The sequence below is a fragment of the Seriola aureovittata genome, chromosome 7 (assembly GCF_021018895.1).
Source record: "Seriola aureovittata isolate HTS-2021-v1 ecotype China chromosome 7, ASM2101889v1, whole genome shotgun sequence".
Lineage (NCBI taxonomy): Eukaryota > Metazoa > Chordata > Actinopteri > Carangiformes > Carangidae > Seriola > Seriola aureovittata.
Window position 1 is genome coordinate 21940414 of NC_079370.1, and position 141684 is coordinate 22082097.

Sequence of the window (141684 nt, forward strand, 5' to 3'; positions counted from 1 at the left end):
CTTGTTATAGGGGGGCGTTATTATTACCTTTTTAATGTCATGTCAATGTTTACTTTAAATAAATGTTCATTTATTTAAAACCAGCTATCATCAGTGTAATATGTTACCATATCATCACGCGTAATATCCCACTGAGAAAATGTGTGATTTGGTGCGAGTCTCTAAACCGTGGAAAATAATTCTTCAGGGTGGATGGCAGGTGGATGATTTATGCATGCACGCGGATTCGAGACTGTCCTCCTATGAAAAACAAGCCCACAGGTCATTTGTGCAGCAGCTTATTACGTCCCATAGTTACATTTTGTTGCTAGGCGACATCTAGTGGTCGTAGTAATTATGACAGGAGCAAAGGGAAAAGTGCGGTGAAGTAGTGTAAAGAGCGACACAGTCCGCATTAGGAGGAAGTTGGGATGGATGGATGGATGGGTCATCAAAACACAGGAATATAACACAGGAGATCTGTGTTCGATTCCCATGTGTAACCAGTTTGACCTCCTGGAGTTTCTATGGGATATAAGCTAATGTGTTAACTGCTGACTTTTGGAGCTTTGGACTGAGCCAGGCTAGCGGCTTCCAGTTGTTGCTAGGTTATATTACGTTTTTTGGCAGTAGCTGCATATTTAGCATACAGATATGTGATATTGATCTTCTCATTTAACTTAAGTGAATACATTTCCCAAAATGTCAAACATCAAACAGCTAGGGTTACGGTTATAAGGTGTTGTAAATAAATAAAATATTCGAAAATGAAGATGAGGAATTCAGTAAGATATCTGTCTTAATTTTCATATTCAGATAGAGGGAAGACACAGTTAATAAATGACAGACTGAAGCCTCTGGTGAAAGGTTAAAAGGTAAAGCAGTGATGATTTGTGGGTGGTAAACACCAACATAAGGTGAGGAGGTCATGGGAAAAGTTTAGAGACTTGGAAGGTGGGAACAGGCAGAAACTCACCTCGTGTATATTTTCTATATTCAATTTTACCATGTGACATTTAGTTATGACGGGTAGGCTGTGATATGATCATGTGTAATTTGTGTCTTCATCCCGCACATGTGAAAGAAAGAGACAGGGGAAAAGAAAAGTGGATGGAAAATAGGAGAGATGCTGACAGGGAGTGAAACAGTCGAGCCGCAGAGAAGGCCAAGTGTACCGAGCACAGAGCAGCCCAGGAGTGATTGAATGATCCCATTCTGGGCTCTTTGTTAGACACTAGGCAGCGATGTATGAAGATTGATACACAAGTGCTCGACTCGGTTTGCTGGATCATCAAACCGATTGATATTATACTCCAGCCAAGGATGAAGACAAAGTAAGTGTTATCATACTCAATACTGGGGCTTGTCAGAAGCAGGAAATCATCCCATGTCACTGGTTATGGAAGCGTTTCGCTGACTGTCATGAGAATTTATCTAGCAGATGTAGCGCTCTATGGCAGCCCGCAGCTGATGGCGGAGGCCCCGGCTGCACCGTAAAGATCTTTGCTAAAGATTGAATTACAGCATCGTGCTTTGGACTGCATTTATTTCACCACTATCATGTTTATCACCACAGATACTGTAAATCCCACAGTCTTCTTATCAAGTAGCCGTTTATTGTCACTCAAATAACCAACAGGTCTGTTCACAGTGATATCATTATTTGGATAACATACATATTACAGCAAATGATCCGTTTATCTGTTGCACAGCTAACTGAGGTTTCTTCAGCCTCCTCATTATTCCTCAGTCCTGGGAGCAGTCAGTACAAAGTGAAGGTGATAATGGGTGTATCTGTTTGGTGCTTTTATTGCAGAGCAACACTGAGAGCGTTTCAGAGTTTCTGAATTGATAGCAGGTTGTGGAATTAGTAATAGAGACATGATGGAAGTGAAAAATGACTTCAAGCATGTTCCTTTTTCTGATCATTCTGAAAATATTGAGCAGAGAAGCTTTGCAAGAGGAAGGACAATGTGGTTTCAGTTTGAGAAACAAGACAACTTAGATAGATAGATAGATAGATAGATAGATAGATAGATAGATAGATAGATAGATAGATAGATAGATAGAGTTCAATGTGATTTGGATTTTATTGCAAAACAAAACCGAGTTCAGTCCCCGGAAGTGAACTGAATTGTCTCCTTTGTCTTATATAGATATATAAAGGTCTCATATTCTTGCCCACTCCACCTACTGTGGACCCAGCCTGGGTACCATAATTTCTGAAGTTTGGGTATTTTCTCACACATTCCTGTATGGCTCTGCTCCAGTCCTCATTAAACTTCTGTCCACTTTCAACATGTTAAACACAAATGATTGTACCTTTAATCAAATGATAACAATCATTGTCAGTATCATGAAAAGAACATGATTTACTGACATATTTGATCAAATAAGCTGAACGCTGTCATATTAAAAATGATTTACTGATGCATTGCATAAAATAAGATGCATAAGATGCATTGCATAAAATAAGATGACAGTCCAGAGTGATAAAACACCAATATACTATCAAGTATAGCTATAGAAAATATAGAAAATATAGAAAAGTATTCATAGTAGCAATACAACAAATAATTGTATGTTGTGTTGTTTTGTGTGTATTCTCTTGCTGAGTTTTGGAGAAGCTATTTGTAAGTTTTACTTTTGCTACATAGCTAATGTTGGTGTTAGCATTAACAGCTGTTTACCCACCAGTATAGAAGAAACACTGCAAGTTCAGCAAAAAACTTAATTCCTTTACTCACCAAGAGCTGTCTTCAGTGATGGAAAGCAACGCCAATGTTAACCCTGGTCTCTATCATGTCTTTTCTTCTGCTGAAGTTACCATGCTAACCAGCTAGCCCTGGCCCGAGTCATCACTTTCCGATAGCGACTCACTGTAACCGCCAATCTGCCCTGAAGGTGTAGCACTCCTCAGAGGGCGTATTATAACCTCTTGTATTCTAAAGACAACAAGTGCTGAAGCTCTTGTCAAGCGACAATCACCACCACCTGCTCCTGGCAAGAAACCACATTCAGCAGCAGAGAAAACTAACAAATAGCCCCTTTAAAGACCCATCAAGAGATGGGCATAGACTGTAACTTCTGTGGTATGTGACATCCATGCTATATATCTATAAACACAAAATAACTAGTAACAGCAAAATGTATTGGAGTAGAAATAGTACAGAAGTATAAAGTAGATTAAAATTAAAATACTCAAGTAAACTACAAGAACCTCAAAATCATATTTAAATACTTTGCTTCAACATTTCAAATTATTCTGAGCCATGCTAATAATAAATCATTGCTGGGGAAAATATATAAATGGTGAATCACAAGTTCTAATTGAATTCCACTAACATCAAATCCAAACAAAATCATTTTAGTCTCTAACATGCTCAGTAAGAGCCATGTCATTTGTAATTTGCTTATATCAGCTACTCTTCAATGTACTGGCTCACTATTTGAGTAACTAACTCCGGTCTGGCCATGTCAATACCACCAGAAGCTTCCTGATGCTGTTTTCTTAAGAGCTGGAGACACAATATAAGTACGTGCCTCTCTCTTTGGAGTGGTTTTATGCACACTGTAAAGCTGTCATTCATGTCTGTGCATACAATGCCCTCACCATGTCGCCAGGCTCTGTAAAAACCATGTATGGGAAACACTGCAGGACATGGCACTTATGGCTACTTCTCTTCATTCATCATTTTTACATGTGCTCACAGGAAGCCGAGGGCTGTCAAAAAGACTTACTGCTTTTCATCTTCATATTGAAATTCCAGAGGTGGTGGTTGTCCTGCTGCTTGCATTATGTCATTTTCTATTCTTATGGGATAAAGTTATACTACAGTTATCTCATCTGTACACAAAGGGAAACACAAACACACACACACACACACACACACACACACACACACACACACACTCACTCACTCACTTACTCACTCACACACCTTGTCCAAGTGGGATGCTTGAGCCAAAAGGTGTTTGCTATGATTTGGCCTTGTTATGTTGTTGACCCTGAAGTGAGAGAATTACCTCTGTTGGGAGGCAGACAGTGCACTCCTGTGTGTGTCTGTGCGTGCGTGCGTGCATGCGTGCGTGCGTGCGTGTGTGTGTGTGTGCGTGTGCTATATACGGAGGTCTAGTGGTGATGGAAACAGGACTGGGGTGTACTAGCTTTGAGTTAAGGGCTCTATCAAGGGACAAACTTCTCTGGCACCACAAAGCCACATGATCCATCTCCCTTTTTAGCTGGTGTCAGGACCATTTTATGTGATGATGATTTGATGCTTGGGCACTGGGCCTCCCTCTCCCCTGCTCAGATTGAGCTATGATAGTCAGAGCTGGGATCACTGGGATCACTGAGCTGCTGGGCTCCAGCCATCAGAAAACAGCTATGTGTCCCTCAGCTGTGGGAGCACACTGACAAATCGACCTTCCTACTGCATTCACACTTGGTCTCACAACTTCAAACCCAGGAAAAAAAGCTAAAATACTCCCTACGCTATAATACACTATAAAAACTAAAGCTGTTTCAGAAAAATTAATATCTTGATAATTAGAAAAAAATATGGAATAGGCCTTTTTCATGGAAGATATTTTTTCTTCACAGTAGGAAAGTCACAGGTGTAAATAAAAAAAAAAGATGGCTGAATTCTATTTAGATGCTTCAGTTTCAGGGTCCTGGTTGTGTCACACTGTCATTGCTTCCTGGGACACTTGCATAGGACAGAGACATTGTTAATAATATTAGTAATATCTTTGCTTTTGCTACTATGACAAGTCAAAATATCCGTTGTATGGAATTTTGCACTATACTTTATACAATATACTGAAAAAAATAACCACAGAGGAATATTTTTACATTACTTTCTGCTTACAATCCCACAATGCAATTCAAAAATAATGATGATTCATCAGTGTCCAAAATCTCACTTTCCTGCTCACTACAGAGAAAACCACTGAGTGTCTGTTATATAGGGAGTGAATGATTGAGCAATGGATTTCAGTCACAGCCCTAATCAGGCAATGTAATATTTCCATCCAGTGAAAACCATGTATCGCAAAATGTTGTGTTTTTGAAGTTTCTAAGTGCATGAAAAAATGATGTTTCAAAGAGATGCTTGGCTTTCACAGGGAAGCAGAGATAAGTGAAAACACCTGTGTCAGGAGAGCGTGGGTATGATGTGACTTCATTAAAAAAGATACCAACTTGAAAAAATTAGGAAGACCCTACTTCAGTTAGAAATTTGTGAAAATCGATTATAGAGGGTCACTTCACCCAAATAACAAACAAGTAATGTTTTCACTATTACCGCGTTGCTAATTGAGGGTAGCCTGATAATAGCCATGCACATTATTTGTTTTCCAAGGTTCTAAGTGTTTCTGTTAGTCATCATCATCCCGCTTTACTATCAACAGTTTTCATTAGAACTACTCTTTTTCCAAACAGATAGCTCCTGTGAAAATTGCTGACAGCATATTCTGTGGAATATCCCAAAAAAAAGAAAAGAAAACAGGACACTGTTTCTGTAAAGAGATGCTGCTGTTAAATTTCTTTAATATAAGTGTTCCATGCTGTGAGAATTAAAAACATAATTTCAATTTCACCAAAATTTTTAATTGGTTTTATGGCAGAAATCATAGAGACAGATGCCAAAACACAAAACTATCTGCACAATATGTTAATTATTTTATTTGGGTGAACTGAACCTTTAAGTGCTGTACTTTCCCCCTAATATACATCCTACAGCAGCAGCACCACCTATGCTGGTAATAAACAAAACCCCTGAACACGTTGCTATTATGATCATAAACATTGTAAATCTACTGTATTGTCCAATTGCGTGTAGCTTTTAAACAGCGTCAAGTGTGTTGTGTTTGTGATAGGCTGTGTAATAGTGTAATAACTCTGTCCCTCTGTAAGACGGCCAGGGAGGCTGTGTGTAAATGAGATGGTTCTGCTACATTAGCTTCATAACACCATAATCCCTTCTCCATAAACCATTACATGCGCTGCAACATTTCTGATTTATGGCGGGTAGAGAATCAATGGGAAAAAATTAATGCTCGCAAAACGTCCGAGGGACAATATTGAGCAGATTTTAATTGTGATTTCGTTCAAGTGGCTGTTAGCCAGATGATGAATGGGAGCTAACCTTCCACACTGTCGAGCACTGGAGAGACTCTTTAATATGACAATTAAGTGACTGTCTTTTAGATTTTATTGTATCTTTCTCTCTCTGTCTTGTGGGCCCCTCTGTCCTCCCTACTCCCTTTTCTCTTTACCTCCCACCCACTCTTTTTCTCTCTCCCTCTCTCTCTCTCTCTCTTCACATCACTTCATCTGTACAGTGCAGCTTTTGCGCAGATTAAATTGAGACTCCAGTTTTCTCCATCTCAGAGCACTTACTTATGTTTTATGACACGCACTAAATCAATTTTATGTTGTTATTGATTTTTTTTTCCCCCTCCTCTTATTACCCTCTTGCTTAAATCGACACAAACCATTTTGCCTTTTGCTCCCTGATACTTCCCACTCTTGTCTTGTGGTGACCTTAAAGTGTATGACCAAGATACAGGGTGAGGAGTGGGGGGTGGGGGTGGGGGGGTGAGGGGTGTTTGCGTTGAGGGCTTAAAAGTGTCGTTGTCCCTCGGAGAAAAATCAGAGAGTGATGTAAAATGAAAAGGTATGACCAGAAGGTGGCAGGTTAAACTTGGCAGTGCCACAAATAAAAACTTTCCTTGCAATTAAGGATTCGAACACACATCTTTTATTTATTTATTTATTTGTTTATTTTCCCCTTCAATCATAAGACACAGTGCTGGCTCCAAATACTTTCATAGAAAATAATTGTCTTAATGAGTTGTTTTCATTAAGTTGTTAAAGTAAAAGAAAACATGGTTTGGAGGGATTTTTAATTTCACCTTCATCATTAAGAGTGACAATGCCTGTGGCACAATGCGAGCAGTCTCTTCTGACTGTGTATTTATTCAGAAGTGTCTCGGCAAACTGAGCCAACAAGACCGAAGGCCAAAATTTTCAATGATTGTGTGGAGCATTACAGGATGTAACTGCACAGAAATGAACAAAGTAGAGTAAAAAAAAAGAAGAATATAAGCGAATATAATCAGTGAACAATAGTAATTTGAATTGAAATAGTCTTTTTTTTTTTTTTAATGAAGAACTTGTTTTAACAGCAGCTCTATTCAGGCTTCCTCTCCAGTTTACTTTAAGCAGAACTAACTGGTAAGTGCAGGGGGGTTAAATGCAATAAGAGCTGGCTTGATCTCAATCAATTTGTCCCTGTCTGTTGGCAGGTGCCCAGGCTTTGCTGTGTCCCAGTCCCCAGTGTTGGCTCCATCAGGGCTCCTAGCAAAGAGCTAAGCAGCAGCATCAATGTGACCATTTAGAGTGTGATCTGTGCAGATGCAGGAGGAGGAAGGTCACGCCATTGTGCAGCTCTCCTCCCTCTTGCCTTTCACTTCACTCTCTAGGACGCTGTCCACATCAAAGTTGTTATTGAGCCCCCTCAATCGGAAATCCCGGTTTGGCAGGGAAGCGAGGTCTTTAAGAAAAGAATGAGGGCCTTGACCCAACATGGGTGACTAAATCAGCCCGCCGACAGCCAAGAGGAAGATTAATACTCATAGGGGCCTCTTTACACCTGGCGCTAACAAGCAACTCATATCTGAACTGAGTCTAGATTGTGTTTACACCTTAAATTAGTATCTTTACCAAAATACAAATATCACTTTCTTTTCAAAGATCTAGGACTCATCATGTCTTTTTTTCCATCCACTCCTTTATTGATTTTCTTGAATCCTTTTTGATTTCTGTTTGATTGAATCTGTCTATCAACATTTCTGATGATTTGCAACAAAAATGTATTTATACAGAATAAGTTTTAACCCTGATCTTCTGTTTGGTAAGCAGACCAGAAAAATCTATTCAACATGAAGACTTATTATTTTATGACAACTGCTTATCACATGATTTTGAACCGATGAGATATTTGACTCCAGCACGTGGCTCCACACAATGGATTTTCATATTCTCTGTACGTGAGTGTTAACGCAGGAAGACATCTTATTGGCATAGTATAACAGCTTGTTTATTAGAGGTCTAAGAGTGAGTCCGACTTCTGCAGGGTCTAACTGACAAAACATAAGGAACATCAACACTGTACATTTATTTGTTTGCTTATGACTTTTTGGAAAACTAAATATAAATATTTGTTCACGCAGAGCCCATATACTGTACAGTGGGTACATAGTACTATACTTGAGTACAGTTTTGAGATACTCCACTACATTCCACATTTTTATTAGTTGCTGTTGTGTGTACTCTGCTGTTAAAATATTTAAAGAAAAAAACATGTGACAAATTTATAAAACATGACCAAACAACCCAAAAGAAGATGAAGTAGGTAAAATAAGTTCTGCCTTCACCAACTACAACACTAAACAACTGCTCGCAGGTTAATGCGTGAGCAATGGTTCAATATTATAATGTGATACTGACAATGACCAGTCTGCATAGTGAGCACTTTTTTCTTTTGATACTATACTTGTAATACAGCAATTTGACATTGTGGTGTTTTACTTAAGCAATCTAAATACTTCTTCCACCAATGCCCACACAACATATAAAACATGAAATATTCTTCTATATATATATATATATATATATATATATACTTCTTTCTTGTAATAACAATGCATTACTTTCATTTCGGTATTTTGGCACCTTCATCGTGTTCAAGGCCAGTTTGTGTCAAAGAGAAGGGGGACCACTGAAGTACTTGTCTACATATTGGGTTTTAATAAGGTTAAAAAAAAAAAAAAAGGAAATTGAAATTGAAAAAAGAATTGAAAGATTTTGCAATTATTGTAATTATTTCAACATAAGGGGTTAAAACTTTTACAAATACAGTCTAGTTTCATTTTACTTGCACAAGTGAAAATGCAGGGAAAAGCCAGAAACTACAAGGATTATAAATAATTATTACAGCAGCAGCATTAAGAAATATATTGGTATGTTTCTGAAATAGAAAAAAAAAATTACTACAACAAGTTATGCAAATAAAGCAAACTTAAGTTTATCAATTAACTAACCATAATAAGTTATTATGGACATGTAGAGTATGTCTGAATACATCCATGAGCAGTTTGGGTAATTACATCTAGATTTGATGCACTCTATCTTTATCTGATTAAAGTCCCATCCCATCACCCATCAACAAATTTAAGGATACCATGGTTTTCTATAGTTCACTATCTGAAGATGGACACCCCATCATCTCAGTCCTCAACAGCCAGGAAGAGGAAAAGTGAGGAGGAGGTGGAGGATAGGAGGGACACGGAAGGCAGATTGAGGAGGAGGTTGCAGATGGTGGGATGTATGAGTCCTTTCCTCTTTCTCTTTCCCTCTGTTTCAGCTCATGTGGAAAAGCTTTTCAAATTATGATGTGGATTGACGTGCAGCAGCTGTCTCCTCTCCTGGGTCCTGTCCGTCACCTCACCGGTCACCGCTGACAGCACTATGATGGATTAGGAATTGTCATCCAGGACGCTTGTCACTTGTTTACAAGTCGGCCATCCCTCATCTCTCACCACAGGCCTTATAATCTGGCCGACACTCCTCCAAACCCCACCCTCCGCTGCCAGACACGCTATACAAGACAACACCATACATTACAACAGCTTTTTTTTTTTTCTTCCCCCTAACCTTTCTCTCTCTCTCCTTTCTCTCTCTTTCCTACATCCCTGGGCTGAACACAGTCAACACATTTAATGCATTAATATATGTGTTGTGTTCGCCAATCTCCCAGGGACTGGGGTGATGTCTTCTCCTGTCAACCTCTACCCTTGAGAACTGACTGGGTTTTATACAAACATCCCAGTGGGGGGAGGGAGGGAGGCTCGGATCTAACCTGCATTCTGTTTGAACAATGGAGCTTTTAAATCTGTTGCTCAAAACTATGGCCCATATATTCTCTATCACTCTTACTGCTGAGATGATAAATAAAAATCTAATCTTGTCTAGAACCTGTGGTTTCTAATAATCAGATCATTATGTATGCAAAATTGCAGTAACTCTTCATTTTTAGTGCTAAACAGTTAGTACTTGATAATTCATTTGATGGACAGAATTATTCACACACATCAAATTGCATATGAAGTATCTTGAACTCATTTATCAATCAATTGACAGAACGAATCAATAAAGAAACTGAACATTTGTGTATTTTTTTTTTTTTTTTAAAGTATATTTTTGGGCTTTTTTATGCCTTTAATGGACAGTATAGTGGAGAGTGACAGGAAACAGGGAGGCAGAGAGAGGGGGAATGACATGCAGCGAAAGGCCGTCCGATGCGGGATTCGAACCGGGGCCAACTGCAGCGAGGACTGTAGCCTCTACACATGGGGCGCCTGCTTAGACCACTACGCTACATGACGCCCCACATTTGTGTATTTTGAGGATGACCGGACACTTTTTGTTCCCTTAACTTTGTGTTTTGTACATTAATTTGAACTGGTTCTCACAGTTTGAAGCAAAAACATCAGAAACAAGCTCAAAACCCATTTTATCAAAGCTTTCAGCCTGCATTTAAGAAATGTCAAGGAAGAAGCCCTGTAGAACGGACTTTGATCTCTCTCTACAGCATCTCTCAGTCTGTGGCCTGCTGTGGGGATGTGTGAGTTTATGCTCCCTCTGCAGGCACAGTCCAAACTGGAAGACGAGCTAACCAGCCTGCCTCTCTAGCTTGGTCCTGCCAGCTGTGATCCTGCAGAGAGGATGAGTGGATGCTATCTACCCTGCACTGCTGAGACCCTCCCTGTGTTCCCAGTGTGGCCCTTGAGAGAGGCCATAATCTTCTCCTATCTGCCTTAATGGTTCCCTCTGTGGATGCCGGGATGCCAGGCCTGGGAGTGGGGGGAGGCACACTGAATCCTACCACGAGCATATTGTCATTAAATTAAAAATTTCCGAACACTCCCTTGCTCGTGGCATAACCGTCGCCGTGAGAGCGATCATAATTGGCTCTGAAAACATGCGTAATTGCCTTCAGCTGGCGTTCTTTTACAGTTGACATTGTTGAGGCGGCGGCGGGGCGATTGGTGAATTGAATATGCAGCTTGTTTCACGATGGCAGTCGTAATTGAAATATGGTACGAGTGAGTGGAAGATTACATTAAAGCTCCTAGATAATCACCTGACAGGGGAGTCATTGAATTGACAATCTGCCGCAGTTTTTCGGGGAGCAGGCCAGAGCGAACAGGCCGAGTGAGGAAGGGAGGGAGGGAGGGAAGGGGGGGTGCGGTGGGGTTAAAAGACAGCATCAGGCAGAAGTAGAAGAAAAAAAAAAAAAAGATCTTGGCTGGCTCACTTATTCAGAGCAGTCCTGGACTGCCAGCCTGGCATTCCTGGGCGCTTTCTATCACCACATTTACCCCGCTCCCTCCCACCCTCCCTATTCTCTTTAAGACGCTCACCCCTCCACTGCTTTGAGGAGACCACTTCCCCTTTAAGAGCTAACAGATGGCTATCCATTGCTGTCGGATTTAACCTCATTTTCATTCATATTTTTATTGCTTTTTCTTTCCTAGTGGCAAGATGGTGCCTTTCTAGTCGACAATGACACTTTAGAGCGCCTGAAATCAGCTGAAAAAGAGGTGAAATCTTTTTTTAAAGAAAAGCTTAGTGCGTGATTGTAAAATCGCATGAGTCAACTCGCATATTAATGTTTTGATTTCTCTGAAACTTCCTCAAGCCATTTTTTTTTTCACTGTCCTTTCACTTCCTCACCCTAATAGACAGCAGGGAGGGAAGTGTTATTTCACAAATATGTCAAAACCACAGAGTGCCAATGGTGCCCCATTACTGGAAGACTGATGCACAAAAAAAGGACAAGAGGGGTCACATTCATCTTGACCTCCTCCATGCATGCTGAAGACTAACAGTGCTGTTGTTGTTGCCACTGCTGAGGTAAAAAACCTTGCAGGTGCCTCCTCTCTTTAATCTACTTCTCCCCTCACCATTATCTTATATTTGGGTATAAACACACAGACTGTGCAACCCGATAATATGCAATTAAAAACAAAGATCATTAAAAAGTTATTGGTGTCTGCCTAATTACTATAACTTTACCCCCCTTATAATGAGCGTGCATGGGTATTGATTTGAAGCAAATCTCCCTTTCCTCCTGGAAAAAAGCAGGTAGTTACTTTGTGTTAAATCATTAATATAGTAATGATTTTTCCAGAACACTCTCAATTAAGACCAGAGCAGAAAATGACCCAGGGGAGTTGAAGCTCACGCTCTTAAAAGTGTGATGTTCCAAATATATCCTGGCCTCTCTCACCAGAGAATATGGATAGGGCCAAGCCGTGTTTCTGAATAATTTAAAGTGGAGCTTGTTGATTAGGTTGTGTGTAAATGTGTTTCTGTGTTAAAGGTCTCCGCCTTAATGTAATACAGTATGTACTAATACACTGGGCTGCACGGTGGTACAGTGGTTAGCGCTGTTGCCTCACAGCAAGAAGGTTCCGGGTTCGAGTCCACTCTTTCTGTGTGGAGTTTGCATGTTCTCCCTGTGCCAGTGTGGGTTCTCTCCGGGTACTCCGGCTTCCTCCCACAGTCCAAAGACATGCAAAATGGGGACTAGGCTAATTGGATACTCTAAATTGACCATAGGTGTGGCTGTGAGTGTGAATGGTTGTCTGTCTCTATGTGTTTGCCCTGCGATGGACTGGTGACCTGTCCAGGGTGTACCCCGCCTCCCGCCCGAAAAGATGCTGGGATAGGCTCCCCGCGACCCTACTAGAGGATAAGCGGTAGAAAATGGATGGACTAATACACTGTATTGCACAAGCTTTTGCCTGAGCAGGAAGTGATGTAGCGGTGAGGTTTGACCCTTCGGTAGAGCGATCGTCACGAAGGAAAAATCTACCAGGATGAAAAACAAAAGAAAATCCATATTAAAGATATAAAGACCATTCCATTAAAATAGTCGTCATTTAAAAGTTAAACAATCATCAATATACCCAAACCCACATAACATTGGTTTGATGATGGCTGATATCCTGAATCCTAATTTGGAACTGTCAGCAAGCTAACATGCTCACAGTGGCAATGCTAACATGCTAATGTTACACAAGTAATGTTCACCATGTTCGCCATATTGATTTATTGTGTTAGCATGCTAACATTTGCTAATTAGAAACAAAGTAGCCTGCAGGTGAGGCTGATGGGATTATCATTACTTTTGCAGGTGTTTGGCCGAAAACCAAACTAAGGGAGAAATTGACAAATTTTTACCTGGTGATGATAATAGATGAAAAGTTAGGGGGACACCAAACTTATTCGAATTAATCCAGAAGGGAACGTGAATGTGTGTACCAAATTTCATGGCGATCCATGAAACAGATATATCACTCAAAACCACAAATGTGAACTACAGTGGTGCTGGAGGGAGGATGAAGGAATCACCAAGGTCATTTTCTCTGTAAAACATTTTGTGACAGTTGTTGGTGGCACTAGAGAAACAGTCAGTGATTCACCAAAATCTTTAAGAGTCAGCCTCAGGGCACCATTCCTGTACCAAATTTCATTGAATTTCTTCCATAGCTGTCAAGATATGTCACTAAAAGAAAAAAAAAATTAACCTCACTACAGGAAAAGTAAGAAGTGAGTAGAATTTATATTCTGGGAACCATATATGACTGCACAAAATTTCATGGCAATCAATTCAATAGTTGTTTAGATATTACAGTGTGGAGCGAAGTAGTGGACCAGCTGTCATACCTAGAGCTATGCTGCCAGCATGGCTAAAATACAGCTGAATTAAGCTTCATCCTGTGTCTCAGTGTAAATCTCCAGCACACAACTTCCCTGTTCACACAGTTGATGACATGGCAAGAGTTGCCGATATGAGAGACTTCCTGTGTCCGTCATGGTTTCCAGGTTGGTATATGTCAGCTTGTTTGCCTTTGTAATTTCGAATCCTGCTTTTCTGTGATCTCTGAATCTCCAACCCCTTCCCTGACGAGACTCTCCTCAAAATGCTCCAACAGTTACACCATTTATGTGTCTATTATCTCAACACCTGCAAGAAAATCTGTCTCAATTTTCCCCTCTGCTTCTGATCTGGTCCCTCTCCCGTCTTTCCCTGCGGCCCCGCCGAGACGCTGGTTCGGCCCCAAGCAGCTTCTGTCTCTTTTAGGAGGCTCCTGGGTGCTGCCATCCCACCATGCATTGTGCCCATGCCAAGAGCATGTGCCAGTTCACACCCCTATAGCACCAAATACTTGTAGTTACCCTGCTTTTGCTTTTCTTTGCGCTCTTTTGAGGCCCCTGTGCCAAACACACACAGGGCTCAAGTAGGGATACACAAAAAACATCTCACTCTCCTTCCTTTCACTCCCAGACCCATAATATTCACTTAGTGAGGACCAGGAAGGGCTGGAACAAAGAGACCTTTGGTGGTGGGCAGTGAGTCGTTATAGTCTCCGTTACCACAGTTTACAGCAGCTTTCTTTTGAAATGCTTGACATTTTAGCTCCTAGTCTTTAGATATAGTCGGTGGGTACAGTGTGTCATCTTTGTTTGACTTTATCACACGTAAAGAGCCGTTTTCGCTGGGTTTAATGTCATCGCCTAGGTAACCAGCAGGTTTCTGGCAACAACGCAGAAACAGCCAATTTGTCAATGGAATGTGTGAAGTGTCAATATAAATCTATCTAACCTCCCTCAGACCTATTCAGGATGTAATTTTTCATATGCATATTAGTGCAGATGTTCCAGTGTTTTTTTTCTCTCAGTATATTCAAAGTGGAGACCTCTAAATGTGCTGAATATATCGTGTATTTCCAGTTTTCTAGTTTTGGGCCACAGGCCACACTAAGTAAGTTAAGTCATTTGCCTGTATTAAGTGGAAATTAAACAATATGTTTTATAACTCTCCAAAAATATTAAGATACAGGCAACATAAAGCTGATAGCTGAAAGTCAAGTGTTTTTATTTAACCTATTATGATGAATGCGTTAATACAATGTGTGTTTATTTACAATAAATAAACTCCACCAACTTGTATTTATGTTGTATCATGACATCAGCAGAAGTAAAAAACCTGGAGATGATAAAAGTATTTTAATCAAACTGCAAAACTCTAATAGGCACTAAGGCCAGGAACACACTTGATGTGTGGCGTATGGTGGCAGATGTGGAATTTCTTTGTTTTCATTTTAACAGGTTAGAGCAAACACTTGCCTACATGACACGCGCATCTTATGTTTGCAGCTGCGTCACCTGCTCTGGGGAGATCCGGTGTCTTGCCTATTTGTCATGCGTGACGCATCCGTCTCCCAGCAAAAATAGACTGGGAAAAGATCTGTTGATTGTCAAATTGACATCATAGCAGCAATATTACATAAAACTGACACCTTTTGCTCTTGTTTCAATGTCTAGGCTGAATCTGAATTTACTATTACATACAGTACATACACCACAATATACTATTTTAGCATCTGCCTGTGGAGACAGTGGCATTTTAGTGAATTTTTTTTGTCAAAAATAAATCAGGAACTCAATTCATAATGAAAAGAAATCCAACATTCCAGTAACCTGCAAACTCAACAAGAGAGATAGAGCTGGCAGTAGTAGCGAGGGCAGCACACACAGCTGGTGTGAACAAATAGACACGCGCACAAACACACACGTGCGAGCTGCAGCAGTTCAGCGACGCAGCCGCCACGCACAAACAATGCAGGCAATGTGTTCCTGGCCAAAAGTTGTGTAACTTTACCAAACCTCACCTGTGAGTCCACAGGCACCAGGAATCTGGGGTAATACCCACAGGCTAACAGGCACCGACTCATCAATGGATGTGGCATACCCTGAAGCTCCCAAGTGGACTCTTTGGCATTCTTCTGCATATGGGCTACAATTCACGTCTACAAGTTTGTACCATAATTTTAATGGGTTTACAGTACTGAACCGTCTCAGCAGCAGGTGGCGACATCTTTGTAAGGCCAGAGGGGAAAACCTGTCAGCGAGTGACTACCTGCACTGCCTAAAGCAAGCTAAACTTTGTCACACAGTACTCAAGTAAGCTATTAATGCTATGTAGGGGTAGTGCTTTCATTTATATGGCTGGCAGTCAGTTTGGTAACATGTAAAAGCAGAGTAGGTGGGAGAAGGTGAAAGCTTTTGTCAGTGTCGGACTTAGTGGGAATCCACATTTGCAGAAAAGGGCGTAAGAAGAGTTTGATCCATTCAATCCACCATGAATCCAAACGATGTTCTGTGTCTGTCCTCAGCGATCAGAAAAACTGACTTCACCAGACGGATTGACAATGGAAATTTACTGGATATAAAGAGTTTTTAAGTATCGTTGTATTTATGTGTTAGTTAATTGATTTTATTTCTCCACCCACCATAGCAGGCTGGGGGAATCTGCCCACTGTGAAACCAAAAGCTCACAGTGAGCGTTGATCCTTCATTACAGAGACCATTCAAAAGTTCAGAACTCAATATATAACGGGTGAACTGCTGTCTGTGGATATTACACTTCATTTAGTGTGCCAGGGGGAAAAACATAGGCTTTGTGCAAAAAAAATTAGTAAACCTGATCCTGAGATGAAAGTATGACATGTCAAAAATGCTTCTAAAAACGCTCTCTGTGTGGATTGGCCTTTACAGTGCGGGCATTCAGCTATTTCCTGGAGACAGTACGTACCGGTGCAAACTCGATTTGTATCAAACAGGCAAAAATACCAGCATTGTGGGTCAGCACTAATGCATCTGATAATTATTGGTGTTTTACTTACTACTCATTACTCATACTTTTTTTTTTTTACAAACATTGACAGATTGGAATCAGGCTGCAGATCAGGGTCTGGAGGAACGAGGAGAAGGATGAGAGGAGAGGTCAGAGAGCTGGTTTTGAGGGGGAAAGCAGTTGCTTACCAAAGGTCAGATGAAGAAATTTGAGCTCCATTCATACAGAAGGCATTTAAAGCCTCATGGGGTGCTGCTCCATGGGTTTCTGAATGGGTCTCCAAGAATAACTGTTAAATCCTAAATCCACAAGATTTCAGTCCTGGTTGATTTCTTGAAAGCCGTGGTTACTGGTCATAACAGTGCGGTTCCTTGAGCAGCTGCAAGAGATACTATATTTACAGTGCAGCCAAACAAACTCAACTTGTTTTAGTAAATAATTCAGTTAATAATTGGAGTTTTCCATCATGCCATTAGCAAATGTGATCTTATTTGAATTCTGTGTACTTTCTGAGTATTTTTCTACACAACAGTAAAGTTGGTTATGTTGCTGAGGGGTTGCACGTGTGGCTGGTCTTCCTTGTTTAATTGCCCCCTTGCAAAATGGTCAGATAATATAATAACATAAATCTTCGTCGTCTAAAAGACGTTTTTGATGAAGGATCATGATCGGCGATGTACGCGCCCCCCTGTTTTTCACTGGATTAACATTTTTAATGTGAAGCAGCAGAGGCGGTAAATGATTGATTTGCACTGGCAGTAACTGAACACAGCCCTGATACGACTGTAGGAGACGAACAGTAAACGATAAGGTGATATCAGTGACATAGAATTACAAACTGTAACTTTGGATTACATGTTGTGAATCCTGCGCAGTAATGGAAGACTGAAAACTGCTATATAGACTGGTACTTACTGAATGTAAATGCACAGAATGTACATACTCATATCAAAAATGAGGTTTGATTGCATGAAAGCTTCAACATTATAACTTTAAAGAATGAAAAACAAGTGACTAAACTTGAGTATAAAGTGCAGTAAAAAACAGCAAACAGCAAAGATCTTCCCACTCTGGGTCCTGGGATAAAGTCAAATGGGGGTCCATGACCTGTAATGATTTTTTACTTTCGGGTCCGTGACATGAAAATGTTTGAGCTCCCCTGCTGTACATACTTATGATAGCCAAAGAACAGTGTGTCACAGCATGGCATTTATGTGCATGTGACATTATCAAAATGCTCATATGACAGCACACCAATTATGAATCCTGACGGGACGACACCGGAAAAACATCTTGCACTCCCACTCTCACTGACATGACCTTTTACTATCATCCTGCGTTCTTTCGATAGATGTCCCCTCCTGTGCAGTCCCACCTTTTTTTTTTTTTCTTTTTTTCTTTTTTTTTCTATTCATAGCTTCGTCCTCTCTGCATCCATCCCAAGATAAAATCCCATTGGGTGGACGTTTTGTCGCGGAAGCTTGTGAATGTTTTTGCCGTGCTGCTATTATTTATTGGCCACTGACAAGGCCATGAATTCCGGGCCAAAGTGAAACTCATATTGTTATCAAAAGCATAAAATTCCTATCACTTTAGGTGTCAGAGCAGAGACAAGAAAATGAAACAGGTACTCATAAAGGCTGCGGGCATCATAAATCAGCCAAAGGGGCCAGAGAAAGGAGACGCTTGATTAAATAAGGGGAATTAGGTATTTTTGCAAAAGCGGGAAATAACATTGATCTATGCCCCTGTCAGTTGAGAAGCTCGACACTATTGTGTATTGTTTATTTTTTCCTGTCCATCTATAGAATATCAATCTCCCTCTGAATGAATGATATTAGTGAGGGGAAAAATGTTCCTGGAAAACGGTGGAAGGACCAGGATCTGAGTTTGCCTGCTCTGGTTCCTTCAGCAGTTGATAACACCAATCATATCCTGTAGCTTTGTTTACCAGGACATATGTGAAATGAGCCAATAGCATTACTGTTTTTTCCTACAACGCCATAGGCATCAAGAGGCAATTTAAGGTCAGTCAGGGGTGAGACACTTTATACCAGGGTGCAATTAAATTTTGTCGCGTTTTGCGGAAAATCACTTTCAGCAAATCATCTCTATTTTCTACCGAGTGCCAAATATCTATCTAGTTGTCTTGTTATTAAGAAAATACATTAAATCCTCACACTTTACCTGAAAATTTATAACACAGTGGAGCCTGTTTCATTGCCACTTTGTGCAGCTTAATCCGCACCAAGAGTTCGAAACTTCCACCATGGAGCCATGATAGCAAAAATACAAGACATAAGATTTCCCAAGTACTTTGAAACCCCTAAGTAAACACTTTAAATATAAGATTAACAGTCAGAGAGCTTAGAAGAGCTTAATCAATACTTCCTTGTTAAATAGCATGAAAAATGTATGACAGCCAAGTATGACTTATTGCCAGTGACACATCTCTCTAAAAGCAAATTTTGCAGAGTAGCACATCCCTGCTCCAGGTTGCTTTTCCTAAACATATGATTTCAGTATCGTCCCCCCACTATGATTTGGAGGTGTCTGCATGGCTGATGGGATCAGTGAACTCTGGAGAGTGGGGTGACGACCTTCCACCTCATCCATCACCCGCTGATGGACATGGGAAGCCGGTCCCTGACAGGCTGGGGTGGGGGGTGAACGGGGGGTGGAGGGTACAAATGGGGTTAAGGATAGGGCTGGAGAGGGGATCTCTGTTACCACAGCATGGTGGCAGGAAGAACAAGGGGGTGGGGGTGAGGGGGAGATGGGCGGGTACAGAGAAGTGTGGCCAGGATTGAGGTCAGGGATGTACGATTGGGGTATTAGATGGACCACAGTTGCCGTGGTGAAATGTTTGTTCGCGGGACAGAGATGGATTATCTGACTGTTTTGTCTTATGTGTGACAAATAAACAAATAAGTGTATTACGTCATTCTATCTTTCTTTTTTTTTTTTTTTTTTTTTACAGTAGACATGATCACATTACTTGCTTTGGTACAGTTCTCCAGGTGACATTTGTGAAAGAGCAACCAAGTCCAATTCAAATGATGAATCTGGTAATCAGGAGCAGTGTCACTCCATTCTCCAAATCTTGCTGAGGTGTAATGAGCCTCTGAGGGCCACTTGTTCCTTACACCCACTGAAACGAGGACCAACGTCATCAATCTTCAGAGTGGCTCAAGTGAAGTTGACTGTCTGTCTGAAGGTGCTCCTCTCTGTTGATTTCTGCTCGGTAGCTCAGTGGCGGGGGCCCGCGTTCCCATCGAACGGCGAGCGAGCGTGCACGCAAGAGCAAGCAGGGTTGTGGCTGCACACTGTGCGGACAATGAGAAGCAAACCACCAACCGACACGGCCAGTATCGAGCGACGCCACGCCGTGAAGCGAGGACGCGCTGCGCACACAGTCACACTCTGAAAGGCTAGTGTGTGGGATAGGTTCATTGACATTTGACCCTGGCTGTCCAAACGCCTGTCAGCACCATATACCACCATGGTTTTGTGCATGACTGTGTCATCATATGTTTTCCTCCGTCTGAACTAAATGCAGTCATGTCTAGACACTGCATTGGTTATATTGTGCACCTCATGTCAAAAGTTTGCTTTTCAGGAAGTTAAACAAGACTCCTTCCCCTCATGTCAGACAGTAGCTTCATGCTTGGCATAGTGAAACCAGGAACAGGCCAGGGGTGAGCTGCCCAGTTCACTCTCACTCATAAATCTGTGGTTTCACTGTTTATCCTTCGGCACTGGTTTTGATTAATTTTTACCTGCAGTGTTTTGTTGTTTTCCTATATTTGTTATTTTGCTAAGACTGATGTATTTGCATACCATGACACACATAAGGAGCCTATCTTGTCTTAAAGTGCAAATCAGATTAGATGTTATTCTGTAAATAAGGATAATCTTTTCACAAGAAAAACAACAGGGATTGACACAGATACTGTACATTATAATCTTCAGGAGGATTTACTCTGATTGATGCTGTTGTTTCTGACTTTCTTCTTCATCAAAATATTTGTCTACATATGTCTTCATCATGTTTGTGGGTCTGTGATCTGTTACTACCAGATCTGGATTAACTCCAGTACACACACACACACACACACACACACACACACACACACACAATAGACATGTTATGTGTAGATCGGGTGAAACAACAAGCTGCCCTTGCTTGTCTTCTGCAGGCCAGGGCCTCAGTGGGATGGGCAGTTTGTGAAATGACAGGACATGCCAACAAATTGCATCACTTCTGGCTCTGTGGCCGAGGACAATGGGCCACCATATGCCGAAGTGGGGGAAATGAATGGAGCTCATTTGTGCTGGCACCCTGAGCCCCCGCTCCCCCCGACCCTGCTGGGGCCTTCGTGGCACAGAGGCCGACACAGACAGACGAGCCCACCCTCTGCCACGCCGCTGTGCTGCTGTCCACCGCAGGGTCCCATAAGCCAACTCCAACAAATAATGTTATTGGATTTGTTGGTTGATGTATGGAAATTATAAAAAAAAAAAAAAGAAAAAAAAAAAGGGAAATCAATTGAGTTATTTTCCTAACACTTCACTGAGCAGTGCTGAGAGGGCATTTTATATGATTATTAACATTTTTAAAAAACAGAGTGTAACTGCAGGATCATTGTTATCAGAGTTCTCAGAGGATGTTGGAAGAAAACTTGTGGTGCAGTGCTCTTAGTGTAAAATCATGATGATAAACATATATTTTACATGATCCTTAAGTAAGTAAGTATACAGGATGTGTCTTTGTCTGTAAGAGCAGATCTGTGTGCAGGTTTGTGTTTATCTATCTTTATTTGTGTGTGTGTTTGTGCTGGTGTGTGTGTGTGTGTGTGTGTGTGTGTGTGTGTGTGTGTGTGTGTGTGTGTCGGCCTGGGATGATAGCAGATGATTAAGGAGTGGCTGCTCTGTTGACATGAGATACTAATGAGGATGAAATGAGAAGGTCAGGGCTCGTCTCCAGGAGGGGGACCCCCCCACCCCAACCACCTCCACCACTCCTCACCCCCCCCCCCTTCCTCCTCCCACCATCACCAGCACCACTTTCCTCCCCCTACTCTCCTCTCTCCTTGTACCCCTGGTTGCCTCCCTCTTCAGGATGGTGGGCTAATTCTCCTCTTAATCAGCACAGACCAGAACAACCACACACACACACACACACACACACACACACACACACAAATGACACATGTATACATATGGGGGCCTCTGATCAGGCACTCGGCATCTTCATAATGGAGGTAATTAGCAGCTCAACAAGGCTAGCTCAGCATTATGATTAGCACCTCTTTTGGAGCGCACTCTTAAATCTGACCAGGCTGGCCTCTGCTGTCAATCCAGTCTGATAACACTGGCAATGAAGCAGACATCAGAAAGTTTACACATCCATTTACACATTGATTTTAATGCAGCCTCAAATATTCTTTGAAAAAACTTTTGGCATTGACTTTTTATTATTTTAAGACACAAGTCTGAAACTCCTATCAGCAACCACTGGAGTCTGTGAGCAAGAGGAAGTGAGCAACTTATGTTGACAGACCAAATCCTCAATATGTCCCCTTTTTAAACCCCTCAAAAGCCCAGTACAAAGACACATGCAATAATGCGCAATGTTTATTTTATTCAAAAGTCATGAGGTTGGGTTTCTTGGACTTTGCCCTGGCTAAAATTTTAATATCTAAATTCAGTAGCAGCAGAAGTGTCTAGACAGGGCTGCATTTAGGTCAGACAGGAAAACATATGATCACACGGTCATGCACTAAAGCATGGAAGGCTATGGTGCTGACAGGCGCTTGGATGATAGGGGTCAAATGTCACTTAGCCTGTTCCACCCTAGCATTTCTGAGGCTTTAACCATACTGACCAAGGTTTAAATGGAGAGAAAGGGGATGACCTGGACTTAAACATAGTAAACAATTGAATAAAATAGCAGGAAATTTCAAACTTAATTGTCTTTGGACTGATAATTTCAGAATGATTAAATAGGTCATAGATTCTCCTTACAACTTCCTGGTGCAGGCCAGCTGAAAATCTAACACCAGCCGTCTGTCATCACAACAAAAAAAAATCAATGACTTATACAGCAGTGGAGGAATGTAATGGAACATCGAGACAAAGGTAGGAGTGATGGGGGTCCAGTGATGCAGCAAAGCGACCTGTGTGAGTGCAGGGGAGCTCTTTTTAATGGAGGACTGAGGGTCTCTATCAGCATAGTGAACTGTTGACCCTGACAAGGGGAAGGAAGTGCTTGGCCAGCTGCATGCCATTTTTCATCTCTCTGATAGACCTCAAAAGAGAGGCTGAGAGAGGGGGGGGGTAAAAGAGAGAGAGAGGGGCGTGTCCAATAATAAGAAGAAGTTGGTCCTGTGAAGTGTGGCGAAGTGTTAGATGGAGGCCTCCTAAACCGTGACCCCTGTGATTTTAAAGAGCATCCAGCTCACCTCGTTAATCAAAGGCTGATGCGTATCACATTGAACCCCCCCCCGCCCCGTCTCCAACCCCTTACACCACCCAGAACCCCACCCCAGACAGGTCCTTATTGCACTTTGTCATTTTTCACAAGAGGTTCATGGGAAGATAAGGATCTTCAGGTCAAGGGACCAAATGTTGGGAAAAAGTGTGTTTGATTTTTGTGTGTGTGCTTGTGTGCATGTTCACATGTGTGTCTGTGTCAATAAAAAGGGGCCATAAAAAATTAGGTTTTGCAACACTTTGTGACTTTTATATACAGGTATATGACACTTAATACTTAATGATGCAATATATCAGCACTCATTAAAGGGAAGCACCTATCACGTCTGTTTATAGGTCTTCGGGGGTACTACTGTAAATGTTGTATGAATCCTTTTGTGGCTCCAGAAGGAGTTGCCTCAAGTGACATCACTCGAGTCAGCGTCATTTGGGGCTGAAGACAAGAAGTTTGAACATGGAGTAAAATACGGGGGTGTGAAGGTAGAAAGATTTGAGCTTACCAGACCTCTGTAACCTCTGCTTGAGGCTCCAACTGAACTGTCTGCAGTCAAGTTGCATTATGGGCATTGTAGGCTACCAGATTTTGACAAGGTTCGGCCGCATCAATGAGTTTTATTTAAGAAACTGTCCGTCGTGAGTCCAATGCTACAGAAGTGCTATGCTAAGTCAGTGGAGTAGCTCTCCCAAGTGTCACTGATAAAATGATTGATATGATTTTTCTTGTTTCGTTCTTAACTTGCATGTTTTTCTGATGGTTGCTGTGTCTCATTTATACTTAATCACACATATCTACAGTGTTTTATAAGTTCTGCTATAATGCAAGTAAACATGTGTCAGTATAAAACAGTCTTAAAAAGATAGATTTGACTTGTAATAAACAAGGAAACTATCAGTGAGTTTACTTTTGTTAAATCTGTCATGCTTGTAATTTCTTTATGTCAGAAATCCTGTGTAAACAACCTACCACATTTCAGTGAAACAGAAGTCCTAATAATAGATCTCGCGTGCAAATTGAACTTCGGGAGTAATGTGTTTTTGGCATGCGATGTCTTCACCTCCTGGCCATCTGACTTTCCTCTTCCTCCTGAAATGAAAAATAGAAGCAGTTGTGGAATTTAGAGAGAAAAAGGTTTTGAAAGCATTTTCAGTGAAATCAGTTTAATCAGGAAGTGACAAATTGATAAAACACCAGTCATTTTTTTTTTTTACTTTCACATATAAAAGTGTTACTTGTTAAGTTTTCATGTACACGTGTTTCAAATAAAGCACAGCAAAAATTACTCAACCAAAAATATCATAAAAATGCTGTGTATGAAGTCTTGCTTCAATCCAGTGTGATTGCTTTAGCTTGCTCTGTTTGATCAGGAGTGAGAGTGGGAGAGAGAGGGAGAGGAAAAATGAGCCTGCCAGTGGTTAATTGAGCATACAGATTCCTAATGTGTCAGGCGGTGGCCTTGCAGATGAGGGATGGCACTTTTTTACGATGCATCTTCCTTTGTTTCCTCTTTAAGGCTAATGAAGTCGGCCTTCCAGTCGCCACCTGGGCCGGACGCTCAGACACCAGAGACACTCTCACATCCCCATTCACAAAGTCTAACAGCGAGTCATCATCCTCAACACACACACACACACACACACACACACACACACACACACACACACACACACACACACACACACACACACGCCCCCACCACCACCATCACCACCCTCAGCCAGCCCAAAGACAAATACACATAAACAATGACACACAGAAGCACACAAGCTGAAATGCGGGCACACATACTGTATATGAGATGCACGCATATACACACAAGTTGGGTTATTAGCTAGACGTTTGTGATAAACTCACACTCTTGGGCCGATGTTTACAGCATATTCATTATCAAAGCCGCAGACCTGTTTATTTTTACTGTCTCAAAACAGCAAGCATCCATTATACAAAGATTTTTTTTGTCTCTCTCGCTTGTCTTTTTTTCCTACATGCCTTTAGGTCACCCACTAATGAGCTTAACACTGAGGAAACGTGGAAGCGATTAGACGAGGCTTGGCTGTTTGAACAACGGGGCGATGATATTGTACCTTATGATTGCACACATTTATATCACCAGAAACAGGAGAGGAGAAGAGGTGAGCTAGAAGGACTGTGTGAAGGAGGTTTCACACATCTGGGTGACTTCACATGGGTTTACCTGTGTGCGAGCAACTAGTGAATGATGATGGCTGCTGTTGGCAGCCTCAACCCCCCCTTCTTATCCTTGTTCTGCTTTAGCAAGGTGGACCTGAACCTCCTTCAGCGCCTCTGTCTCTTTTGCTGTGGCAGCTCAGGCCAAGTAGTTTTGGTCACCCAAACATGTTCAAGGTGCTCCGTGACCATATGTTTGCTCATTGGGGAGCGGAGCAGGGAAAGGCTGGACTCCATGACCTTCACCCAGGTTGAGCAATGAATACTCCAGGCTCCGCTCGCTTGGGTTCATGCCAGGTGAACACAGTAGTCGAGCGTCCCAGACATGAAACCGGAGCTCATCAGGTATTTGACGGCTGAAGGTGGAGATTGAGAATGTGAGGGTGGAGGAGTTGTCAACTTTTTGGAAGAAAAGCTAACATGCTCTTTGCTCAAGTTTGCCCAAACTGGGTGGTAGACTTCCCTAAACCTGCAGAGGGCCATCACACATCCTTCAATACATACACATGCTGCTCATACATGTGTTGAAATGCTGTAAGCGTCTCAATTAGGGCTAAAAATGTTAATTAAAACAATTTAAGCTGATTCTATAAATAACAACATTAATAAAAATAAAAAAATAAATACATTTAAAAAAGGCTTCAATTTTAGTGCTACATATACTCAGGTTTTCATCATGCCACTGAAATCCACTGCAGAGAGTATGCTGGGAAACAATGACCATTTCTCACCAGTTGTGATATGATTTGCCATGCATAGCACACATTGTACTTACATTTCCTTTAAATCAAAATCCAACTTCCATTTTTCACTTGTTTCATTATATGATGTCAATTCCTTATTTAGAAATATTTTTACCACAGCAATTTCCAACAGCAGAGCTGCAGAAATGCCTCAAATAGTAGTAACAGTTCCCTGTTTTAGTTCTGTTGGGTTGCAGGCTACAGTGCTGTGGTTTTACAAGCACTTGGTGCCAGGATTATAATGATGAACAGTATGCTTTAGTTTCAGTTTTAGCACCTTAAAGGTTACAGTCAGGCCCAGAATAAATATAGGCTTCTGTATATACATTTAAAAATGCAATCCTGCCCAAAGTTGTTACAGTATCAGTATTTTAAATAGAAACATATCAGGACAATGGTAGTAACTAAGATCAGATATAGAAAATATATACAGCATTTTATACTATTTACTGGTGAGAAATAGTCAAATTCTATCGCAAACATTATTTTTTAGTTACAGTTTTTGATATTTCTTAAATAAATCTTTCTATATAAAATGTATATACATTAATATATTTTTAAATATTGCTGACTGAGAAGCTGTAAAAGCCCATTACATAAATTATATTTTTCATTTCATTATATATATTACATTATTTACATTATTTATAATGTATTTTAATTGTTTTGTTGTAACCTCTTTTAACACACTCTCCTGCTTCAAGTGTATCATCTGCACGTGTGTAAAATAAGCAGCGGATTAAACCTTTGCTGATAACTCAAAATGTCGACACAGTCGAGTCAACAAGGGATCTTTATGGGGAGGGAAAGGGCTGAAGGAAAATGCCATTACTCTCCAGATAATTTAAACATGTGTTGGCATTTATCTTGGTGGTCCATGTCCGAACACTAATGACAAACTCTTGTTATTAGTGTACTGAATCAAAGCCAAAGGCATGCCCACCCAAAACTTTAATCCGTTAATGTTCCCCACTCTCTAATTTGGTATTACAAAAAAAAAAAAAAAACACTAGATGCATAGGTACAGTAGTTTTTCAAAGCCGTGTAAATACAGACTAACACAACATGTGTGTGACGTGATTTAGTTTTGTTAGATTTCGCTCTCTCTCTCTCTCTCTCTCTCTCTCTCTCTCCACCTCACTCCTCCACCATCAAACTTTATTTTCGTGGGAAGATTAAATATTTCTGCTTGAGAACACCCTTTAAACTATGAAATGACTGCTGTCACTGACACACAGACACCCCCCCCTGTACACACACACACTTACTCACTCACACACACACACACACACACACACACACACACACACACACACACACACACACCACGCTCCCCTGATTTTGGATGGATAGATGGTTCGGGAAGAGGAGGGGGGGGCTGAAATATATAATCTCCTGAAAAGAATGAGGCCCTCTGGGATTTTTCTCAAAGTGGCCCCTCTCTGCATTGGGGCCAGGGAGGAGTGGGTGAGTGCTGGTGGTAGTGTGGGCTAGAGGAGGGGAGGAGGTGGGGGCTAAAACATGGTCAGTCCACACTGTAACCTGAGTCAGAAGGGGGCCAATCTGTCAAATAATTAGCTGTTGCCCGGCACAAAGGTTTTATTTGCAGGAATTTCATCGAGGCAGGATTGAATAATATGTCTGTGTATTGTGAGGGGTCATGGGAACATCATCTCTTACTGGTGGGCCATAAAAGACGGCTAAATGATAATGAGAAAAGGCTCTGGTAATTCAATTCCTCAAGCGTCGGTTTCCATCTTTCTCCCTCCCTCCACCCCCTCCCCTCCTCTCTCATTCTTTCTGTCCTTTCTCTCTGCTCAGCTAATTGTGGAACTTCATGTTGATATTGAAGTGGCTTCATTCAGCACGCAAGAAAACACACGCTGTAATATGAAAAGGGAAATTTGTGTCTTACTTTTCTTTTTGTTTGTTGTTATGCGGTTTGTAATTCGTGAATGAGCAAAAACAGTTCCCATGGTTCCATGTTTTATTGTGCAAGGTGAAAATACAAACAAACAGTGAGAAGTAATAAATAAATAAAGTGTTAAATGAATAAATAATCAGGCAAACAAAGAAATAAATAGTTAACAGACCATATGAAATCATTTATTTGAATGCCTTGGATATTTTTCTGGTGCACTGACTGCTAAAACGCAGATGAATAGATAATCAGCAGTATGTGCTTCCCACTCCCAAACCCACCGGCTCAGTTGTCTTTTTGTACACTGACCCCTGACCCCTGAGAGCAGCCAACCAGGAAGTGGATAGTGTTAAAAGGGATTGATTGGTTTGTGGTCTATAGATGATTGTTTATATCATTCCATACTGGAGGTTTGACCTTTGGCGACCCCTCTGTGGACCAATCCGCTGAGAGCCATGACCTGCATCCATTTGCAACAGCGTTAATTAGCTTTGACGGGCCCCGGGTTTTGCGTCGGGGTTGTAAAATGAAGCCCCGCAGTGCCCTGATTGAAGAAAGACGTGGCGCGGCTACTCCACTTCATGCCTACCATTTCCTCCCGCCGAATGTCAAACACATTAAACTTAATGTACCAGCAAATCTTACTCAATTATTTGTATGTTGTTGAGGTGTGTGCACGTGTGTGTTTATGTGCGTGTGTGGTGGCCCTAAATGGTGTTCATATGTCAGTGTATGTTCAGCTGTCTGAGCACACTCAAGCATGCTGGTGTTTACATGTGAGAGAGCGAGAGAGTGGGGGGGGGGGGGGGGGGGGGGGGGAGGAGGAGAAGGAGCGGGAGACAAAGAGTTTTTGCCGTGGCACTGCTATACGTCCATGCGGGATGAGGTTACACATCCTGCAACACATTGTGGAGCGATGAGGAAACTTGCTTTTAAGTAAAATAATTGGATTATTGCATCCTGTGATCTCGCTAATTATAATGAAAGCAAGCTTACAATTTTCCAATTATTATTCTATGCCGATTCTGTTCCTCTCTAATAAAGAGGAGCACTGATGCAAAACAAAATGCCAGGACTCCATTTCCTCCCTGTGCCTTAGAGCTATTCAGAGATGAGGGATGTACACACCCTCCAAATATCACCCCCATACCCCACGTAAAACATCTGACTGCAGAACATACACAGCTCCCAAAATGACACATATACTAGTTTACAAACTGCTGTACAGTATTTTTTCTCTGAATCAAATACAGATATGATTTTGAAAAAGAGGAAATTATCGATCTAGCTTCAAAATAAGTCTTGATTCCTCTAATGTGTGAAATGAAAAGGACAGTACAGTTTAGTTTATGTGCTTTATTCTCCACTGTGTCCTTGGTTACCAGGCATCAAATCGACATGAGTCACTCTGCCTGCCTCTGACAAATCATTGTATTAAATCTCCTCCCCTCACAGTATCTTCCACTATGTCCCTGCTCCTCCTCCTCCACATGCACAAGCACACACACACACACACACACACACACACACACAAACACACACACTGGTGCCTCTCAGTATCAGTCACTCATACGTCTCTCTGCCCTGCCTGTCAGTCTTCCACCAAATTCCCTGGATCACAGTACATCTGACAGTATTTCATCTCGGATTTGAGGATAAGTGAGAGGATTTCGGTTCAAGTTCAGAGCTTAGCATGAAAACGCTGCTCAGTGTGAAAAGCTAAGGGTTTACATGATGTGGGATCCCACCACCACCACCACCCTCACCCCAACCTTTCCTTTTTCCTCATATGTCGCTCTGTCTCTCTCCCCCTCTCCCTCTCTCTCTCTCTCTCTCTCTATCCCTCTTTGCAGGGTTTTGTTGATTTAGCTGTGAGGGGCTGCCTGACACAACATTGGCTAACTCCTAAAGGAGCTAAATACAGCTAAACCCATTGCATAGTTATTCTATCACTGGACTCCGATGGGAGCACAAAAAGGATGTATTTTAATTAAGCTAAACCCAACGGCTTCAGTGTTACTATAACCACATGGAGGTGGAGACAGTGAGATGAAGAAAAGAGGCAGGGATTAGGCAGTGAGGATGGCTAGTGTTTGTGGTGCAGTAATTAAAAATAATTATTCTTATATTGACTTCTCTAATTTGTTATCCTCTGGGTGAGTATGCTTTTGTATTGAAGCTGAAGAAAGATGATATTTTGTTGTGCAAACATTTTGGTTTAATTATGCCAATGTTTCTCTCCCAAAATAACATTCATAGTGTGGTCACTTTACATCAAAGCTGGGTGACGTCTGATGTAAAAACACCCAAATCAATTCAGCCAATATGTTGTCAAATTTATATATTGAACTCTACAATATCATTTGAAGCAAAGCGGGCTGCTCATAGGAGTCCCATCCCATCATATTAGCACGCACTGTCCACTTTTTCTTTTTCATTTTTTATATCAATACGGAAAAACACCAAGGCCAACAAAACCTGATCTGACAAACAAGTATTTTCTGCGTAACCAAAGCCTGATACACTGTATCTTATTCATCTGCGTCACAGACCTCAAGTGTTGTCCAAACAGTATTAAAAACAGATAAATGAGCCGCGCCCTGACACTCCTTCCTTACTGTGAATGTGGGCACTGTAGTTTATGTTGACTCAGTCCCATATAGACCATTCTGTTGTTGTAAAGTGAATACAATCAGATGTGTATTAATCCACAGCTTACTTACTGTTTACTCGTCTTTGAGTAACATTTGCTAAAAAGTACAGTGCCCAGCTGTTTTAGCTGGTTTTGGAAGTTATAGCCGCAGTAGGTCTGGGGTTCAGTGCCGCTGACGCCACATGAAAGTAACTGAGAAACACATTAAGGCATTGTTAGTTTTTGGTCTTTTTGTGGATATCGTTGACAACAAGAAATACTATAGAATAATACCAGACTTATCTTTAAAGTGTGACAAACTGGGAGAAACTCTCTAAGCATGCAATTTATGGTACAGAGCAAACCTCCCTGGTTGGCTCCCCCATCTGCTTTTCACCCCTCCGCCACTTTCCTCAAGACCAGTAGCTCCATTTTAGCACAGATAGGACATCTCCCGCTTTGTGCTGTAAAGTGTTTTGTACTGTAAAACAGATTTTGTTTGAAACTCAGCTTGAAAACAAGGGTTTAGTCGTGTTCCTCTCACTCTGCATTTGGCTTCATTCGGTCGCTCTATAGTTACACAGGCTGAATTTGCATCAGGCTTTAATTTTTGGGCCCTGTACAGTCTCTGGTGTAAAAGAATCCAGTAAATTTCCCGCCAAAATCAACAAGAGCACACACAATCTAAAATAAAATGCAGTGGTTGATATTAACTGCCAGTCCTCTTGGCTATAATCTAATTTACATATAATTACAGTAATTATACTAATGTCTTCAAATTTCTGTGGTATGATTTAGTTAGCATGGGAGGACTGATGGTGAATGAACTGACTTGTATGTCTACTTGTGTGTGCAGCACTTTTCTTTTTTTTTTTTCTTTCTGCAGCATACATGTCTAACAGACTCTAATAACAGGTGAAGGGTTAAAGTGACCCCCTGCACCCCCCACCCCACCCCGACACACACATAAACACACACATACATCTGCAGCCTAGGTTAACCCTGGAAATAAAGAAATAAAGGCATTACATGGAGAACCTGAGGAGAATCTTGAATGCCAGTTGCTGGTGGGAAAGATGGATTGCCTGAATTCTCCACCAATCACCAAACAACACATTGGCTGCAGCATTGATTGATGAAGTATTTAAGTCGTCAATCTCACATCACCTGCTTTTCTTCTCTCTCTCTCGCCCCGATGGCCGGCAGGAAAGCTATGCTGTGTCTGCAGATCGGATGAACCCTGAGCGACTGGGAACGAAGCAGAATTCCAGCATTTGGGATCAAAATTAGTGTAGTCTTAAAATTACAGTATTGTCTGTAATCTGTAAGCAGATTGAATTTTTTCACTTCCAATACAGACAGGTGAGGTGAAGACCTTTATAGGGATACACGCCTGACATTAAGTCTCTGTGTGTTTCCACTACCCACATTAAAACAGTCATTTTTCCAAACTGCACATTATGTCTCCACCGCCACCCTTGCACTACTTTGTAGTAGGCCTCAGTGTATATAACTCAGCCCAATATTATTGATTACAAATCATGATTAACAATAATAATACTGATAAAAATGGAACATTAGCTCTCACCTCTGACCTTATTTGCAGACCTCTTTGTACTCAGTGATGTATTCAATATCATAATCATGCTTGAGTACACTTGGTTTGCGAAAAAAAAGGGGGGGGGGAGAAAAAAAAAATCAATGGGGCTGCGTTCATAAGCGGAGAGAAAACATCACACCTGCAGATATTGTGTTGACAGTGCATCGGAGAGCAAACACAGAGCCACTGTCTCCAGGACTTATGCTGAAGAGGCCATTGATCCACCGGTTAACCTATTCTCCTGCATCAGTACAGCAGCAAACCCCTCGGAGGAAAGCGACCCCCACCCCCACCCCCCACCTGGGCCATTGTTTCCCTCCACTAATATGATACCCCCTGAAGGTTCTCCACAGACCTCATTTCTAATCAATGCATGTGGTTGGTGGGATCATCCTGTCTCTGCAAATTAATGACTTCACTTTTTTCTGTGGTTTCATTCCATCGATTTGTTTTATTAGCCCATTGATCTCCATGCACCCCCCCACCCCCACCCCAACCCACCCTCTACCTCACCAGGCCCAACCATGTGCTTCCTCTTTGCTTTATCAATATGAGAGCTGATGGCATCAATTCAGCTAAATAATGTGCTTCCTTCATCAACTGATGACTTAAAAAATAAAAATAAAAAACAGGTAGGAGGAGGGAGCTCTGGTTATCAAATACAGTGTGATAAAAAATACAGTTGAAGTAAAACAGTCACTTACAGTCTAAGATGTAATGCCTAAAAACACTCAGTATTATACATGCTCCCTGTGGGTCCAAATTATGAATATCCAGGTTAAAAGAATCTGGTTTTATTAGTTTAATACAACTGTCATGGTCTAAATCACTTTGACGTTCATCTGGTCAAGGCTCGGTGGTCTTATTAACAGCCATATCTAACTCTCTCCCCTATAATTCCCTTTGAGATCCGAACAAAAGGATAGGAAGTGCTTTACTCCGACAAGTCAGACTTCACTTCACAGGAGGAATTACAGCTTTTCATTTTCTGTCACTGGAGCGTTTTAGTGAGGTGCCCCACTAGCATAACGATGTTCTTTCTCTCTTGTTTTATGACTTGAGCCATGCACAAAGAGTTGATTCACAGTAATTACATATGAAAACACGACGTGTATGTCGGAAGAGTAAAGTACGCTCACTGGGAGACAGCTGCGAAAGTACACACACCAGATATTCTGATGCTGAAAGAAATATATAGTCAGAGCTTTATGCGCCACACAAAGATTTATATCCTTAAGTGAAACAAAAACACACATAACTCCCTGAAGGAAAGGAAATTCAAATGTGCAACAGTTCAAGTTAGCCCCCATGTCCATCAATGCTTCTGTCTGAATCCATTAGGATAAACACAGTTTGCATTCTCTGAACAACTGCAGTGGCACATTGTCCTGGCACAGACTCTGCCATGTTATTTCTGTCTTTCCTGAGCCATTAAATAGTGACACATAACCATCTAAGAAAAAAAAAAAAAAAGCCAAATATTTTGCAGCCTACGAAAAGGCAAAAAAACGTCTGGCCCCACCCATCCTCCCCCCTTTTACCTAGTTCCTGTACCTCCCAATCCTCTATTTGTTCAAGTCACTGTATTTTGGTGATCCTTAAGGGTATGTCTCTCATCAGCCTTTGCCATGACTACATACATATTTATTTCAAAATATTCTGTCAGACTGCAGCAGCAAGTGTTCATCTACAGCTACACACCTGACAGTATCTCAGCAATATCCAAAAGACAACATAGTTCAACATCAGACCATGCAAGTGCACAAGGTATACAATATTTTTTGAACGCAGGACAATTATTCAGCATTAAAATATTTTCTGTTTTCAGTAAAGAAAGAATATCAAATCTGCATCATGTTGTCCCTTCAAAACCCCAGCGACGGTAGGTGCGTGTATGGCACATGTACATACAGTATATGCTACAGTACAGAGTATTCCCTTTCTATGGTAAGATATAACAATGTCTTGATAGTGTCCGAGTTCAAAGATGAGAAAGAGACTATCAAGCACCCTACATCCCCCCCACCAAACTGCATGTTTATCCAGCTTGTGGGAATTCCTGTTCCTCAGGACGGATCTGAAGTCGTCATGATTGGCGAAATTCCCGTCCCACCCTGCTCCGCCGGGCTCTTTCAGGGAAATCACATCCCACACAGATAGATGATTACACACTTTCCCTCCACTTAGACATTACACTGCTGACCTGGCAGCGGGAGAGATGGTGAGTGTGTTTATAAATAACAGAGAGGTGAACCCTCTCGCGTACACATGCAGAGATGTAGAAATTTTTGAATGTATACTTTAGCCACTTATTCGTCTGACAGAGCAGCTTACAATGACTTGCACTTGCACATAGACACAATTTAATGTTTAAAGGGACACTCCACTGACTTTACACTTGAAGTTGAGTTTACTTGTCATGAGTAGTTCTACTCAACCAGTAAAAAAACAGCAGTATAATGTCTTGTGTGGCTCAGGAGGAGCTTACCAACTCTGATGATGTCATCAGGGCTGGTCATCTCTGTATTTTTTTGTTTTTTTTAACAGAAAGCTTGAGTTAAAAACTAGAGATCTAGGGTCTAAAAGAGGTGGGGCTTTCGTAGGGAGGAAGAGTCTAAATAACACACCATTGAGTTGCATTATGGGAATGTAAGGTCAACTGTTTTTGTAGTTCGGCGCAAATTATGGACTAAAAGTCTCCGTCCCTGCTTAGATTTTGACCATTGTTTTTTAAATCCTCTTTTTGCCCCCCCCCCTTTTTTTTTTAAAGGAAGTGAACATTCAAATATCTGGAGTCGTCATTTCAAAACAAAAATATATAAATTATATGCAAAATTTTAGAGCATGTTTGGACTCAAACTCCAGTCTGCAATTGTCTCTCTGTCTGTAGTGTAATTTCCACTGGGGTGGCAGGTGACACTTACGTCCCCTAACGTCCCTCTAACTTTTATTATAAGTCTCTCTAGATGTTATTCTCTTATTGTCCTGTCAGATTCCTTCATTTATTACTGTACCCTCAAAGCACTAAGCTGAACAAGCAACAACAAGTGGTGTGGGAAGTGCTTTTGCCTATATGCCTTTGCCCCAGGTTTCACCTCTCAGGCTATTTACATGCTGCCCCATCTTACAGGTGGAGGCTTTTGGTGTGTATGAAGCGTACAAAGGAATACCTGCAGACACTACTCAGGGCTGGAAAAAGTAGGAAATTCCCAATTGCAGTTTTTGGGTGAAAAATAATTTAATCTATGTTAACATACTGTATATACAGCTGTAGTGAAACACCAGTCTCAGATAAGCCACGAAGCACAATGTGCTCTGTAGTAAAGATGGAACTAGACCGTGTATGACAGTGTCAGGTGTCTATAAAGGAAACAAAAAAATTTATTTAAGATGGCTTAGTGCATTAATACATAGGTTTACATAGCATTTTCTATTTTTCATTACACTAATATCATTATGAAAAAACCAATAACCAGTTATGAATTTTGTCATAATTTGTTAATTGATAAATGTACTATAACAAAACCACGCCTTTGTGTGTATGTAGCAAAAAATAAACATGAAGGTAATAGTTCTAGTCCATGATCATCAAATACAGTACATAGATGTATGTACTCCCTAAAAACATTCACACTTTTACTTTTACAAACATCTAGCTTCCTCCATCTTGATACTATTAACTGTAATTTGGGATTCAGCTATAAATTACAGATTTATCAGGGCGATTAAACATGGTACACTATTCAGCACACAAACAGGTAGGTAACTTCAGTTTAGGTGGGTTTAGCCACCACTGCATCCCGACATGTCTCTCCTGTCTTTACATAAATCCTTTCAGGGCTTCTGGCAGCAGTTTCCTGCTCTTTCATCTGGCTCCCTTGTGGTAGGACTATTAGCCCAGCCTGTATACCTGCAAGTGTCTGGGAGGCAGCTGGCTCTGGACGCTCAGTGCCTGCACGGGCCCAGGGGCTGCTGGGACCTGGGAACGCTGGCACCAAATACCGATGGGTAATTAGACCTTCATTCAAGAGCGAATGTGGCAAGCATTAGACACAAGGCTCTTTCCGGTTCAATTCATATCTCCATCCTGCCTTCCTTCCCCTCCTAACAACCGACTTTTTTTTCCTCGCCTTTCTCATGTCTTTGTTTTTCCAGTCTTGGACAATCCATAATCTCAGGTCAAGATATTGGATATTGTTTTAGAGGAGAACATCTGATGTATAAGAGGCCAACAAGCTGTTAATCAGCAAGAGGTGAATATAATTCTACTATTTATTTGTGTCATAGAGACATTTTGGAGAGAGGGATGAATCAAAACACACAGTCTACCAATACTCACCTATTGACTGTTACCCCAAAACCAACATGGAGAAATAATAGATAGTAGGACTTTTACAAAACAACAAAGCCATGAAAGACACAAGCACCATCTTTTCTTTCACTGTAGCCATTAATAAAAGCTGAAGTGTGGCAAAAGTGCAGTATGATACACTACCCACTAAAAAAAACATTCATGGAAAAAAACAAGATCAGGCTTTTTTTTTTATATTGTCAGATTTTCCCAAAAGATGCAGATACAGATACAGTGTCTAGACATGATTTGAACTATTTATGTGGCTCTTGTGTGTCAGTTGTGAGAAACATGACAGAAGTTGTTTCTCATGTAAGAGGAAAACTATGAGAGGCCCCGTCTAGTTTTGTGGTGAAAGGTGACATAACCCATAATTCCACTCAAACCACAATGTTCTTTTATCAGATGTTCCTCCCTCATACTGCGAGGGTGGTTCATGTGACACAAGGCGTCCACAAATGACAAACGACTGAATTGCTCTGAATGCACAGAGGTATGGAAGCCCAAATATTAAATAATAAGCCTAAATAAGACATTATGTAATAAATACAATAACAAATGAACAAGATGGTGAAATAATAAAAGAAAAAAATTTAAATCTTTCAAAGCATGATTTTATTTACGTGCTCCTGTTGGCTAGAGAAAATGCTACCTACATAGGCAGTTAACTAACTATCTAAGCTGGTTTGTGAACCAGATTAGAGGTTCCTTAGCAGCTCTAAGACTTCAAAGATGTTTCTCAGAAAAAAAAATCCTTTCATACACACAGCAGTTTCTCTAGCTGACAAGACTGGTTCGGCCGTTATTGGGTGTGCCATGTCGTAGGTATGACTGGCTGAGAGATGAGTTGTCCCATCTTATGAAAAATTATACTATGAAATAAAATATGAGTGAATATAGTAGTGTCACTGGGAAAAATACTGTTTAAACAGAACTTTAAAACAAATTTGAAATAAAAATGAATAAGTACAAAGTACAAAGCATTTATATATTTTAATGTAATTATTAATGTGATTATTTATTGGCAGATGCTATTTGCACCCAGGTGTCCAGGGTGGATAGCCAATGTAGCTATTTACACACTGATGTATATAGCATGGCAGAGATAAGCACCCAGGCGTGTGTAGCCAACAATGCTATTTGGAGTTTTAATGCCGAAAACTAACCAAACTGTGTCTGAAAACGGAATATAATAATTAAAAAAACAAAAACAAGATAAGTCTACAAATAAGTAAACACCAGCTTCTGATACACAAAGCCCAGTCTCCTGTGGGAGAAAGTCATGCTTGACCCATTCATCCAGCACAACCTCGTCCCTATGACTTTACCGCTCTTCATACTGCTTCACCTGACTTCCTAAAGCCTTCCTGCTAAAGCGTTCAATGAGCACCCAAGGACAGCAGACCTTTAAAAACACCACCAGGCGTATGACGCATATCACACAGCAGATCACAACAATTTGTGCCATCCTGTACACATTTTTTTACGGCGCAAAACAAAACAAGGCATTCCATTCCATTCTGTATGGGTGTAAATAGCTGTATAGCTGCAGTGTGACTATTTTCATCCAGGTGCAAATAGACACTCCTATATCTGTTCATGATGTGTTATTTATTTATTTGATATTGAACATTTCGGGGCTCTGTAAAGAGGGGCATAAACTTGTGGATATAAAAAGCTAAATTCTACTGATCATATTGAGAAATAATTAATTCCTTCATTAAATCCTTGTGTCACAGGTAAAGGAGGCGTGAATAGGCTGACGTGCTGCTCTTTGCTGTGCAATGAATTGAATCAGAAGGCTGGGGAGGATGCTGCTTTTAGCGATCAGGGAAAAACACTGGGTCAAAATTAGCATAAACAGGAACACAAAAGAAAAAGGGGAGAGGAATGAAACAGAAAAGTGTTGTCAACAGGACCCCCCAGTGAGGAATTTCAATTTCATATATCTAATTATCCCTGTCAGATGGAAAGAAGTGACAAAAAGCTGTCTTTGTTCTCTCTCTTTATCTCCCGCATCTCTCTCAATTAATTTCAGCATACGAATATGACTAATTGTCTCTCTGCAGCTCTGCAACCACACAAATAATAATTTTGGCCCATGTTGGAGGGAGGCTGGGACATTCATGCATCAGTTTATGATATTTGAACACAATGGATTGTGCATAATTCAGGTGATCACGTTAGCAGGCCGATGCAACCTCTCTGTTGGTATCACCCTCTGCCCCACTGTCTTGTAGCCTGCATAATACCTCTATACTTTCCCTCTTTTGAAAACGAGAGTGTTATGTCTCTCATTTCTGTCATTGGGATTGTTTCTTTGTTTAGAGTGGTGATATTAGCATCATAATCAGACAGAAAGAAAGAGGCGGCAGTGATGACTGATTTATGCATGGTTTGTGTGGAGAGACCGACAAAACCAGCCAGCATCCCCTTGCATTTTCATCAGATATGTGCAGCTGATCCTGCTTATAGGCATGTAGTACTTCAACGATAAAACTTTTTCAGTGGACTGGTTTATTTTCAAAGTTTAGGGGCTTTTAATAAAAAGGCTATTCTATTTCAATCTAAATAACAGTGGCAAAGAAGCACTCAAACTACTCTTAATCAAGTGTTTTCAGCCTTCATACATATTGCTTTCATAAGAGTATTGCACTCTGGTTTACATTTAACTCACATCACAAGGTTTGTGACTTTGACAATGATTGTATAATTAATTGCTGTCCTATTCATTCCAAGAGACCTTGTGTTTTCCTGTGTCTCAAAAAAAAAAAGAATCAAGTAAAGAGGAAGGCCAAAAATATGCACTCTTGAAAAGATGTTTTATCACTTATTGACAATGGCATAAAAAGCCCTTGAAGGATAGTTCTGAAGTGATGACATTTGTTTATTCAATCAAATCCTTCTAAAAAACAATCAGCAAAACCTAAACATAATGAGCCAAACATCCAAAACCCGTCTAAACAAAGCTGCAGTCGAGCCTCAGCACTCCAACCATAAAAAATACCCACTCATTCACTTGCAGAGAGAGACAGAGAGGGGGAGACAGGGGGAGAGAGAGAGAGAGAGAGAGGGAGGGGGGGTGGTGGTGGTATTGTTACATTTCATTAGACACATTCCTTCTCTGTGGACTCTTGACCAGTTGCCATGGCATTTTAGCTGACCACATTTCATATCAACCTCAGTCCTCATTCTCTCACTCGTTTTCTCTTCTTTGTCCTTCTCTGTTTGTCAACTTAAAAATGGCTTTGATGACAATACTGTATTTACTACAACATGAAATATATTTAATAAAACCTTATAGAGTACTCACTACCAACAATGCAACAGGCAAAAAAGTCTCCTTGTTTATGTTTATTTATGGAAGATCTATCTATACTACATGTTTGCTCATTATAATATACTTTCTGGGAAGATTAGCAGGCTAATAGATAGCATAGCTATAGTTTTTCTCCTTTTGGATTACCACAGCTTAGTATGACTAAACTAGTGACACATATGATGACTGCAGTCAGAAATGTTGGTTCGTCTTGACGTTATAGATGAATGGTTTTGGTTATATACTGTGGTTAAGTTATGTTAATAAGCAACTCAAACTCTTGGTTAAGCTTGGGGAAAGATTAATTAATAAATGGCAAATGTTAATTGCAGGTCTGTGAGAAAATGCAAACTCCTGACTCTTGCAGAAAAGTCACAAAATGATACTCACTCCCCCCAAACTCCTTTTGGATGTATATCTGGAGGTGCAGAATCATTCAATATGGACATAATTCATCTGGGAAACTATTAGGGTGCTAGCACCAGCTGATTCATTTCTCTGACTACTTTTACATATATACATTGCACTTGAACACACCACAAAGACTACAGTCCGTGTTGGGAGTCCCCACCCGCATGAGAAATATAACCAGACAGCAGTTTTCAAGATTTGAAAAAAAAGACTGAAAGACAACAACTGCTTTGCTTTACAGGTATCACTGTCAACCCATGGGCTTTTACTTAAAGGACAACATGTCAAAGAATAAGAAGAAAATGCACCTAATAGGTGAAATGGCTGATTGGACCGAAAGAACCACTTAACTTGTCTACATTTGGTTTTCTTTCTTATGCCCCTTCTTTCACACTGGACAAAAAAACCCTAATACTTACTAACACAGACTAACATCTAGCTTTTGTCTTCAGTGTGAAAGGGTACAATCGGCATTCATTCCCGGGTCAAATGATTCAGTAGTCATGGGTATTTATCAGCTCCAGCTCAGTGTAAACATGACACCCGGGTGGACATGCCAGAAATATTGCAGCTACACCTTGTTTTTATAGCTTTTGGGCTACAAACAGTATGGCACTGCTATGCTCACAAAGCTAGCCATGTTATAGCTGCTAGCCACCGTGCAGGCAGGTAAAAAAAAAAACTGGAACAGGACTTCAAAAAAATAAAGGACCACAACAAAAGGAGTGGCTAGGGTTGCCACCCATCACGTATAATACAGCATCGTCCTGCATTTGAAATTTCAAAATGCTGCGTCCTGTATTGAATATATACGGGATGCAATTTGTCCTGTATTTTCGTTCATGTTATGTCCTCAAAGTTGTGTGAATAATGTAAAGTAATAATTTTGCATAATCTTCCCGGGACTTTAGGCCGCAGTGGAAACGCAGACATCAATGGGCCACAGGAACCTTTTAGTTCCTGAAGAAAAGTACCTGGAACTTTAAGGTCGAAACGCGGCTTTTGACTCCAACAGGAGTAACAGAAAGAGGACAAATTCATTTTACCAGTCTGCATGGCGGCAGCAGCTCACTCTCAGCCCAAACTGAAAGCTAATCTCATCTACTGTCAGTGTGAAAGGAGTTGATCTTATTGTAGCAGGTTTACCCGCATTTAAAAAAACCTGCATTTAATTTGGCACTAATTTTGGTGTAAGCGGTAAAACCTGTTACCGCTGGCACGCAATGGCAACTTGGTTGGAGCACCTGCAGTTTATTTTTTACCAGGACTCAACCAATAAGATTACTTCTGCCTCCAGCGAATCTCTTCCTGATCTCAAACTCCACAATCAAAAGAAAACCCAACTGCTCGGTAGAGGTCATTATTGCACTTGACACCTGTTGTAGTCAAAACAGAAAAAGGCTTTCAGTTGCCCCTTGGTGAAGCAAACTGCATCATATCAACAAAATGCAACCTGTCACTAAAATCCAGCTGTATAATTTGTCACAAAAGTTTCCATACACACATTAATTTGCATTTTTCCATCAACAGTCAAGTGTCTGAAAAAAAAAAAAGACGATAACAAAAGGAGAAAAAATTGATTTGCATTTAGTGTATAAATAGTTCCAGGACAAGGGCTGTTAAGTTTGAAATTAACATGTAAACAGTTGGAAAGTCTGCCCTACTACCCCCCCATCCCCTTCTCCTTAACCCCCACCCCTTGGTTCCCTTTTAGCGCCTTGATAAATAAACATAAAGCCTCACACAAAGGCCGCCTTGTTCCTTTAAATGGGCTACTTTTTAATGGAGACATATATTTCCAGGATTATATCAGCATTCAGTTGCAAATTTTGAGTTTTAATACTCCAATTGGGGCAGTCTATGAATAAGAGTATCATTTGAATGCAGGGAACACCTGGTGCTGAGGGCTGGGCTGTGAGGGGGCTTCGAGCTGACCTGGTGTCAGTGCCAAGGCTTCACTTGTTTCCAGCCTTCCTATTCAGGTTCTCACAGCCTCAGCCTTCACTATCATACTGTAGACTGCAATGCACATGTAACTTCATGATCCTCCCTTACAAAGTGACACTTCACAAGTGGCAGCTAAGTTCAGAATCAGTCACGTACAACATTTTTGTAATATGGGATCAATGAAGGGTCTAATTGCAGTTTTAAAAAAATTTAAAACTGATATTATAAATACTTTTAAGTCTTGATATAGAAATTACAATGCAGTTATCAGCCAAGAATGACTTTTATTTTTCCAGTATTTACACAGATGTTCAGCAGTGGTGCAGGCTGTCAGATCAGTATATATTTGTGCTGGGAAAGCACTTACTGTAAATGTAAATTGAGGGGAAATCATCTCATCACTCTCTGAGATTAGTTTTGGCCAAGTCGGCTACACCCGATTTACACCATCATGTTGAAATCAGGATGAGACCTAAAAATTTGCTACTGTAACAAGAATAACAAACTTTAGAGTTTTTTTTATTTTTTTACATTACTGCCTTGGCTGCTTGAGAAGAGATGGGGGTGGGGGGAGTTGGAGGGAATGAGTAGTACTATTTGGAGGAGGAGAGAGGAAGGGGTACAGGGTCTATTCGTATGCGCCCCGCATCCACTCAACACACAATCAGGCCTGTATTGCGTTTTGCAAATTTATACCCAGGATGTTGGTTTAGAGTGTTTCCCTGAAGAAAAAAAGAGAGAGAGAGAGGATTTTTTTTCAAGTAAGTGTCTGCTTTCATGAGCAAGAGTGATTGAGGCACACAAACAAACCTTTGTTTTCTAGCTCACAGATGCAAGGACCAAGCTCTGATTTACGCCCCGCCCCGAGACACATTTGCACTTTTTTTTTAATACTTTGAGACTAAGAATGAGACTAAAATAGTAGAGTACTACTACAGTACTATATGGTGACATTTAGCAAATTCTACTGAAAAGCAAATGTGTTTTGTGGTTGCAGCAACACAAACTATGAGATAAAAGTGTCAGTCCAGTGAGTGACATATACTCTACACTACACTTCCACTAGCCTTTCAAACCATCCTCTCGTCTTCCTCAAAATATTTGCTCAGTCTTATTTTCCGCAGTGGCTGGAGAGCTGTACTCATGACAAGCCAATCTATAGCCAGACACAAAGAGTCAAAGGCAAGAAACACTGAAGTCAACAGAGACTGATTTGCCTTTGCCCTGGACATGAACATTTATGTTTCAGCTTTTACTGTTAGATGCATACATGTGACCATATAACACCTTCTTTAACTCATTTGTTTTTTTTCAGTTAAGCCCTCAAGTCCCATATTGTATAACCTTTCTGGTGTCAACATACTTAACATGGCCATTAGACTGTGAAAGTAATTTTTGGTCTCAGTTTGTGTCACTGACACTCTGTACATTAACACAGACAAAATGAGATATCTTCTTTATGTTAGTTTACTGCCACAGTTACATGATGCCAGAATACGTCACATACACTCACGTTCACAGCACTTTCTTTGATGTCGGAGGCTTTGATATTGGAGGGACAGTAACTCTGAACATCAAAATCTCTGAAGAAACTGATGATGATAAATATCAGTTTGTGCCAAGCAATCATTAATAATAAAAAAAATAAAAATAAAAAGGATAATAAAAAATTCAATAAAGAAAAAAAGTATCACAAATACAGTATGGCTTGGGGAAATGTTGGTGTGTTTTAGCAAATAAATCGGTACATGAATGATTGACTATTTCTATCACTCCTTTTCTTCTACTTAAGTTAGAATGCTAAGCAGTTGGCTCTGGTCCGGCCAGACCATCTTGTCATCGTCAAATACCGAGTCTCCGAGGGCGTACTGTAACCTCTTGTATTGTAAACGCAGCAATGGCCGAAGCTCTTGGCAAGACTGGTAAGTAAACAGCTGTTAATGCTAACGGCAGCTATATAGCAATAGCAAAACGTACAAATAGCTCCTTTAAGAACTAGTCTCTAAAGACCCAAGGAATATAAGAATGTTTGGCACATGTGACTGTTTCTGTTTTCATCATCACTCATCAAAAGGATTTTTTTTTTTTAAAAGTGCACCATAATTGTTATTTATAAACAATAAGCTCAACTTTCAATACAAAATAAGCTGTTTTTTCCTGAACTGGAATTGCATCAGTGAATGTTATAAATTTTGTTATCCAAATGATGGGTTTGTAATAAGTGCTCTACATCAGGCCGGTGCATTATATTTGCTGAGCTGAAAACACAGTCGAGTTGGCAGGCTGCTGACAACTTGTTTACGTCAGTCCCAATTAATAATTAGTTTAATGATTTGAGAGCTTGACATGTGCCCCGGACAAATGCAGGCAGGAAAATGCACACACTGTGCTGTTTGCATAAATCTGCCATTTCAGCGCGGGTTGAGGGGGAACAGAGGGAAGAGAGAGAGAGTGAGAGAGAGAGGTGAGGGAATTATAGGACTCAGATGTGTGTGATTGGCGGTTCCCTTGGCTCCCGGGGTTAGAGAGTTCAGAGAAAAGCCGATTATTGTTCTCCCTCAGGTCAAGCCTTCATAAATAAACAAGGGGAGAGCCTGAGGCACTGTGTTTTAGTATGATTAGCATATCATACAGCCTATCGACAAGGCACTTATCATATTACAGCACGGCCGTCCTCTGAGCACACGGAGGTTACATGTACAGGGTTGCTGAGCATACATCTCTGTTCATTAGAGGGGTCCTCGGGGGAGAGAATAAATCATATCAGCACGTGGTTATGGCAGCGCAGGCGTTTGACTTCGCCATACAGCAGACGTTAACCACAGCCTTCAATAAATCGGAGCGGAGAAGACAGTTAGCTTTGCTCTGAGGAACGGGAGGGGAGATGAGTGGAAATGATGTGGAGGATTGATAGTGAGAGAGGAGTGTACTAAGAGGCAGAGCTGTGGTACTTGAGACTAATCTCTGAACCACTTTTCTGACACCTTGGACGCCTTTGTCTTAGTCCCCTGAATATTTGGACTCTGTCTTGCACTGGTCTCAGACATTTTGGCATCCTGACGCAGCCAGCTAAATGTCTACTGGGTCCATTTTGGCTAATGTTATCCTCAGCATTACAAATGATCCTACAATGACCATTGAAGTTCTATGATATGATCGGGGTTAAGGTCAGGGGTTGGTGTCCGTGGGTTGAACTTAAATGATGACCTCGAAACTGGATGAATATGATACTGAAACTTAAAAAGAAATCTTTGATATTACGACAAAATGTGCTTGTCAGCAAATAAAAACTGAACAGTAAAGTGAAAGATTGATGAATGGACAAACGAACCAATCGCTGTTTTAATGCAAAGTCCTATCCAAGTGACCTGCATTCATCTGCTGAATCACACACCCTAATACATAAAACACTATTTTCTACTACACACAGTAGTACTTTGTTTAGGAATGGATTCAGCAGCTTGACCTGTTGCAGAAATAAGAAAGATCCTGCATTCAGTAATGTTCTGTCTCTGTCAGTAATGGTATCAGACGTGACCTGTTCTCGGAAGGAACAGATTTATGGACTAAGTTTATCTACAATCCACTGAGACAAGCGGCGGCGACAAAAACAGCTGGGACACACTACGAAAAACATGCAGAGCAGCACACCGACTTTTCGTTATCTTACCTTTGTCGAAGGTGAGACAAATGTCAAGTGCTGTGGATGTGGATATCAGCAGAAAGTGCAGAATTAATGTAAAGTTTGTTCAAGAAAATATCACTTCATTAACCGAACGATTTATTTCCTCTCATTTAGCAATATCTTACGAACGAACGAGTGGAAAGAACAGATAGTGAGCAGGGGCCGAGTGGTTCTGCTCGCACAGCCGGACTAACTGACAAAAACAAATAAAAACATTCTAATCAGAAAACTAACATTAAAACTAAATCATAATCAGATGCCAAAAGTAGCACTGCAGGCTCTGAATTGTCCATTTTGACTTTGATCTTGGCCTTAACTTTTAGTTTCACTCGCGGACTTGTCGGTCATGGTCTCAGTTACCTGCGAGGATGATCCAGTGAACAGCGAAATGGAATAAAATAAGAGGAAAGGATAATAGAGTTTGGTGCAGCGGACAGACAAAATAATGTTTCTTTGGATGATGAAATTAGCCCAGAAGGAATTATGACTGTGTCTTAAAACTGCATCCACGATGGAGTGGAAGTCAACCCGACTCTCAGACACGCTGCTCAGATTTCAATTTAGGCAAGCCTTTTCTCCTCAGCTACACAGGCTCAACTCACAGACCAGGGGCCACAATTAGCAGCTAGCCTCTCTGACCAGGGAGAAAGACCAAATGACATCCGCACCTAAGCCCTCCTAAGCCTGGGGAGCCGGGGCATGGAGCAGCCTCAGTGCTCTCCACCTTCCAGTCAAGCATGCCCTCTTTAGGTGGTCCACACACTGGGGAGGGATGGTATATTTTTACTGGAATTAGCGCTATTTAGCATCGGTCCCAGGAGGCGGGAGAGCTGGGGACGACCAAGTGGGTGGATATACAGTAGGCTATAAGAGGTCACAATGCAAAAATAACTGGAATATTGAATTGGGTGTTTCTCATGTCTTGGCTTCACGGTGGCGGCACAAAGCTGGGATCAGTCTGGATGCCATGTTGCCTGGATAATCACATCCACCACTGGCATGGATCTTATGCCAAAGAGAGGGACAGCAGAGATCAGGAGGATACATTAAGTTTCAAACTTAATGTTTCCAAACAGATGTGATGTAAGTGGTTAAAATATGGAGGCGTGTTGTTTTGAAAATAAAAAAAAAAAGATTTAATTCAATAAAGGTATTTGCTTGATCCTCCAGGGCTGTTAATGTATTTCAATTTGTGTATTTTTGTCTGTGTACAGTGCAGTAGTACCTCACCATGCGTACGTGTGTGTATTTGTGTGTTACTAAATGATGCCATCCCCTCACTCACGCCCACCCCCCCCAAATTCTCCCCCACCCATGCAAATTAGAACTTCACACACGTCGCGGCAAGCTGCCGGGTGCTCTGTGATTTCACACGACCAATTAAGGCCCTCTTGGCAGTTGTGTGAACAGTTTCATTAGAGGAGATAATATTGCAAAGTGAAATGATAAGCAATCATTATGATTAATGCCCAGACATTACATTGCTCGTTAATGAGGTGTAAATGATCTCATTATTTTTTGAAAGAGTACAGATTAGATTAAAGTGGAGTGGACAGCGCTCCTCAGTGTTCAGACAAGTTAGTGTTAATTAGGCCCAATCTCCAGGAGCAAATGAGCCGCAACCCTTTGGTAAACAATTAGGCTTCCATAGCCCCGGGCTAGATGGACAAGGATAGGCAACTGAATGGATAGATCGCTGGAGAGATGGATGTTGAGGGAGTGTTAAAATCTGAATTGGATGCGCTGTTATGTATCCACGCAAAATTAGAGTAATTATCTTTCTTCTGGTGCCGAACACCAGCGTTTAGGCAAATATTTGAGTTGACATCACGCTTTTATTAAATGCCAAATGTGTTAGTTTCTGTTAATTTCGCTGATATGATGCAGCTCTATTATCTTATTCACAAAATATACAAATTATTACATAAATTTTCATTTTCCTACTTCTTCTTCTTCTCTTGTAACTCATTTTACAAGAATGGAAAATATAGTGTTAGTTTTACTAAATGGGCTGTTCTTAAAGAGATGCTAACCATAAAGTAAACAGTAAACAGATATCAATTAGATAAAATTGGAATTGGATTACATGGTTCGTGATTTCCTGTGACTCCCTCATATGTATCAAAGCACTTCAAGTCCATGGTGGACACCGACAATAACAATAAAACAGTAAAAACTAATATAAAGAGAGCTAAAGGTTGATACATGGACAGGTTATTGCTGAGAAAAATGGCTTGGTTCAAATGAATCTTGAGATTTAAAGGGAGTTTTAGTGCCAGTAAGATACAATTCAAATCAACACATTCGTTATACAAATGCTCCAAATGTTAAAAGCTGAAAAACATCATTAAATCCTACCGAACAGCGATGAAAACTATATCTTATCAATGCAGAGGCTGCGTATCCATTTTGCATGTTGTTTGAAAATGACTCAATCTAAAATAAAGATCCCCCGCCCCCACCCCCACCCGAACCCCACCCCAGTCCCACATTTTCAGGCACGGAGGCCTTGCAGCTGCTCTCAAGGTAACAAAACTCACACTCCTCAGGTGCTGTAAATCTTTTTGGGAAAAAAAAGTGGGATGATTTTGAAGAGTTTTTATCTTTATTTCATTAAAACAGAACTCAGCCTCTTGATGTCAATTTATCATTCATTGTGTGTCTTTACTGACTCCAACAACACTTTTTTTTTGTTCAAGAACAATTTAGCAAAACAAAAACCACACAAAGGCTTTTGTTTTTTTGTCTTCTTGTTTTTGCCTTTAGTGATGAAATTCATTCATTCAGCAAAGACCCAATTTATTATTGTGCTTTATTGCAACTATTCTGTGCTTCATTGTTGGACTATGACAATAACGTCTGTAAACCTGAGCAAAATTGTCTCAGAGTTAGTAAGTGTGAAGTTTTGAAAAAATTTGGAAAAAATATGTTTTTGATTATTAAAAAATAGTCATTTTTTCTTGAGATTGGAACAGAAGCACTTTCACTGAGACAAATCCTGACATCTCAGATGTTAGACCAGCGCTCCTGTATCTCATCTAAAGACAGACTGGACCAGCCACAGTGGGAAATGTCTCCCCCTGACAACATCGATTTTACCATCCTCTTCCTTTGTCTGAAAAGATATGTTTAGATTATGACAAGAAAAGCGATGCTGTAATCCCTCATCCATAGGAGTTATGTTTTAGACACATCAGGCCCTTATCGGTGATTGATAACGCTTAACTCAAAAACATATAGAAGCATTAGGAACGTCAATATTTTGCCGGCGACTGAAGGTGACCCCTGGTTCCTGTGTTTGCAGTGTGTGCGTGGAGGGCTTTGATGGTAAATTTGTAAGGGTGGTTATGTGGGGAGGCTATTATGGATTTGCTATCTTGGCCTGAAGTGTTTGCGGCTGATTATGTGATTAAATCAATAATAATTTCTGTTTGGGCTCCTTTTGCTCCTCTGCTTCATCTTCTTTTTCCTGTGTAGTTGAGCGGAACGGTGGGTGGGGACTGGTGTACACAAGTACAAATGCAGGAAATAAACACACACACACACACACAAACACGCACACACGAACACACGCACACACACAACTATATACGACACACAGCAGAGCAACTGTGCAGCAGATGGCATTAAGGGCACATTCCAGGGTCTAAAAAAGTTTACAGGAGGAGAGAAAGTCGCATGAAAAAATGAAAAATCTTAAAAATCTAAACCTCTCGACAGCTTTTAAACACTCTTGTTCCATGATGGAAAGGCATAAATGCATCTTTAACACAATTAGACGCCCAGGACAAATAATTTTCAACAAAATACTAACTTTTACCTAATATCTGTGACCTGTCTCACTGATGCAAAGCTCAAAATAACAGCTCCGCTGTGTCCGTCTCACTGTTCCTTCCTCTACACCTCAGACCCTGGTTTGTTGCCGACTTGTGCCAGCCACTCCTTAGCAACCGCAAGCGCTCCCCTCTCTGGTTCTGCCAGGTTTGTTGTTATGTCTAGACTGCAGGAAATGCAACATTACATTTGTTTACAACCAACAGGAACTAGAACCAGAAGCTGTTATGTGATTAAAGAGTGCTACCCAGAGAGAGCGTGTGTGTGGCTCAACCCCCTGGGTTTGGCAACGATCGACTCGATATAGGCAAACCAAAATGGAGAGAGAGAGCAGAGCCGCTGTCCGTGTCAGTTAGATAAACAGATTACACTCAACGTAGGGTTCTCACTAAGAATCCAGGTGCTGAAAGTAAGTTAGAAGGAGCCAAGTTTGTGTGTGTGTGTGTGTGTGTGTGTGTGTTATGTGTGTGCACTGTATTTATGCTGGTGTTTATTTGAGCATGTGACTGCGTGTAATATGCATTTAGTGTGTCTGTGGCTGCACGTGTGTGATTGTGTGTGGCTGAGTTAACTCACAATCCCTCAGCACCCTCTTAAATCTATACCCAATAAAAATCACGAAAAACGCCGTCTCGAAAAAACAAAACCCAGGGAAACATCTGTAAAACATCGATTTCGCAGATTGCAAACCAAATGCATGGCTAATGAGAAAAGAAATCATTTTTGATTAATTAACCTAAAAATTGGAGAATCTAAGCTGCCACCAGGGAGATGACAAGTGCTGCAGGCCTGATCGCACGGGAGGAGGACATACTGTAGAGCTGCAGCTCGCTTGTGGAGGGAAGGAGGAGAAGAGGCTTTGGGAATGCTGGTAGTTGAGGTATGGCTCCCATTACCGAGCCAAAATCACCAAGTCTTTGTGGTGATCAAGTGGAGGAGTGAAATATTTTCCACTCAATGATTGTGCCCGTTTCTTCATGAAGGGAAAAATGTTGGTTAGCGATCAGCATAGGTGGAATTTATTGCTTTTGCAGTACTATTCCAGTCTCTGTCATGTTATTTAAAGGGTTGGTTCACCCAAATTACACCAAAACACACACACGCACACACACACACACGCACACACACACATCATTTCTCACTTACCTCCAGTGGTATCTTGCCTTTAGGACAGTTTTATGTGCAGAGACTATTTCTACCGCCGGCCCACTACAGTGAAGGTGAATGGAATTTTTGTGGTGGTAAAAGAAGTAATATGTAATTATTTCAATTATTTTTAGATGTCTGAAAATGTAATATACAGTAACTCACAAGAAAAAGCAATGGTTTGAGGAATGTTTTTTATACTGTTAACTGAACCCTTAAAACCTCTTAAATTCATTGTGCTATACCTTGGGAACCCTTAAGGTAAGTGAGAATAAATGTACTTTTTACATTTGGTTAATGTGAACTTTTAATATTGTCATCACATTTTATAAACATCAGATTAATGTTAAAGTAATGTTGAAACAACCAGAAATAAGAACACACACCATCACACCCATCACCATTTACAGCTACAATACTAAACAGTATTGCTATATTATATATACAGTGTTATATGAACATAATGCATCATCATGATCATTATAACAGACTATACTGTGTATCCTCTACATATACTATTACTCTTAATGTATCCACTTCTGTAAATACAGTAACTCACATTGCCATGGACATACCCATACCAACCAATATATCTGTTTATTGTCTCTTGTGTGTATTGAATATCTGTTGCTTTTACTAGTTTAGCTTGATATCTTTCTTTAGTTGTGTATCTGTACTGTCCTGCAAATGTAAATTCTCTCCATTGCGTGCAAGTATATTGAGCGCCGCCGGGTCCTGCAGTCAGATTCCTTGTATGTGTCAAAAATACTTGGCCAACACGGTTGTTTATGACTATTTTACTTCAACAAATGATCTTAAACTCTGGTGCTGCAACTTGTTTACCTCACATCATCATCTCCATTGTAAGCCCACATCTCAAACACCAGAGAACTTTACTGTAGTTTCCCCTCTGCTTAGTTTTAGTAGATATAAAGAGAAAGTGAATTTTTTATTTTTGTGTTATTTTATTTTGAAGTTTTGATCTCAGGACTATTTTTCTACACTTAGCTGTAACAAGTTTGTCCTCTCAAAGTTTTGCATCCTACCCATCCCACCCATGCACAAATGCAGGTCGTTTGCACAAAAAGCACACGCTCATACAGTATTCAAAGGCTCTTTTTTGCTCGTTCACACATCAGACAGAAGTAAGCATGCACGCACCCACCCACACCCACACACACACACACACACACACATACTAGAATTGAGGGAGGGTGAAGACAGCCAAGTTGAGCTGCTGCACTCACAACACAGCTGGTTCTCCAAGGTCAATAAGAAACTTGGAGTGTTTATTTGTCCACGTGTTTTATTTGCTTTCTAATACAGCCGAGGCTCTGATTTGACAGATCTACTTGAAAAGAATCATAGCGCTTCACCGTCCAAAGAGCGTGGGAAATTTCCACTCTCCAAAGAAGGCTCTCTCTCTCTTCCCTTCCTCTTTTTTATTCTATTAGTTTTTCATAATTCATTACCACCCTGTCTATTTTCCCCCTGGTGTCTTAATTTCCCCCTTTTTTTTTTTTTTTTTTTCTCTAAAGAAAGCCTAATGCTCGTACCCTAGCAGCTCACTAGTGTCGCAGTAACCACCTCCTACCCCTCTGATGGCTAGACAGTGGGCCATTGTAAAGCTGAATCGCCATGGATTTATAGCCATAGTCCTGGTTTCCCAGAATGCAGTGTCACTCTGTCACGCCATCATCAATCTGCTCTCTCTGACCAAAAGACGAAGAGTGGGGGTGGGGGGGTGGTGGTGGTGGTGGGGGGTGGGTGGGTTGGATATCACTGCTGAAAAGTAGCACAACAGCAAGAGCGATACTTCTTTATGCATGATCTCATTTTTATCAGCTGCCCGTCTGTCATAGGTAAAAAAGTGTGGGCACAAAGAGCTCCATTTACTCAAGACAAGTCCAGGAGTAGAGTCACATCAGGCATCATCTACTCGCTCCAGATTGCACAATTAACAAGGGGCTGGTTGAGTGCCAAATGTGGCCATTGTAGCAAATGAATACACCTTTTGACGCCAAAGCCTTTCCAAGACATTTAATCTTCATTAAGCTGTAAAACCTGCGGCATGGTAGTCCCTTTTCACACGTGAATATCCACTCATGACACAGCATGAGCCTTTAACAGGAAAACATACAGCTACAGTTCTACCAATGTGTAATAATCCCCATATGCTGCAGATTTGACCCCTAGCGTCTGCAAATTAAACACTTTGCTATTTTCTACATAAACACACATTCTGCCCGAAAAAACATAAAGTGTGCTGACAGAGACGACACACTGCTATCTCCCCTCGCTCATAAACTGTTACCTTTCAGAGTCACTTCCCATGATCTACACGCACAGATATTGAACATCATAAATCCGATTCATAAAGGTCGTCTGAGAGATTCTGTCCTTTTTTGGGGGGGGGGGGCAGGGGAGAATAAATATATAAATAAAAGAGAAAGGAATCTAAATCCTTGTGATTAATGTGCTCCCAAACCCTCTCAGAGCCATGGTAACCAGGGCAGTTTGCCATGCCATTTAGAGGATCCAGGCGCTGACATAAAAGAGGCATTTTCCAAAGTCTCTCACTGATGCATCTCCTCAGTTCAAAACTGTTAAAAAGTCTTCAAGAGTCTCCAGTCTCCGCTCTTGTTTCCAGCAGGAAACAATACAACAGTCTGCTTGAGCCAAATGTTGTTACATAACATGACAATGTAGTAAACAGCAAATATCTTTGTAGTGTCCATTCGTGTCCATAAACTACTCTGTCATACACAGACCACACTCCTCGCTCTGTCGTCAGACACCCTGGAATAACTTTTTGAAATTGTTTCAGGGAATAATGGAAATGATGCAGTCATATAAATCACGACCCCTTGTAAGAGAAGGGCAGCAGTATTGGATTTCACACAAGTGATTCCTCCTGATAATCACACATGGAGACAGACAGGGATAAAACAGATGTCTTCACATGGCATTCCTGTGCTGAGGTTTTAAAAATAAGTTAAAAATGGAGAGACTGAGAGGCTTTTACACTACAGGAAAATGCTATTGTAAGACACAGGAAGGTCAAATATTGACCTGCAGCAGAAGAATTTCCCTGGGATTTTTTTTTGTTGTTATTTTTTTTTGGCCTAATTTTACCATGAGGCTCAATTAAGTGTCATCTTTTTTTTCCTCTCAAACTAATGTGTGCCAGTGATATGTTGCCATAAGAATTACTAATAATTATAGTTTAACAAAATAAGAACATAAATAAATCAAATATCTCATGATGCCTTTAGAAATTTTAAAAAAAAAGTAATATTTGTTTTTTCTTTTGTACACCCGATTAAACTGAATATATATATATATATATATATATATATATATATTATATATATATATATATAAATAAATGCATGCTTTCAGGTAAATAGGAGGACTTTTATTGACACCCAATAAAGTAGGGCATACTTTTTTTTTAGATGTACATAAAGTGGAATGGTGAAGGGAATTACAGAGCATATAGAGGGAGAAGTAAATGACAAGTATGGACATAAAAAAAAGAGAAACTCACCCACTATGACACAGCTGCGATTATAAGTTTGCTGTTGATGCCTCGGATCCGTCAGCTACCTGATGTGTGCCTCCTTTAATTTACTATGTCAATAACACTGCTGTGGAAACGCAGCCAGCATGATGGATGGAGACGTTTTGCATGGACTTCCCTCCAAAGTGCCAATTCTTGATGGTAAAAAGGGTGAAAATAAAAATACATTTAAAAAAAAAAGAAGAGAAGAAAAAGCGTTGTTTCTGAATCACCTTACATACCTTCGCTGGTACGAGAGGCAGCTGCTTTTTCATTCTTATGGGAGCTGGTGTTCACTTTGAGCACTTTCCATTTATGAGGCATCAACATTCTCCTCAAGTAATTAGTCACCACAGTCACAAGTGGATGTAAATGCAGCTTGTTTCGTGCTTTGCCAACATATTTCTGGAGTCAGGGCAAAACACAATCAATTGAAGATCAATCGGTAAAACCTGAGCATTTAAGTGCTAAATCCACAAATCTACAGACACAAAGCTAAAACATGCATTCGGAAGTATGAAAATGGTCTTTCAGCAAACAATTGCCAAAAATTAAATTAGTAAATTCCAACGTAACAAGACACATTAGCCAGTCAGCGTTAAACAGACTGAAATTTGCCATGACAGAAAGTAGTTTGAAGAAGTTTGATTCACCTTCATTACAGCTAAGGACTTGACTGTTTTCTCAGACAAAAGGTCCTGACAGGTGGCCGAAAAGTTCAATTAAAGGAAGAGTGGAGAGGTGAGCATTGATTTAAAAGACAGTATTTCAAACTGCACCCCAGAGTGCAGGGCAGGGCTCTCACACTGATGACACTAATTCTTCAGGGAAATTCATGTTAGTTGGTGTCTAGACGTTTTATTACTTGGCCAAAGCACCAAAGCATGGCCATTTTCCCATTTCGAAGACTCAGCCGCCTACTTAGAGGCATAAAAGTTCAGGCAAATTGACATTGTTCAAAGCCTTGTTTTTGGATTAGGCCAGTTTGGCTTACAAGCTCATTGTTTATCAAAGGTATCCATTAACAACTTGTTGATAACACGGGGCAAAAGGGATACGGCCCCCGTACCAGGAGCACTACAGTGATATGCATGGTGCAAAGTCAAATATACCACAGTACTAATTTACATTTGTATGTTAAAAATTCATGGTCACACTTTCTGCAGGCGCCTGGAAAGCCGTCCTGTGAAGGCATTTTAACTGCCTTCTTGTCAATGAGCTGATTCAATCCAAAGCTGCAGGCACTTGTTGCAGTTTTGAATAAAGCCTACCAGACGATGTTCTGTCAAAAGACATTTCCGAATCTGAATCGCTTTCCTGTCCAGACTGCACACACTCAGAGGAGCAGGGAGGAGTCAACAACCGAGGGAAGCACGCTACAGTAGACGCGCCACCAATAAAAATATCAAGCATATTTGACAACGATCAGCATGTCTGTGATGCAACAACTGGCACGAGATTTCCATAAAGTCGGCAAAAGGAAATGAAATTTAGAGTGTGTTAAAGTCCATTGCATTAGGAATTGAATGCAATGAGATAAACAATATACAACTAATGTATAGAACAAACGTTACAGTCTCCCCATCTCTCCACAAAGATCTGAGGTTGTTGTCTGTCACTATTTTTCCTCGCTTCATTGAAGGTTTTTGCGGTATTTGGAGTTTTTTATTTATTTATTTATTTATTTATTTTCTGTTCTTCTAATCCGGTCTTTTTATGTGCAAAGTGGGAAATAAAATTCAAAAATTCATTAAATTAGGTGGATAGAAATACATTTATAATGTAGACCCATCATCGACTGCAGCGGTTCCCGCCCTTTTGTTTGCTTGTGCACCTTTCCATGTAGCAAAGCAGCATCCACTACTGACCCCTGGTCACAGTGTATTTCCATATCCAACAAGTTTTCCAATCTAAACGACCATCATCTGTCCCTAACCTGATGTACGACCTATAGTAGCATTCCCTGAATTAGCACCCCTGTGCAAGCGGGAGTTATGCCACAAATAAACTGTTAAAACCACTGTTGAAAAATCAATAACTGGCCTACTTTGTTGAGTTTTGTCATCATGGTTCACACATGATTAAGGTTATAGAACAAGTGTGGTCAAGTAGCAACACTGACTATTGGTGTGAAACAGGAAACAAACATGTCCCCCAGCCTGACCTCCTCCTAAAGTGGACTTTGTTGCTATGCAACAGCTTCACCTAACTTCCTCCTTTGTTCCTGTATTAATTACAGCAGCCACTAGAGGGTTTTGTCACTTGAACGTAAACGTGTTGTTTTTACACACTGGGTGAAAAAACTGATGCTGTATCACAAATTGCCCAGATGTCACTGAATAATGAAAAACTACGGGTCCTAACAAGTCATGTTTTTGTTTTTGGGATGTATCTTTCTATAACTTTTGACCAGTTTGATCTCAGACTGAAATTTAAGATGCCTCAAACGATAAAGACACACAGTATTTTTTGTGTGGCAGAACTTTACTTTTTCTTCTATTTTTCCTCTTTTATTTTATCTAATGACTCTTCAGATTCATTGTGCAAAAGCCCTGATGTACTGGAAGCCTTTTCCCAAACTGTTTTCTGAGGAAAATGCTTTGGATACATTGTTTTACTTCATTGTAATATTCCATAATAAGGTATAATTGCTGTTAAATAGCAGTATTGCTTTGATGCCAGTGTAACTCTTGTACCTATATACAGCAGTTGTTAAGTCCAGACTGCGAAACGTGAAACAAAACACTTCTAACGCAGTCGAGTCTCTCTAAAGAATATTTAGAAAAGCAGAAGTATTCTTTCTGAGTAGAATAAGTGTTGTGTTACAGCGAAGTACAAGCAAACAATTATTTAAGAAAAAAAAATCACAGCATTTTTGCTTTAAACAAAGAACTTGTAGCTCACTAAATACATTTTAGCATGGCATTTTAATATAGTACAAAGATGCAGACTTCAAAGGAGACACTCACACACACACACACACACACACACACACAGAGAGACACGCACATACTCAAGTTGATTAGCAGGGCTCCTGTGAGTGTGTGTCACGTTTTAGTGGAAAATTACACCTCTTTCAACAATTCCTCAGTCGGAATCCCATTCTAAAGTGGATTTTATCTGCAAATCACAATTATTTTGTTCATGCTCTGTTTTAATGGGCACACCCGCTGGGCCGAAGAAGACACTTCTCTATTCATAAATGTATTACTGCTGGGGAATCATTAACTTATTGTTAGCGGCGCGACTGATGGCTTATTGACATGACAACATTCAACCAACACTTTTGTCTTTAAGCCGTACATCCATATCACTGAAAACAATGTCATCTACCCCACTTTCACCACTCCCCCTCGTGTGTTTGAGCTTAGTGGAAGGCTTTTCGGTGACCAGGGAAAAAAGTTCCCAGCAAGAGATAAGTGTAGGCTGGGTTTCTGGCAAGGCTGAAGAGGTTTTTCTTTATGACGAGGAATAAGAAAAACAAAAGCACCAGATGCCACAGTAAATGGGACAGGAGGGTGTGAGATGATGTTGGACAGAAATCACTGTTTGCTGAAAATGATGTAGCGCTTGCGTTTGTGTCAGCTTAAGAGAATGGCAATAAAAGCCTAAATAGTGGCGAAAACAGAGCCGGGAGAATAAATTGCAACGCGTGAATCATCTGAGAAGTGAAGCTCCGTCTTGATATTTATGGCGGGAGACGCAGGAAGAAGTCATAGAGTCAAGACAGTTTGCACAGATGGTGGCCATCCTCGGTCAACATTCAAATAAAAAACAGAATGAGCATCTCCCTCTGTGTCCAGCTATTCCTCTCTCAGTGAATACAGATGCAGATAAAAGGACGGGGTGTAAAAGTGTTTAAGTAGGCAGAAGTTGTAAAGGAGGAGAAAAAAAGCAGAATCGCTATTCACTGCTTGTGCAATCCTTTCTGCCTTGTTGAACTTTATTAAATTCTGTCGTTCTCTCCTTCCCGTCTGGCTCCCTTTGTCAGCTTCTTCTCATGCGTAACTCTGATTTTTTTTTTTTTTTTTTTAAACAAAGGTGTTGTGGAGGGCATTCAGGCTGAAAGAATGTGTTGGTGATAATCATACCACAGTGTACCAATAAGAATCCCACTGAGATGAATCATGTCTTAAAATCTGGAGAGGAGTGGGGAGGGGGATCTGAGTGTTGACTCCTCATTGTTCCGAAAATGTCTGAGTTAGTGTGGATTTCTGTATCCGGAGATGTGACGAGGGCTGCGTTCACACTGAATTTTGGAGCAGTTGTTCGTACAGTGCCTGAACTGTCCCGGAAAGGCAAACACACTCAGGCCAAAAATAATTTAAAGTGATGCTTCTCATCAGGTTTTTCCCCTTTGTCGTTCTGAACGCATTTCAGCAACTTTTCACTGAATGTGACATTTTCTATCGTCATCAGGGAAGAAAATATTAACCAGTAATTCACTAGAAAATGGCAAATATTGTGGAAAAACTCTTAAAAACATAATTTTGCTGCCGATTTTTTTTCTCCATCTAGCATCTGTATCATAAGCTTCAAGATCCATATATAACTTTGTGGCATATATTAGTTGCAAAACTGCAGTTCATGGTAAAAAAAAAAAGAATTAGTAATTGCAGTGACCAGAAATATTCTCTTGATCCTAAACTATATAACTAAAAATGTTACTATATTCAAAGATTTCCTGAAACGCGTATCTACACACAGTCACGAACGTGTGAAACGACTACACAGCTACAGAAATAAAAGTCTCCAGACTCCACTTGGGGAGGTTCAGGATACCTGTGTGAATCACATCAGCTCTGCAGTGCTTTTTTTTTTTCTGTCTAAGAGACAAGTTTGGTCTCCAAGTATGTCTGTAGTCTGGCCATTCATTACAGCTGCTATGAAAGCCGCGCTAATGGATATGAAAGTCCAATCAATTGGCCAGGAAAGGGAGATTAGGGTAGGGATGAGTCACCATATTCCTCTTTCTTGACAACCATGTCATGCTTTGCAGCCTCTCCAGAGACGTGGCTGATTGATGCCTATCTTTCATCAGTCCAGCTTTAATCTAACGTTCCTCGTGCTTTATAATCATATCAGCAGAAAATCTATATCACATCACCCTCTCTTCTGCCGCTCCCCACCTGTGGAGCAGACTATACTTTTTGCTTTTATAGGAAGAAAAAACTGACAAAGCTGACGGCGGCGAGAGGCACGTCTTTATCTATTGATCATGTTGTGAAAAAAAAAAAAAAAGAAAAGATTGAGAGGAGATGGAGATGGGGGGTAAGAAAAGGCTGTTCCGTAAAACAAACAGTGATTGTGAAGTGACATTCGGAGAAGAAGTGGCAGACTCTCTCCTGGTGCCGGCCAAACAAACAGAGGAGCGAGACAAAGTGCAACCACTGACCTTTGTTCAAAGAAGCCATCTAATCTGTTTCCACTTTACTTAATTAGAAAAAGCAGAGGGATTTTTAATGTGCGCAGTGTTAATGGGAAACAGCTCACAGGTGCTAATTAAAAAGAAAAAAAAACTGATCTCTTTTGTAACTTTGAGTCCATTAATCTATATATTCATCCATCACAAACTTGGCAAACTTCTCTGATTATATGTACACTGTTATTAAAGCCGGACAATCACCCAGATATCACAAAATCTCATGTTAGCCCATGTTAAAGTGCTCGTACATTAATAAACGTTAATTCCCCAAACATATACGCACTTTATGCACCGTGAATTACAGGGTCTGGCCTTTGTCAAACCTGACAGCGCAGTCATTTAAACTCTTTCTCTCCATTGCTGATGGCTTTTCCCTACTGAAGGCTACAGGTTTACGCAGACAGTGATTAACCACTGCTTTACAGGTTCGACGGAGGTACCATGTGTGCCCTTGAGGTGGCAAATACATTCATTTCCTCTTTGACTTTGCCTGTTAAAAGGAGCCGACACTGAGCTGCGCTGCCAAAACAGGGTTTCATGTCGTATAATCCAGGAAGTGTTTGACGGACGGGCAGGAAGCGGTCAAGTTTAATATCGACGAAAAATCAGGAAAATTAGACAAACTTGTAGTACATCATAGCAAAAATAACACTGACATTGAATGAAAATTAAACTTCCTTTGGAAACAGTTTGAAGTGACAATTTGAATTCATGCATGTACACACACACTTTATGTTTCACAACATGGCAATATGATAATATTACACTTTTGTGCGACTGTGCCTGACTACCCACAATTCTGTTTTCCCATTCTGTAAGTCTATAGGTAAAAGGAGCTTAAACTGATATTAGAAAAGTAGTTAGAGCTCACTGTGACCAGTCACAGGCAACAGTTACTGTAACTACACACATAATAATATAGAGATTTACAGTGAAGGGATGTAAATGAAGTACAGTAGGGTCCAAAAGTCTGAGACCACTTTCCCATAAATCCTCATTTCAGCCAAAAATTGTATTTTTGCTTTTACTGTTTTCACAATATTTCTTTCATGGCTTTAGTCAGTTTTAAATAATTTTACAAATAGAATGTATAATGATGATAATAATTTAAATGACATTTTTCATGATGAATAGTTACTTTTAGTCCATGTAATACATTTTTTCTGATAACACTCTGTACTTAATAACTATGAAGACTTGTTTTCTCAATCATTGTCTTACTATGAATGAACAACCAACATCCTCCTTCTCTCTCTCTCTCTCTCAATTCACTTCAATTTCAATTCAGTATGCTGTATTGGCATGAATATCAGGTGAACAATTTTGCCAAAACATCAAGGTCAATCCAATCCAATAATGAGATGAGAACAAGAAACAATATAATTCAAACAAATAAAACCACGTAAAAAAATAGATAAAAAGAACAAGAAAATGTCAAAAAACAAACAAACAAAGAAAAGAAAAAAAACAGTAAACACTGCCTCTGCGATCTGTCTTGAAGTATTCCACTCTGATAATATTAAATCTGTCACATTTTAAGAGAAGTGCATCTCTGTCTCTACCTCACCTGCAGTGAGCACAGACTCTTCCCTCTGTTGCTAGCCAGGACCTTTAGCGTTGTCCTGTCTCCTGTCTCTATGGCCGGACTGTGGTCACTGAGTCTGTATCTGTCTCTGCTTTGTGTCGCTGACAGTAAAGAGATACTCTGGTTTAGTGTCAGATAGAAACTAAGTTTCTTTTGAGTTTTTGGTTTGATTCATCCATAGGCAACTTTTTGTACATTTGATAATTGGGTTTACTCTGTGTGGTGGTTGGAAAGCAGTGCTGGTCTGAGCTTGAACAGTACTTCGTGTTTTTGATCATTTGGTCTCAGGACCAGCTGACAGAAGGGACTCTTTTTTTGGGGGGGGGTCAGTTTCTAAGTTTGTAGTGCCTGAAATCTCATTGTGTCTCGGGGGCTCAATTTGAGGTCTAATCCAACTTTTGGTTGGATTACACTGTCAAATATTTTAGTGCCTACTCTAATTATTTCATTTACTCTGCAAAGTTTTCTTCGTCATCTGTTTCAGTGCGTTCACTGCCAGACCAAAGTTACCTGAGGGGCGGATTTTGAGTCCCGGTAGGGTGTGATCTGAACGTGCGTTTCCCAATTTGAACTGATAATTGGTCTCCTGAGATCTGGGCTTCTTTTGGAGGATCATGATTTTAGATTTGTTGTGTTGTTGTTTTCAGGGCCCAGCTCTGACAGTACCGCTCCAGGGGGTCCAGGTGCTGCTGTAGTCCTTGCTGTGTGCATTACAGTAACACTAGGTCATCAGCATAGAGCAGGAATCTAACTTCCTTAAGCTAAGTGTTCAGATGGCGCCAGCAGAACTGCCAGATCATTACTGTAGATGTTAAACAGAGTTGGAGATCAGCTGTTGCCCTGAAAGACACCTCTCCCTTGACTGAAGAGGTCAGTAGTTTTAGTGCCAAATTGTACTCCACATTTATTACTGATGTCTTTCTTGCCAAATACAATCAAGAGCCTTTTTAAAATCAATAAAAACGAGTATGAAGTAGTGAGTAGGCGTGGTGAGTAGTGTGGTGATTGTGTGAGTGTGATGCTGATTTGCCCTCACTCAGAACATCATGTTCCATAAGGAAGGCCAATAATGCTACAAAAAAAAAAACTTTCCCCAGATTACTGCTCACACAAATGCCTCGGTAATGGTAGGCTCTAATTCATCTCCATTCTTATGTAATTCTTTCATTGTAATTAGGTAATCAAGTGGGTTCTGATTATTTTTGATTGTTGATGGTGAATGTGCTTGTAAGGTTTTTCAAAATGATCTTTACTGACTTTACTTGCTTTACTAGGAAATGTTTACACCAGTGTTTGCCTGTTTATATGTTTGTTTGTTTGTTTGTTTGTTTGTTTGTTTGTTTGTTTGCTTGTCTGTTTGTTTGCTTGTCTGTTTGTTTGCTTGTTTGTTTGTTTGCTTGTCTGTTTGTTTGCTTGTCTGTTTGTATGGTATCTGGCCTGGGAAAAAGCCTTTACACTTTGGGGCACATCCAGATAATTTACCAAGAATTCTAATTTTTTTCTCTGAGGTCTGGTGTTCGTTGTTTCTCATTGGCCTCGGTGGAGTTCTGCGCTCTCCGGGTGCCAAATGTTACCATTTTGTTGGGCCAGGTCTCATTAATGCAAAGGGGGTGGGGCTCTGTTGGAACCAATCAGGATTTAGAAAAAAAATTTGAATCAGAATCAGATTATTGGAGGGTTGTTTGGTCACTGTCACTCATCAAACCATGGCCACACAGTCCCGATAAAGCACATGACCTGTTTTTAAATACTTAGCAAGCAACTCTAAAAGATGTTTTTATTGTTGCTCATTTAGTCATGAATATTTAATATTATAGAGAAATCCCTAAGATAGGTTTTCAGGGGTTTTAAGAAAAAGCTTGAATAGAGGATTTTCATACATTTCCTACCACTGCGTATTTATGTTTCCAACACTGGGGCAAGTTGTAATATTGATGTGCAGTGCATCATATATATATATATATAAAAAAAATATATATATATATATATATATGATGCAAAAAACAAGTTGTCCTGTAAACCAGAGCACTGTCTATAATAACACAGTTTTTGTTTTGCCTAATGGTTTTACACGTTTGTTTTCTTAACATTCACAACAAGATATTTAGAAACAATAACACACAGATTTCTGCTTCCTACGTGATACAAAGCCCAGTAGCTGATGAGCTTAACCCCATGCTATGCACCCTTAACCACATTAAAGCCCCTGACTATGGGCAGTGTGTGGTCTGCCTCTCAGGGACGGCAGGGGACGCAGGAAACAAATTAGCTTTCTTGACCTTGGCCCAAGTTTCCCTTCCACCCTTCACCCCTCCTCCTCCCTGCCCTTCATCTGGCCACTTCAAGGGTCAGCTGGATGACAACACGCCTCTGTCGTCCCCCGCAGCGGGGGTATATTCAGACGAGAAGCTCATATAGGCCTGACGTGCATCGTGGGAAATTAGGTTTATGAGTTCAGTTTATGTATGAGGTCAACTGAATGTGGTCACAGTGATTACCACGCATGCAAATTTTCATTTTCAGATGAAAAATACAGGAAAGGAGTCATTTCTTTACGGTTTTTACAGGAAGGGTTAACATGAAGCCTTGAATGAAGATGGCTACATTTCAGCATGGGCTTAAACATTGAAATCACTTGAAGACAGAACATTTCCTTACAGCCTTTTCCACCCTGACTCTCAAGGTCAAGATTGCTGTCACACACAGACATACACATACACACACACACACACACACACACACACACACACACACACACACACACACTGTTACTACCATGAATGAAGAGTAGGTTTTCCTAACATGCTAATAAGTTTAAAATCTCAGAAGAAATGCAATTTTCATTGCCATGGTGGCCTGAAATGAGAGACCTTTGGCTATAGGAGTGAAAAGAATCCTTTCAATGATAGATATTAGATTGTAACACCAACAGGCAAATCTAATTCTCCCAGTTCACGCAAAAGCACGTTATGTGCATCAGTGTTCAGCCTGAGAGCAAAAATAACCTGGGGTGTCCAGAGAGGGAGAGGAGCAGCACTATATTAATGCTCATACTCTTCATTGATCTATGAGGACTCCTTAATCTCGCGGGCAGCTTCCTCCTACGTATATTTCATAATGTGACACATCATACATCGATAACACTGGTAAGGGCCTATACCTTCTCATGCTGGCACACAGCATTTATTGATCCCACAGTGAAGTAAACATGTCTTTAACACATGGGCCTGTCACTCCTCGCAGAAATGATAAAAATTGTCAAAGCAAGGTCCTCGTTATTAGATGCGCTAATGATGACAGGAATCAATAGTTAACATGAAAAGATATTATCTGCAAAGTTAATACCTGTCTGGATGGAAAATGAGGCATCTCTGTGTGGTTGAAGGGAAGCAAACACATGCATCAGACACATGTTTATTGCTCAACAACTTAAACTCTCTTGCACTGGGGATTGTTTATCTGCTGTATGATTCAACTGGTGTTCTGGGAATGGATGACGAAGAAAAAATAGGCTACATACAGTAAAGTGACTCAGGGGCAAAGCTTTGGGGCAAAGCTTTGGCAGTGTACCAAAGTGACCATATGCTTATGACTAAACACTAGCTTAAGCCAGAGCAATTTCCTCTGCATTTTCAGCAAGCAGCCAAGTAAAAATGATTATAGGTGTTAGCTTCTGTGTGTAAGGTTCAAAATATGGGTTGTTTTTTTTTCAGCAATCCTGCTGGATACTAGCACTTTTTGTACTAAGGCTGCAAGCAGCTTATTTGTTTTTACATTTTTTTAAAAAAAATCTAATATTCAGTAGCCTATTTTTTTCATGACAAAATATTATATGCATGTATTACATGTCATTTTTTAAATTTAAAACTCTTCTTCTTTGGATTTTGACATGCCAAAGTATTAATTGTCCCCTTCAGCTGCCGTTTGATTTCTGTCTGCAGCCTGTGCCTCCAGTGTGAGGATGTTGTTGTTTCATATGATGCATTTGCTGCCTGATGAAGGACCAAAACTCTGCATCTGCAATAACCTGTGCAGGTATTCAACCGTCTTCTTTCACGTGATTTTATTTTGATATGCACCTGTCTACCAGGTGTATATTAGACAACACCTGACATGCTGAAATATTAATAAAAATTATAAACACCGTTAACAATTTTTCCCCCTAGACCAGGAGAAAAAGTTTAATTATACAAAACATAAAAGTCATGAAATTAAACTGTGCAATGAAAAAGAATATTCAAGAAATGCTAGGCAGATTAATATGTTACAGTAATATCAGCCCTGTGTGTTGCCAGACCAATATAAGAATTTGACTGATTCATGTCAACTGGCAGCGTTTACCAGCCACATTTGCAAATGACGCTAAGAAGTGTGTGTGTGAGTGTGTGTGTGTGTGTGTGTATGTGTGTGTGTGTGTGTGTGTGTGTGTGTGTGTGTTTGTGTGTAGATTCCTCTAAAGTGAGATCACATGGCTCGCAGTCTGAGCCCAGACAGTAGGAAGTGAAAGTGCTACTCCAGCCACAACACAGGTCAGATCACAAGCATGCGTTTCCACTGTACACTGCAGTCGTTCTTCTCGTTTTACTCACAAACCTGCGGCAGATATATGAAGAGCAGGGACAGAGGACGAGCCTCAGTTTTAGTGATGTAACAAGACGATGACGAGAGGAATTAGAAACCATGAAAATGCATGTTCAGTTCAAGTTCTGGCTGGAAAAATGACGAGAAGCAAGAGGAGTTTCCTAGAATAACCATTAGTTATGATGAGAATAACAAGTAGTAAAATACTGAAAATATTTATAATAAAAATTGTAATTCTTATTTGAACTAAACATTACTTTACAGTCAGGTATATTTTTTATTAATGAAATGACAAAGCTTTGTGAAACAGGCATATCAGTGTATCTCTATGATGAAATTTTAAATCCCATGTTAAAGTTTTACCAATGTCAACATTTGTGCAGAAATAAAGTTATGTTTCTTCTAATTTGATGAGTGTGATTATGTTATCAAAATACAACAGCTTGACGCTGAGCTCACGATTGCATTAGAAGCCCTGTTTTTTTTTTTCAGCAGTTTAATGAACTGAACTTTGTAAGTGTTTTGGAGGGAAAAAAGAAACACACCGCGGGTTACTCAGTTTGATTTTTATTTTGTCATTGTGTCTGACGTGAAGGGAGGGAGAGAAAGGGCAAACTTGTGAGGTTTGACAAAGACAGCGGCAGATGTGGAAGTGTGAAAAATAAAACGAAAGTGGGGATAGCTATTTGTGTGCAATGAAGAAAGACATAAAAACAGCCTCGCACTGAGATAGTTGCTCTAAATGAAATACCTGGAGATTGCATGTTGCTTTGCATTTGCAGGGGTATTCAATTTTAATTAGGGTTTTTGTAGACATCTTTTATCAGACTGTCACTAATCTCTCTCTCTTTCTCTCTTTCTCCCACCCACCTACCCCTTCCCCCTCAAACACACACACACACACACACACACACACACACACACAATCACTCCCTCACCCCCTCATCCTAACATTCTGAAATGCAAATTCACAGCCACAAGAAAAAAAAAATGGACCAAAAAAATTAAGATTTTTAAGGAATAGTACAACAATTTGTCTGATGCAGACATTATCAAAAAAGCAATGAATTCGGGACAAAACCATTGTCACATTTCATTTTGGAGAAAAAACCATTACCTCTACTTTTTAATTGCATTTTCTTTGGGGCAAAGGTGATAATTAATTTTGCTCAGGGAGACACACAAAAAGCAGTAACAAGAACATACAAAAATGTTAAATAGTATTCTTGCCTTCAGTCCCGGAATAACTATTTAAATTCTAACATGGCAGGTCTATGAAAGCATATTGTGGGACAGAGAAAGAAGCAAATAATACATCATACTCTGCTCCATTGTTCGCAGAGAAAAAAAATATATTTTTTATTATTTATTTATTTTTATAAATGATATCATGTTTTAGCATTAAAAGCACAAACAAGGCATCCCATTGCATAATTTCCCACCCATCTCTCATATTTAGTATGATGATTAAATTGACATAAATTTCCTTCCATAAATAAAAAACTAAGTGTGGTAGGGTTTATCCCCCACTATTTTCCTTGATATTTCCAGAACAATTAGAAATAAATATAATTATTAAATACAAACAAGTAAAAACAGCTCTTATCACACATGGAGGCGCATACTTTTTCAAAACAGCGTCTTTCAACATGGCCGTAAAACAAAGGCGACTTCTGGCGATAAAATGTCCTCTTCCACCCTTGTTTCTATCTGCGTGTGCTGTGGTGGTTAGCCTGTCTCCCTCTCTTCATTCCTGGCCCTCTTCCATTGTTAGTCACCTTGTTTATTGGCTGGAGCAGCCGTGGCGTACTGGACATCATCTGAAACTACAAACGACAGGATGCAATAAGCTGGAGAATAGCAGCAATCTGAGGAAAGTTCTCCATTCACCAGAGCTCCCTAACTCTCTGTCTTCTTATCCTGGGCAGAAAATAAAAAAATCAATACAGGCTCACAGGGCTTGATAAAAGTGCTGGACAGGGAGAGAAGCAACACTGGATATAGTAAATTAAAGTGATCAAAATTTTCCAGTCGACTCAGCCCACAGCCTACATAAACTAACAACCCTGTCTCCGCAACTGTCCGTCATCCTCCTCCACCCACCATCTTCATTCTCACCTTCAACTTTATTTCAGTCTTTCCATTTCACTGTTTTCATAGCCTTTCTTGTGTTTTTATTCTATATTTCTCAATTGTGGCTAACACATAAAACATGTAACATTTAAGACATCAGTCAATGTGACAATATAATTATTGCCTTTTTTTTATTTTGCATTTTCTTGTGAATATATATGAAACGTCTGGAAAAATCTAACAGTTAAAAAAAAAAAAATCCCCTTTCTGCCTGAGCTGATGACCTCTGCTTGAGCTAAATACCAACTAGAGTTAGAGCCTTGCTAACTGACCTGGACATAATTAAAGTAAAGATGTTATATCTAACAATGACTATATCCTTGACAAAATTCTTAAACCAGCTACACACAAATTGACATATCCCCTTATAAAATTGAAATCCTAGAAACTAGCCTTTTTATACATCCAGCACACAGAAAGTAACATTAGCATTAATCTGGGGTTGTTTAATTGTCAACCTAGTGCACATGCATCAAATATCCACTCCTTGTGGCTCTGTTTTGGTCTCCACCGACTGGGGAAAATGTTTAGATCTATAGCTATTATACCACTATGTTCACCAGCTAGCTGCTAACTTTGTCTATCAGCTGTTTGGTGCTGAGCAGCTAGCTAAAAATGCTACATCGAGCTGAGGGGGACCTCACAGTTAATGATCTTATCCCTATCAGTTTATCATTACAAGCTCTCCTATAACAACTGGTCCTTTTTCATCATCAATATAAATGTATTCGGTAGCACAGCTTTAATAAGGCCATATGTATTGGAAGCATATTACAACTTATGTAGCCACAGCCACTGGTAGCCTCACCCTCAAAGCAGACATATTGCAAATGTTAGTGTTCCTCAAAATTAAGCCCATAAATCCTGTTGCCTCTCATGAAAATTAGTGTGCTGCATTTCCATCACCCCCACCCAAAAGGAATAAAAATGTTGGATCTTTTATTCAATCTACCTTTCCACTTGAAATATACCACAGCTCCCTGTTTTTCTTTAATGCTTTAAAGAAATGCAGCTGATTTTCCATCAAATTTGACCATGTAGCACACAAAATAAAAATATACAGTGGAAATCCTATATTGTTGATGTTAACTGTGCTAATGATGACTTAAAGGTAATGTTGTGATCTAATGATACGTAAGGATGCATTTAAATGCTCCCCAGAAAACAAGTGTGAACTCCTCCTCACATGAAAGATTATGACAGGTAATGCACTACAATACATGCCCTCACCTGTTCCAAGTGTCTCCGACCCCACATGCACTAATTCAATTACAGTAATGCCGACAGAAGCTGACTCACTCTGCTAACACCCCATGCCAGCCCTGCACAGGGCCCCCTTGGCACCTTGTCCACCTAACAGTAAGCAGGGATTAATAGGGATTGGCCAATCCAGTCCAGTCTCATGGTGTGTGAGCTTTACCACAGAGCTAAGCTGATATGCCAACTCAATACTGATAACCGCAACTTGATGGTTATGCTCCACAGAGTGAGAAAATGCTGTCTTCCTCTTCTTATCGCTGTCTTCTTTTTATGTCAAGATTATGACGCTAGTTTAGGGATTTCAGGGGATTTCCGCTGAAATTAACTTGACATCTTGCGTAATTTAATCTTTATTATTTATCTCTGTAATGCTGGTAGGTGGAGCATCAATTACATCTACATATGCCTTCCTGTTTGGTGCCAATGCGACAGTGTGTGTGTGTGTGTGTGTGTGTGTGTGTTTGTGTGTGTGTCAGGGATCAGCTTAAAAGACACACTAACCACTTGTGGTGGCCTAATATCCTGCTGACCCGGGTTAGACAGCAGACAGCCTTGAGACACTTAGATCCAGCCGTAACCCTGAGGAACATGCACATGTCCTGTTAGCTCACATCACAGCTTGACTTTCCAGGGACAAGAGACCCACTATGGCCTTCAGCCAAAAGCCTGCACAGCCCTTTAGTCTTCTCTCGAATGGTGCGTATGGTGCAATATAATACTAATGTAACAACCACAGGAGACGTAGTGTGAGGCAAGGTTTCCTCATATGCAAAGTGAAGTGACATCTCCATCAGCTCCATTTCATGTCATGTATGATTACTGACACTATAGGTACCTAAGTACCTAGGTACTAATAAATATATTATTTTTATTTATGCTATTTTGTTTATCTAAGCAAGACAGGACCTGTGGAAAGATGCAAGTCACCAGATTACAAGTCAAATGCACTAGTTCAAAGGAGGATTAACACGGACTCCTGTTCATCAATGTGTCGTATTAATCTCGTGTCAGCCATGAGGATCCTGATGGTCAGACTCTGCCTATCTGTTTCTATATTTATCCATTTTAATCTCTTAATAAAGCAAAAGGATTTCAGTTTACAAATGCCACAAGACTCAATCCAATTGGAAAACAGTTGGCAGTCGCATGTTTAACACTTAAAACCTTAAGAAAAGATTACAGAGGGGCCATCGCGTGCCATATTTGAGATGCAATGACTTGAATGCACTCCGAGAGTATTGGCCTAAGTGTTTCTGTCAGAGCCGCACAACAGCCAATTAATTTCAGGTCTTTACTGTTTGCTGCTGAGAAGTCGAAGGAATCAACCGTGAACCCACAAAAGCCAAGACACAGGGTGAGAAACCTGTCACCGTGCAGGAGCGTGGAGGTTAGCATTAACACTTTTAAGAACAGTATATTGTGTTGCGCTGTCAACAGTTTAAAAATCATAGACATATTCCAAAAGGCTGTTTAAGATCAACATGAGCTTTTCTTTCCTTTATTTCTTTTCGTAATCCAACACAGGATGCTGATCTGTGATCTTCTGTATGCACGGTTTGCAGCAGGTGCTACTGAAGCTTAGCTTATCCCTACAAAGCATGATCGATGACTACGTCACCATGTAAACACACACATCCATACCTCCCCTATGCACCGCACACGCACATACACACACAGACAAACACCAAGCTTGATTTTGAAGGGTTCTTAATCACAACTAAGCAATTGACTGATCAGTGACAGATATGAGGAACAACTGTGGAATGCTAAGAGGACGGCGTCTGCTTTTATCAGTTTCTTTATTTTGGCCCATTTTTATCACAGATTATATTTCTCTCAGTGTTAACAGGCTGCGAGCCCTGCTGAGGTATTAATTAAAATCTAAATACTAAATATTGATTGATACGTTATCAGGGCAGAGCAGTTGGTCCGCAGGCTATTGATCCAGCCGGTGATTTATTATCATATTTAAGAAAAATCATTTTGCGTGATTATACGAGGTAATGGATTTTTAGCAAAGGGTGTAATTCTTTTTTCTTTCCTTTTTTTTGTATCACATTTGTTATGTGGAAGGTGGAGCAGATTTCTCAATTGCATTCGGAGATCACTGATATCCTTGGTACTGCACCCCCTCCAGCACCCCCCCACCACCCAACTCCCAAACCCTCCCTCCAGCCCTGCCTGGCCTGTGAGGGGCTAAAGCTTGTGTAAGAGAATGATCCCCACTCTTGTCATTGGGAATAATGGGTATTGGGATTACCTCTTTAATCACAACAAAGATTAACAGATGGTATGAGAACAGTTATTAGCAAACATCTTGAACTCATCAAATCAATAAGATGATTTGTAATCAGGCTGTCGGTGCGAGTGAAAAGGGAGCCGGGGCCGTTCCCAGTGAAAGACCCTGGCAATCAGAGGCTACTGTGTAGCAATTACCTCTCAACAAAATAGGTGTTCTTCCTCCACTGGCTGGCAGTCCTCCAAAACACAAGCCAGACTGATAGCAACATAGGGCATTAACACGGCGAAACACAAAACACTGCATGGGTAACCTTGTATTTGATCAGGTGTTACGTTGCCCCGAGATTTCATTTCACTTTGTGCCTTTTAATTTGGTGGATCTCGCGGTGTACTCCAGGGAAAAAATCTAAATGTTTACACATGCTGTCTCTCGCTACAAAAGACTGTATAGCTCATTAGCGGGTTACCATAAATAACATCAGAGTAGTACAAAGACGGAAGAGCATAGAAACTATACAGAGGAGGGTTCCCTGTGCAAATATTTCTCCCTGGAGACGGAGACAGAGAGAGAAAGACTGAAGGGCTGCAAACATCCCACTGGATCCAGTACTGTAAATGGAGGAACATAAAATCTCTCCTCCCCACAGCAATCAAGCCCTTTGTTTCTTCATCTTAATAAGCTTTATTACTCATATAAGTAATATTCTTCTTACAATAATTCCACTTGATCCTTCACACACAAGCGCACAAAAGTCCAGCTGGAGAGCGCTTGAGTTTTTGAGTCATAATACACACAAGTATCTATAAGAACATGAAAAAAGAAGTCATCCTGTGGTCCATTCATTTGTGAGTTTGTTTCAAAATCTATTTGTTTTTATTCTCAGCATTTGTTATTTAATTATTACATTTCACATCCTGTTGTTATGCTCGTTTCTTGTCTCACTCAGACATCAGAGCAAATTTTTTCCCATTTTATTCTTCTCAGAGAGACACAAACAGTAAAAACACGTTTAAAAAAAACATGAGTCCAGTCGCCGATTTTGTTATTAATTCCTCAAGAAAAGTCACAATTGGTCTCAGCCTCAACACTGGTTCCCGAAGACAAGTATCACTTTGACTCTAACCGCTGCTGTGAAAGTCTTTTCCCATCGACCTCACCTCGTTCATATTGTATGCACTGTTGCAGTGGGAACGCTGAGATCAAACCGATGATGATCTAAAAGATAGTGTGGACTGAAAGCAGGGAGTCATTTCAGAGGCAAACACTGTAGAAACACACATTTCTGACCTTAGCGAAAACTTGGCCGGGCTTTAAATGTCTGAGGAACCTTGTGAATACTGAATATCATTCTCTTTATCTTTTTCTTTCCTGTCTTTTCTCTCATTTTATGTGGCGTTAACCACACTCACACACACGCTCACAAACACACACACACACACACACACACTCACACACAGGCACAAACTTATGTCGACACTCGCTTCTAATGGCAGTTTAATCACTACAAAGGATATGCAACGGTAGCTGCTTAACACACATTTACCAGTGTGCTAACTTTCAAGAGCTTTGAGTCGTGATTCAACGTACGCAGTCCATCTATGTCCCTTCTCTTGACACACACACACACACACACACACACACACACACACACACACACACACCTCGACACTGTCAGTAAGACAGCGTAGATATGCACTTACCAGGATTAAGCAAAGCAAATGGTGCCAAAACAATGACAATATGAAGTAACTGATGCTGTTTAAAAATTCAAAGGCTTCTATTGAACAGACAATGTGGCACACATATCACTGGGCCACAGATCCCTGCAGCCCACTGGTCTGACTGCTGGCTGCTCTCGTGCACATGCATAGTCTCTCTCTCTCTCTCTCTATACCCCCTCTCCTGCAACACATCAGGAGTGCTACACAGCCATGTAAATGCAGAGAAGATCACAGCACATTTCTTGCTCCTCACACATATAACGCAACATAGCGAGTCAAACACATATGCACAAAGAGGAACTAAAAATCACCCAACCGGAGCCAGAGACACATAGGCACCCCTCCCCTCACACGCATATACACACACACACACACACACACACACGCATACGCAGTCACTTGTCGAGTGGCTAATATCTTTCCAAGGTCAAACCTGACAAGGAATTCCAATGAGATTAAGTGTCATCAGTGCAGCTTTAGCCCTTTTCTGCTCATTGTTCTTGGAAATGGCATTAGAGCCACAGATGACCAAGGCCTTGGAGCAGTAAAACCGCTTCCCTTCCTGTGTGGTGGGTCGAGTTGATGCGTGAGGTATTTGATACGGGGCCTACATCGAAATGTAATAATGTTCTTACAAATATATCTCTGTCAGGGAGGGTTAGGCCTGTGTGTTGGCCTGCAGGTTCCGGGGTTCTATTAAATATCAGATGTCAGTCGATAAAGTTATTCAGTTCTGACTACGACAGCTTTTCATTTGATCTGCCTTCAAATATTTAAATTGTTTTCTATCAATTATTTCTTTACTTATTAAATTCATGAGTTTCTCTGATAAGGCTGCTAACGCTAAAACAGTTTCAGTCAGGAGTTTTAGGGTTCCAGCAAAAACAGAAGTTGGGACTATAACTGGAGTCTAAATTTCGATGCACTGAGCACATACTGTATCGAATCGACTTAAATCGCATGTCTGCACATCTCCACATATTTCCCTTCATCAGGCAGCGTTTCACTCGGGCAGATAATCTGTGTAAGTTTTGTTTGTGGACTCTTCTAGTGAAGCAGCAGCCTTGTCAGTGTGTCAGCCAGCATTTGGTGCGCTGCCTTTCACACTGAATTTGACACATAGTCCTTTGGTGGCAGCAATGAGCATTTTTTCATCTCCTCTCGAGTGCCAACTCGATGTCCAATTACACCCCAGCTACTAATTTAATTACAGTAGCAGAAGAAATGGGTTGATTCAATTCATTTCAATTAAGCCAGATTGGACCAGTCAGATCAAATTTCACTCATCTCAGGTACGAGCTGCCTGTCACATTTTATCTCAGTCTGCCGCGTTTGGAGCGAGATAAGCAGGTCATGATATGATAACTGAAAATTTATGGTTGAGTTCACTGATGTCTGATGTAAAAACAGTTCACGGATCAGACGGAGTCAAACGCCTCCTAATCCCTGACTCTGTGATAAATGTGAGAGTGAAACACTCCACTTTCAGGGCAGGATCACAGCCAGTTGCCACTTAGTGGAGTCCCAGCTACAATAGTCATTATTTATGCATGATGTCCACGATTATGTATCAAATTGTGTGTGCATGTGTGTGTGTGTGTGTGTGTGTGTGTGTGTGCTTGTGTGTGTGTTTTACATATCCAACTTAATGGATGTGTAGTGCGGAGCGAAGCTGGAAAACATGTCCAAAAGAAAAAAAAAAAAAAAACCCCATTCTTACATCATGTCATTCAGAGAAGCAGCTGCTGTAGTTTCACTCAGTGTTTAATAATACTACACACACTGAGAGTGGCTTCCTCCTCCTTTATCAACACTTTCCAGAAAAGTCCATTAGCACAGAAGACACGAGCACAAACGTCGTCTTCATAATGCATTTCAATTTTAAAAGAATAATTTCTTGTATAAAAATCCCAACTTCACTGGAAGAATAGGCAGGAATATTATAATAATAGACTCACGCAGGATCATGAAAAAACTTTCCAACACTGAAATGAGCTTTAAGACACAAACCTAACAAGTAACCCACGCCACCATAAAATCAATTCATAAAAATAATTCTATCTAACATTAGGACAAACCCCTTAAAGTCACAGAAATGTAATAAACAATTATCATAGAAATATTATAATAATTAATTACCACAGAAACAAAAAAGGCACATGACTGCTTTTAAGTCACCATTAAGTACAACTTGTATTATGTTACAGTGACAGATATTTTAAAAAGTAAAACTTGAAAGTCATTCTTATTAGTGTCAAATGAGAAGTGATATGAATATTAAAAATAATTACATAGACATATTAAAGGGTCTCAGTGTGTGGCTTTGAAATATTATAAAGCCACAAACAGGAGATGAGATCAAACAATGCAAATAAGTAGACTGCTAATATGTGTATGAACCCAGTAATGAGCATTAAAATGTGTGTTCATGCAGGAATATTTTAGGAACATTGTAATGTATCTTCACTTCCATAATCTTCCAATAATCAGAAAAAAAAGGGTCCATCTCGCCTCTGATTGGTGCATATCAAACTCTCAGCAGTACGCCATAGGCTGCCATAGGCTGCTACAGTAGCCTGCGGTGTGTGTAAATGCGTCTTGGCACCAGTTGCGGCGGCGCAAAGACGTCTGATTGGACACTGACGCATGGGGACGCAATATTTCAGACTGCGCTACTTCAGCGGTCTAATCACATGGTTTTACAAACCTCAGCAACATATATGAAAAGCCCACGTTTAGATCCTCCCCGTTCACAGACGCCTAATGCTAAACTTCAAGGCTGACACACAGCGACAAAAACACCAGTCATTCCTCACTGCGAGCGAGTCCTTTACCTCTTAGTGTCTTCCTCTGACGGTTCGGCCTCCCTCCACCGTATCCGCAGTGAGAGGCGGATAACCTGACGGCAGACTGCCGGGTGTGAGAGAGGAGTTCTTACACAAGTCAAGCCGGAGCAGTTCATGATGCAGAGAGGGCCAGAATAGAAGCCAAGTAGCCTTTTTTCCCCTTACCTTGCGACACAGATCCAGAGGGGGTAAAATGGGTAAAAATGGTTGTTTGGGTGATTATACGTTTCTTCTCTCCCTCCTCTCCTCTACCACCCTCCTTCCTTCCTTCCTTCCTCCCTCTATCCCCTGGTAACCCCCCCCCCCCCCACACACACACACACACACACACACACACACCCCTCCACCCTCCTCTTCTTCCACCAGCAGCAGTGCTCTCCCCTCTCTCGGTGAATAGAGAGAGTGGCCCCGTTGTAATAGCCTCTATGGGGCTCCAGCTATGCAGCAAAAACCGCCCGTCCTTTAAGGTTAAAAGACACCTCTGAGGCGCATCCGGTACCAGCTGTAGCATAAAACAAACATGCATTTTTCTTTTCCTTTTTTTTTTTTTTTTTTTTTTTTTACTTTTCCACTCCAGTCAATTAAACGGCTGTTAATTCGGTGTTATGTGACATTTAGCTTTTCCAAATTCATAGTCATTTTAATAGTTCCACCGGGGAGGGGTGGATCTCTTTTTCTTCCCCCTCTTGTCAGTTATAGAAAATGATGTGATGTGTGTGGAGGCAGAATCGCGGGTTGAGTCTAAATTCAGACAGGAAACCTTGGATTTCTGTCGATCAAATTTTTCACACCAAATTAATTATTTTCCCACAAGTCCAAGCTGTTTGGCAATCCTGATCTCACTGGATCTTCCTCTCTATCTCTCTTTTTCTCTCTCTCCCTGCCCCCCTCCCTCTCTCCCTCTGTATGTGTGTGTGAGTGTATATGTGTGTGTGTGTGTGTGTGTGTGTGTGTGTGCGTGTGTGTGTGTGTGTGTGTGGTGTATACCGGATTAAATGGCACCTCGTCTTAAATGGCACCTTGCCTCGTTTCCCCTCTCCTTTCATCATCAGCAAAATAAAGATTAGGCCTACAGAGGAGATTGTAAAGGCTCGCCTTTAAAGGCGCAGGGATCTTCATTCCTCCCGCCTTTGTGATGATATTGATGATGATGATGGCCAAGTGGACAGTTTGATTTTTGTGTGGCGAGCTAGTTATAAAGAATCAATATTATATCAAGGGGGTAACTTTGGTGATAAAGGACTTCAGCCACTCTGGCTATTCATCATAAGTCTGTAGCAAGCAGATAGGTCAAAAGAAATTATATTGCTCTAAAGAGTGTGTCTCCTTATCTCTCAGTTCCAGGGGAGTGGAGGACACGCCGATCGATACAGTAGCTGCCGTATACTCCTTGCAATTATCAATAGCTGATTTTGTCTTCCTGGGGCTGCATCTATTAATACCAGATAATAACAGCCTTTTGGACATAACTTCTAAGGGGATGATGGAGGGAGAAGGAGGAGAAGAAAGAAAGTTTCCTCACAGGACGACCTTGTTGTCAACGGATTTGTCCGTCATATGAGGTGGACACAGGGGAATAGACAAGTCAAACAGACAAGAGGGAGAGCAAGAGGGAGGAGGAGCCCCCCCCCAACTGAAAAAAAAAAATCCCAGCATCCATCACTACAGTAAAATTGTCTCTAATTTATTTAGGAATTCACTATGCGTTGGAACAAAACAAACCCAAACATCCATGGTGTGATATTTTCAGCATTAGTTTTTATAACATCACAACCAATTTCGTGATACACGTTTTATAGCAAAATATTGAGTTTGTAACGAGAAAAGAAATGAGTGAATAGAATAACTAACATCATGTTTACCAATATAAATGACGCACGTTTTCCCCTTCTTATTTACGTGGCACTTCTTAATCCTTCCAAACCCCCCCCCCCACACACACACACACACACACACACACACACCCCTCCACCCTCCTCTTCTTCCACCAGCAGCAGTGCTCTCCCCTCTCTCGGTGAATAGAGAGAGTGGCCCCGTTGTAATAGCCTCTATGGGGCTCCAGCTATGCAGCAAAAACCGCCCGTCCTTTAAGGTTAAAAGACACCTCTGAGGCGCATCCGGTACCAGCTGTAGCATAAAACAAACATGCATTTTTCTTTTCCTTTTTTTTTTTTTTTTTTTTTTTACTTTTCCACTCCAGTCAATTAAACGGCTGTTAATTCGGTGTTATGTGACATTTAGCTTTTCCAAATTCATAGTCATTTTAATAGTTCCACCGGGGAGGGGTGGATCTCTTTTTCTTCCCCCTCTTGTCAGTTATAGAAAATGATGTGATGTGTGTGGAGGCAGAATCGCGGGTTGAGTCTAAATTCAGACAGGAAACCTTGGATTTCTGTCGATCAAATTTTTCACACCAAATTAATTATTTTCCCACAAGTCCAAGCTGTTTGGCAATCCTGATCTCACTGGATCTTCCTCTCTATCTCTCTTTTTCTCTCTCTCCCTGCCCCCCTCCCTCTCTCCCTCTGTATGTGTGTGTGAGTGTATATGTGTGTGTGTGTGTGTGTGTGTGTGTGTGTGCGTGTGTGTGTGTGTGTGTGGTGTATACCGGATTAAATGGCACCTCGTCTTAAATGGCACCTTGCCTCGTTTCCCCTCTCCTTTCATCATCAGCAAAATAAAGATTAGGCCTACAGAGGAGATTGTAAAGGCTCGCCTTTAAAGGCGCAGGGATCTTCATTCCTCCCGCCTTTGTGATGATATTGATGATGATGATGGCCAAGTGGACAGTTTGATTTTTGTGTGGCGAGCTAGTTATAAAGAATCAATATTATATCAAGGGGGTAACTTTGGTGATAAAGGACTTCAGCCACTCTGGCTATTCATCATAAGTCTGTAGCAAGCAGATAGGTCAAAAGAAATTATATTGCTCTAAAGAGTGTGTCTCCTTATCTCTCAGTTCCAGGGGAGTGGAGGACACGCCGATCGATACAGTAGCTGCCGTATACTCCTTGCAATTATCAATAGCTGATTTTGTCTTCCTGGGGCTGCATCTATTAATACCAGATAATAACAGCCTTTTGGACATAACTTCTAAGGGGATGATGGAGGGAGAAGGAGGAGAAGAAAGAAAGTTTCCTCACAGGACGACCTTGTTGTCAACGGATTTGTCCGTCATATGAGGTGGACACAGGGGAATAGACAAGTCAAACAGACAAGAGGGAGAGCAAGAGGGAGGAGGAGCCCCCCCCCAACTGAAAAAAAAAAATCCCAGCATCCATCACTACAGTAAAATTGTCTCTAATTTATTTAGGAATTCACTATGCGTTGGAACAAAACAAACCCAAACATCCATGGTGTGATATTTTCAGCATTAGTTTTTATAACATCACAACCAATTTCGTGATACACGTTTTATAGCAAAATATTGAGTTTGTAACGAGAAAAGAAATGAGTGAATAGAATAACTAACATCATGTTTACCAATATAAATGACGCACGTTTTCCCCTTCTTATTTACGTGGCACTTCTTAATCCTTCCAAACCCCCCCCCCCAACCCCCCAATCATCCTTTTAATGCAAATACCAGTGTGTAATGTAAAGGGTTAATGTGTTTATTCAGCGCCACAATGAGCTGCCATCAGTAAACAACAATCTTTTCTCCTCTTTTACTTTTAATGTGAGAGGGAAAAAAACAGTCTTACAATGTATTAAAAATGCTTTTATTTAATGTTTATATCATGTGTTCGAGAGGCCACACACTCTTACAGGACGCTGTAAAGTATAAAGCTTTTTATTTATTTGTTTGCAGTGTGTTTTTTTCAGTGCAGGACAAAAGACGTTTCCAGTGTTTGGCACCGTGTTCACGAACTGGAGATCAAGTCAAAATAAAGGTGAGGTGTTGTGGTGAAATCCTACCGTGTGACGCGCTCATAAAGAAACACTCTGTGAGATTAATATGACAGCCTGTCCCGCACGGGCGGCGGCTCCTTAAGAGCTGGGAGATATTATGTGATGGGAGGTCAAATCTGGGTGTTCACACTGGAGTCTGAGGACGATCCATTGAACAGTAACGTGGTGGTACATCCTAGTGGTGGCTGAAAGCAATGGGCTGAACCTCTGCTTGGGGGTTAACTCACACACAGCGCAGTCCCCCCACACACACGGAGCCATGCCCAACGCCGGGAGAGCGACGCTGCTATAGCAGGCTGCCACAAGATAACTTCAAAGTTGGCTTCGATGTGAACACGCGAGTCGAGCAAAAGGGAAGACACCGACCGAAGCTTCGGTTTTGGAAAAGCAAGCGGTGTTTGTGTGTTTGGTCACCAAATATCCTAAAAGAAAAAGACACTTTTTTTTTCCTTTTTCTTTTCTTTTTTTTTTTTTTTTAGAGGGGAGCGCACCGAGGCGAAAGCGCAACCGGGAGCTAAAAACACGGCGGAGAGGAGGAGGACAGGAGAAGTTCATCGCGATCAGAGACACTGAAGCGACTTTTCATTTACGGGACAAATGAGTTTTTGATCACACTGACATCCCTGTTGTTTCTGAGAGGAGGACTGCTGCTTAACCGTGGCACCGCTTTCTCGGAAGACGCGCGTCAAAGTTTGGAGAGCGGAGCTGCGCCATTAGAAAAAAACAAAACAAAACAAAACAAAAAAAAAACTGGTAACAGTTTATTGCTTTTGTCAAGAACTTTACTCGTCCCGTCCACTTTCCTGCTCGCCGGTGTCCGTGTATGTCCATCAAACCTCCGAAACATCACAGCGACTGTAAACATCGCTTCATTTGAGTCCAAGTCAGAAGGAGGTGCGTGTTCTCTCTCTCTCTCTCACACACACACACACACACACTCCAAAAAAAAAAAAAAAGTTACCGAGAGAGAAAGTGCGAGAAGTGAGCCCGGATCTCGAGATAGCACTTTATGAGAAGACGCTTTGTGAAGTTCTGAGGTAAAAGTGGGATCATAAAGGTCAGAGGGATGAAGATTAGAGCTACTTGGTGAAGAAACGCGGCGGTGAATCCTCGGCACTTGAGAGTGAGTGCGCTTCGTGACAGGAGGAAGAGTGGATTGGATTGGATTGGGGGGGGGGGGGACAAGAGTCTGACGTTCCCTGTTGAAGACCCCCCCGTGAGCTGGGCATAACAAGAGATTTGGTGTGTTGTGTTGTGTTGTTGGGGGAGGTTGGATAGTAAAGAGAAAAAGAGACGGATAAAGTCTGAGAGTGAAGCGGCTAATTGCTTAGTCCGTCCCTCATTACCATATCCAATGCGAATCCGCTGGACTCCAGCCAATCCTCCCCACCTTCACACGGTGCCATTAATCGCGAGGCATTATTCACTATCATAATTATTATACCGACATGCGCAATCCAGCGCACAGCAACAGCAGCGGCAGCAGCAGCAGCACCACCGGCTAATTTCACTTTTCTTTTTTTCTTTTTTTTTTTTTTTTAGAGGGGAGCGCACCGAGGCGAAAGCGCAACCGGGAGCTAAAAACACGGCGGAGAGGAGGAGGACAGGAGAAGTTCATCGCGATCAGAGACACTGAAGCGACTTTTCATTTACGGGACAAATGAGTTTTTGATCACACTGACATCCCTGTTGTTTCTGAGAGGAGGACTGCTGCTTAACCGTGGCACCGCTTTCTCGGAAGACGCGCGTCAAAGTTTGGAGAGCGGAGCTGCGCCATTAGAAAAAAACAAAACAAAACAAAAAAAAAACTGGTAACAGTTTATTGCTTTTGTCAAGAACTTTACTCGTCCCGTCCACTTTCCTGCTCGCCGGTGTCCGTGTATGTCCATCAAACCTCCGAAACATCACAGCGACTGTAAACATCGCTTCATTTGAGTCCAAGTCAGAAGGAGGTGCGTGTTCTCTCTCTCTCTCTCACACACACACACACACACACTCCAAAAAAAAAAAAAAGTTACCGAGAGAGAAAGTGCGAGAAGTGAGCCCGGATCTCGAGATAGCACTTTATGAGAAGACGCTTTGTGAAGTTCTGAGGTAAAAGTGGGATCATAAAGGTCAGAGGGATGAAGATTAGAGCTACTTGGTGAAGAAACGCGGCGGTGAATCCTCGGCACTTGAGAGTGAGTGCGCTTCGTGACAGGAGGAAGAGTGGATTGGATTGGATTGGGGGGGGGGGGGACAAGAGTCTGACGTTCCCTGTTGAAGACCCCCCCGTGAGCTGGGCATAACAAGAGATTTGGTGTGTTGTGTTGTGTTGTTGGGGGAGGTTGGATAGTAAAGAGAAAAAGAGACGGATAAAGTCTGAGAGTGAAGCGGCTAATTGCTTAGTCCGTCCCTCATTACCATATCCAATGCGAATCCGCTGGACTCCAGCCAATCCTCCCCACCTTCACACGGTGCCATTAATCGCGAGGCATTATTCACTATCATAATTATTATACCGACATGCGCAATCCAGCGCACAGCAACAGCAGCGGCAGCAGCAGCAGCACCGGCTAATTTCACTTTTCTTTTTTTCTTTTTTTTTTCTCCCCCCTACCTCCCCCCCCCCCCCCCCTCTCTCCGCCACCAGACTGTTTGCGAACTTTTTGTGTGTGTTGATTCATTTCGCTCTTCGCTGATGTATCTGCAAAACGCAGACACATCTCGGAGCGCAAACGCAGCAGCATCGCCAGCACTGACGCCAGCAGCATGTCCCGACGCAAGCAAGCCAAGCCGCAGCACCTCAAGTCGGACGAGGATCCCGCTCTAGCCGGGGTGATCTCCGAGCACGGTGAGTGGATTTGATCAGCTGAGCTCCCCCTTATCCAGGTTCCTTCTTTCAGACAAACAGACAACTTCTCTCTCTCCCTCTCTCACTCTCTCTCTCCTTCTCTCTCTCTCTCCCCTACACACCTCACAGCTCTGCTCGACACTGCTGCTTGTTTCTTCACTTTACTTTTGTCTCAGCAGAGATTTAACTCCTCTTCTTTTAAGTTTGACCTTAAATGAAAAGTGGTGTGGATTCATCTGTGTCGCCGATAAGATTAATTTCTTTAAAAAAAAAAGAATTACAAAAATAGCTGCAAATCCTTTGGAATAAATCTCTTATGAAGTTAAAAGTCTCCCCTCTATCGACAGGGAAGTGAACAGTTTCAGTGTGTGAAGTGTTTGTTTTATTCCAAAAAATCAGTTCGTTTAACCCGCGTCCCCCCCACAGCCTGCATATCATTATCTTCTATTAGCTGCTAGGTGACTTTTAGGATGAATGTAGCTAATGCATATAAGCATTTATGACACTTTGCATTCGCATTATGTGCTGAAGGCCTTTTTTTTTTTTAAAAAAGGCCTTTTTCAAAATAGAATTGATTCAGTGCTTTCCTATAAGCAGCTGTGTTCTTTAATACGTTTTTGACTTTGTGTGTTGACGCGCGCAGGATAAAACATGTGCTCACACACACACGTACACAAACACACACACACACACACACACACACAATTTGATAAGTTGGAAAATATTTGACACTCTCCCTCACAGCTGTAAAATTCCTCGAGGTAAATCTCGCAGCTGTTATTTTTTATTATATATGTAAAAAATTAATAATAATAATAATAAAAAACAGAATTAAAACGCGCTCACTTTTTATTTAAGATTGTGACTTTGCTTCGGTGTCTTTTGTCCCTCTGCGCCTGTCTGTTCTATCTCCGAGGAGCAAAACGCGGATTGTGTTGCAGGTCGAAGCCTCCGTTTTGTCATGGAAATGTTTTTTGTTTACCCCCCTCACATAAATTTAGCACACTTGATTTGTTCCCTTTTGCTCACAATGTCGACAAGATCGCTTGACAGAGCTCGCCCTGGCCATGTGGAAATCAAAAAAGAAAAAAACAAAAAACAAAAACAAAAAAAGGCTCATTCATCTTTTATTCTGTACTCAGCCTTTTCCGCAATAAAACGATCATTATGGAGCTAAAGTCAGATGTGGAGCAAGGTGAAATGTTGGAGGAATTATAGGAATAACGTGACAACTGTGGGGACATTGTTTTCTTTACATTCTAGTGCAGAAATCTCACTGTATATGCTTTTTTATTGCAGTTTTTTAAAATTACTTTTATTGTTTTAAATGTGGAAAAAATTATGTTTTATATATGAAGATACATAAGGATTCAAAAGAAGTAATTTCCTAATTTTGTGTAGCTACAACAGTCATCAATAAGACGATAATTCTCTCTGAAGATCAGAATTTATGTTTTAATTTCTTTTTGCTAAATTACGAAGATGTGTCTCTTTTTGTGTATCTAGCAAATCACTGCTATTATTTATACCTCTCTAGCTTGACCCATGTTGACCAACACACACAAACACACACACACACACACACACACACAGTCACACACTCACCCACACACACACACACTTTACAGAGCTTCTTTAGAATAGAAAAGCGTGATGTAATCTCTGGGGAGCAGCTCTCTTTGCATGGGGAAATGTTTGATTTGCGGTGGGAATCACACTCATGACTCTCAGCTCTTTTTTGGTCCCATTTACACTGTGGATTTTTAATTTATTTTTTTTGTCATTTCTGGGCAATTCACACTCGAACACAAACATTGTCTCTGCCTCAGTGTTGAGATAACCCTTCCTCAGATTTTGCTCAGAGATACGTAAAAACATCCATCAGGTTGCTCTCCTGTAGGATCATGGAATGAAAAGAGAACTTCCTTTTCCCCCTGCAGCAAAATCTTCCACTTGGATGATTTACATAGTATTTCATTTATAAAACAACGATTGACAATTCGTGTAACAGAAGGTGCGTTAAGGGGCAAATCCATCACGGTGGGAAATGAGTGTCGTTTTGAGGGAAATCTATCCTGGATTCCCTACATGGATAGAGGTATATGTATCGTTTTAGAATAACACATTTACTGTGTTATGTGTAACCTATAGAGTCCATGCTGTTGTGCCTGAGACTGGAAGTGGCCGTGGAATGTTCTCGCCTTACCCTCGGATGGAGCACTTTATACTGGCTTGTTGTTTTCAGGACAGACGTTGCCGTGAAACAATCCCAAGCCTTTTGGCCATGCACAGTGAGCCTACACACACTTAAATAAACCTAATAATACCATGTCTCATCCAAAGCTACCGTAGACACACTCAGCTACAAATGTCATCCTGTTAGTGTATCATTGCAGCGGTGATCAGATTCTTCGCTGGTGCAGCTCGTGACGACACTATTGATCGCTGGCCTTGACATATCGTTGCATATAATGTCAAAGGAATTCAGAAGTTCCAGTCATCGGCTGCTCCTTGGTTCAGACTTAAAATCTATATATGTTGGGGCGAGTGCTGAGGAGAAAGTCAGGCATTCAAGTGAAATTGTGCTCAAGGACACACACTCTGAGTCTGTGGCGCGTTTCACGTAAATAGGCATCAACTAAGAAAATATCCATTAGGTACAAACTTCCCTTTGTGTGTTGAGTTTCTTTTTTTTTTTTTTTCAAATCTTTAATATGATCTGATTTTTTTTTATAAATGACTTTTTTTTTTCTTCTACTGATGTCCACTGCAGCTCTTCACTGTTCTGCATCTCTGAAAAAAAAAAAAAAATGAAAAAAATGAAAAACTAAAATCAAGTGCCAACAAGCCCTTGTTTGGCAAATCATCTCCCCCTCAGGCCTTCCGGACACTTGTCCCCTGGGGGAATGGGGGGTTGGGTGCGTGTATATGTGTGTGTGTGTGTGTGTGTGTGTTTGTGTGTGTGTGTGTGTGTGTGTGTGTGTGTGTGTGTGTGTGTGTGTGTTGGGATGGGGAAAGGAGGAGGGGAAGTGGTGATGGTGGTGGTGGTGGAGGGGTCTGCTTAGGAGTGCTTTTATAAAGCTTGCTGACTTAACCTCTGTCCAGCCCCGGCCAGCCAGGTCCCGCCGCTAGATGTCAAGCACCTTGTACAGTGGGAACATGTGTGCCGTTGACCTTGGCAGCACAGCAGCTCACTCGTGTCCTCGAAAGTGTGAACAGTGACGAGCTTTTCATCTCGCCACCGCTTCCTCTGCATCCGGTTGTATTTGGAGGTGTGCATGGTGGTGGTGGGGGGGGGGGGGACGTATGGCGGGCAGGGGTGTACACATTGTACATGAGTACTCCTGTGCATGCTCCTATTTAGGGGATTTTACAAAGGTACATTTTTCCCGCCTGAGATGCACAGGATCAAAATTCAACCAAGATGCATATACATTTTTGTCAATATTTGCCGCCACAGTCAAAAAAAAAAAAAAAAAAAAAAAAAGATGAGATGAGATGAAACATCTCAGGAGACGTCTTAGGAAAAGATGTGTTGGTCGTGCTTTCAGAGAGAACAGGTGGAAGACTGCAAATGTGGTTTCAATTTTCATTTTTTATGCTTTAATCACAGATATAGTCACATTTCCAAACACAGATAAGCAGAACTTGTTTTCTTTTCCCTACAACATAATGTTTAAGGCAGGAATGTACATAGTTACAGGCTGCAAAAAAAAAAAACAAAAAGAAAAAAAAAGTGTTATATAGTGAGCAAATCCCCGCTGACAGTGACGACACGGTTGTTGCCCACTTCCCCTGCAGTGGGGCTTTGTTTGGCTTTTGTTTTAATCCCCTCTCACCATTGGGTACAGGCCTGTGGACCACCCACATAGCTGTGCCAAAGATGTCTTCAAGGAGACTCTCAAAAATATGACTGTGTCTTAATTACTACTCAGCGCAGAAAAACACACATGAACAAGTAAGATCCTGATGGAGAGGAAGGGCCCAGACGGGGGGGGGGGGGGGGGGGGGGGATTAAGGGGGGGGACTATTTAACGTTAGATATAACAGCAGACTTTGGGGGATTTAGGATAAAAGCTAACAAGCCATCAAGTGAAGAGGTAAATTTAGTCTTCGGTGGATTTTCTAACGATGATTCAGTTTGTGTTTGTTTGGATGATTGTAGCTCTGATTTGTCCAGGAGGCAGCATCATGGAGGAGCAGTTTGACAGCTGAGATCGGTCCATGCGATGATGGTGCTTTGCTGTGCAGGTGTAAAAAGCGAAATCATTTTTTGAATTGGAAAATTGTTAAAAGGAAGTGAAGCAATGATCTTAATGTAAAAAAACAAACAAAAAAAAGAAAACAAAAAAACACAGAATCTCTCTTGGCCTGCTGAGGATGAGTGTCCATTAGATCGTGAAGCCTCCTCCTCTTCTCGAGCCCCCTCTGTGAATCCGGGGGCAGAGAGCCATCTTGACGGGTGACACAGTCATCTGGACAGAGTGCCGTCATTGAATACTGTATTGCAAATGCTTACACAAACAAATCATTAATGTTTTGGCTGCTCCACATCTGCAGCCAATGACAAAGGCCTCTCTGTTAGTGCAGATATGACTGTACCATTCTGCAGTGGGGCTGACCAGGCCGATGACACACACACGCACACACGCGTACCCGCGTTCACACACACACACACACAGACACACACACACACACAGAGCTGGGGCTGACGACGCTCGAGCCTCTGCAGGTCTGAGGATGCGTTAGATCATTCGAGGAGACGTTTCATGTGTTTATAGCCGCACAGACAGGACTGTCCAGGGACTGTGCAACAGAAGAAGAACACAAGATATCTTTTTTTGCAGGATGTTTATTTAAATATACATGCACATAATAAATTACTTTACTTACGTTAGGGGTATTAATGCAGCGTTTGAACTAATAGTTATAGATTCATTAATTTAAAAAAAAAAGGGGGGGAAACACTCCTAAGTCCGCATTGATCATGTGCTGACTGAAAAAATACACAATGAAAAAGCATCACAAGTTTCACAATACATAGATTCAATATTTCTCTATCAAAACCATTTGAAATGAACTTAATAATGAATTAGTTAAATAATTGTTTCTTCTCTGGAGATCAGAAAGGTGGAGTTACGATAAAAGAACAGAATGGAAAAAAGTAATTGGCACAAGAATTCCAACATTGTTGAACACAGCAGGCCTCCTTCTATTTTTTTTTTTTTTCTTTTTTGTTGCCCTCCCCTCCCAACTTGGGCTGGACCTACAGTGATGCATCTCTCTTTAAGGGTCCTAAGCTATCCTCAGATGCCTGAGAAGAATGCATTTTAAAGGGGGCAGAAGGTGGGGCTGGGGTTGTAGGAGGGCTGGAAGTGCAGGCGCTCTGTGGAAAGAACGTTATCACAGTTTGACGAAGAAGTATTAAGCTGCAAGTTGTTAAAATGTAGGATATAAGACACTCTTTAAAAAAAAAAAGAGATAGCAATGACTTTGTCCTTAACATAAGGTGAATGTTACCAGTGTCATTGTTTGTGTGTGTGTGTGTATGCGTGTGTCTGTGTGTGTGCGTGCGTGCGTGTCTGTGTGCGTGTGTGTGTGTATTCATTAAGTGAATCTGGAAATTGTTAAGAATGGGAGAATTTGTAATTGCCTAATGCTTCGCTCAATGCCCGGCTCTGTGGCTTTCACAGAATCAGTGGAAAGCATGAATACCTCATCTGATATAATATGTCAGATTAGCGGTTTCAGTTAGCATGCCAAAGATTGCTGAGCGAGATAGCGGACACACAGATTCAATGTCTACAATTCCCCTATTGACTGCGTTCAGCTTAATATTTGCATCTGAGTAAATGAAGACTCCTCAAAGAATGAAAAACGGATGGGATGTGTTTTTTCAAACCTTCCTTTCTTATGCTATAGGAAAATCAATACCCCCATCCCCCCCAAACACATGCGCACACACACACACACACACACACACACATATGCACACACTTGTCTTACAATTCTGACATCATAAGAATAATACTGACTAAAGCAAGGTTGAATCACACGTCTTACTTATTTTGTTAAATCTTTTTTCTTTAATGGCAGTGTCTATATATTTTTGAATGAGTCTCTATTATCTGTCTATTATAGATGTAGAATTGAATAATCAAAAATTCCAGATTGTATTGTATTTGCAATGAATGCTGAAACAAAACCGAAGATGTCAGAGGGAAACAACATTTTCAAAACAAAAGCGGGAATTTTTATTTTTAAAAACTTAATTTAAAAACGTGGAAATTGGAATTTTATAAAATAAAAATTAACGCATTTATTTAAGTCAGAAAAATAAAAAGCACATGTAGCTCTTCACATGGTAAATTTAACAGGGGTAGGCCTCTGCAAATACACACACATATATATACACACACACACCTTGCAAGTATCCTCCAGTGACAGGAAGAAGCGTGCATATGTGTGTGTATCTGTGGCATTTTTTTTTTGTAGGTGTTTATCAAGGCACGTCATTTGTAAATGTTCTGTGTCTGTCTACATATGTGTGTGTGAGAGAACGTGCCAGTGTGCGTGCGTGCGTGTGTGTTTGTGTGTGTGAGGTCAGAGGCATACAAAGGCCCCCACTTGTAATTGTATGAATGAATAAAAGAGATTGACAGTAATACCATTCTAATAACTAATCAGCTCAACACAATGCCTACTCATTTGCGTTGACCTTTCAACCCTCAATTATGGAAATGAGTCCTGCTGTCCGCTGCTGGGCTAAGGAGATTTCTAGCCTGCTGTCACGTGTCACTGACGTTTCCAGTCGCTTTCCCCTTTTCACTTGTCGGTGTTTGTTTTGCATTTGAGCTTTTTAGTGATGATATATAATAGAAATGTTGTTAATGACCAAAAATGTCTTTTTGCTTCGCTGGAATTTTGACACTGAGTTTACAGACTTGTGGCTGGAAAATCAAGGGAGAGGTGACGCTGATATTGTAAAGTAAATAACATGCAGGATTTTGCATTTTATTTTCCTTTAATTACTTAATCAGTTTTCTCTAATTTATCCTGGCAACATACATGATTAAATAAAATAATATCTTGTTCCGTCAGCCCTGCCCCCGGTGAGGAGGAGAACACGGAGGCTGTCCAAAGCCTTTCTGTTGATAATTAATTAAGTTACAGACACCAGACCCTGATAGCTCCTGCCCCCTTTGGAGGAGTGATGAATTTCTTTACTAATGAGTCATTGTAATTGGCACAAATGCTTCATGTCTGCTTCACCATGGCTCACTCCGTTGTAACCTTTGAAATGAGCGTAGGCGCTGTATGAATCTCACGATTACTCACTTACAAAGTACAGTGAGGCCTTTAGTGTCGAGGAAACGCGTGGTGGGTAGTGTGCAGGAGTTTTTTAGAGGTTACGCTGCTCTCACTTTGTCTTTCTATAGCTTTCATTCAGAGCTCAGGTTGGTCAAGTGTGTTTAGAGGAAGCAAATTTGCATAAACAATTTCATTCATGTGTGTGTGTCTTTTAGTAGCTATGGGCCTCTTTTTAAGAATTACAAACTCCTCCAATTATCAACTTAACCTTGTTTTACTGCAGCTTTTTTTTTTTTTTTTAGAGTGACCATGAAATAAATCACTTTTATTTGCAGTAAATGCCTATGAAAATGTCCCAACATTTTTTATAATGTTAAGTGTATATAAAATAGTTTAATTTGTAGATAAACAGTTATATTACCAGATATATGCCGGGTCTTTGCGTGTAAACTGAACAGGAGGCTCTGAAATAAAGAATGTGCAGGATGCTGTGGCGGTGATTGAGCACACTTCCTACTCATAATGAACCACACACACACACACACACACATATAGAGTATAACTATGGTCAAACACAAAAAATAAACATACAAGGGAGGCCAATTCTACATGGTTTTGATCAGGTGTGAATTAGGTCCATGTTCAGACCTCGCTTCTGCTTGTTTGACTCTTGATGGTTGCATGTGGAAGAGGAAGTGGCTTCCTACAACTGTGATTAAACATGTGTAACTAATCAGAGACTTTGCTGCCATGGCACTAGCATGTAATTTGTTGAGTCTTTTTTTTTCAGAGCGCATGAGAGAGAGGGAGAGAAAGAGGGAGAGAGTAACACTGTGAATTTCTAAACTGAAAGGGAACGTTTTGTATTTCAAAACATTTCAAATTTTTAATTATAGATATTGTTTGCACACAATTTAATTGGTTCAATTTATCTCTTCACTCTTATTCACTGTGCATGAAATGTATAGGGGCTAAAATTTACTTCTGACAACACATTTTCTTTGAACAAAAGAGTATTCCAGTCCCTTGCTTAGATTCAAGGCTAGTATTACCTTTGCAATGCTAAATGAAAAGGCCCAGACATTTGGAATTCAGGTAGAAATGACTGGGCTTGATAGCAGAGGGGAATCCTAATGAGGCCATCAAAGTCCTGATTTGTACCCAACAGATGAGGCAGCTGTGAATTGTATGAAACATTGGAAATCAATAGTTTCTATGGAATTTCATTAAGCGGCAGTATCCACAATTGATAGGCCCTCATAATTTGATGGATTGCACTAAGAAAATTATTAGCTGGCTCTATGGAGAGGGTGCGAATGCACAAACCTGGGTCTTGAGAATTGGTGAACTAGGGCAATTTGTTCAGAGGAAAAAAATAAAAAGAATATTGATTTTGGTTATGTTAAAAGAGAGAAAAAAAATCAAAGGTTAAATCTTTGCTGCACTGCACTGCAAAATATGTGTGGATTCTTTATTGATTATTTATTCATTAATTCTTTTTTTTTTTTTTTTGCTCCCTCCTCCCTCCTTTCCTATCCTCCCCCCCTGAACCCCTCCTCTCCCTGTAGCCCGAGGTGATGTGCTGGATGATGCCGACAGCGGGAACGAGAGCCGTAGCGGCAGTGAGGAGACCCATGTATGTGAGAAGTGTTGCGCTGAGTTCTTCAAGTGGTCAGACTTCTGTGAACATTTAAAGAGCTGCACCAAGAACCCCCTGGTGCTCATAGTGAATGACAATGAGGACACACCTAACCCCTCCCAGGAGTACCCAACAGAGCCCTCCCCTGTACCCAGCTGCCCGAGCGAGCAGGCTGACAGCGAGGACCCCAGGGAGGGCAACCACAGTCCTGCTGGTGAGGGGGATGACGTCCCAGAGACAGCAACCTTAAATGGGGTCAATGTCCTAGAAAAGGAGGACGAGCAGATGGAGCTGGAGCTGTCTCCTGAAAAAAATATGGATTCTGAAGACAGAGATGTGACATCCCCTGAGCCAGACGGCTCCCTACCTCAGCTCAATGATGTCGTCCCCTCCGCTGTTACAAGCTATGCCATGCCAAGCACCAATGTTACCCTGGAGACTCTGCATGGCACCCGGGTTGCAGTTGCCCAATTTTCACAGAGTGTGAGGGCAGCAGCAGGCAGTGGGGTCTCCACCATGGCTATTCCCATGATCCTGGACCAGCTGATGGCCCTCCAGCAGCAGCAGATACACCAGCTGCAGCTGATAGAACAAATACGCAGTCAGGTGGCTCTGATGAATAGACAGTCTGCCTCACAGCCTGCTCTCAATCACCATCACAGCAATGCTGCTGGAAACCAGGGGCCTGTTTCCTCCTGTGTCCCCCCTGTCGCTAGTCAGCTTCAGCTACACAACTTCATCACCCCTCCTGTCCATCAGCTGCCTGTTAGGTTGCCGGCCACTCTCAACGGTCAAGGCTCTTCACCCCTGACCTCAGCAATAGAAGGGCCTCTGTCTCAAGCACCACAAAGTGGCAGTCAGCAGCCTAACGCTTCAATCCCGAACACATCCTCAAATAATTCGGTGTTTCCACAGCCCAGTGGTACGGGATTGTCATCTCTAATTCCCTCCTGCTCATCCTCAGTCACGAACAACAACATTAGCACCAGTAGTAGTGTAACAGGAGGTGGTGGCATTAGCAGCAGCTCAGCTCTTCCCAGGAACTCCACCACCCCTCCCTCACTCAGCCACAGTAGCCTCCTGAGCTCTGCCTCCAGTCTACCGCTGATACCTCACAGCTCGTCCAGCAGCGTTATCTTCCCCAACCCTCTGGCCAGCATAGCAGCCACAGCCAACGCACTCGACCCCCTCTCTGCTCTGATGAAGCACCGCAAGGGGAAGCCCCCGAATGTGTCTGTGTTTGACACTAAGCCCAGCTCGGAGGACCCATTCTTCAAGCATAAGTGTCGGTTCTGCGCCAAGGTGTTTGGCAGTGACAGCGCCTTACAGATCCACCTGCGTTCCCACACAGGAGAGAGGCCGTACAAATGCAACATATGTGGCAACCGTTTCTCCACCAAAGGGAATCTGAAAGTTCACTTCCAGAGGCACAAAGAGAAATACCCACACATTCAGATGAACCCCTACCCCGTGCCAGAGTACCTGGACAATGTGCCCACAAGCTCAGGCATCCCATATGGCATGTCTTTGCCCCCTGAAAAACCGGTAACCACATGGCTAGACAGCAAACCTGTCCTCCCCACTGTTCCCACCTCAGTCGGGCTCCAGCTGCCTCCCACGCTGCCGAGTATGATGGGAGGTTTTGGCGATTCTCCAAGCCTCACTCCGCTCAACAGGTCCCCTCAGAGGCCATCTCCTCCCTCAAGCGAGTGTGCATCTTTGTCCCCTAATATCGTCACTGACTCTGGCATGACCACTACTTCACCCTCCCCAAAGCCTAGCCTAGGGAGTGAAGCACCTCCTCTCTTGAAACCTGAAGGTGTTCTCCTGCCCCCAAGCTGCTCTTCCAGGCCGGGAGAGAACACCACCACCACAACTACAGTAACTCAAGTGGTCCTTTCCACTACCGTCACTTCCAGCACATCGCCCAGCAGTGGCCAGATCACTGAACCAATCATGAGCCCCAACTCTGTCTCCAACCCCATCTCCCATCCAGTCCTCCCCATGCTCTCGGACCAGTTTAAGGCCAAGTTTCCATTTGGTGGCCTCCTAGACTCTATGCAAACCTCAGAGACATCAAAGTTGCAGCAGCTTGTTGAAAATATTGACAAGAAGATGACCGACCCAAACCAGTGCGTCATCTGTCATCGTGTTCTCAGCTGCCAGAGTGCTCTCAAGATGCACTACCGTATCCACACTGGTGAGAGGCCTTTCAAGTGCAAGATATGTGGGCGGGCATTCACCACCAAGGGAAACCTGAAAACACACTTTGGTGTCCACAGATCCAAACCCCCGCTTCGGGTCCAGCACTCCTGCCCTATATGTCAGAAAAAGTTCACCAATGCAGTCGTGCTGCAACAGCACATCCGTATGCACATGGGAGGGCAGATCCCCAACACCCCGGTCCCTGAAAGCCTGCAGGAGATGGACACTGACCTGTCCTTTGACGAGAAGAGCTTAGATGCAATGAGTAATTACGATGACGACCTTCTGGACGAAATGGAGCAGGCTATGGATGACGAAGTTGACTTAAAAGAGGGGGAAGTGGACCCATCTAAACCTTATTCGCCAGGGTGCTCCCCGCCAACTTCCATCATCTCCAGCATTGCTGCAATGGAGAACCAAATGAAGATGATCGACTCCACTGCCAACATGACCCGTTCGTTCGGTCAAAAGCCCATGCTGAACGGCAGCAGCTTTGGAGGAGAGACTGACTGCTTAACCACTGATTCCCTGTCTGCGGTGGGGGATGCTGAAGGTCAAAGCTTGGGGAGCCCTGCTTTGTCTGAGTCCTCTGGCTCTATGCAGCATTTGTCCCCAGCTCACAGCCACTCTGAGAGCCAGCGATCCAAGTCCCCAGCTACACTCAACAATAATAACAACAGCAGTGCCATGACAGCAGAGGAGGGCCAGGAGAACAATACAGCGGGCTTGGCAACGGTGAAGTCGGAAAAATCAGAGACTCCATCTCCACTTTCTGCTACTGAAGGCACCGGGGCCCTTGACCTGACTGCCACTCAACATGGCAGGCACTTTATCAAGGAGGAGAGCCACTTCAGCATGCTGTTTCTAAATAGGGATCGAGGTGTGTGTGCAAAATCGACTAAAACTTAATGCATCATGAAGAGTGAATTACATTTCTATACAGATTTAATGTGGTAGTTATTAGTAAAAATAATGTACGCAGCATGACAATATCTACTCAATATAGTGTTATACATTGATACACGAGTGAAAAATATGATATGATAAAATATTGATAGCCAGAAAAGGGGTAAATATTGATGAAAATGTACAAACATATACACACAGACTAATTCAAGCAGCTACCTTGCAGCCATATGGGTCTCCCTGTTTGCAAAATCACCCTGTGTATTCTAATATTTATTTCACCTCTCCTTGTTTTCAGGGCTGAGCACCCCTAATTTGGCCAGCACTGCATCGAACATGATCAAAATGGAGATGAATGGACACGGCAAGTCAGTGTCTCTGAGCGACAACTCTCACCTGCCCGTGGGCATCCAGGTTCCCGCCGCAACGCCCCAGACCACCATGAGCCCCAGCATCAACCCCATGTTGGCTCCCCCGCCTCCACGCCGCACTCCTAAGCAGCACAACTGCCACTCGTGTGGGAAGAATTTCTCTTCAGCCAGTGCTCTGCAGATCCACGAGCGCACACACACCGGGGAGAAACCGTTCGCCTGCTCCATTTGTGGAAGGGCTTTCACCACAAAGGGCAATCTGAAGGTACGAGACAGTTTAATATAGCATCAGTGTGAATTTTGCATGGATGGTTTTCTAAAACTCTGGGACAAGACCTTTGGATTTCTGTATGCCCCCTTGCCACCACTTTGCTAAATGAAGCAGAGATTTTAGATTTACGCCAGCAGCATAAGTTTAAAATCAGTAAATCGCAGATGATCACTATCAGGTACGATCTGATATAAAATAAATCACATTTAGTCACAACTAAAGGGCCTGAAAAAAATGTTTTCATAGAATTCCCGTAAAGTTCCTTTACATAATTTAATTGCATCATGACTGAAATGTAGCAGCAAAACCTTAATGGTCTTGTGTTATCTGTACATTTTAAGTCAATTTCCAACTATTTCCAAAGAGGTTCTAAGATAAAAATTTTAATGAACCGCAAAATCATTCCAAAAATGTTTTTCTGTTTGTTTTTACATTCATACATTTTTGGCCTTTTCCCCTCCACTCCCATCCGTACAGTGTTTGTTTGGATGTAGTATTTGTGTCTTACCATGGCACTTTCATGATATTTCTTTTTCTCTTCTGGCTAATTTTAGGTTCACATGGGAACACACATGTGGAACAATGCTCCAGCCCGAAGGGGTCGGCGACTGTCCGTAGAGAATCCCATGGCCCTGCTAGGCGGGGATGCCATGAAGTTCAGCGAGATGTTCCAGAAGGATCTGGCGGCTCGGGCCATGAACGTCGACCCGGGCTTTTGGAACCAGTACGCGGCCGCCATCACCAATGGGCTGGCCATGAAAAACAATGAGATCTCTGTGATCCAGAACGGAGGCATCACCCAGCTGCCCGTCAGCCTCGGCGGTGCAGGAATCACTTCACTGGGAGCCATGCCTGGAGGAATGGACCGTGTTCACACAGGCAGCAGCCCTCCCATGACGGGTATGGAGAAGGCTGGTCTGGAGGTCGGGGCCAGCCGTCCCTTCTCCAGATTTATGGAGGAGAACAAAGAGATTGGGATCAATTAAAAAGACTTTTCTGTATTATTCCAAGGTAGGCATTTGGCAAAGACTAAGAGTCTGACAGCAAGGACAGAAACTGCTGATCCAGTCTGAACTCATACTTATTATATAATGTACAGATTAAATATTTTTTGTTTGGTTTTGGAAATATAGTATTTAGTATTGATTAGAGGTCTTTGCCTTTCACTCATTGCGTCCTCACTTGATATTTCACCTATACGAAGAATACTTTGTCTCTTGTTTGAGAATATGTCGTCTTGCAAGATTTGCATGGTACTTATTGGTTTTTCTCAGTATGTTTGACTGCTTTTATGAATTTCTTTGAAAACCAGGATCCTGCCTCATTTATGATGGGCAAGCATCTTATCTGGACAGGACTAAAACAGAAAAGAACATGGGTTTGTTTAAAGACAGTCTTGCCTTTGCCTGGGAACTTTGTTTATGATTGCCCATGGATAGACTGAAGAAAAGACTGAAGTATAGTGTTTCTGTGCTCGCCTGATATTTTTTTCTCATGAACTAGAAAACTTGAAAAAAATAATGTTTGAACTATTTTAATCTTTACATTTAGTCTCCCAGCATTGTCTTATAATATTGTCCTGTGTCTTTAGTATTTATGATATTGACAAAAAAGCGGGTATACAAAAATATATTTAATGGCCCAAGCATTTTATTGATCCATTTTTTTTCTAAACTGCAGGCTTCACTGATGAATATCTCTTTCAATAAAGACAATATGTCATTTGAGTTGAACAACAGAGAAAAATGGTAGGTTTTATTTGGATATCTGTTGAGACTATGTGTATCTCATTACATGGTAAAGAGGCTAGAGATATCCGAAGCTGCTATGAACACAACCCTGCTTTTAACCTTTGTAAAAAGAAAAAAGAAGTGATCCTTTTGAAGAAATATCTATGTATAGAAATACAGACAAATCTAAAACAGGTATGCATATTTTGTATCACATAAAAATAGACATCATGAGTTGAGAGTATTTGTCATGTTTGTGAATGCACTTTTTAAAAACAAGACGTTTTGTCTGTGAGTTACCGTTAACCTTTTGACTGAGCTATCTATCACGTGCTGTTTTCATTGTTGTCAGCGTACCACTCCTACAATTTGCAGAGTCGGTTCTCTGTTATTGCATCTGTGCAACTCGTCAGAGTGCAAACTCATCACTCAATCAAAACCTTCTTAAATAAAAAAAAAAGAGAACAGGTGTGTGTTTTAATGGTTTCCTTATCTGCATTACATTCCCCTTTCTTTGTCACCCTTTTATTTCCATAAATTAAAATTTGAAATACCAAATACATATGATCAAATAAATGAGAAAGACTGTTTAATATCATTACTATTGTTATTTACAATTTCTTAATTCCTTTTCTAAATTCATTCATGATAATATTCCATTTTCATTTCATTTTTTCAGTTTTGTTTCATCCACATTTATTGCCCATTTATTTTCAAAAAACACAGAATGCTTCATTTCTGGGAAACATTGCTATTTTAAACACAGTTTCCAGATATTTTATAGTTTATAGTCCCCTCAAAATTTGTTTCATTTTTTTCTTTTTTTTTTTTTTAAATGTTGTTGCTTTGCATCGAGTATTATTTAAATTTGTGAAAAACAAAGATGTTAAATAACTCATATAACTTTGAGTTATTTAAGTTGAGTGTGTGTGTGTGTGTGTGTGTGTGTGTGTGTGTGTGTCGATCACTTAAAAAAAAGAAAAAGAAAAAAACATCTCACAATTACAGCTGATGGCTTGTTGGCCTTCTCTTAGAGCATGGCAATCCACTGATCTGTACATGTAACTGAAAATACCAGAATATAAACAATACTTATATTAGTCTGACACCATAAAATTATTGCAATATTGATTAATAACAATATGTATGAATAAATGATATCTTAAATTATGAATGAAATTTGTCTCCCTGACATACACAGATGAGGTTATTCCAGGTTAAAGCTGTTATCCCTATTGGGGTTTTCTTTATTAAATATTATGTTTTGTATATTTGATCATCAGTTTCATTTCATAATATTATCAATAATTAACAGTTCAACTGGCTACGTGGCAGCTCATGTAACATTAATGATGAAATAGGACATAATCCTAATAATATTATACTTGCCATGAGTGCTGTATAAAATAGTAGATCCAAAGAATTCCTATTTTAATGTGTAAAACATTTCACTTCAAACCTAAGATGACTTCCTGTGCTGCTGTGGCAGAGTAGTGAGAATGTGCTGTGTCCGTTTAGTGCCGTATGCTGTGTGGGATGACACAAGTCATTCTGTGTGTGTGTGTGTGTGTGTCTGTGTGTGTGTGTGTGTAAAGCAATGGTGGTATCCTCCCAGCATTCAGCCTTCCTGGTGCAGTACACTTGACTCATGCTTCACATGTGTGCAAACACACACAATCACACACCCCCACAGAATTTCCCATGTTCTGACTGTCTCCAATATAAAAAAAAAAGGCAAAACAGATATTCTTAGACATCATAGGAAAAAAAAAAAATCCCGGCTGTTAACGGCGTGCATCAGGTGCAAGATGAAAGTTAATGCTAACTTTAATCACTGAGAACAAAAGAGTTTTTTTGGTGCTTATCTGACTGGCAGATGTGACTATAGCCTTGATCCCGAATTCCTCACCATATAGAGTCAAAGATTATCACAGCTTTAAACTCACTCATGTCAGTCTGTAGAACATGGCAATAAATCATTCTTAGAAGCAAAAATAAAGTAAAATAAGAATAGTTGAAACTGGTCCAAAATCAACAAATCTCATTATCTGATTTTAAAATGTCGTCACCCATCCTGTCAATTTAAACAAATGTGTTTCTGACTTACTTGGGCAACTCTGGAGCAGCAAAACTTTAGTAATACATATTGACAGAAAGATGCATTTGCAGTGCATTAATGTACTACTGTAAATCCAGTAAGCCAACCAGCACAATATCCTCTGCAGCTGCAGTGATGATTGGTCTGTCAAAGTCCAGCTTACATCAGCTTTCATTAACAAGCCATAAGTGTTTATTTTTCTGTTATTTTCCCCTTGACTTTCACACACATATTACTTTTCATGGTGATGAATCGGAGTTAAGTCTTCCCCCGGGAGCTCTTCAGGCTGATTCGGTAATGCTCCCTGCCGTTCGAAAGCCCATTGTTTGACATTGCACTGTCAGCTGATCGTGCGGGCTTAGTCAGTGGAATTGTCAAGTAATGAAAAAATTTCATACTGACTGTTTTTCTCTATGAAGGCGCTTATTTTGCTCATATCTGAATGGAAACGAAGTACATTCCTCTCATTCTTGGACTCATGCGCTCACATTTAGCAAACGATTTTGCAGACAGCCAGTATACATGCATGCAAAGACTGTTGTTTGAGACTCCTAAGTGGCCATCCTTGCCAGATTTCTAATGTAATTCAATAGGTTGTCGCTGCAGCTTCATAGAAATACTCTGTGGAAGAAGGGCTGTTTCACCTCAAGTGATTTCAATTATGATGCTTTTCCAGCTCACCATGGGGTTAAATGAGGTTATAAACTATGACACTGTAGGATTGTTATGTCCATAACAAAACTTCACCCTGTTACACAGATTTTTTTTGTTTGTTATTTTTTCCATTAAGCAATACAACACAATGGAATGTCCAACATGTGAAGTGCAATTTCATTTTACTGTTAAAAACAAAACATTTATGAGCAACCGGGGGAATGCAGACAAGGAATTATTTGAGGTGTGTCCATTTAAGAGGATTTTAACAAGTATAATTTTAGAGTGGGTTACAAGGCTAATTATCTAAAAGTAAACATAACATGCCTTTCCATTTCTCCTGGATATTTTTTTTTCTCTTTTCTTGAAATGTGGCAGCTTTCCTTTGTTCAGCACACGGAGCAAATTGCTTGGCCTTTTTTTTTTTTTTTTTTTTTTTGTTGTTGTTTTATCTGCACTTCACTTGTATTTGTGCGCTACCTGTTTGAAGTGAATATGTGTGACATTTGGGCATGGCACAGTGTGAACAGACAGGCCATCATTGGGACGGGGCTGTCGGCTGTTTGTTTAATGCCCTGCCTACTGTGAAAGGCTCCCTGAAACAGGCGCAGTAAATATCCCCATTGATCCAGAGGCAGGGGGCCCTATGATGATGTAGTGGCGAAGAGCCACAGGAGTAAATCTAACCGACAGTAATCCAATCCCATTCTCAAGGCTCTGGGATCTGAGATAGGTGCTTTAAATCCAAAAGTGTGCCTTTTTGCACAATTTCTCTGCCTTTGTTTGTGCTGCGTCTCTTGTTTTTTTACTTCCACGTCACCGCTCCAGAGGCGATTCATAGCTTTGCTGAGGCGCGGCTATCCTTTATATTTGTGTAAATTCAAAGTCCCATAATGATGTCGCAAATTCAGCATCATGCTCATTCCACTGTCAAATACACTCCCACACTCACCTTTGCCTGTCTGAAGCATGTGCATCCACGCTACCTTAACTCCAAAGTTAAGAGAGTGTGAAAGGTGAGTGCACTTGTGTGTGTGAGGTAGCACTCCTCAGGTAATCGGTGTTCTCTGTGGATGGTAGAGGGATACATTGGAAACTCTGAAACCCCATTAGGCTGGAATTTCCCTTTGATGGCCAAACGCTACCTACCTAGCGCTTGACTGGTTTGCTTGGCTGCTCCGGCAAGTGTTAGTTTTCATGCAGGCTCTCAAGATGACAAAGTTACGCACTCCAGATCCCCTGGAATAGGATTGTGTGGTTTACAAATTCAAATTCTTTCCTGTATGGATTGTTGAGTGTTGCTGAAGCGTGGTGCACTTTAGCCTGGTGAGCATTTTGAAACATTAACAGTTCGGTACCTAGCGAGGGATCGGCAGCATTGCTCACAGAAAGGAGATGCCTGTGGTTACCGGCTCACATCAAAATTATTTTTAATGGACTTCACTGCATGTAACCAACAGCAGTCAGTGGTTATCAAAACCTACATTACCACAGGGTTTCAGAAGGTTAGGAGCACCTGAATTGTAATGAGAATTATTGCAGTAAAAGTTGATTCTTGCGCATCTGGGATGGAAATAGAACAGTTTTGTGCACCTTTGTGTGTGTATTTTCATCCAACTTTCAACTAACGGCTCGACCTCTTCTTTGAGGAATGTGAGTGGAAAAAACTTCTGCTCACTCCTGATAATACTTTTAATTTGATACACCTCGTAGGCCTCTCTATACTAACAAAGAGGGACTGTATGTAAGTCTCTGAAAGTCTACGTCAGAAGCAGGTTGAAGGACACTCCACCTCATGTGGTCGAGGTCTTGTCAAGGTGGGGGTAGGTTTATCTTGCGCAGTTTGGTGCTTAGAGAAAGCGGGAAAAAGAAGTTTGTGGGGGGGGGGGGGGGGGGGGGGGGGGTGTTAGGAAAATCAATGAATGCATGGAACGTAGTGGTGGTCCACCTGAAAGAGAACACGTCATCAATTAAACAAACTTGGCGAATAGGGCCAATTCATCAGAGTGTGGCGTGGATCAGCTATTGGGTTCAGCTTCGACGTGACAAATGCCGGACCTCCTCTGTGTGCCCAAGGTTGCCGATCGATAGAGATCATCATTGTGATGTGGCCTTTTATCTCACAACCCGCTCCCTCAAGCCTTATATTATTCCCAACACAGAGATCTCAAAGGAGGAGGAGGGGTGAGAAGGGCATGAGCCTGATTGTATCTTCTATTCTCAGAACGTATGGGCATTATTTGTTTCCACCGCTTTTGATGACCAGCCTTGTCGTGAAGTGGGGAAAGTTTTGAGGGTTATTTTTGGGTTTGGTAGCCGCTGTTGCAGTTTGTTTCATCTTGGGATTATTCCTTGGCAGATGAATATCACTGTGGTTAACATGTTGTAGCACACTGAGGGACTGAATCCTCTCAACACAAGCCTGCTCCCCCTCAGCGGCACTTATTCAAATGTGTCAAATCCGGCTGAGAGGAAAGCCTCCTGGGTTGCTATTGATCTGTGCCATTATGGAATTCCATGCCAATAAACTGTCATGACTTACTGCAACAGTCCAATGATTAGGCTCTACTTCAGTCACGTGGCCACGGAGAACTTCCTCATTATCAGAGGCCATTATGAGAAAATGGAGTTTTGCAATTGAGTTATGCAATGATAAACATTGACTTATTTCAGCTTTAATCGGCCGGTTTAACTGTGTTATTGGTGTCTGGGCCTATAGAGTTGCCAGTAATTGCAGTGTTGTTATCTGCATCATGATCCACTCTTTTGACTTTTTTTTCAACCCTCCCTCTTATGTAAAGCCATATCAGATGCACACTTTTAACTTTGATCTAAAAAGACAATGTGTCATGAGCAGATCTGATTAAGGCTCGGCTCATATGTACATGTAGTGGTTTGTTCAATATTTCCAGTAACTTTTTCCATGTGGAAAGTGATTGAAAGGTGCACAGCTGACAGCCCCTCTTGCAAAAAAAAGAGTGATGTTTTTTGGCCGAGTTGATCACTTTCAAGAGTTCAGAGAGGTTCAACGTTTTACAAAAGTACCAATGAACATAAACTGTTTTTTTATGGAAACTTACTCAGTCCAACCGATGACACTGAACATTTAGAAATAACAAACATAAATAAAGAATACATTCTCGACTGCAAGGGATAGGAGGTTAGCGGTGGGTTTGAATAGCAGCAGATGGTTCACAACTAGAAGAACTGGTAAATAAGCTAACTGCTCCATATGATTATGGCTTTGGCTGGTTGCAGTTTGAGTCAATAGGCTCATTCCATACAGTTCACAGTCTTTGTCAAATCTGTTCAGTTCCTTGCAAGTGCTGAAACTGTACACCTGGGCTGTAGTGTAAAATATGCATGCGGACACTATCAGTTACATGCTTCTGGCCTGCTCCAGCTGGGAGAAATTGAGGATATTACAACTCACTCTGTGTTTCACCAGCCAGCCCCAGTTTCCCAACACTGATTTGAACCAGTCTCTGCTATCTGCTGCTCATTAGATGAGATTTCAGCCCTGCTAGTAGCTGCAGGAATGAATAAAGGCAAGGCTTGCAAAACTACTCCAGCAGTAGCTCTTGACAATTATGGCAGAATGGGCTCTTGTTCTGTCCCTACTGAAATTAAATATGAACATTTGCAGCTTAACATACAGCTGTTATTATTTTAACAACTCAATTTAATGCTAATCTGAGATTTCAAATCTTTAAAGGGCCCGTAACCACAGGCTGATTTTAACATTTTTTCCACTGTTTCGATACGGATCACTGTATGATTGAGCATTTTCTGATGTAGTGGAGAGGGAAACCAAAGAAACACCTGCTATTTTTTAATGTAGACTAATACTGTTAAGCAGGTAAATATTTCGTTATATGCACACTTACATGAGTAAGTTGTTTTGGCTTTTTAAAATAATAAAGAGTAATGAGTGTCGCAGAGCACTGAGGCACTGGGCCTTGATGTACATTACAGTGTACATTAAAATATAAGAAGCCCGGCCTCAGCAGATCCTGCTACACCCTCTTGACTGTTTTTGATGCAGCCAGATTGTGAACAGTACTTGCTGATGTATGGAATTTGAAGAGTTCAGAGTTGTCACTGTCAGTGATTGACATGATGAGAGGATCAATGTAAAAGCCTTCCTGCCAAGCAATAATCCATCCAAACTGATCACGCTTAAAATTGCCTGGGGGTATTGATTACATGTGCAGGTCCAGAAAACACCGTAAGCACTGTGCAATAACAATCAAGTTGGCTAAGGAGGCTGATGTTTTTTTTTCTCGTTTCCTCTTTGGCAGTGCTCATTCTCTTCATTTCATATACGCTGCACATTTAGAGCTTCTCATCTTAACAACTGGGCTTAGTTGGTGGAAGTGCAACTGATTTAGTCACTTTTTTATTGATTTTCATTGAATAAGAAAAAAAAGAAATTTTATTTAAGATTTAAGATATTATATGTAAGAATGTGAAGACATTTACATGTTCTAAATGGGCTATTTGTAAGTTTTTACTGCTGAAGAATGTGGTTTCTTGCCAGGAGGTGGTGGTGATTGTCGCTAGAAAGGAACTTCAGCCATTGCTGTCTTTATAATACAATTGGTTATAACACGCCCTCTGAATCTTCAGGGCAGATTGGAGGCTACAGTGAATCACTGTCGGGAAGTGAAGAGACGGGCTGGAAAGGGCCAGGGCTAACTGGTTAGCATGCTAAGTTTAGTAAACAATAAGAAGGTATAGAAACAGGAGTTAACATTGATGCCGCTTTCAACCACTGGAGACAGCTCATGGCGAGAAAAATGTTTTATCTTGTGAAACCCACCTGGCCAAACAGGAATGGGACTAACATTGGGGGAAAACTTGGGTCAACATAGCTGATAACAATATTACGCTTTATAAATCGTATTATTTTTTAAAAACATAGCATCAGTAAAACCATAGTCTCACATAGAAAGACCTACCTCCACATTTTGTTTGGGCTGTGCTGGTGAGACAAATATAGTCTAAAATATAGTTTTTGGTCAAAATATAAAAACAGTGTAATTTCAGTTACCTCATCTCTCAACATGATGCCGGTCAATCACGTTCAGTCTCATGTAGTTGGACTGGCCAACAAGACTGCCAAAATGAATCCTGGTGGGCTTCCGCACCAGTGGGCTGGTGGACTGTCAAAACATGAAGTTTTTACCATCTTTATCAGCTCTCTGTATGCTCGTCTTTCGGGGTGCACATGAGAGCATGCCGTGAATAAGTCCAGGGCATCATTCTGCCACCGGTAGATGTTCCCTCCATGCACTCACTTATACGTCATCACAGGTCTCTTGTGTGCAGTCCTAATTAATACCATTCAAAACTCCACATGGTCTGGTGGCAACGTGTGGGTAGACTGCTCCTTTTTCTGCTCCTGGTAAGCCTTAAACTGGCGCTACCCAAAACACCACACAGGGCTGAATTTCTTTCCCAGTCCAACCATCACATCCCTGTTTTAGCCAATGCCCTGGAATCTCACTTGTGCTTACTTACATGCGAGAATTTCCTAACTATGAAAAATATTTCACACACATACTTTGCAACGAAATATTGTTATATATTATACAAAAATTATACTTATGATTAGGGATGCTGAAATTGTGTTTTTGCCGCCAATACCGATACCAATACCAATACCAATACCAATCATCTATGAGTGAGATCGGCCAATCCACGGCAGATACTGATTATTTTTGGCGTGCATTACAGATGGCGTACGATATATCAGGCTCAAACACTTTGTAAAAGTTCCACACGGCCAACATGTTGTTTTGTTTTGGTGGCCTGTACTGGTGCATTGAACAATTTGGGAAGCAGGACCACTACACAGCACACAGTGCTTCTCTCAGCTGCAGACACTGGATTATTAACCACAGGTGACTGGTTTTAAGGTGATCGGTGACTAGAAGCATTAATGCCAATCTACCGATCATGTATTTTTAATGAAAAACAGCGGATAATGATTGGCGGCTGATCAATCGGGGTATCCCTAGTTATGATGTCCATATTTTTTTCATTTGATGTACATGATATATTAAAAAATATATTAGTGAAGTAGATATAAATAATACATGTCAATATATGTCAGACAAAGACATCATTTAAAAATGATGTTAAAATATGCCACAAGTTCTTCTTTGTATAAATGCTCCACATACTGAATGTTAAAGAGTTAGCATGCACATGGAAAGAGCTGTCTACCAAAGATGCTGAAAAGATTTTAGTATCAGTGCTCTAACTAGATACTGGACGAGCATCAGTGGGCCACAAGTTAAGCAGTTAATATAGTCCTCCAAAATGTATTTTCATACATTCCAGTTAAGTCAATTAAGGCTACTGGGGAATAATTATCTCCTCCCTCTTCTTTATGAAACTACATGTGACTGTGAGGACATGAAAGTAACTATTAAACCATATAATCAGCCATGTGATGATCATTCTAACCATGTACATACATACATAAACATAGTTAGGTGTGGCAGCAGGTTGCCACCTTGCAGCCTGCAGTGCAGTATGTAGGACAAAGCTGTCCATGTTCACAGTAGACCATTGCATTACACCTTATCATTTCCTCTGGAGCTGAAACTCAAACTGAGACTCATCAATAATGCACCTATGATCTCCCATTCAGAAGATCTCAATGGCAGATCAAGCTACTGTAGTATCTCCTCTCCTCTCTCCACCTCCACTTCTTCCACATACTTTCTTTAGGCCGGCATCCATACATGTAAATTCACTTTACTGACCACAATCTCCACACTAATGACTCAGAATGTCTTGGACCCTCATTTGGGAGTTCCGTTTTCCTCATAGATTTTGCCATTAGTCCAGTGTCTAATATTCATTCTGCCTTTTTTATTAAAACTCACACAAATGGATGTCTCCATAATGAGCTTTCTCTGTTTCTGTTGTCTCTGGACAAAATTATATTCCTGACTATATTGGGTGAGAGATGCTCCTCTATTCAGCTCTCTTACTCTCTAACTGAATTATTAAATACACAGAATCTGGTTAAGCAGTGTACATTTTCCTAAAGGTCAGAAAGTTCATTAACTATGGACTGCCATTGATTGCATCCTTGTGTATTTTTCAGCTTGGTGTAGGTTTTCAACCCTGGTTACTGAGTACATATACAACTGCGGCAACAAGACTTCCATTATAAATGTGGGTAAAATGTACTTGAATTACACTTTTTATTATTTAAACCATGTTTTATCACTTCACAAAAGAATTGAGAAATAGTTCAAAAGGTTTGCCTCCCCCCTCCCTGAGTCAACTGGAGCCAGGTTCGCTGGCTGAAGAACCTTTCAGTGTTAAGGCCACATGCTTTTTTTTTTCCCCTAGCTGTATCTTTAAACAGGAAAATCCATAATGACTATGACAGCCGCAGTATCTGTTTCACAACAGTCCGCTCATGTCAATCAGCATGATGCCGATAAAGATCTGTATTTTGATTGAATGTGTGCAAAACTACTCATACTTTACATAAGCGACTTTGATGTGAACCCATTTGAAATCATATCAGATGTTGCACGACGAAAGAACACCCCAATCAACAGAGATGATTTCATAAAGAGGGCTCTTGGGTTTCAGCGTCATAAATAACTCATGGTAATCCCATATTTCTCTGACTTTTCTCATTTTAGCTCGGGATGGAAAGAGGGCAGTTGTGACAAACATTGTTAGCGCGGCTGCCAAGCCGTTCTGACCTGGCTTTATGTGTCTTGGCTGCTCTGGTTTCTCTGCGCACGGACCTATGAGGTGATGTCCCAAGTTATCCATATCCTTACCTTTTTTAACCCATTACATACTTGGCATATAGAAAAAAAAAAAGCTTTAGCTTTAATGATTTGAAATACAATCATGAGAATGTGCTTTGCCTTTTGAAGCGTGTGAGGTAACGCTGACAGTTTATCCAGAAGGGAAAGCATGAATTTAGTATAATCTCCTTGCTCTTTCATGCTGTAGGTAATGTTGCTGTTTTTGGCTGCCTATTTTACAATGATAATAATGATAATAATGTGTGAGGGCGTGTGCTTTGTGAGTGTACATGTGCTGCTCTGTAAGGATTTTTGAAATGGCTTGATTCATAAGTCATGGGTACCCCTGCTGAGACCTCTTCCTACACGTGCAATTTTCCAAAGCCAGCCACTCGCCAAGCAATAATTATGCTGAAGTTTTCAATTACACTCCTTCCATTTCATTAACAAAAAATGTTTGGCTATTGTATAATTAGATATATGAGCTTACCACCTACATTTAACATAGCCACTACACAGCAGCTTGATGGAAAACAGAAAAGGATTTTAGCATGTGTGCATTTACGGTGGTTTAGTAGACTACTATAAAGTAAAATCAGCTAGACGTTATGCAGCAGGCTTCCCCCTCCTTTTTTCCATCATTTGCTAAGGTCCTCTAATCTACAAGACGTATACAGACCTATAATTGAGTATCATGAGATGTTTGATGAAGTATGGGAGGTTCTGTTAACATGCGAAGTACACATGTACACTTGCTACGTATAATCAGTTGCTGATGCCCATAAATTTATACGTTACAAGACCAGACATCTGAACCATGTGTGTAAGTGAGAGATTATTAATTACCTTAGCCACTGGCATTAAATTAAACCTTAATCTTATATCATCCTAACTAAGTAGTGTCTATTATTCAATTTCATGAAGTGTTTTATACCCGGAAACTTAAACTCTGTCTCCCCCTCTCTCCCTGCTACAAAGTATGACCCGCTGATGATATTATATAAAAAATTAAACTGTCCATCATCGTGGCTATCTTGCCATCTTAAGTGGCTGTACCCTGTTACCACACAGGCTTGAGTTTCAGGGCAATGCAATCCAATACAAGCCACAGAAACTCTCCTCACTCCTGTCATTTTGTCTGTTCCCTTTCACATCCCTCGCAACAGGTTTCCACTGGAGGCCAAGATTGTTCTCAGTGAAGAGGTATGTGTCGCTGCTCTACCTACATTAGCAGAAAACCACAGAGCTTATTGTGACTGAAAGTAACTTAAATCTTTGACTTGATGTCTGGGGCAGGTATTTTAAGGGCTCACCGGTGTGTAATAGGCAAATCAAATCGAATTGGGGGGTTTCCAAAATTGTATATAACAACAAAGTCATTGTTCACCTTAGATATGGCTGACCTGGTTGCTCGACAACAGTGTGTCGGTGATGGACAGCGACGCCTCTAGGTGTGTCGGTGATGTCAAAAAGCTGACAGAGACCATCCTGGAGACAAAAAAAGAGGTAAGAAATGGAGGAGGGAAGAGCGATCTGATGATGCAGAGATAAAGTCAGGAGGGGACAGAGTTTTAATGAGGCTGGCCTCTCATTGGAGAGATGGCTAGATGTTCTGTTCAGCAGGGCTGTAAAGTGATCCCAGCCTGATATTCTCCGGCCCTGTGACAGAATTATTAAAAGCTCATCCTCTTAATGCAGCATCCACAGTGTCACCTTTCACAGGTCCTGAGAGACACTTGCCCAATAGGACTGCCTTTTTCTTTTTTTTTTTTCCACAGGTAAACTGGCATAGAGTAGACGAGCACCCAGTCCGCCATTACTGTGTGTGCGAGTGGTGACGGTAAATTGAACCCTCTCACCACAACTTGGAGCATGACTTTCAGCCACACTTAATGCGCTTTGCTATCTGTCAAAGTTAGACGTAAGTATTATGTATATGAGCCCTAATTCCCTGTCATTAGTGATACTAATTGCATTATGGTGGTCATCAGTTGCAAAAATGATCTCAAAGTGGTGTCCATTTTTAAGGCAATTTTGATACTAAATGGATTGTGCCTCTTTGTGCATAGGAGCAAGTCCCCTCAAGCCTGTACTAATTACATCCATAATCAAATGCGTTCTGTGTCTCCTTGTTAATGACATTGATCTTTTGGAATATCCAAGCCTATATTCTGTGAGATTATTGGATAAAGTGCAGGGTGAAGTCTGCGTGACCCCGGGAGGAAGACGTCGTTGCAGACATAAGTGGGTATTAAATGGATATAATTGACAGTGACCCTTCCTGGCACTCTGCGCTGCCGAGGCCTCTGGTCCATGGATCATACAGCAGAGGGAATGAATTAGCATGGGTTAGGAATGGGAAAATTAAAATTAAGAAAAGGGAGATGGGCTGAGGGATGGATCAATGTTGAGCCAGTGGGCTTATCGGCTGATAGGGGCCACAGAAGTAGTGGTCAGTCTGCAATGATAGAGCAAAATCCATCATTTAGAAAGTTCTGCTCTTAATTTCACACCAAACTTTATCAAAAAGCTTCCCTAGACGCTTCTTTCTCTTCATTTATGTTTGCATCACAAACCACATGTGCATCCTGGGTGGGCATTGACTATGTTTGCTTATTGATCATTCAAAGGTCACAACCTTTTACCTCTAATCCATTGTGATGATGTAGGCAGATGATTTGCAGTGAGAGGAATCCAACCTCGCAACATACAATCTGAACGTTCCACTTCACAATATAAAGGCTAATCGAGTCTTGTACTGTGTTTGTAAATGCATCTAATTGTAGAGGCGAGTATTTCAATTTGTATGACACACTGACGTCTCTTTGCGAGTCTGCCTGGCAGTTCGCTCCACCCCTGCACAGGTGGGTCCCATTGTGGTGTGTGTGTGTGTGTGTGTGTGTGTGCTGTTTGGTTTTCTGCTGTACTGTTGGCATGATGAGGGTAATTGGAGTGTTGGTCTGGTGAATCAGTGCCAGCCAGTGGGCAGATTGCATATGATGATCATGTTCTGACCAGATGGCTAGCTGGCACAAGGGGATTGGATTGGCGGGGTGTGTGTATATGTATATTTGTTCGTGTGTGTGTGTGTGTGTGTGTGTGTGTGTGTGTGTGTGTTCTGGGGGAGGTTAAGTGTCTAGGGATAGCAGTTTATTGCGACTGCTCATTTGGATATGTTGGGTATGTTGAAACTCTTACACATATAAACTCAGAGACAATGGGCCTCATGCAAGAACAACTCGTACAGACACACTCGTTCTTAAGTGGCACAAACATGTGACTTAAAAGACTTTCTCACATTTGTGAGTTTTCCCTGGCTCTGAAAGGTGTGGTTTCTCCACAGGAGGAAAAATACCTGTTTGAGGTAAAAATTACAATGCCTTAATCTGAATGAATTTGGAGTTTAAATATGATAAGAAATCAACAAAAACAAGCATAAAAGTCTTAAATAAACTTAATGCAATTATTTTATGCAATTTTAAAATGATATCAACTCATGTAATTCTTTTTGTTTTTTTGCACCATTTCTGTCACCATGGCGTGCTAATTTGCTGAAGTTCAACAACATCACCCATCTCCTCGATACTCGCATCCCATCTAAGTCACGGACCACACTGCTTTAGTCTGACATGTTTTAGCATTTATAACTTTATGTCAGACTACTCTGTTTATATCTGCTCTGATGACACATTTATTTTCTTCTGTTAATTTCTGACAAAAGGACTTCAAGTTCAGCTGCATGAAGTTATTCATTTTACTCTTGGATAACATTTATGAATGAGTTGTGAATGAAACCCAAACAGATGGTGATTTGGGGGCTTTGATTATGTTCACACTCTCACAAATATGCTCATAAGCACATGGCCTTTATCAATTTGAAACAAACAATTTATGAAAAGTTTGTGCAGTTAAAAAGAGTTTGGACTTATCTAACAGGAAACAGTTTAGGATAAGACTGCTTTTGCATGAGGCCCACTGAACCTGTAGGTAAAATTGTAAAATCAAAGGACACATAGCAAATGTATGCAAGTGCAATTTTTTCTCTCCTTGCACAAGTTTGGTATAATTTAGATTTCACTCCTCTCCTCAAAACACTGGACCACTAGCAGACAACATTGCGGTGGCCAGACTCATGTTCTTCCAAGCCACTTGGAAATGTATTACTTTCGAAGATGACAAATGGCTCCAGCAAAGTTTTGCACATGCGGCCGGATAAAGTTTATCTTTAGGGCATGTGCAGCTGCCAACAGTACTTCCAGAAAACTTTAATCTTTCCTTTCAGAGGCTCACTTCCTATTTCTGCGCAGGGGACTTGATGGGAGGCAGACCGGGGGTGTTTTGACACCCGTCTGAAGGAACGATCGCAGTGAGTGGGCCTGCTGCTGCTGCTGCTGTAGCAGTGCAGCCTGTCTGCTGTGGTTCCCGCTGGCTGTTTCTCTGTAACTTAGCGCCCTGGCTACTTAATTAGAGCTTTAAGTTGTGGAAAACAAATCCAGTCAGAGGAGAGCACTTCTTCCTAGTCAGCCAGCCATGTGGCTAACCAACCAGAGGAAGGTGCTTTTATTGAGAATAATCCATCAGTGTGATCTGATGAGGGTTTGACAAATGATTAACCTACGGGGTTCATGATAAGCAGCTTCTTAAATGTTACAGATATGTGATCCACGTGAAGGCAGATATTACATGGGGTTGAGTCGTTTGCCCTTACACGTCAGCGGGGGCAAACATCATTACAGTGATGCTGTACTGCTGCACACCAAACAAATAAATTAAAAAAGCATGGGGCAAAGCAAACTGGCAACAGTAAACACTATTGATGTGGCCGGCAGATTTCATTACAACACTCTGCTGTTTCAACTAATGACTAACTTCTTCAGCAAAATCTAACATTGTGAGAGCAGCAGAGAGAGAGAGGGAGAGAGAGGGAAGGAGGGAGGGAGCATTACTGGCGTTGCTGTCAGTAGGGGGTTCAGGCCAAGTGGGAAAACGTCAGCACTGTCAATGGGAAGGAGGGCTTGATGTTGCAATGATAGGCCTCTGTAATGGGCACTTTGAAAGAACAATCAGTGCCTTCTGTGAATCATATAGCCCAGCATGTAATTCATGTTTGCGTCTGTAAATTTGTGCCAGAGCATGCGAACAAAAACTATTTGTAGTCGGTGCAAACTAAGCTAAAGGTTATGCATGTCCTTTTATGAGTCGCAGCATCGTGGCTCATAGTCTGACTCATGGTAGACCTTGACATTTTTTGGTGCTGTTATTTCATTTTGTTGGCTTCTTTATAGACTCTCTATTTTTATGCAGAGAATTTCCTGTTATATGACTTTGTTGTTTTATTGTCAGAAATTCTGTGGCAGGCCCACTCCGGGAAGTATCGGTTCCCAAAGCTGTTTATTAGTATTTACAGAATCATATTGTTATGATGGGAACGGTTTGAGCTTGTTAGGGTGGATGTTAAAATTAGTTACCACCTGTACTGTATGTCACTGCCATTGCATCAGATGCTGTCACAGGCCACATAACTGTGATCACCAGAGCATAAGCCAAGGTACATTTACATCAAGTATGCTGCATTTCCATTTGTTTTGCTTCTCGTGTGTGTGTGTGTGTGTGTGTGTGTGTGTGTGTGTGTGGCTGAATATATTTAACTGAAAGTATTAAGGACAAAACACACCTCTATGTACATCTATGTACCACAGGCAAAAAAGAAATTGCCTGATGAGCCATAGCGCTAGTGATCAGCTCTTCAGGTGAATCAAGTCAAAGTAGCGGGTGTCCACACACGATTTCAAGTCAATGTCAGCACGATGTCCCAATCTGTGTGTGGGCCTGGTCCCTCTTGGCACATTGCTTCCTATTGGTGCTAGAGATGCAGCACCAGTGTGTTTTCAGCTTCAGAGAAATCCTTAGAAAAGATAGCTAACACATGAACAGATGATTGAAACAGAAAGTTGGGTAAATGGTAAAATAGCCCAGTAAGGGATAGGCTAAACAGTTGAAATGGTTAGCTAAAAATAACGGATGGATAGATGAAATAGCTAGCTGAATTAGCATGAAATGGTGAAAATAGTTGTTAAAAGTAATGGATGACAAGTAATGGATTAATAATTGAAATAGCTACATGTATTAGATAAATGGATGAATAGTTAAATAGAATAGAAATAGCTTAATTAATGGTTAAACAGGATAGTAGCTACAAGTAACTGAGGTAATTGAAACAGTTAAATGTTTCAGATAAATGGTTGAAAAAATCAGCTATAAATATTTAACTGTTGAAATAATTTACTAAAATAATAACAAAAATAGTTGCAATGTCAAGCCTCTGATGCTTCAAGTGCTAGTTTTAGTACAAATACAATCTTGGGTTCAGTGAAGAGGTACTGGAGTTCATCTGGCAGGGTTCTGGAGCGTTTAGGAAACTAAATGGCATGGTATGCACGCTACAGAAAATCTGAATAAAAACAATGATTTATCTGACAGCAACAAAACCAAAGATTGGGGGAAGTAATTAATGAATGGATTTTGTTTTTTCCCTCCTGTCTTCAGTGTTTTTCACCACAAAGAGGGAAAAAAGATAAATCTCTATTGCCTAAACCCTCTGCTCCTTCTACCAGATTAAAAATTCATAAGATATATTGAACTGGTGTGGAAATCCCAAAACATATGCAGTTTGATCAAGCAGGAATTAAAAGTGTCATTGTGCTTGTCAATAAGGGTTGGTGGCGACGTGGCAGTATCACATTGACTCCTGCGTATTAATACTCAGTGTCCTATTGGGCTATCAGCTGATTGTTTGGAATGTAAATGATGCTGCTGATGGCTCCGGTGACTGATGGCTTAAATTCCAATTAATCAATTGCTTCATCAGTTTCCCTAATTCAGATCAAATATCTCCTGAGTGCACACTCTTCTTTCAGTGGTATTAGAAGAAATAAATGCTCTGGAAGTAATTTTCATCAATCTCGTGTACATGCCAATATCCCTCACAAGCCTCGTCTACGTTGAGGACTTAATGTCTTAAGTGTGTGTATGTGTGTGTGAGTGTGAGTGTGTGTGAGAGGGATTTGCATATTAGGAAGGCAGAAAAATAGGGCTGCATGGTTGTGCTTTCTTCTCTGCTTTCTTAAATTGATTTTACTTTATAATTATTTTCTGATAAAATAAAGTTTGTGAGTTAATAAAAACAACACATTGCAGTGTCTTTAATTTTCCTTTTGCTGTGTTCAGATCATGATTAAAAAAAATTCTCTTTGATGTATTCGACACTATCCCCACATGCAGCCTGATATCCCACTGCTCCATACATAAGGCAGTTATGACAGGTCATAAGATCCCACCTGCAAGGAAAGCAACCAACCGCGTTAAATGAACCTGACGTGAGCTGCTCCTTTGTACCGCGGGGCCCACACATATCGCTGCATCTCAAAACCCAAGCTGCCACGGAAAGGCCTCACTGTACGATAAGCCTTGTCAATTATACAAAATAAAATCAACTATTCATAAGTAGGCTGTAATAGGATATTGGCTGACAGATTTAATAATTCAGTTTTGCTGAGGCTTAACTGGTATTAGTTTGTAGCTAATGGTTGCCTTTGTAAAAAATTCATTGAAGACAATGCTAGAGTGAGAAGATACACATAATTATGTCTACTTCATTTACTTTAGCCCCCATTCAATTTAAAAACGACTTCCAGAGTCCTCAGCTGTTTAAGCATGCAGAAGCAAAGGTACTGTAATTTGATTTATGAATTTGATCCCACCCACCCCCTTATTTAATTCATCAATGTTTCAGAAGGAGCAATTATGCATTGTGCTACAGCTCTTCATAGCTCCATTATCCAGGCTGAATATCTTTGTCAGAGGGTGTGTAATGGTATTGCTAAATATTCCATAATGGCTAGACAGGGCCTTGTCCCTCACACCCATTATTAGTGTGTCCTTCTCCTCAAATTGAACTCCTTTTTTTTGAGTAATAGCTTTTGACAACAGCAGATAACAAGGACATGAGTGAAGTTTAAGAGACTGTGCAGAGTCACGCTGCGCTCACAGATTTACGTGGAGTTGTTTTTTTTTTTTCCTTTTGTTTCATGTTAAGAACAAATATTCCATTTGCAAAAAAAACTAACAGCCTTGTTTGATGTGGCCTCTGCCTGCTGATGTATGGGTATGCATAATTTCAGTGATCCATTTCACATCGTGTTTTAATTTGCTTATGGTGGAATAATGGCAACCAAAGTGTTTTTAATCTAATTAAAAATAAATTCCTGCACACACAGGATCAGAGCAAAGTTAAAACATTTTTGCGAGAGTAGCTCCATTCATTAATTTAGTCATTTCCATTTCCACTAGTCTTTCTGTGTTTGTTTGATCTCTTAGCGTAGATTCTCATTCTAAATTGCAGGGGAAAAGAAACAGAGGAAAAACACTGTTTTGTTTGTACTACATGGTGTGAATTATCTGGGCATGAGCGGGTGGCCAACAAGAAGTAGCTATCAGACCTCTGAGAACAAGCAGCGACACTTACACCCAACCCCCCCACCCCACCCACCCCCCGCGCCCAACCACCTCCACCACCCCTCGACAAATGCTCAGCGGTCGTGAACTACATTGATCTGGGGTATAATTCTCTATGAAATTGATGGATGAGGGCAGCCATTGACAGAAAGGGTAAAGACCACTTTGAGATGTCCCCTGTGAATAAGTATGATGGAAAATAGATTGTTGAAGAAGATTTATGTTTGTTCTCCACTGCCACAGGAGAGGACCCCTGCCCCCACCCCCAGCCTCCGTACCAACCCCAGTTCTGACCAATCAAACATGTCAGTGTGGTCAGATGAAACTCGCTGGCTCTGTGCAGCTGCCAACTTTGTGACCATTAGCTCATTCTCACTGTGCAAAACAGAAGCTGCATTTTTGTTTCATAGGGGGCATGCAATATGTTTATTACAGGTATAACAGGTGATGTAGAGGGAAATTACACTGTTATTGAGCCTCCAGTTAATCAAGCATAAAAACAACAACCATAAGACACAAATAATTATATTTCAGGTGTAGCGTGCCACTGAGTTCATGAAATAATTCTGAGGCTTCTAGTTTTAATAGTGCACAAGCAAAATTGAGGAACTGTAGAGAAATTATTAGGGTGGAGAGGGGGGTTCAATTTTTTGTTTCACTTTTTAAAAAAATATTCATAATTTCTTTGCCTTAGGTAAAATGCTCCCACCTGTATTCAAATAATTTGACATAACAACAATATAACAAAGCCAAAGCAAATGGGTGACTTATCACATTTAGCAAATATTCCAGCTATAGATACAGACAGCTTGAGTTATTTGTAAGTTTTGATATTGCTACTTAGCCAGCGTTAGCATTAGCAGCTGTTTACTTACAAGTCTTGAAGAAATGTTCTGAGTTCATCATCAAACTTAATTTCTTTTCTCACCAAAAGCTGTCTCCAGAGGTGGAAAGCAATGCTAATGTTAACTCTTGTCTTTATCACATCTTTTCCTCTACAGAAGCTAACACGCTAACCAGCAACCCCCGGCCCGTCTTGTCACTTTCTGATAGCGACTCACTGTAGCCTCCAATCTGCCCTGAAGAAGTAGAGCTCCTCAGAGTGCGTATTATAACCCATTTTCTGATGGCCAAAGCTCTTGTCAAGCGACAATCACCACCACCTGCTCCTGGGAAGAAACCACGTCCGGTGGCCGAGAAAAGAAATAGCCCCTTTAAAGATTGACTACACCTTTTTTTTCTTTAATGATGTTGATACAGGCGAGTTTTCTTACAAATAACTGTACTTTTTTCGATCAAATTTAGCAAACCTTTGCCTGTTTGAATTTGAAAGTTCAGCTGAACTTTCTGGCCCCTCCTTAGCCAACATGTAATAAGAAAGACTTCGAGGTCTGATTTGTTTCACACTACGTGGCCATACCAGTCTTGCTCCCCCACTCTTCTGTTGAATTTTTTTAGTACGCTATGAGAGAGGCTTCTTGCTGAATTTTATAGTGCAGTTAAACTTAAAGCGTCTTCGTCACAGTTTTGTCAACTGGACAAACAGACCATACAGTGTGTTGAAAAGAAAACACTCCAGCAGAACTGTTCACTTTAGTAATGTTCCTAACTGTGTACAGCCATATGATAGAACACAGACATCTTTTTGATGTGACTATTCCGGTTTCTTTTCAATATTGTCATCAATATCACAAGACAAGGCTGAATTTAAGTAGTTATAATAACAATACCCTTCCCCTTTCTCTGGCCAACTCTCCTCCCATAATTCGTACAGTCCCCGGTGCTATCTTGATTTAAATGATGAATAATATCTTATTCAAATACAGTAGTTCCTCACCTTGTTTCTATTTTACTCTGTATATGATCCAAATAACTATTCATGAGTCTAAATTTTCATACCTGTGCCTACACAGGACAGGCTTTTGCAGTGTGTGTTCCAGCGACCATGCTGCATTTCACTGAGCAGAAAGGCATTCACCAGCTGAGCTTAGTGAATGTGTGTACAGTATGTCTAGCTCCTGTCCTGGCTCCTCTGTGGCGTAGTATTGTTTGGCTGCCAGCAGTGTAATCAGATAATACCACTGAGAGGTCAAAAGCACTGCAAGCTTTAGCCTCAGATTTCTGTCACCTTTTACAAAAACAACCAAAAGACCTGTTTCAAAAAGTACTTGTACCCTACTGGAAGTACAAATAAGTGAACTTTGAAAAAACTCTTCCATAACTTTGAGAATAGATTTTCATTGTACATTTACCACAGCATTATTGCATGATTCATTACATAAACCAGCCTCTTATTTGATTTACAGAGTCTGATGGTAATGACTGTCTGTTGGTCAGTTTGTTGGCCTGTTGCTTGAACCACCATTTTGATCGGGTTTGAAATAGCTCGATGACAAATGGATGGATTACAATGAAATTTTGTGCAGACATGCGTGGTCCCCAGAACATGAAGCCACCCACTGACTGGTGATCACCTGACTTTACTTAATTTCTAGTGAGGTGTGTTGACAAACTACTGGATGGATTGCTGTGACTGTTGGTACAAATATGCATGGTGCCCAGAAGATGAATCTTAATGACTTGATTTTCCTCTTGCACCACCAGCAGGTCAAAGTGTTCACCTTGTCCAGTTACAGACATCAATTAATTACAGGCATTCCTTATCCCCTGACTTTTCCTTTAGCGCCACCATGAGGTTGACATCTTTGATTTTGAAAATCACATTAGCCTGGGTTGATCATGGTGAAAATTACCCAGTAAATATTCGCATGTTAGCATGCTAACGCTCAAAGCACCACTGCACAAATGCAGCAGCTTCACAAAGCCACTAGCATGGCTGCAGACTCTGTCTGTCTGTGTAGACAGTGATAGTCTTGTTAACCAGCATGTAATGCTTTTCTTGATACACCTAATCAGTTTATGTCAGTGTAGGTAATGAGTTTAATCAAAAATCATATAATATAGCTACAGAAAAAAAGAGATGGAAATCACTGTCTATTTCTATTGTAGGTCTCACATGACTTTTTTGAGGACTTGTAAACCTTGCAGGCCTACACCATTTACTGTAATAGATAAGCTGTACGTTGTACTTCAGTATTTGTTCCTAGCATATAGACTGTTCCAGATATGAACATTTCACTCATTTCACTGGCCTCAAAAGTCCTTATTGTTTTAAGGAACCAGCAGCGCACATCTCCAAAGCATACTTTCTATAATCAAACTGCAGTCAGAGGGTCAGAGAGACGTCTAGCACAAGCATGATGTCCATGTTTGACCTTTTGGCGTCATGATCAGCATCTTGTGTGGGCTCTGCCTGTAGCCCCTTCCCATGATGCTCTGCTGGTAGGGGTCCTCTCCTTGTGTAGCTTTTATTTACATGATCTCCCTATGAAAACATCACCTTTGGCTTCCCAGAGGGTTGAAACAGGATAAAACTAGTATCAATTAGGCCGAGAAAAAAACCCTTCCTACAAATGATGTATCCAAAACTTGAGACCTCAGTCGGCCTCGCTTTCATCAGGTTGCCAGAGGGTAAAGAGGTCTCTCCTTTGTTTATGTTTGATTTGGCAGCCGTTGCCAAGAATCATTTGTTGTCAGCAGAATATGGGGACAATGAGGAGTTTACCTTCCCTTTTTATTAAACTAGCCTGTTGCAGTGAGTTCAGCTTCCTTTAAGTGAGTAGATGAGAAGAAGGAGAAAGGACTACAGAAAGACCTTGAATGATAAAACATTAAAAATATTGACAGAAAATTGACCCTGTCAAACACACACAAAACCAATTTCCATAATGCATGACCTTTACATACTGATGAGGTCAGAGTGGTCGTTAAAAGGCCTGTGTATCTGCACAACCCTGACAAATAATTGGTTGTATTGCAAATGAATGTGAATAAGAATAATTTAAAAATTTGATAAATGAGTGGAGTCCAATATTCACTGTCCTTTCAGCTCTGTTTTTGTCTCAATCAACTTTTGAGGGATCTCTTTGTGTACTGTAAGGCTCTTTAGTGACATGAGTGACACACTGACGTCTAAACCCACCAGGCCTGTTGAAAGATTTGTTCAAATACACCTGAAATTCAAAAATACAGAAATGATAAACGTCACCTATTAGATTGGGACAGAGAGACACCTTGAACACTTACAGTACACATAGGATTTGACCTCAGGTCAGAAAAATGGTCACAGTTGAAGGCTTTGGTTGAATGTTAACTTGTTCGTTGTTGTAGTTGTTGTACTTCTGAGGGTTTGATTCAGGGTTGTCATTAGGAAACAAATGTCCTCAGAAGTGACACACTCCTGCGTGCATCTACTTGTGGTGACCTGTCACCTGTTTGATTTCATGCTGCTAAGAGATGCGCAGGACAGTGAGGATGTCCGGGTGGTGAAATGAGCTGTCACACACACCCATCATCTTATGCAAAGGTGCAACCTAAGCCTTCATAAGACACCGGCGCTGAAAAAAGAAGGAGCCTCCTTATACCAAAGGACCTTTATATCTCTCTTCACGAAGAGATGACACCGCCAAGATCTGCGCTACAGAGTTTGTTGTCTTCCCAAAGCACTTAATGTGATCAGAGAATTAAAATTTCAGCAAGTCATTTAATGATAGCCTGGGCCAAAGGGCCTACAACACCAAGCTAGAGTTTCCTGCGCTTCTGCAGTCATATCTCTGGCATCCTGAGCCCTCTCGTTTTGCTTCATGCTAAATACATTACTGCCCCCCCCCCGAACTGCCTCACCCGCTCCCTGCCCCTGTTTAATGTGATCAGATAGATTTATTATGGGCCATGAGGTCACTGGGATTTTCTGTAACTGGAGTCGTGCTGAATTGTATTAACAGGTCCACAACACTGTAAAGCAGGAGCATTTACATTTAATTACTTTTATGAGCCCCTTGCTCATTTTATTTGTAACGAAGCACACGCTGTGATTGAGGGGAGATTGTAATGATATTTAAATAAGAAGAACAAATGTTGCCCTTGAACTGACAGGTTGGGTTCATCATATCTCTTTTTATGTCTCTTTATTAACAGAACTATTGAGAGCGCCCTGGGAATCTAGTAAATATGTAAATACAGACATTACATTTTCGAGGATATTTTAACAGCTTAAGGCCAAGGATTAGCTGGCATCTCTCACTTGATTTCTTCTTCTTTCTTTCTTTTTTTTTTTTGTTCTTTGAAAATTTATCTGCTGTTCAAGTGTGCGAAGGGCTTCTCAGTTACACTTGAATGAATGGAGCATATCAAACTAGCAACACTTTGATGGGCTTTTTATGTGTTTCAGGGGATTAGTGTTGAGAGACTTGTTATGCTCAAAAACAACTCAAAAACTGGATAATTTAGCAGTTTCACGCTCATTTATTTTTTTCCCCCCTTCTTTGTAATCCTGTGCAGTGGGTCCGTATGCTTTGGAAGTTGGCCAGTGTATGTGTACAGATATGAGATCTCAATGTCAGCAGCACTTTCGGCATGCGTGTCTACATGTGTGTGCGTCTGACTTTTGTGTGTGTGTGTGTGTAAATTTGTGTCAGTGTGTCTGTATCTGTGTGTCTGGGCTGTAGATGCTTTGTCTCGTTAATGAGAGGCGTTCAGGGCCTCCACGGGGGCCTGTGGAAGATAATCTTCTCCTGTTTTGCTATGAAAGCTCTTCTGAACGTAACCGAAGAAACTCACTCAAATGGCGGAGGGCTTGGTTGAATAATTCAGCATTTACAATCAATTTTGGCCCCCACCTCATCTCGACACCTCCCTGGACCACAGGGCCTGCAGGCTCATCATGGGAATGTTGACAATTCCCTGTACAATGCACTCTCTGGCCCAATGGCAACATGAGAGGCTGTGGGAGCACGGATATTTGTGTGAGTTTGCAACTTAGTATGTTGAATTATTAAACCCCTCAAATGCTGTTTTATTGCACAATGAGAGCATGTAAGCTTCTTCTGTCTCTAGGCTCAAGAGAAATTTACTGATCATTTTTTTTTTTTGTTCTGACCATATTGTATTATTGTCAGGTGAAAATTGAACGCACAGTAAGGACACGTTTGATCAAAACAGATTGACAATGAAAAACTGGAAACATTCTGACGTAATAAAATAAAACATATTGAAATACAGGGAGGTCTTTTTATAATTATAATTATAATTATTTATATTACATACATATTAACATATTTTGTTTTCAGGGAAGTGTCCAGTGGTGGCAGGTAACTATAAGTGCATTTACTCATTCCTGTACTTAAGTGCAGTTCTGAGGGTGATGTGAACTTTTTACTCCAGTGTATTTTTCTGTCAAAGATTGTTGTATCGCCTTATTTTTCAGATAAAGGATTTTAAATATTATTTGCTTTATTTGACCAGTTTATAACATGTGCTATATTGTTGTCAATGAAACCACTCATCAGTGAATAAAGTAGCAACAAGATTAGCTTTTAATGTTCTTCTTAAACACTTGTTAGAGCTCATATTGAGTTGTGATATCATATCATTGTGAAAGGTTAGTTGTACTCAGTCATTTTCAGTGTGTCTCTTGCATTTTCCTGAGTGAACACTAAATGGTGGTTACACATTTAAAGATCAATGATACAGTAATAGGCAAATAAGGTAGCACTGCAAGGCACGCTGCTGAGCACTTTTGATAAGTTAAGTTGATTTTGCTGATAATACCTCTGTACATCTAGTTGAGGAAAATTATGAATAGTCAGCACTTTCACTTGTAATGGACTACTACCACACTAAGTTATCTTTTAATTTAACTTGCTTGTTGTTGCCACTATAAAGGAGCTTTGCTTTGTAAACCTTTTGTTTTTTTTCAAGAACATGTGAAATTGATGATGTGATGTTTGCATTTTATCGAGACAATACGAGACAATAAGATAACAATAATTTATAATAATCATTGGCAGCCTCTTGACTACAAAAAGTAACTTAGCACTCAACTACTGTACTAGTAAAATTTTGAGGTACTTCACTCTAGTACCTGCACTATATGCTGCCTTGCACTTCAGTCTGTCTAAATGAATTATTATATGCACAACTACCTGGCAGTTCACAGCATGAAGAAGTTAAAATTAACTAAAACATTACAGATTTCAATACTTTTTTTACCACGGCCACATAATAAAATAACCAATTCCGGCTGATATGAATTTATCATATTGATACATTTTCGTTGAAATGAAACACAAGCTGTGTTCAGCTTTACTGTACAAACAGTATATGCAGATTCCATATGTTGTTAACTAAACTACACACATACAGTACAGGTGCAAATGAACACTGAGAATGTGTCGGTGTAGCTGGTAGGTGTCAGTTTTCCAGAGGTATGATTTGGCTGTGACAGAGGACGCGGGGGTTGATGAGGTGGTGGTGCAGCAGCTATATTCTCCTGTACAATAAGCTGCAGTATAATAGTCCTGTGGATTACCTCAATTGCAGGTGATAACAGACAGGCAGCGGAGCGGACAGGCCGATACAGGACACCCACTCCTGTGTGGGAAGCCGTATGAATTATTTCTTGTTTGCCCGCAGACTGTCTATGAGGGCTGGGGGCCAGTGATGGGTAGAAGGGTGTGGGTGTGTATGTGGGGGGTGGGAGGTGTCATTGCTATGACTCAGTTTGACTTTACAGGCTGAGGGGGTTGAGCACAAAGCACATCCAAGATTACAAGTGAGTCATATAAGACACTTTATGCTAAGCCTTGAATTCTTTAAATGTTCTATCACCTAATTTTATTATTTTCCTAAGTCTGTCTGATATTAATTCAAAACCGAAAAATCTGAAAACTTAAAAAAAAGCAACTAAAAAAACGAAAAGGTTTCAACACAAATTTTGTACCTTGTCTTCATGCTTGCTGGTCGGGCTGATGCAGAGCTTTAGCCACATCCTCCACATCACCAACCGTCAATTGCTTGCTGGGAAGTCGTGTGTGTAGGTAAGTGTGTGTGTCAGTGACCGTGTCAGTCATAGATACCTTATCAAGCAGGAGGCCGTAGCTCCGCTCAGTGCAACGCAGTATGCAGGATTCTTTGTCAATGGTGGAATCATGGAGGAAGGTGATACCTGGTTTAAGCATGATTAAATTGACACCCCATAGAGTGTCTCAGATACGTTTTTGTGTTCTTGATACTGTGGCGGCAGCTTATTCAACGCTGTCTCACGTTCAGTCTCACCTGTCATGCTGACATCATTGCATTGCAATTACAGTGAGTGAGAGAGGGAATGCATTAGGCCAGCACTGTGGGAAGAGGATCAAGGCAATGTTATCACTTTGTCTCCCAGCCTGTTGCTGTCGTTCTCCCGTGTTTGATTTTAAGGGGCACCGACATCAACCCAGCAATCACTCCATAGCTTATTTTCTTTCCTTTTTTTCTTTCTTTTTACATGTATAACACAGCATAAAATACATAAATAAATAATAAATTCAATAAGAAAATCCTCCAACAAATGATAATCAGTTCCACAAAGCCTCCTATTCTGTTGTCTTTGCCATATATATTTAGTGTATCTCCTACTTTATTCTGAAATCATAAATTGGTCAATTGATGAATATTAAAAATAATAACACCTTCACTTTCATGGATGCAAAAAAGCTGAAGTGGTGGAAAGTAACTAAGCACATTTACTCAAACATTGTATTTAAATACGGCTATCAGGTACCTGTGCCTTTCTTGGGTAATTCCATTTTATGCTTCCTTACACATTTTAGAGGCAAATTTAACTTTCTGTCCCACCACATTTATCCGACAGCCTTGGTTACTTTGCAGAAAATAGGATCAACTAATAAATGACACAGATCACGTAGCATATCAAGTAGATCTATGTGCTTCTCACCACCAGATGCACACGTAGCTCATTTCACCTGAGAAAATATGTCCTTTCATAGAGTAACCATGAGCCCTACTGTACACATGGCAGCTTTCCAAAACCTATTCATCTTCACAGTCATCTGTGGACCTCCAGAAGACAAAAAGAGTAACTTCCTGAACATCTGCTCCCAACATCAGAGCTCTGTGAGACTATTTTGGTGTTTGCAGTTGCTCAGGGGTTTGGAGTTCATGCTCCGTGGCTTATTTATTATTTACATAATTCAGATACAGACAGTATTTATTTTCACTTTGTTTCCTCAAATGTCCCACAATTCTGTCCAGGCTGACTCCCCCTTCGGTGTGATACTGATGCCACTAAAGTCACTTTTTAAGAAATATGTTAAGAGTGATTCCAATGCCATGAATTATTCTTTGTTTGATCAGCCTGTTAGGATAAGTGAGCGACTTCTTAGCACCAGACCACCAGTTAGGTATTAGTTGAGAGAGCAAGAGAGAGAGGAATAGAGGGAGAGAGAGAGAGGGAGAGAGCACTAGAGAGTGAAGAGGAGTCACAAAGAGGAGCTTTGTTTATGGCCGTCTCTCTTGGCCACACGCAAGGCTTAGCAAGAGAGCATTTCCTGTACTGATTCACTCTCCACTCCGTCATTTTGTAACTCACATCTCTCTTAACAAAAGGAATCAAATACGCGGTTGCATGCACGCGTTATTTTTCATTGGCATTCTCATGTTGCAAGATTAGTCTGCTATCCTTTTTGATCTCACCAGTCACTGTATGAATCACACCAGTACTACATTGTGTGAAGGTAAAGGAGAAGGGGATACTTACTAACAAGCAGATAGCAGTAATAATAAGATTGATCACCAAGCCTGGATTACCAACTGTGTAAAGCAGCCAACTGCCCTGGGACCCCAGAGCCACAGGGGCAACACTAAAGGCAAACTACAAAGGAAAGGGGTGTGTGTGTGTGTGTGTGTGTGTGTGTGTGTGTGTGTGTGTGTGAGTGCACAGCTTAAATTAAAGAGATAAATTCAACCAAGAAAGGTCAATCTACATGTCTCGAAACAAAAAGTACAGGTAGTTAAGTGAGTGCCTCAGAGTTCACAATAATACAAATGTGTGCTTTTTGCAATAGAACTATTTGGAAGATTTGCTATTGCTACAGTATTAGATTTAACAGCTGTTTACTTACCAGTCTAGAAGAAATATTGTTAGATCAGCATCAAATTCCTTCCTTTACTCACCAACAGCTGTGTCCAGAGGTGGAAAGCAACGCTAACGTTAATTTTTCTTCTACTGAAGTTAGAATGATAACCAGCTAGCCTCGGCTCATCTTGTCAGATTCCAACTCCCTATATCCTCCAATTCGCCCTGAAGACGTAGCGCTGCTCATAGGGCACATCATAACCTCTTGTCTTGAAAACGTAATGATGGCCGAAGCTTTTGTCTTGTAGCAATCACCACCACCCGCTCCCGACAAGGAATCACGTTTGGCCACAGAAAAAAATTACACGCAGCTCCTATAATGAGAACTATAAGGTGTCAGTGGACTGATATGGAAAAATACATCCAAATAAACAATAAAAGGGAGTTCAAAGACAATTGATAAGTTTAATAAATTGGACCAGGCTTTTAAAAGTGGTTGTAATTCAGCATATTGACTTCCTCAAAAAGACTGACCCTGAGACCAAGTAGCTTTTAACATAAAATAAATAACATCAATATAAGTGGACAATATCTTTGAAGTGTTCTGCCCTCTTTCATTTCCATTTTTAATATTTTAGACTCATTTTGATGGGTTCCTCAGCTAAAGACCGTCTGTTTTCATGAAGATCACCAGCTTTTTATGTTTTTTGACAGAGATTATTACCAGTCACAAATCCCCTGGTTGACGCAGTTTTGGTGCCCATGCTGTAATCAGGGGATGCCAAAGAGTTTGATGGACACTGCGGGCAGGATGTCCCAGCCGCAAAGCTCACTTTGAGGACATGTAAATATGCTCATTTGCAGCGGGTGGGAGAGTAATAAAACATGCGGGCCCTTCCTTCACCAGAGCCTAGTTAAGCTTGGCTCTGCCTGAGTGTTTGGGCCCAGCAGGCAGTGTGTCACAGCAGCCTCTCCGTGTGTGGCCTCCTTGTTTTGTCATCATTTCTTATGTGTTTAGGAATCGTTGGCAACATTCTGACCGCAGCGTGTCATCTTGTGAGTTGAATGTGGAGAAAGTGCACACGTGGCCTGGGTGCCCCCCTGCTCCGTTTAGCTGTAAACATATACATGTATGTAAACACACACATACACACACATACACACATACACTAGTGGGTTGCCGCTTCCTCAACTGATTTATGACGCCCATAAAGATATAATTTGCTTTGGTTACATATGGAGGATCACAAGTGCCACATGCAGAGAGTTATCGCTGCCCCAGTGTCAGCTGCTGCCCTCTGTGTTGGAGTCGTCCTCGAACAATTGAGGGGAACACCTGAGCCGTTTTCCATGATGCCAGCGTCGGCGAGGTGGGGAGAGGAGAGCACCAGGACATGGGCGGCTGTCTTGCTAATGGGACACTTAGACGTCTGGGCTTATGTCATTCAGTCCCTGCGCGCTGCATCCAATCGCCCCCCTATCGCAGGGATCCAGCTCCGCAATGATCGATCTGCGGCTAGCCTCCTCCACCCCGGCGGTCATGGCTCAGGCAACCGGAGCCGTCAGGGTCCTGAGGTGTCCCTCTCACCGTCTACCTCCCCCGGCCCCAACGCGCACACACACACACACACACACACACACACAGACACACGCACACACACTACTGCCCCACTGCCCGAGCAACTCCTGGCCTGACCTTGATCTGCCTCTGGAGAACCCAGCAGAAGCACTTTGTCGTTGCATTCTGAGCACACAGACAGAAGCATAACTACTCTGATGAAAGTAGAGAGAGAACAGGGACAAATTAATGCCAAAGTCATGCTGAAGATCATCACTCACACTGAACAGTGTGCAGTGTAGTGTATACCGCAACTGGTGGTGTAATAATGAAACCTCTGACTCATGAACAACCATAATAGTTGTTAGAACTCGCATTAATCAATGATTACTTATTTTACTCACTTGAAAGTCTGCAGTTTCTGAAGCTGACAGGAAGCAAATTACTATTTTTTTTTTACATATTAAAAACAAAGGTAAACAGAGTCCATGTTAGTTTTCCCTCATCATTGCAACACAGGTACAACTGTAGCCATATTACTGTCATATGAGATGTCAGCTCTAAGGCTTACTGTGGTTTTTCTGCAGTGCACCTGTCATTCAAGTGTGGACAGCATAGAAATATCCTCATTATTCAGCTATGCTAGTCAGTTCTACAACTCTGTCAGTCAGTTCACCACTTTGCTCCAGACTGAAACGTCTGAATGAATAAATGGCTCGCCAATTTGAAAATGGATTGCCATGAGATTTGGTGCAGAGAGAATGAATGCTAATGATTTATCTGATCCCCTGACTTTTCATCTGCTGCCACCACAAGGTTTACAGTTTTGGTTTTGAGTGAGATATCTTGACAAGTATTGAATGGGTTGCCATAAAACTTGCGACACACATTGATGTCCATTCACTTATTGCTTAATTGCAATAAATGACTCCCTAACCATTTCTTTCATCACTAGATTAATCATTTGATTTCTACTTGTTAGTTAGTCTCGGTAACAGCATCTTTTCCTGATTCATTCCAAACAACATAGAAAGAAAAATATAGGAAAAAAATACAAGCCTGTCTCAAATGAAATGTATTGAAAAAAAAAATTTTTTTATTCACCCAATGCATTTTGGAGACAATATAATTGTTGCCAGGTTCACTGGAAATATATGTTTGCCAATTTCAGGAAGTGTGACATCCTTACAGCGCAGAGACAGCATAAAGAGAAGGTCAGGGTCGATAGTGGGACTTACATAGAACAGGATTTGTATGACCTGGGGTCCTGTGTCCCTTTTGCTGTTAGGTTTAGGCTGCTAAAAGTCTTAGCTAAGGTCAAGTCACACATTCCAACTGATGCTTCAATTTATTGTTAACTTTTTCAGTGTTTCACCAAAAACCACAATCTTTCCTTCACTTTAACAAAGTGCCTAAAACACATAGCCATGCTTTAGTTTGCAGGATCAGATAGGCAAAACAGTTATAATGGTAGACGGTAGATGTTCAGCTCTGTGGTATTAGGAGGCAGGGTTGCAAAAATAATGAGCTACTAATAATCAATCTATTGTGTGAGAGGAACAGAGCGGACAGGTCCATATTACAAAATGCTGTAGGTGATTAAAATATTCATCTGTGGTTCTTGTAGTGCCGTGAATGTACAGGTGATCTGTCATGATTCATATCCTCTCAGGTTGCACGGATCTCTAGGCCCCCGTTGTGAACAATGTGCTGTGGGGAGGGTGGGGACCTACAAGCTTATGAGTGGCCCTCCACCTCTTCCCATCATTGTCATCTAATATTGATGCTGTGTCTTCTTACTAAGCTCCGGTAATGAGGGGGGCTGATTTGAGATCAGGACGCTGATAGAGATGATAATCTGCATATGGTCTCTCATGAAAATGGAGAAGGGCCCTCTTGAAATAACCCTGTATGTCTGGCTGCATAAACCGTCGGCATAAACAGAAAAGAGGCAGATATCTTAAGTGTGACTGGAAAAGTGAGGTGATTCCTCAATATGAACCTGACTCAGAGGTTATTTGGCAGCGGCAGAAATATGGACAGGAAACTACAGCAGAAATGAAATTCTCATGGATTCAAGACTGAAGCATCAGAGTGGACCAATTACATTTTTTAGAGTATTTATCAGTTACAAAATATTTTTGAATAGGTCTCTCTAAATATTTATAATATGAAATTTAAACCTTTTATGTCTCTGCTTCAGTGTCTCTTTTTCCACTCTCTCACACACAAACACAGACTGCACTCGCAAAACACACTTTGAAATACAGGATGTGAATCCCCTGATGTTCTGCGAACCAAAGTTTGTTTTTTGTCTACATACAATACTGAAAAAAATAACAAAAAAAAAAAAACCCATATTCAAAAGAGGCGTTTGCAATCACGCTATTGCAATGACGGCGTTGTTTAGAAAAATCAAAACACGCACAGAAAGTGCACTGAGTAGCTGGAGGGGGCTTGTTTGCAGTTTGCTTGTATTCTAATATCTCCTTTATGCAAAGCTTTACTGAAACACTGTGTGTGGTCCACTCCGGTCCGGTCTGCCGGGCGGATGGCTGCGGTGGCTGCGTTGTTGTCTTTTTTGACTTGATTTTTCAACATTGGCCAGTGTTGCTTATAATAAAACCAGATTATGAAAACATTTTGGAGTCCCGACATGCACTGACAAATTCAAATGTCAACAAGGAGATATGACAAAAAGGGCACCAAAGCACTCTGCCAATGCTCGTGTAAACAGCATTAGTAAATGAATTGAAGATTATTGTGACATTATTTGTCTATATTTCATCATTCTATTTTCAGGTTTGTTCTATAAACAGCTGGAATTCCAGGGAGTGAACCAAGGTGGGGTTTTTCCAGGTTATTCAATTGTCTATTCCAGCAAGGGAGAATGCCAGCTTCAGATATCTTTCCTACTCTTTACTTTACATATGAGGTTCAATTTCTAATCAAATTACTTTTTTTTTTCTAATAGATTTTTAAATTAGAGTATCTGCTTTCTAGTTCACATATGATTTCTTGATTTTGGACAATAAATAAATAAACTGATGATAAAATGGTTCAGTTCAGTTTTTTTAACCACCTGTTGAAGCCTCCATCACAGCTAACGTAATCACTCGCCACACAGTTTGAGGTCTGTACTTCTTCACTCCACACTTGAGCATCCCTCTGATGGCGCACTTTGACTCTCCCCCCCTCCTGCCCATGACCACCTCTCTGGAGAAATGTCACACCATTGTGGGTGCTAATCATGTTGAGCGGTTTAGTCTTTCATAAACAAAGTGTAAAAATTAGGCCACACTAACAATTTGGTAATTCAGTAGCAGTCGGCGGGACGCTGCGGCTATTCCATTTCAGGCCGGATTATGAATGCGTGTGCAAAACCGTTGCCCTCTTAATGACGGCCCTGTGATATTACAGCTGCTCACAATTAGTCAGGACTCCCCCCCGGCCGCCAAAGCTCCCCTAGGTAAATAAACGGTGGGACCGAGGAGGCTGGGCACAGTAAGCACTGAAACAACACGGCTGATTTGGACATCTGGTGTGGTAATAGAAACGTCTCTTCCACACTTTGACGTAATGAATAGGGATCAGAGTCCTGGTTTAAAAGCAACTTGTACGGATGATGGAGACACGGCGTGCTTCATACATCACTGTTTATTCTCATGTTGAGTGTGTGGAGGGGAGGGCTATTCTAGGTCACAGAGAGAGGTAAAGGGCTGCGATGCTTCACAAGGACACGTGTGGCATGTGGGGGCCTGGGCAAAACAATAGAAGAATCACATGATAAAGGAGTAAATTTGAAGTAAAAACACAACTCAAAATATGACACCTGATGAAGACAATAAGATGTGGTTGAAAGGTCCTGAAAAAGTTAGTAAGTACACCTTGAGTTATTAGCTGAATGCAAATAGAAGCATGTCTGTTACCTTTGATTAATTCAATAATTTAGAATTGCACTCACAAGAAGAAGGACAGATTAAAAACTACATTTCCCACACTGCAACTTGATTACATGTTTCAGCACGGGGCATTCATGTCATATTGTGTGTGCTGTCATTATGAGTCGTAAAAAAATATTCATGTCTGCCTACAATATTCCTCATATGGTAAACAGACAGGACGTGTCAACAAACTGTCGTCATCATCGCTGGCGGTTCTGTCAAAATAAAATCCAATATTAACATCAGCAGAATCCAGTGAGCTAATTTTAAAGGTGCTATACACAGTTTGTTGCATCAGAATCACTCTGAATATGTACACTATTTAAATGATTTGACAACAAGGCTAATTAGGGAAGGGAGGGGGGATGGGGGGGTTGGTGAGGGTTAACCACCTTGGAATAATGTGTGATAACTGACAAGCTGGAATAATGGGAGCTATTCCTGTTCTTCCCATTCTGCCGACATTGTGTAAATACAGCATCAGACCCTCCCTGCCTGGTAAACGCACGCACCCCCCGTTTGTGACAAAGTGTGACTAAAAATTGTAAGTCTCAAGCCCCATCTAAGATAACCCCTAAGACAGGACAGTAAATCTCATTGCAAGCCACAGTGGACAATATGACACTAGTACTTCTTGTGACAAATAAACTGATCTTTACAATCAGTGGAGTGCTGCCTTTAAACAGCAGCGTCAGAAAAAGGCCTCACTGCGTGTGGACTCCCATACGGAAATGTAATATATGACATATATGCCCATATATCAAGAGGGATGTTGCGATACATGTTATGCATAAGGCAATTTAATATTATAACATATAAACATCCTCCGTATATATGAAGATATGAGTTCATAACATATATGATAAACCGATAGTAAAATTTCTATATGTACATATATTAGGAATATCTATAGATAATTTTCATATGGTATAACATGTGGTGAGCATGTATGTTAACAATATATATTTAATTTATAAATCCAAGTTTATTTAACAACACACATATAAAAAATGTATATGTTTATTTATGTTTCCTTATTAATTTCTCATTAATTTTGAACATCACTATATGTTCTGGGAAAAGTGGTCTCAGACTTTTGGACCTACTGTAGACTATATCAACATTCACTGATAGGCCTTGGGATGAATATATATTTATGTAATATATATGTTTTTTTACATAAATGTATTTATTTTATATGTACATATATTTCATAACGGAAATTCAATATATGAACTCATATTACATTTGTGTCTGGGCTCTTAAAAGTTCACTACTTACATTTTCTGTCTCTAACTGCTCGACGTGGAAGTGGACATGTAATCTAATGATCTACTGTGGTTCATTAGGCTGATGAGTGCTCTTCTGCATCATAATGGCTGGATAATGGCAGAGAAGTACAAGTCCATTCTACAGTACCAAGAGCACCCTAGGGTGCAACCAGTGTTCCTTCATGGCGTTCCCATTTTTCCAGATGACTATGCTCTTAGATACTGTGGCCTGCACTGCAAATGCTTTCAAATGTGATACTTGCAGAAATTCGCAAGTGTGAAGCACTGATTTTGTAAAACTCTGTCTGTATATGAAGAGAAATGTACTAATGTAATCTGAAGTGTAATATGTATATTTTCCCTAAAAGCTTTTGAACATATTGTATACCATCATTTTTCTTTTCAGAGAATTTATTCAGATGTTGAATACATTTTTTTTTTTTTTTTAAGAATATAGAATATATGTTTCAAATATTTCATCCAGTCCTTCCCACTTCATCCATTAAATAAAATACACACATATGTAGGTTTTTTATTTGTTACCTTGCATCTTTCTCACCTGGGTCAGATGAGTTAGAGCAATCAGCCGGAGCAGCTCTCCTTCAGTCCAGTGATCAGTAATCAATCTGCTTTGATACATAGTTTCGTAACCTTGACTTTCAAGATAAAGTTGCACCTCTTCATTGGAAAGGTCAGGAGCAGATGTTAATTAACCAAGAGGGAAATGAACTAATGGGGGTTTTCGAGTGGCATTTAACAAGACACCTGATCTCTTGGAAAGAAACAGTCACAGTATCACATTTTTTTATTTGGTGTTCGGTTCCATGCGCGACGATGGCAGACGTACAGTTTCGGTGTTAGTCATTCACACTCGCACGTATGGTTACTTTGACAGTTTTAGTCAACTTTCTTGTCTTTACTCCTTTTTTTATTGTATGGCATAAAATCATGCAATTTTATTATCTTGATCATCAGTGTCTCCTGCTGAAAGTGAAGGTGTGAGCGGCGGTGCGGCCAGTAAAAACACTGTGCCATCATTCCTGGTGATTGTGTTCTCCCAGCTGAGGATGTCTCAGAAACTGGTCCTTCGAGTGTAGACTACAAGATGCACATTTACTTCTGTTTTGTCGTGTTCCATCACTCACCCCGAGCTGTTATGATTTAAAAAAAAAAACTCAAAGTTTGTCTCATAAAAAGAAAAAAAAAAAGAATTCCAAAAAGAATTCCCTCATGTTCTTTACCTGTGTAAATCCTCTTGGCTTCTTGGCATGTTTTAGGTGGAAGCTCAGCGTCTGTCACAAGTCCAACTAACAGACTAAACATTTAAGTTGATATTTATGGAAATGTAGAGTCAACCTGGCTGTAGCGGAAGCCCTGGAGAGCTAAGAGCAAACATGTAAACATTCAGAAAGGAAAGAGAATCAAACCCACATCCTGTTATCTGTGACTTCAGTATAATATCAGCAACTGTTAATGTACCTTACGCTGCTTTACAACCCCCCCACTGACTTCAAACAGTGACCACCGCTTTGTGTGGTTTTGATCACGTATCTGCCTGAGTGGCCGTGACTGTGGCTGCAGTGATTTGCATGTGCGATTGTATATGCGAGCATTTAACCCCGGAATAGAGTTTACACACCGTGTGCACAGGCTTTGAGAGCTAACGTGGCATGCAGGGCACATGTCGTCAACAGCGTGTGCGTGATGCACAGGAAGCTGGCACTCTTACAATAGCAAACCCTCCTAGAGCAGCCATTGTGATCTGCTTCACGCTGCTCCAAGCATCACCTGTAGTTCCTCCTTCTTTTGACTTCTCACAGCTTCAAAATGAGGCTTCCATTTCGTGGTTTTACCCTTGCGACGGCAGGGAACAATGCTTTGTGCCCTAATGCGCTTTTACTTTCTCCGTCTTCTACCTTTATGTCGGTCTTTTCTACCCTGCTGCTCCCCCCTTCACCCCCCCCCTGTGGCTGTACATGCGTGACCCTTGTATCGCCATCTGGTCCACATTGGGGACTGCCACTGTCATCTGCTGATAATTACTGTCACCTGCACATTGCGCGGTGCGATAAACACTTGGCGTTACCAGCGGCGAGCCACGGCACCGCAACGCTTGTTTAGGCTGCGTCAGAGCTGGTGGGAGAGAGAGCCGGTAGGAGAGAGAGGAGTCTCAAGGCAACACACAAGAGCTTTCATTGTAGCATGAAGTGTCTTTTCCTTTTCTCCAACAGCACCTGTGACACCTGAGTCCACGCTAACCATATCAAACAAGATTCAATGCCACACTAATATTGCCACATCCCATGTTTGTCCTTCCTGCCAGGACTCTTAGGTCAAGGCACAGAGGGTTTCCCCCCTCGCATGTTTATACCTCTACATCACTGACCTTTGCTTGCACAGGAAATCCATCTGTGCTGATATACAGTATCTAAATGATAAATACTTCCCTTCAAATATTTATAATAGGTTCAGGAAACCACAAGAACATAATAGTTTAAATTAGGCTCATCAGATGCAAGTGGCTTGTTAGACAACATCCAATTTTTTGAAGTTCAGGATACTCTTTTCACACGCTGCGGTGGGTAAAAAAAAAAAAAGAAAGAAAGAAAGAAACAAAAAAAGGAAAAAACCCTCAGGAGTCAAGGGTTGCAATCATAATGATTTAATGATGGGCTTATCCTCGGTGCAGTATAGTGTAAATCCTACCAGCAAGGGAATATAGCTTTGTCCCCTCTAGCGGTTTATCCTCCGGTGCTTTAGTCTCTAAATCTGCCGGTGACACTGACAATTATTTGACCCTTGTGAGGAAGCTGAGCACTCAGCCGCTAAAAACACGAAGGTTCAGAAGTTTGGAAACAAAGCAATTATGTTTTATTATTCAAATACACAGACTTCCTGCACAGAACCAAATGTGCAAAGTGTCAACATTTTGTCTGCAAAACAATGTTATTTTGCACATGGACAGAGTCATTTGATCATTTGGCAGCTATTTGAATGTCTCTGACTTTATTGCAAGATGTTTTTCAAATGTCCTGTTGTTAATTCATCGCACAATTTTTTTTGCAGACAGAGATGTTTCACTGTTTTGGGTCATTTTACTGTAAAGTGCATGTAAGTTGTTAATTTCTATTATGAGTATTCATATGTGTATTTTGACTGGGTGTTAAAGAGTATTATCTCCATGTACTAGACCTAAAGTCAAACTGAAATTTGAATTGTTTGCAAATTATGTGTGTAAGGAATGATATTGCAGCAATCACCCACATTATTTCAATTTCTCAGACAAGAATAAAACTGTTTTTTGGGCATTTTTCTGGAAACTGCAACTAAGTTTCAAGCCTCTAGATGGGCTTATCTGATGGCAGCAGTCGGCCACTGGCAGACAAAAAATACTGCTAAAGTGCCCTCTAAGGTGCCCCTACAGAGCAAACATGATAAAATGCCCTCTAAGGTGCCCACAAAAAGAAGAAGACATACCGAAGTTCTGTAATGGCTGTCTCAGTTAGTAAATCAGGATGAAGTGCCCTATAGAGTGGAATGAAATGCCCTCATGGGTGCCCTTTCAGTGGAAGAAAATGTGATGCTGCCCTGTAAAGTGCCCCCACAAGTTAGAAAACATGATAAAGTGCCCTTCAAATGGAGACGATGTTATGCAATGCCCTCTGAGCTGCCATTGCAATGAGGTGAGTTGCTGGTTCTGTATGGGTGCCCTTTTAGAAAAAACAAAGACAAAGAAAGATATACCACTTAGGGTCTAAACACACTGAAGTGCAGAATTGGGCGTCCTTTCACAGAAAAAAAAAAAAAAAACACCATTAAGTACCCTCTAGTGTGCCCCCACGTGTGAGACAACATGATGCCATGATGAGTGCCCTTCCAGTGAAGAACATGAGACACTGTTCTATGGTAGAAAGTAATGTATCCTTAATGTAGGCTGGCCATTGGGAAAATACATTTTGGTACAGTATACTCACTAGTTTGCTCAACCTTTTAGATTGTTTTGTTGTCTCAACTGCATCATTCTCCAAACTGAAGCTGATCAACACCCAGCTTAGAAACAGATGTGGAGAAGAAAGGCTCTCAGATCTTCTGTTGTTGTCCATTGAAAGGGACATCCCATTTGACCATAACAAGGTCATTCACAATTACAATCTCATGTCCAAATAAAGGATTCTGCTTTGATCTGACCAGTTTTGCTTCTTGCTTGCCCAACACTTCCCGACAAGACTTCTCAAAACAGCTTACTCTCAAAATGTTAATAGTTTTACGAGAGTTTTTTTTTTTTCAACAAGGCCATATGTGGGTTTAGTGGGAAAACAGTCTATGTTTATAGTCTATGACAAAAATGTATCAATACATATCTCAAAATGATAAATTAACAGAGGATTATTTGTTTTGCTATTGCATGTAAGAATTAGCATTAGCACTGCAATCTCAACACTATCTACAGCCAGTGAGATGATCTGTCATTACAACATGGTCATAATGTTCCCGCAATGCACTGGACTCCACTGGATCTTTGGGGGATTTTAAGACGCTCTCCTTTTGCAAGTTTCTGCTTCATTTCATCTCTCACTGACCGCTAGCTCCCCACACTTATGCAGCGCATCGGGTACGCTGAGTCTCTCCCTGCTTCCTCTAGTTGCAACGTGTGACGAGCAGCTACGGCAGCTGACGGGGACAATCAGAGGGCCCCCACCCCGAAGTTTTACGCATAACAACATGCTGGAACCCACCTGACACGCAACCTATTGCCCACTTGGGGGCGCCAAACTGTGTACTGGCGAACGTTACTCAACATTACAGTCGGATCTGTGACTATTTAAGGTATATTACCAACCTGTGTACAAAAGTGAAGTTTTCTCTTATTTCATACAGAATCAATTACCGAGTGGGCAAAGAGGGCACTGAGCACTGATTCCCACTAGATGTTACTTATTGGTCATGTATTTTCAACAGCTGCTGACTCAACTGTAGCTTCAGCACCCTTCTGTGTTAATTTTGTATTATCAAAAGGAGAGGAGCTGGCTAGCGTTAGTTGTCTGTAATTCATGGGTCCAAGTTCTTGTGACGGCACAAACCACATTTTTCTGTCCGAACCTGACCTGAGTCCAAGAGAGTCGTAACTGAGCCCGACCTGAACCCGACAGGCATTCAGTTTGTTGTTGTTACCTTGATCACAGCTTGACTGTTTACCCTGGTTACACATTTGTGGGCACCTTAAATGGAAAGCCAACATAACCGAACATGACCCGAACCCACAACATCACTTCTAAGTTTTTTTCCAAATCAGAACAAAACCCAGTGTCTACATTATCATGACAGCAAATAACAAGACTGTCCAAGCTCACAGCAACAGGTAACATCACATCACATCACAGCACATTACCCTGTGTTTCAAATGACAACAGAGTAACAGAGGGCACTTCAAATTACGGACAGGACCAAATAAAAGCTACTGTCAATCCACAGCTAGCTGTAAATAACATACACTAACTTAAATATCCGTTTTTGAAAAATATATGTATAAATATATATAAACTAAACACCAATGACAGTATGTATTGATTTCTTAGCAAAAATTTATATTTTAATTTCAGTTGGACTTTAAACACCAGTTTCTGGAAATAACGGGGCACAACTCGACCAGTCCACTGGCATTATATATTAATGCTTTTTCCTTGACAATGGAAGAGTGTGGAGAAAAGGTCCCTGATTGGGGGTCCTAAACTGTCCCCAGTGGCCTGAGAGCAGCTGATAATTGTGAGCGGGATAGATGTGTATATCAAATAGTTTACAAAATGAAGCCAGCTGTGTTTTCCCTGCATACTGTGGCTTCCTGATACGCACCATTAAACCTTATTAGCTACTTCCTTTAACTGAGATCCTCCTCACCCCATCTTCCACCCCTCATATTAACGTTTTTTTCTGTTCCTCCAACTGGAAATTATTTGCTTTATTGTAGAGTGTCAACCTCTCGCTGTAGTTTTCTGACGCGACATAATTGGCACTTTAGAATATAATCATGGATGAGAGCTGTGTGATTGTGGTCTTTTATGCGCAAATTTCAGCAGATTGTTGATTACTTTGTTCTGCCTTCACCCCCTTGGTTTCTCTGTGCATACGACTCATCTGTGATCCCTCTGTCAGTCTGGGTACCTTCTCTCAAAGGTCCTCTCTTCACCGCGCGGCTCACAAGCCATTAGCTTTGAAATGACTCATAAAGAATCAATTGAAAATGATCACAAAAGGGAGTGAATATCGGAGGGGACGCTGCGTGGCTTGTGAACAGATGTCGGCATACACGTTGCATGACAGACACATTATTGCTTTAAACAGACATTACCAGCGCAGCCAAATGGGAGAGATAATTGCAGCGATGTTTAGATATGACAATAATATCTTGGAACGCAAGAGAGGGGAAAAAAGTGACTCCACATACATGGACACGTGGGCTGTTGAGTACTGCCGGTGTGAGGACACAACCTCCAGTCATAAATCAGGACTTGCAGAAAGGTGGATGAAATATAATTTGCTGGAAGTTACTGTATGAGACTCAGGCTTTAATAAGACAAGCTATAGAGATGATGTATTGCTGGAGGTTGAGAATGTTGATGTAACCCAAAGTTGTTATAGTAATTGCTCCTTGTACCTGGGTGGTCCCTTTGAGAATAGACTGCATGGTGTGTGTGTGTGTGTGTGTGTGTGTGTGTGTGTGTGTGCGTATGTATGTGAGTCAATATGTGCTTGTATTGGTGGGTGTAGGGATGGTGTTGGCCTTTTACAATTGATAGCTTCCTATGCGGACAGATATAGTAACAGCAAAAACACCGCAGCTGTCTGATAGTATGAAGTTAGAGCAGTTAACCCCTGCAGCGCTGGGTGGATTGATGGAAGCCTCTTACAATGGGGCCCTTATCCTGAGCAGGAAGTTACACTGATGATTGTGAGAACCAGGGATGGAAAGTGACAATAAGTGATTAGTTACTGAGCTGTGATGGGTTTACATTTCTTCAGAAACATGTTTTTTTTTAACATAAAGTTCAGATTATTGTTAGAAAACTATGAGTATTATTAGTATTATTGAAAGTATTCATAAAAACAGTTGGATGGAAACATAATACTGTGACTTTTTTATATATATATATATACTCACTAGGAGTTGCAGGTGTCTTACACGTACATATAAGTTCTTTTTGCTTAACTGGTTTCCATGTTCAGGCCAGTTTTTTACCATTTGAACAAGCAAACCTACACTCTGCTGTTTCAGATCACTCATTATGAATCACAGTATTCAATTAAAAATATCTGTATGGAATATTTCATGGAGAAGAGAAGAGGCCTCTGTTTATTCAAATTTAATCATCTCACAATGTAATTACAGGTAAACTAAACATGGTGCAAATGTAAACATCTTTAATATAATCATGTAATAAGCTAAGATCCTCTCAGATGCCACATTCATATTTTCATTAAACAGACAACGGATTTCATTTATCACAAAAATGAAGACTAAACAAATACATAGCATTAAATGTATTGTTATCACTTATTAACCTTTTTTTCTCAGGTACTGCAACTTTCTGCTTAACATAGGACAGCCAGATTAATGTGTAACTTAACTATATTGAGAGCTGGAAACAGATATTTCTTCCCTCTCTCTCTTAGAGGAGCCCCACATGTCCTTGAAGCTTTGCGAAGTGTGATTTGTAAATGAGATAGGCGAGTATTACAGACCCTTGGTATTTCTCTTGGCGCCCCGTGATCAATTAAAGCGCGACAATAATAAATGTATACATTTAGAGGGATTTCGCTGCAGTGACAAATGATTTTACCCTTGAGCTATTGACATTGTCTGGGAATAAGCTGTGTCTGTCCCTGTTGTGTATTCTGTCTGAGGGTCCCTTCCTCTGCTCGGGGAGTCTGAGGACATGGCAGACACATATTCATCATTAACATGTGAGCATGGATGCACACACACACACACACACACACACACACACACACATACACACACATACACGCATGCATTTTCCCCATGCATGCAAGCATTCTCAGCCTAACGGGTGAAAAGTCTAACCCTTATTGTACGTCTGCTGGCTCACAGGTCAAAAGAAAAGTTAGAGTTGATCATTGTTCTTACTTGTAATGGGATTTAGAAAGAAATATTTGTGCGGTTCAGTTGCTCGCTGATACCATCTTTAGATCGAGGTAATTGGATCCCCTGTAGTCAACTGAATGATGATGGTGAGCTCTCTTTTTAAGTGGGATGGGAAAATTGAAGACTCGGAGTGGTTACATGTTCTTTGTTGTACGGGCGACA

General features: G+C 41.0%; 1 protein-coding gene and 1 long non-coding RNA gene across 4 annotated transcripts; one reads left to right on the forward strand and one right to left on the reverse strand.

Moving 5' to 3' along the window:
• Window positions 1-6775: 6775 nt before the first annotated feature.
• On the reverse strand, window positions 6776-76674 carry LOC130171607 (uncharacterized). 3 transcript variants are annotated; one of them, XR_008828170.1, is made up of 4 exons: window positions 76544-76674; window positions 76367-76442; window positions 24214-24333; window positions 6776-9512 (listed from the first exon to the last, which is right to left on the reverse strand). It is a non-coding gene; the product is annotated as an uncharacterized LOC130171607 (long non-coding RNA). The 3 variants fall into 3 exon arrangements; XR_008828169.1 differs by having other exon boundaries at window positions 6776-9644; window positions 76367-76667; XR_008828168.1 differs by having other exon boundaries at window positions 76367-76660.
• A 5150-nt stretch (window positions 76675-81824) lies between these two features.
• sall3a (spalt-like transcription factor 3a) lies at window positions 81825-98025 on the forward strand. The gene is made up of 5 exons (XM_056381333.1): window positions 81825-82242; window positions 82923-83123; window positions 92003-95158; window positions 95483-95820; window positions 96381-98025. The coding sequence occupies exons 2-5, from the start codon at window positions 83042-83044 to the stop codon at window positions 96810-96812; spliced, it is 4008 nt and encodes a 1335-aa protein (XP_056237308.1). The 5' UTR covers window positions 81825-82242; window positions 82923-83041; the 3' UTR covers window positions 96813-98025.
• Window positions 98026-141684: the final 43659 nt, after the last annotated feature.

Excerpts from the sequence above, each read along its gene's own strand:
- sall3a (XM_056381333.1), top strand. The coding sequence starts at position 83,042 with ATGTCCCGACGCAAGCAAGCCAAGCCGCAGCACCTCAAGTCGGACGAG. Across the intron at positions 83,124-92,002 it reads CGGGGTGATCTCCGAGCACG|CCCGAGGTGATGTGCTGGAT; the intron begins GTGAGTGGATTT and ends CTCTCCCTGTAG. Across the intron at positions 95,821-96,380 it reads CCACAAAGGGCAATCTGAAG|GTTCACATGGGAACACACAT; the intron begins GTACGAGACAGT and ends GGCTAATTTTAG.